Here is a 113,772-nt window from a genome sequence, read left to right on the forward strand (position 1 = left end):
CTTCTTTCTTTCTTTGTAAACTTGGAGAGAATATCAAAGAGCTCTATACTGGGAGAAAAAAAAAAGAACATGGAGTCATCATTGATTATTAATTTCATAATTGCAAGAGGTAGTCAGAGGAAACTCTAACTTAGCACACATTCAAAAGAAGTCAATTTTCACAAATTTAAGAAAGAAAGATAAAGAACCAAAGTAAAAGCTGGATGAGTAGAATGACAGACATTATGACTGGTTTCTGTTGTTGTTTTCTTTTGCCTTCTGCAGTACAATTAGAATAAAATTTTCAGATGAAATGACAAAATAATGAGATGGGAGTGGCGATTGCTACTGGGCCAAAAGACCTGTATGTAAGGCCATGAAAATAGACTTGACCAACAGCTGGACAAATAGGGCAAAGTTCAAATGACTTTAAATTATCTGAATCTTATAGATGAATGACCTTCAGTGAATTGAACACACATGATGAATGATCTTAAATGAACTGTACCTACTAGATGAATGACCTTCAGTGAAATGAAACAACATGATGAATCACCTTCAATGAAATAGACCTAGTTGACCAACTTTAATTAAAGGAATTTACGAAATAAATGCCCTTTAAATAATTGAATGTACCAAATAAATGCCCTTTCATGAATTGAATGTACCAAATAAATGCCCTTTCATGAATTGAATATATTAAATAAATGCCCTTTAATGAATTGAACCTACTGGAAGAATAACCTTCAATGAATTGAACCTACAAGTTTCTAGAAAATACATTACATTATAACCATTATTATTATTATTATTATTATTGTCTTACCTCCAGTTGGTAAGACAAAGGTATAAACTTTTTTGGCAGTGATGGTAATGTCATCATGAACAATATAAATAGGTCCTGTGTTCAGGTTATTTTTTTGTGTTCTGGTTATTTTTTATGGGGAGCAAGAGTATGATGTCGTGAATGTCATATGGAAGGCACAGGTAAGAGGGTTAGATTTTCATATGGGAAGCAAAGGGTTAATGTTATATATCTTCTTGTATATTTAACTAACATTTTGGTACAGTATCAGCCAATACTAAGTGTTTGTATCTTGGTACAACACTTTGGTACAGTGTCAGCCAATACTTAGTATTTGTATCTTGATACCACACTGGTTCTATACTACTCTATACTTAATGTTTATATCCTGACATGACACTTTGGTACAGTATTGCTCTCTGTTTAATGGTTGTATCTTGATATAACACTTTGGTATAGTAATATTCAATACTTAATGTTTGTATCCTGATATGATACTTTGGTACAGTAATACTCTGTACTTAATATTTGTATCCTGATATGACACTTTGGTACAGTATTATTTTATACTTAATGTTTGTATCCTAATATGACACTTTGGTACAGTATTACTCTATACTTAATATTTGTATCCTGATTTGACACTTTGGTACAGTATTACTTTATACTTAATGTTTGTATCCTAATATGACACTTTGGTACAGTATTGCTCTATATATACTTAATGTTTGTATCAGGATATGAAAGTTTGGTACAGTATTATTCTATACTTAATGTTTGTATCCTAATATGACACTTTGGTACAGTATTACACCATACTTAATGTTTGCATCCTGTTTTGACACTTTCATCCTGTATTACTCTATAGCTAATATTTGTATCCTGATAAGACACTTTTCTGGTCCCTGTATTCTCAAAACACTATGCAAGAAAGTTCCGAAAAAATGTCTGTCAATAATCCTAAATTGAAAAAAGCTCAATTAGATGTTTCTTAACTTGGCTCCCTCTACTATACTACCAAATTTCCATCTTGTATACAGATCCACATTAAGTATTGTATCTGATTTTTTGTGTGTGGCATGGGCTCAAGTTTCGTCGTCAGAAAGTTAGAATATGGTGCCATGTTGCTTATATGAATGATGCATTGCTAGGTGAGACAATGCATTCTGCAGAGCTTGTTAGGATTGATATTAGAGTTAGCATCATTAAACTTCATTTATTTTGCAGCAACTCTACAAACATTTATCAAACTTTTTTAAATGGTCTCATGACAACTCTGATGCTGGTGTAACACAAACTTACTGTAAATTCTGTCTTTATACAGCAGAACCTATCTTGAAAGACCATCCCTTTTTGCCAAAATTATGGTCTCTCAAGACAGGTGGCCTCTCATAACAGTTCATAATGCCATATAATCAATACATTTGTGCACTGAGAATATGGTCTCTCAAGACTGGTGGTCTCACATAGAAGTAGTCTTCCAAGACGGGTTTTATTGTATGTTAGGGTTTAACAGCATGTCAGCATGGATGAGTAAACTGCAAGCTGCACAGATCCAGATCTGCCAGCACATTATGTGATGGCAGATCTAGGTCTGTGTAGTTTGTTAGAAGTAAGCAGTAAAACAAGGCAGACCCTGATCTGCAGGCACACTGCGCTATGGCAGATCAGGATCTTTGTTATTTGCAGTTTGACTTGACTTATAAGGGAGTATGTCCAATTACTAATAAACAAGCATGTACGTTATTGTAATGTCATTTCACTGCAAGCGTTATAAAATAAGTGTAAAAACAACACGGACATCTTTGAGCTCCTGTACACCAGATGAGTGGAAGTAATTGATGGCATTTTGGCACCAATGACACTATCCAAGGGAAGACTACTCTTGTCCGACTTTCAACTTGGCAAGCAGACAACGTTTTAGCTATTTTTTGCTCAAACAAGCATGAGATGTACTCCTAATGTATTATGATCAGATAATATACCTGAAAAAGAATTACATAGATTTGATTTTATGCACTGTAATGATATGACATTTCATTGCTAAGTTTACTAAATGTTTTTATGACAGTGAAAATAGCACTTACCACTTCAGTTCCAGAACACCTGAATTTAATTTGATTTCCATATATCTTTGGTACAGATATTATTTTTTATATGTATATTTTTCTTTTTATCAAGCCATGGGTGATCTCCACTATCGTATTATCATGCCAAAGTTTAGTTCTTCTTAAAGTTATGACATGTGACATAATTACAATTGCTTTGCGAAGATTTTACAGTATTCTTTTTAAAAAAAGGCTTCATTCAATTAAAACAGTTTGCTTAATTCTACTTAACAACTGTGACCTACAATGGACTTGAGTATTAAAGATATTTCATGATATCTGAAACACTATTGACAGTTTCAATGTAGTAGTTGTAAAAATCATATGCATGTATGTATGCATGCATGTACATACATTTAAAAAAAAATCGCTATATGGTTCAGTGTTTATACCTGGATTTTTAGTGTAGCTTTAAAATATTTTCAGTCATATTGCTACGATGTCTGTAGTGTGGCAGTTTATAATGCTGTCTAGCACTGGGGCAGACATGTAGCATGATGTCCCACCCAGTCACATTATCCAGGCTGACCAGAACTACCACTAACCTCTTAATGCTGAGCCCCTACCAAGGCAGTTGTTAGTACCATTTTTATAAGTCTTTGGTATGACTTAACCTGCTGCTTCCCACATCCAAGACAGACACTCTAACTACTAGGCCACTGGGGTGATGGCTATATGGTACAACAAATCATTCAATTACTAGAGAAGATAAAATGAAGCTAAAACATTTTTTCTACTGAAGAACTTTATTTATAATTCAATCTTGGATGTCTTAGTGTTTTGATTTCAGGAATAGGAAAGACTATACATTTCAGTTCTCCTCTGGTACATGTATATCCAAAAGACATGCAAAATATGCTGGGCGGGTGAGAGACAATTTACTGAACAGATAAGGCTAATTCTTGTGGTCTTTTATTGTTAGTTGTTTTAATTTTCAAGATCATTAGCAAAATATTTTTAAGAACATTATTTCTACAAGGCAATATTCTGGCTAAATTATTGCTGAACATTACATATCACAAAAACAATTGAAATGAATATAGGTGAGACATTTTGTATGAGAATAAACACTGGAGAGGAATATGGGTGAAAAATGTTCTGTGTGAGATAAATTCACTGATTGAAATAGCATGATACTTCATGAGATTAACTTTAACTTACTGTACTTGATAGATTTTAATTTTTAAGGAATACAACTGAAAACAGAGAGAAACCCTGGCATCACCAAATTCTTATAAAAGATTTTTTTCCTTGATTGGCTAATTTGCCTGTGGATGAACAGATGGGTGAAAATTTGAATATATTGTAGCTGATTATATCCATAAGTTCTGCATCCAGGCCTTTTTGATCTCCAAATCTCAAACTTACAGTACTGTTTACAACGGTGTGGCATTTGGTGCCATCTGCTTTGCAGCTAATAAGAGGAATCTGAAATATGGTCACACACTCCAGTTCCAAAACCACTGATTTTTTTTTTTGCTGAGAAAACAAACTGGTCTTTTTGCTTCTTCAGTTGCATTTTAAATGTGAAAATGACATTTACATTACTCTGCAACATGTTTAAAGCAACATCTTTTATCTTTCCTCTAATACAACTTGATTTTAGTCTATCATAAAGAGCAATATCACAGATCCTGGAACATTGATACTGTCACATGAGGCAAAACGTGACGTTTGGACTAAATAAATTATTAAGCGTTCCACAGCATGCTACATCTTTCCTGCTGTGCCAAAGTACATTCCAAATACCCACCAAAGTGTTAAAAATAGGTCACTGTGACATTCTTTAGCATGCAATAAGCAGTACCCTCCATGATCAATACAAACACCAAATTTAATGACTGCTCATGCATCAATGTGGTTTGGGTTTAACGCCATTTTTCAACACAAGATAGGCTATACATGGCAGCCAGTATAACTGGTGGAGGAAGAACCTGGAAAAACCCAGGGAAGAACAACCAACCTAGGGGATGTTACTGGCAAGCTTCCTCACAAAGAGTTCAATGCAAAATATGAATGCTGACACAAATGCTAATATCTACGATAAAATGTCATAACAAAATAAATCCCCATGTCTTGCCTATGCGCTTGAAGTGATACAAAAAAGTTTATGAACAATGTATGCAAAATCACGTTTATTTATTGATATTATTACTATTTTCATGAAATCTTGTGGACTGCTGTAAATAAAGATCAGTGTCCATGAACGATTACATGAACTGTTTAAATGTTAAAGTACATATCAATGATATGAAAGTTTATTGATTACTGATGAGAAAATATGATACATAAAGAAAAAGAATAATGTACGATTACAAAAAGCAATTTGAACATCTTGACCTGATGAGGAGTTTTGCATAAATCCCCCTCTTCTACTTATTCAAATACAGAAAACATTTGTTTTGTAAATATATGCTTACACATGATTTCAGCAGTTTTACTATTCATCATGCATGTCTCTTGCAAATCATTGCATAAAAAATATTAAAGCAATAAAAATAATCTATCGGCAGCACGTTATTTCCAAAATGTTACATATAAACAAGAACTGAGGTTTTCAAATCTTTCAATATGACAGAATCCAACTTTTGTTCACTTGTAGTACATCACAATTCTGTTATTTAAAGATACATTAACTAAAGTTTATGTAGAATCTTGGACAAAAAAGAGATGATATATCCTCCCCATCCCATGTTTATTTTATAAATAATACAGAAAATATTTTATCGTCCAGCACTCAAAATTTTTCGCACCATTTATAATGGTACACTATGGTCTAAGACTGTTAATTTACATACTACTTATATAATACTTCCATGGAAACATGAAAAAACAATGAATGCAGGAAATTCTAAGTATGAACATGGTGAAATTGCATGATGTGTACCAAGTTTGGTTGAATACCTTGAATAGTTTGAAAGCTATGCTCTGGAAATGCAAAAAAAATGAAAAACTGAATGATAGCTTCATACCCTAACAGTGGTGACTGGACAAATACAAGAAGATGAGAGGATTGAGCAAAATTCCTATTGTAAATATTCTTTTTTTCCCCAGCCGATTGCTGCTAACTGCTATGTTATGTTTATACCAGCAGAAGAATTTCTACACGATAGTTGTAGGAGATCAATCAAAATACAGAAATATTTTGTTAATCTTAACTATTTTTAACCATAATTTCCTAGTGCACTCTGACCAATGAATTTAGCAATTGTGGTTTTCCCCGTATAATTTGTAGCTTTGGGGTAGCTTGTTGACTAAATTCATAGAATCATCGTGATTACTTACTGATAAGGCATTTATTTCACCAATTCTTCCTGCCATTGCTAATGGAAATGAAGCAGGTATTATATGAAAGGTGAAAGTGGGGAGGGGGGGCTTCATGAGCAATATTGATCCATCATGATGGGTCTGTAAGCAGATGGGTCCACCAAGAAATGTATTACTTGTTTTTCTACTGACTGCCAAAGAAGTGATGAGGCAGGGCTTGTATGATAGGTGATCTAATGAAGCTCTTGAGAGCAGTTCAGTTGATGTCTTGTACAGCTAGGTTAATCCCCATGAAAAATCCACTTGGGCAAGGATCTGGTGTCATTGAAATCCAAACAAACAGAAGATCAGACAGGTCTTTATATCATGTGCTTTCCTCTCTTCTATCACAGCACATGTGTGCTAGTGATTGTGGAACAATAGGTTTAACCGTGATGGCTGCTAACTGTTTCTCACAAAGAGCCTAGAAAGTTAGTTATTGTGGTATGGAGATCTCCATTGGAATAAAGTACTCTGGTGTGAACCAATGAGATTATAGTTCATTTCGCCTTTATATGCTTGTATTCCCTAATTCAGCAGGATAATCAGGATGAAGAGACACTCTGATACTTTTGGTTCCTGTATACATTCAGCCATTCCAATATACAGGAAGCAACAATTAGCAAGGCTTTTGGGCCCAGGATTGGTGTGACAAAGGATGGGACTGTTGGCATTCCACCTTGTTACTAATGTCCATCATAAGTTCATCCTGTCAAGCATGTATCGTATGAAACTGAGGGAAGAGAAAGGTATTCCATTTGTACAAGTTCCTGCTTGCAGAAAAATGTGTGCCAATACATTAGCCAACCTAGGATATGTCGAACTGAAACCTGGAAAGTTGTCGAGGACATCACTTTAGAAAATCCCCAAAAGAATACAAAGGCCTGAGTATTTGTTCTGCTGTGCTGTTTAAGAACAGTCACAACAGTGAAGTTCTGAGGGAGAATGATAACTTATTCTCATGTAGAATCATCAGCCACCAATAACAGGCTTTCAAAAACGGTATCCATTTAAAATATGTGTACATATAAATAATTTTCTGAGAGGACCATGCTCCTATGTCATTCCCCAAAGGTAGGAGGCTTGTTCCCTCCATCACTGTGTTCACATCTGTAGCGATTGTAATTCCCAGAGGATGTGTTTGCAGAGGTATCGCTGATGAAAGTTTAAAGTGCCTTCATGATGCAAACTCAAATGGTTGCCAATTGAGAGAGCTGGTCCAATTGTCAAGGTTTGGTCTCCACTTGGACCATGTAACTATTGTTGTGAAAGCCCAAAAAGCGACCAAGTAACAAGATGTCCACTACCTTAATGAGCAAAACTCAGGTAGCAAATGAATATTCTAGCTGATGGATTGCTCTATAGAGGCACAGAACTAACCATTATATGAAATGAAATCTTTTTCCCCCAAGAACACATTCTTCTTACCTGTACATAGAGTCCAGGTTTAGTCGACTGAATCTTCAAAGATTATTAGGTCTAAGATGTTCTTCTTGACAAGAGATTGAGAATGAAAGAAGAGCAACCTGTAAAATCACATCTTGCTCCAAAATAAAACTAGTCTATTATTTGCAGCCTATTGTAGGCAAATCATAGAACTTCTGAAAGCTGTTTTAATCGGGTACGAAATCACATCTCTTTCAAGTCCACACTGACTGCACAGTCTTTAAAATGGACAGTGTTAGGACTTCTTGTTGTATTTATTTCATCACAAACCCAAGAGTGTGAAAGAGTTGATTGAATCTGATTAAGCTGAAGATCAACTGATAAGTGCTGCTTTGTAGCTTAAAGAGCTGTGGCCAAAAGCTTAGTACGTTTGCTGAATGTGATACCCAGTCACCAGACACTACTGTTGGGTCCCCATGACATCATGGTAAATCTTCCCCATTCAGCCATGTCAGATTGGAGCCTTCTCCCCACAAGGTTCTGTGATAGGGTGGAAAGGGGGGCCTGTATGTATGTCATTATGATAGGGATGGTCCTGTGGTACACCGGTGAAAATGAATGATATCCCTCTGACTCTTCCACTTAGTTGTAGGATTGTTTCTCAGTGGCATCCCAAGAATATGCCTTGCTTATTCTGTAGACTAAACTTAAGGAATTGAATTGATACCATGATTTATCATGGATATGTTACGGTCAAGGACCCAACAATCCCATGTATATGGCCTAGTGTGAACAAAATGGAAGAAGGTCATCCTTGTGACGAGAATGGCATCTGGTTCATTATAAGGGATGGGTTACATGATGTTCTATCCGCATAACCAGTCCATGCATCTGCTTTGTCTGAGGGTACTTTTGCTGTTTGCTTTTCTCTTTCCCTCACTGTACAGCAACAGAAATTGAGCTGAGCCCTCAGGTGGCAAGGTCTATAGGAAATGCCAACAAAGATGAGTCCCATGGTGGTGAACTATAAAGACTCAGATTGTGGAAGCAACTGAAGGTAGAATTTTCTGTAAAAAATGTTCACTTGATGTCAGTACTGTAGACCACAGCCATCATCACTGGCATGACATTGTCAAGTTTTTGAGGTTGTGGCAGGTTATGGGATGCTGGATCCATGTATCCAGTCCATAATTCTGATATGAGAGACTGTAACTAATGCTTGTTGCTACTCTCCATCTTTCCGCCCTAGCATGCAATTAAATGTTTTCGCCCCCCCAAATTATGAATGACTTGTGTTCATAATATGCAAGTCGAACATGTAGTCATCGGGTGACAACCAGAAAAACTATGCATACTGAGTGGTTGTCTAACTGTTGTCACCCATGGTCTAAATCAGCAAGACGAAACAGAGAAGACCTTCCTTACATGTAGTATAGTGAGTGTCCTGTATTATAAGCAAATGAAAAAGGCAATAAAATGTATGGGTACATTGTTTTTATAAAAGAGGAATGTCCTTCTCCTTTACAAATACCAACCAATATATTCTAACATTATATAAACAGCAAAATCTATCAATGCAAGCCCAGCTTCACTTTCTTTCCAAACCAGCCTGCTGGCTAATCCAATGTTCCCACATTTTCCCATATAATGTGTATTTCTCATGTATACATAATATAGATACACAACTTATACTATCATACACATCTGAATTTTATGTCAACATAATAAATCAATTCTTCATATGACGTAAAATAAACAAACATGAAATGATCATACAAAACACAGAGGCACACATTTTGCTTGATTGCAACATAAAGATTTATTTATTACATTCTTAGATACAAAATGTTTTGTTAAATTTTATACTTTAATTCTTCCTGACTAAATTCCTAAATAATGTCTATTCTAAAAAAAAATCTGAGGAATAGAAGTCAAAGTACTGACAAGCTCTAATCCAAAAGATACCTCACGAGCCCTGACTTTTTTTTTAGCATGAAATAAATGTACTGTCTGCATTCAATATGATTTATAATGCATGGTGTTATGTTTCCACAGATTGTGTTGCAAACCCATTTGTTAAGGCAGGGTTTAGTGAGCAAACAGAAGTCATTACCAGTGACAGCAATGCTGATGATGTTTCCCTTGTTATGGCATGTGATGTGAAATTCGTCTGGTATTGAGGATGTTGATTTCTTGGATTATGTTAATTCTGATAGTGACACTGTCACACCTATGATATCAACAACTCAAGTGTAAATTTTGTTGTACTATGTGGATATTGCTTGTCAAATTGGTGATTGCCAGGTGGGAGTTTTTAAATAGGACCTTATCATGATTCATTGGCTGGTACATGAACATGCATGTTGACACTTTCGTCAGACAATGTAACATATTGGAATTATTATTTTGTTCTCATGTACTTATACAAAGTTTGAAAATTGTATGTACATTACATTAATGAGCTCTGACATCAATTATACCAGTCTGACATCAATTATACCAGTCTGACATCAATTATACCAGTCTGATATCAATTATACCAGTTTGACATCAATTATACCAGTCTTACATCAATTATACCAGTCTGATATCAATTATACCAGTCTGACATCAGTTATACCAGTCTTACATCAATTATACCAGTCTGATATCAATTATACCAGTTTGACATCAATTATACGTCTGACATCAACTATACCAGTCTGACATCAATTATACCAGTTTTACATCAATTATACCAGTCTGACATCAATTATACCAGTCTGACATCAATTATACCAGTATAATACATGTATGTCCAGTATCATCAACAAGAACAAGTACATAAACATTTTGAAGAACCAATTCGATGAATGACCAAAAATGAACTGAACCAAGTTGATAAACAACTTTAACGAATTGAATCTACAAAATAAATGCACTTTAATGTGTTGAACCTAGTATATCAATGACATTTTATACATGCAAACATTAATCTCCATTTTTTATTAGATCAAAATCTCTAAAAATTAATATTTTAACTTTTCAATTCTGATTAAATCGTCCCATTAACTTTCTATCAAGCAGGCAAAGATGAAGTCATTAAGTGTAAGACAATTAAAACGAATGTGACAATCTAAAGATATATCAGTGGGAAATTCAATCTTTTCATTGCCGGTGAAAAATATACAAGGTCCCAGTTTCAGTAAGTCTTTTATCATCTTTCTGAAACAGGTATTAACAGAATCAATGTTTGGTTTAGAACCATGACAAGGAAATCCAAGTCAATGAGTTATAAATCTTATGTGCAGCTCTTTCAAGAAGATGAAATGTAATGTCATTCTAAGATTGGAATTTTCTACTGCCCAGTGACAACCACATGCACTTTTTTTAACACTGATTTTGTTTTTCAAAAGAGATTTTTTTAATTATATATTCTGTATTCCATCACATTACTTCATCGAGGAGGATCTATCCAACAAAGGTAATAATAAATTAAGGTTGTCATAAGACTAAATATTTCTACCAAAGATGCTACCACGGCATAATAAAAAGAAGACCATCCAAGCAACTGTTGCACCTATTCCCAAAAATTAAAATAAAATTAAAAAAACCGATTATTTCTACAATAAGATCATTAAAAAATATATTTCTCAAATACTGTATTATCATTTATTTTCACGTCTCAATTCTTGTGGATCTGTAAAAAAAAAAAATTGTTGGTACTTACTTTCTGTATGTTTTGCAAGCATTAACTTAATGTATTAACCTTTACAAATACCACAAAAACAGAATACAAAAGAACAAAATTATGTCAACAACTAATGGCAACTGTTTCAGTGATTAAAACAATACCAGTACTTGCCTAAGCATCAATCCAACACCTGCCAAGATCACTGACTTCCAAGCAACATCAAAGGGAGTTGACACAGCCATCAACATTAAGTTAATTGGTTATTAAAGTTGAAGTGTATGATCAATTACTGTCTGATGATCATGGCATTAATGCCGTGGTTTAAGAGTGATCAAATCCAATTTTGATCCCTTTGGGTTAAAATAATGTCTTCATTTTACATGTGAACCAAACACATGACCAACTGCAACTTGCACAATGCAGTTAGCATGCTGTGTCAACATTTGATGTGGTCAGAATCCATCAAAATGTAAAAATGCTAAATAAATTGAGAAACAATGGAATCACTCCTTTGCTCAAGCCAACCTCATGTGTGAACTAATTTCAATCACCCGACTTTACTTAAAAACTTCATGAATTCATGCTGAATGGATAATTGCGGCTCACATGAAATCTGTGTCAAAGACAGGACATAATTATTCATGGCTATGAGAATGTTGGACTTTATAATTGAACATTTTCAGGATTGTTTACCTGAAAAACATTCGCATGTACCAGGTGACTTTGAGATGATGCTGATTCAGCAGTTAATCTGAAAATCGGGTGAAATGTGAGTTTCACTACTATGCAGTAATCTGTACATATGTGGTGTTTCATTAGTGTTTGTGCTTCAAGCAATGGTTCTTGTATTTAACAACCATGTTGTTCATTGGGACTAAGCAAGCATGCATGGATAAAATATGGTATACTTTCATAAGGATTTAAATTTTTGGACAATAGTTTCACCCGAATTAGTATTAAATCTAATTTTCATATACTAGTAGCATTAGTTTTGCTTTCATTTTCAGTAGTACTTGTGTTTTAATACTTTATGCTTTTTCTTCTTTCCCTCTATTCTTCCTTAAGTCACAACATTTTGATTTAAGGCAGTAGGTGAAATAATAAACTACTGGATACTATACAGCTATGTGTACGCTGAAACAATAAAAATGCTTCACATTTCTTTTTTCTTAAAGGTTTAACACTTTTAAAGCTAGCATGTTATTACAAGATTGCAAAAATGATGGTGATTTATCAAACAGCTTTGTTTATTTCAAGGAATGAAAGACTCAGAAAATGGGTGGGGGCTTCTTTATTATGTATGGCTAATTTTTCATTGGGTCTATAATTCATGGTTTTGGAGTAACAATGAAATCCATGAAAATTGGTACCCCATAAAAATTAGTGACACTATAATATAATGTGGAGTCAATTATTTCCAAATTTAACATAAAGTGGAAACCTCATCATTTTATTTTGTAAATAAAAGCGATCTTTAACATCAAAACTGAAAAATACCCATAAACTGTTATGGTATTGACAATATATTATTTCATTCTTGAAAGTGCTTTAATCTCTATTATTAAGATTTTCCACTTTAATCTATATTATGTAAGATTTTCCACTTTAATGTCTATTATTAAGATTTTCCACTTTAATGTCTATTATTAAGATTTTCCTTGTTAATCTGTATTATGTAAGATTTTCCTTGTTAATCTGTATTATGTAAGATTTTCCTTGTTAATCTGTATTATGTAAGATTTTCCTCTTTAATCTCTATTGTGAAAGATTTTCCTCTTTAATCTCTATTATGTAAGATTTCCCTTGTTAATCTGTATTATGTAAGATTTTCCTCTTTAATCTCTATTATGTAAGATTTTCCACTTTAATCTCTATTATGTAAGATTTTCCTCTTTAATCTCTATTATGTAAGATTTTCCTCTTTAATCTCTATTATGTAAGATTTTCCTCTTTAATGTCTATTGTGAAAGATTTTCCTCTTTAATCTCTATTATGTAAGATTTTCCTCTTTAATCTCTATTATGTAAGATTTTCCTCTTTAATGTCTATTGTGAAAGATTTTCCTCTTTAACCTTTATTATGTAAGATTTTCCTCTTTAATGTCTATTATCTAAGATTTTCATCTTTAATGTCTAATAATTACAATGCCAGTAGATGGTAAAGGAAAGTAACATTTCCATTGGTCTGAATGTTACCACGTGATCAAAATGAATTGTGTTTATTTCTGTATGAACTGTAAGGAGAACTACTTTTCTAAGAATACCCACTTCCATAAATAGAGTCACATGGAAAGCATATGATAACCACTGCCAGTAAAGGCAGACACAAAGTAAGCATTAAAGGAAAAGATCATTCTAGCAATTTAAAAAAAAAAAAAAATTGAATAAATTTGGTTTTCATTGGCTGAAGGACTGGTATTATGATGACCTTATTACCATAAAGCAGGACAATCCCAAGTGCTATGAATAGCTACGTAACAGAAAACCCCAAACATGTATTACTACGCTCAATTAAGATTTCTGTTTTTTCAATGAATGAAACAAAATAACATAACGAATAATTAAAATTTCAATTATAAGAGTTTAATGTTTTTTCTGAGTTAATTATGGGCATTATGTAAGATGTGTGAGTCAGCAACTGACAGTTTATACCATGATTAACTCAGAAAAAACGTTAAACTCTTAATTATATTATGTAAGATTTTCCACTTTTTGCTGGAAATGTTATTTTGTCTTTATTTTTAAATAACATATATTTTTTTGTATCACTGTTCTAATTATTCCTAAAATACACTGTATAAAACTACTGTATGCCAATCTGTTGTGTCAGAATTCAATGTGACATTTTAGATTGTCGTTAAAATTGAAGTATGTTTAATGTTTGTATGTATAAGGATTAATTTAGACCAACAAAATTTGCATTTCTACTTAAAATTGCAGATCAAATTCAATTTTACAATGAAACCTTAGTTCAACAATGCAATCCAGATCAATATGCAGAATTATGCACATAAATTTTACCATCATCTGTTGTTAACTGAAATAACAAAAGCCATGCTGAACACTAAGACATCATGAAAGTGTGAATTAGAGTATTATGACATCACCAAACCATTATGTGACCAATGGCAGATAACCAATCAAAGACAACCAGAGGAAGGCAAGAAAAGCACAAAATCGACCTTCCATGACAATTCTGTGTCACATGGATGCAAACATCTCTTACCTGTCTCGATAGTGAAGAAATCTGCATTAATATTTTGAAAGTGAAATGTTTTATACAACATGAATTATTCTGAAAAAAAATCTTGTTTATTGTTTGCGTAGAATTTCAGACTTTTTACAGTATTAAAACTAGCTCCAGACATGTTGACTCATATAATACTTCTGCTTCATACATTTTTGCATAAACAAATGTAATGGCAACTGACAAAATGTATTTTTTTAAAAGTGAATTGCCAGGAAAATTATCACAACACATTTTACAAAATCTAGGTGATTATAATGTAATCTGAATGCATGGTAAATGTCAGTGACATGATGATTAGAGACTGTCTTCTTTCACTCTGCTCCTGCGCTTAAAACAAGTCAAATATTTTATTGTAAGGACAATTTTCACAATTTCTTCCTTGCAATACAACCTGCATGATGAAACTTTGCATGTTCAGGGCAGCAAAGTGTTATCGATGACTAATGTGAGCCACACACCTTGGTTATCCAACAGCAGAATTAGAAACATAAACCCTAAAGCCAGCTGGGGTCAGGAATTCTTACTGCATATACTGAACAATTTTCCAGTCACTGGACAAACATGTTTGTTCTTTGCACAATGGACATGGGTAATAATTCCATTAGGATAACGAACAAATGTTGGATCACTGAATGCTCTGTTGCATACTGCACACATTCTGCAAAAAGAAAAGAAATTGAAAATACATTTTCTTGCATGAAAAGATTAAAAGATTATCTCATCTTCTGTTGAGACCTTAATCTCTGTTTCTGTCAATCCACCACTATCTACAAACCCTTAACATCTTTAAAATTCAATCATGGTCATAAAAATGGTAATTACACATGTACTTCTATTTTTGTTCTAATGTATATGCTTCTGAACCAATGTAAATCACATTTTAAGGTCTAAATTAATTAAGGACTTCAAAAGGGGTATCTATTTCAAAAGATCAATACCTGTTAATAGTGGTGAAATTTTCATAAACCCTGAGGGCTTGCACCATCAGGGTTTATGAAGTCAAGAGGGCCAGGGATGAATTTGTGTGTAAAGTTTCATGGCAATCCTCCATGTAGCTAAGCAGGAGTAGCAATAATAACTGCATGTTAATAGACAGACCACAGATGTGCTACAGACCACATGCCGTCCCATAAGCTCTTCTGTTGAGTTAAAACATTTATAAAGCACGTCACATAAGTAACTTTCTGATGATGCATGCAAAGTATGAACAAAATTAATCAAGGGTTTTAGGAAACATGAGGTCTAAGAACATGATTTTCAGCATACAATAGGCTATACATGGTGGTCAGTATAACTGGTGGAAGAACCGGGGAAAATCCCTGTATGAACTACTAACCCACAGGAAGCTACTGAAAAGCTTTCACACATCTTGGTATGAAAACTGTTTCAATGTGTCTCCATATTCATCAGCCCATATGATTTTACATGAGTAGCAATAGTCGAAAACTGAAATTCCTTTATGACTGGATGCTTTCTTTTAAACTTTGTCAAATTCTGTTGAGTGTTTGTATTGATAAATTTGTTTAAATTTTTATTGTATACGCCCGTGTCATGCATAGTACACGGTGTTAGATGTATTTTCAGCTGATTGGAGCCACAGCTGTAGAGCTGATCAGAGTCGATGTGGTACCAGCTGTAGAGCTAACCACAGAAGTTGACCATAGCAGCTGTAAAGCTGAACCATACCAATTATAGAGCTGAGTGAGCAGTGTTGCTGGTTGAGTAGCAGGTGATCAGGCATTGCTGACCAATTGGTGGGTGCTGATTGCTTGGCTGACCAGGGAATTGGAAAGTGGTTGGTGACTACCTGTAATACTGACTGCTTGATTGAACAGTGTGACTGGTAGCCAAGTTGTGCTGGTGACGGAGTATGTAACTCTATACATGTAATCTTTTAGCCGTGGGCTAATTTGGGGTTTGTAATACCCAGTGTTTTGGGATTGTAAAGATATTTTGTATGATATCTGTCCCTTTATTTTCATCATTTTACTATTTGAGTAAAATACCTCATTTGTCACTATTTGACTGAAACACATCATTCTTTTCGTTGTGTGAAATTACTGTCAATCATTCAACTTTGTCCTTGTACCATGTAAGGTCATTTTTTTGTATTTTCATTTACTGAAATGATTAGGTTCATGCAGATTGTTAATTTCTCCAATATTTGGATCTTATACATGCATGTCATAATTCTTTTCTCATTCAAGTCATTCATCATTAAACATTGTATTTGTATTACCATTAAAAGTGTTCTGTTGTAAATCCAAAATCCAACCCGGTTTTCTTGTTACAAGTTTATCTATTTCTAGTTATCTATATTGGTGTCATACTCAATTGCAGATTGGCATAATTTGTATAAATCTGAAACTCCTTCAGTCCAAGATGATTTCTGTCAAATTTGGTCAGACTCTGTTGAGTAGTTTCTAAATGGAGGTTATTTAAAGGTTTTATTATCCATAGTCATATTGCCCATAACTGATGTTGGATTGATTGGCTTCAATTGAAAGCTCCCACTACCACAATGCTTTCTTTCAAATTTAGTCCAAGTCTGTTCAGTGCCTTTTGAGAAGATGTCACTGAAAGATTTTTCTATTTTTAGTAACAGTGGCCATATCTGATTGTAGACTAGCTTCATCTATAAAACTTCTAAAGCTCCTCCTGTCAGAATGCCCTCTGCGAAGTTTGATTGAAACTGGTAAATTGGTTTTAAAGAATAAGTTGACAATAACAAATGTTGATGGACAACACATAGCAGGAAATGAACAATAAATTAAGAGTCACTACCATAACTACACCTGACCTTGAACCACATGAGCTACAACCTGAGATGTAACCTTAATATACAATTTCTATAACTGTGATTTTGACCCTTGAATTGTCCTAGTTTTTTAATGATTCATCCCAAGTAATTAACAAAACTGACCAAGGGGTTATACCAAAGAATAAACTTTAACCAGAACCATGATGTAAAGTTTCTGACTTTGACGTTGAAAATAAGATTTATGGTGTGAGCAAGCATGCTGCAGAATGAACAATCTTAGCCACATAATAATTCACCCCAAACATTCACAAAACCCAATAAAGTATTGAGGAAATATGAACAAATGTACAACCTTTATTATAACATTGATGCAAATTTTCTATGACTGACCCTGACCCTCAGAGAAAGGGGACTAAGGTGGTGTCATGAAAAGAACTTTCACAGCTTAAAAATGATTCATATGTAGAAAATCCATTAGAAAATATATGCAGATGAATCATTCTGTTACCAAAACCTAAATACAAATTTGATAAGACCCCATGGTCAAAGTGGCAAGCAGGCAGGTCAATGAATGAAGTATCCGAGGTTTATAACGCCACATCTGAAGTATGAAGAAAATCCACCAACGGCTTAGGAAATGAAAAAACATTAACCAAAACCTTAATGCAAATTTTCTATTACAATTACTATCCCAAAAGAAAATGGACAGGCAAGCATGTCATAGAAAGAACTGTTGTAGAGTCATAATGATTCATTCCAAGTATGATCAGGGTGAAGGAATTACAAGTAAAATGAAAATCTTTATCCAAAATTTAAACTTATTGTTAGCATTGAAGCCACTGACATAGGAACAGTGACTGATACGTCCTGCTTCTCATTAAAGATGGCTTGACAAAACCCAGCTGTAAGTTATGACTAATATTTTTAAATATATTTATTTGTGAAAAGAATATAATTACAAATATACACAAAATTACAGCCAATACAACACACTATACTGTCTCCTAACAAACTGATCTATATTATATTTCATGTTACTATAAACTTCTAAAGTTACACATACTTGTCATCATTCATCTGGATTGGACTTTTTTGCATTTCAATAGACGCTTCTTTGACCCACAGGTTCTCTCCACGTGACATCATACGTTCGATGCGTATTGTGCGCTGAAAGTTCATACTTTTGCGTACAGTTTGCGATAGAAATTGCTTAACAAGTTGAACTGACCAGTTCTCAGGTAACAACTGTAGCACCTGAAAGACAAAATTTCAAACCTCAGCAGTAGAAAACTGAGGACAACAGCCTGTTGTAACTATTCAATAAAGGCTCTGCCCAAATATCCTGTATAACTTTCAACTAAATATTATACATCAGTCCTCAATGAAAACAGTTTTTAAAAAAATCATAAACCTTATACATGCAGTCATAAACAAAAACAGTGATCTTTCTATGATGAGCATTATACATTGAGTCATCTATGAAAGCAGTGGTCTTTCTATCATAAAAATTATAGTCATCAAAAAAAGCAGTGATCTTTCTATTATGAATATTATACATGTAGTCATCAATGAAAGCAGTGATCTTTCTATCATAAACTTTATACATGCTATCATCAACAAAAGCAGTGATCTTTCTATCATTAAATTATAGTCATAAAAAAAACCCCGTGATTTTTCTATTATGAACATTAGACATGTAGTCATCGGTGAACACAGTGATCTTTCTATCATAAAAAATGAAATAAATAAACATCAATTTTAAGTGTTTTGAGCAACATTCATGTACTGACCCTGCAATATACTGTAAATACTTGCCTATAAGTTGAGTCAAACTGCAAACAACAAAGATCCAGAACTGCCATAGCATAATGTGCCTGTAGCTCAGGGTATATGTTGTTTGTTCTACTGATTATTCCTAACAAACTGCACAGAGGGCAGATCTGGGTTTGTGCAGTTTATAGTTTGACTCAGCTTAAAAGGAAGTAGATATGATAATCAAATTCATATTCCAGCTATCACAGTTATTCCTATTTATAACACTGTTATCGGGAGTCATAAAAATGTCCCAGATTACACTATGATACAGCTAATTGTTGTTGTTGTTGTTGTAGGGTTTAACACCATTTTTCAGCACATGATAGGTTATACATGGCAGCCAGTATTAATGGTGGAGGAAGAACCTGGGAAAACCCCAGAAAGAACCACCGACCCACAAGAAGCTACTGGCATGCTTTCTCACATACCCACATTAGCTGAATCCGAGACTTGAACCCACGCAGACAGAGCTGAGATGGCAGTGATCCATAATGAAGAGTGCTTTAGACCACTCGGCAACTCAGGGCCCCGATACAGCGAACAAGGCTGTCATAAAGTGACCCTAATTATACTAAGATACAGCTAATAAGGCTGTGTCATAAAAGTTGCCCAATTATACTAAGAAACAGCTAATGAGGCTGTGTCATACAAGTGGTCCAGATAGCACTAAGATTTTTTGCTAATAAGGCTGTGTCATAAATATGGCCCACATTACACCAAGGTATGTTCTGATAGGACTGTCATAAAAGTGGCTTGCATTATACCAGGGTATGTTCTGATAGGACTGTAAGTGGCTTGCATTATACCAGGGTATGTTCTGATAGGACTGTGAGTGGCTTGCATTATACCAGGGTGTGTTCTGATAGAGCTGTAAATGGCTTGCATTATACCAGGGTATGTTCTGATAGGACTGTAAGTGGCTTTCATTATACCAGGATATGTTCTGATAGGACTGTAAGTGGCTTGCATTATGCCAGGGTGTGTTCTGATAGGGCTGTAAATGGCTTGCGTTATACCAGGGTATGTTCTGATAGCACTGTAAGTGGCTTACATTATACCAAGGTATGTTCTGATAGGACTGTCATAAAAGTGGCTTGCATTATACCAGAGTAAGTTTTGATAGGACTGTAAGTGGCTTGCATTATACCAGGGTATGTTGATAGGACTGTAAGTGGCTTGCATTATACCAGGGTATGTTCTGAAAGGACTGTCATAAAAGTGGCTTGCATTATACCAGAGTAAGTTTTGATAGGACTGTAAGTGGCTTGCATTATACCAGGGAATGTTCTGATAGGACTGTAAGTGGCTTGCATTATACCAGGGTATGTTCTGATAGGACTGTAAGTGGCTTGCATTATACCAGGGAATATTCTGATAGGACTGTAAGTGGCTTGCATTATACCAGGGTATGTTCTGATAGGACTGTAAGTGACTTGCATTATACCAGGGTATGTTCTGATAGGACTGTAAGTGACCCACATTACACTGAGGTATGTTCTTCTAATAATACAAGCTTATTTACTGAGGAAAACAATACAATTGGAATTTGACCTTGAGAGTAATGATGGGAATCAGTAGAGATTTTCACAATCCATAATCGGTTCAACTTACCCAACTGATAAATGATTATAATTGGGTCCGAAGAGCAAATTTTAATTTTTGTTCATTATACAATTATATCCAAGAGTTCCAAATGTCAATAAATGTACAGGAGTATTAATGACATTTATACTTTAACCTGATAAAAATAATAAAAAAAAATTTATTGTGTTATTTTCACTATACATCTTTGTTAAATGAAAGCAACTTTTTATGGCTGATTAGTTTTAAGTAACTGAAAAACTTTTGCAATCCCCCCAAACCCATTCATTAATATGTGATCTCTCTATCATTTAAAATATAGAAGAATGTAGTTTTCTTGTTTGACATTTTTCACAAATGCTACAAAGGATTTTACATTTAACCTGAAACAAATCAACAAAATTTGTTTAAATTTATTAACTCAACAATTTTTAACTGCAAAATCAAGTAATAATAATTATATTTTCCTAATTATGAAAGTTTACACCCATGGAGTATGATATGGTCTTATATTTGTAAGTTATGAAGAGAACAAATAATTCAGATTGACTGTACTGGACTGGAAGTTCTATACAGCTTACCATTTACACCAGAGTTTTACTAACCTTTGTGTTTGCATGCAACTAAAAAGAAGTAGTCTCCCTTTCCACACTCAGGTATGTAGTTTCATAACCAATTATCTTATCTGTTTGTTCAACCAACCAATGATCGATTATAATCAATAATCAGAACAAGACAACTCAAGAATGGTAAAAAACTAAGCTAATCAGATAAATGATTATCTCGTTAATATATGTAGATCTTGCTCGCAATCAAACCGATCCAACATCTTGATAATACGAGACTATTAACATATTAAATACAAATGCTAGAGTTATACATACTCAGTCAAGCCGATACAATGTTGCATCATTAACATGCATAAATTTCACACATCATAATACATACCCAAGATCATGATGACATAGGCCTACTTACCAAGTTTGATCTAAATCCAATAAAAAATACTGTCTCAAGAGTTGTGAAAAAAACAGTCAATCAGACAGGTTCACAACAACCATCCAATATCTTGACATATAATTCTCGTATTTACCAAGTTTGATTAAAACTGTGTCAGAAACAATCTCCCACAGGGTAAGAAGTTCAGAAATTTATATGCAAGATCATTTCAAATATGCGTAGATCTTGCTCAAAATAAAACACACTGCATACCTTGATGACATAAACTTAGTTACTAAGCTCGATAAAAATATATTCAAAAATAGAGCTGTTGACAAACTCCGACTATCAGATGCCTAATCACCTCACTGGTATGCATGCATCATGTTCAAAATTGTTTTCGTTCATGATCATGGTGAATTTAAGCCCATGTACCAAGTCTGATGAAAACTGGATCAGAAATAGTCCTTCTGTAGTACCAAGCCCAGCCAATCAAGATTATCTCATTAATATCCACTGATCCCATGCAATATCAATCCAATGTGAAATCTTAATCATATAAGGCCACATTTAAAGACCAAACTCAGATATAAAAAAAACATAGCTTCCAGGTGATAACAAGGTCAGTCAATTAGTTGCAAGGTCATATGCATGGATCTTGGTTGTTGTCACACTGATCCAAAACCTTGAAGATATAAACACACATTACAAGTTTGATCATAATCAGATCAAAATTACAACTTTCAGAAATGTAGTCAATCAAATACAATATCATTAACACACATGGATCTTATTCATTAATAAAATTATCCAGTATCCAAAGTTTATTCAAATTATCAGAAATATTACTTCTAGACTGGCATCAAGCTCAGCCAATCAAATGCAAGATTACCTCATTAATATGCATGGATTTCATTTATCATACAACCCATCAAACATTTCGAGGATCTAAGCCCATTTGTTAAACTTTTGATGTAAATTGGATTAGAAATATGGGTTTCAGAATGGTGCCAATCAAATACAAGATTACCTCATAAATATGCATGCATCTTGCTCATTACAGAACCTTGATGACATAATCATACATTCCGAGACTGATAAAATATGGATCAGAAATATGGCCTCCAGTGTTAGCAAGGTCAGCCAATACAATGCAAGATCACCTCTTGACTAAGTGTCATCTTGCTCATTCTCTAACTCTGAGATTTTGATGATAAAACCCCATATTGCTAATTTGATCAAATTCAGACCTGAAATATGGACTCTAAAGTCATTATAAGCAACTCTTGACAGATGGACAATGAATGCAGGGCCATAACCAAAGCTCACTTAGCCTTATGGTCTTGTGCACTAACCATATATATATATATAAAAATATGAGTGGTTCCATATGCATCACAAACCTTAGCAGTATCAAATTCTGTTACATTTCTGTTCAGAAGCTCCACTGCAGGTGTGACTAGTAAATCCTTTCGCCTGTAAGTAAAATGGTTTATTTTATAAGTAAAACAAGATACTATATATTCCCCACAGTGCCTATGAGTCTGTTAGTTGATGAAGCATGTACTGAAATGTAGCTTTTTGGGGTGGTAAAATTAACTTTATTCATGCCGCTATTGGATTGCTTACCTTTCTGGGATGAAAACTACCTTTGTCCAGATAAGAAAATTCCTTCCTTCCTTTAGATGGAAAGTTCTATAAGTCCATAGCCAGAAAGAAGGTAGACCCATTCTGTCCCCCATGGGCCCAAGCACAGCACATGTTCTCTTTCTTATGGACACAGACTACTTGTGGGACATTAGTGGGATGGGAGGAGGACTCTGAGAATAGCAACCGGTATTACATTATTAAAATTGGTTTTAACCTCCCCCATCAAAAACACACATTTTAATATCAGTAATACTTACATGTCGCTACTACACTGCTAAATTTACTTGGGTGGTTGCAGACTGATGGTCTCAAAAATATTATAAAAAGGGATATGCTCACCCTTATCACAGGAATGTACACTACTGTCAGTTGGTAGCTTGGGTCACCACTTTGTGCCACAACTGTTGACCCAATGAAAATATGCCTTCCCTCTGGCACTTCTGAGATCAAAGGTAGTAGAAGGAGAAAGTGGTGGGTGACCACCAAAACATGGCTTTCATAACATCCTCCAATGGCAAATGAGTTAGACAGGCCCAAATTACCTCGGACTTCATGGACTTTAATCTACACGAATAAAAGGTACCGCTCTGTAAGAGAATGATAAGCCCTCTTGATCATGAGGACAATCCACGTAGAACCAGTGGATGCCAAAATATCAGCAGTGCGTTTAGAGGGATGAATTGGAGTTTCACATCCATTCTTCCTTTTCCCTTTCAAAGTGGCCAGACAGAATCATAAAGCCCTAATTGGTCATGAGAGTAGATCTTGATTAAAATAATGCCTTCCTACTGCACCCATCACAATCTCCTCTTTGCATCATAATAGATCTTTGATATGGACCATCTCCTGGCCTGAACAATGTAACAAGCAACCCTCCTCAAAAACTTGTTTTGGCTGACAGATTGCTTGAGATGAACTAAGTGTGAAGGTGGAGAATCTGTGGGTTGTTGTACAGAAGAGACACCCTGTACTGTGACAGCAGATCCCTCTCAGATGCATTGTCCTAGAGATGACTACCAACAATTCAAGAAGATTGCTGAACCATGATTGTTGGGGCCACAGATGGACTGGAGGCAGAGATTCCTCCTTCTGAAGACTGAAGGAGGCCTTGAAAGAAGTTCAGCATGTGAGGCTATGGTGGCAGGAACCTAACCTTAGGCAAGGCAAGCTCAGATCCCTGTCAAAATTCCAACTTGCAATGACCCCACATCCAAGGCTCCACCCCTCTTTGGATCTTACAAAATCTTGTCAAGTTGGTCCGAAATAAAAATGGTGCCAATCTTGTGTGCATGTAAGAGTTTTCAAACTCATGTATCTCTTCTGATGAGGTGAGAGGATGAGAATGCTTCTTTGTCTTCCTCAAGTGTTTTTGGGGGAAGACAAGCTGATGATGCATGTCTACAACTTACAAAATAAGCCCTGCAATCACACCATACATGGGAAGGACAATTCATTTTCCTGAAATGGATGCCCCCACATCTAATAGGGATTAAGAGCAATCACAGGCAAGGGGGATGCTGATCTGATACCCTTTTTTAGTCTTACATGTATATGCATACTCCCTGTCCCTGACAGGTTATTTCATAGCATGGCAATGGGGAGGGGGGATCTCTCCACACTCCCTGTCCCCATACTAATAAGGATCTAATGGCAAGTGACCATTACTCAAAGACTGGGGCCAGGTGACCAATACCTGGTGCCTTGTGCCTTATGGCTAGTGCCCAGCGACCAGCACATAATGGCATCTGGTAATAACTGGCCAATATCTGGTCAGGTGATCTGACTTGATAGAGAAGCCTGCCTCAGAAGTGTCTATAAAGAGATTGCTGCTCTCCCCATTTAGGGTGGTTTGGTCTGCTTGTCACAGTCCATGGGCAACAGGCCTGGAGAGGGGCCAGTTCCTCCTTCATGGGGAGGACTTACTTTCCACTATAGTATTTTCTTCTTTGGGAGGGACCCTGGACATCATTTAATGAGTCGTATCAACATTCAGGGGTCCAAGGGCTTTATATTTCTCCAAAGAGAATGATCACATGTCCTACTGGGATCTAGGAGTGCTCATTTCTACTGAAGAGAGATCTGTTTCTGGGCCTCTAAATTCCTAGAGAAGGAGCCCATATTCTCCCAGGATCAAGGAGTTTTGAGGGACTCAGAGAAGAATCCCATTTGCTCCTGAAATAAGACAGAAGTGCCTTTACTCCTGTCCTCATAAGATCATCTACTGTCAGTGAAGTCCCATACAACAGAACAGACAGCCATGCAAGAAAGGCAAGTGGAGTGTGTGATCCAAGGGACTTTCCTATGCACAGATTTGCCCCCAATGTGCTACATTTATTACTGCAAAAAGAAAAAAATTCTGGAACAAGAAACAATTACCAAAAACATATATATATTTGGCAGAAGGAGGAGAGTGCTTCTTGGTCCTCCTCGAATATATGATATAGATCAAGGGAAGTAACTCTTATAGATTATTTCCCCTGTTCCCACCAGGTGACTACCAATGTCCCAGGTGTTTATCAGTTTAAACTCAAGTGGCATTTTTAATAAGATGCTCACATTTATGAGGAAGGGTAGAACTGAATGATAATAATATCGTCTTTTAAGTATTTCTGGTCTGTCACCATTCCCTACATGATTGAAAGGCAGGAGGTGACCATGACAAGTGTCATGCCTGAAGTAGGAGTTTCCAGACATGGATGGATTAATAGTGGATTTGGCTGCTTGAGAAGCTTTCCTGGGTACATCTGTTTGCAGAATTGAGGTCACTGATCCACAATCCATCATAGAGGGGCAATCAGAACTATCTTTCAGTCCTTGCCCTTCTTTTTGTAAATTGCTTTGATTGTCGGAATGGCATATACCCAAACTCCATCCAAGCATCAGCAGCCCACGCTAGAGGGAGAGGGTCCAGGGATGGAGAGACAAAGGTGGGTATTATGTTGTTCCACCTTGTCACATAAAGTTGAATGTCCACCAAGGAAGCAAATCTGATGAAAGAAAGATGGATGGTGTGACCACTCTGTACGAATCAGCTGACCTTTCCTTGATAATGAATTGGCCAGGACATTAGGCCTGTGGAATATTTTGGACTTGAACGTTTACATGGTGTTGCAAGAAAGAATGTATTCCCAAAACATGGCACAGAGATCCAGTGACTTCATCCCCCCTTGTCTGAGGTAGTTCACCAAGACAGAGTTGTCCAATATTATGATGATAGTCTTCCTTTGGATGTGTCCCATTCAAACATGGGAGGCAATGACAATGGTTCTCATCTCCAGGAGGCTGATGTGAAGAGTTGTCTCTTGTGTGTCCATGTGCCATTGACTGTCACAAAGTTTGGTAACAAATGTGCCCACAAGCTGTGTACACTGTCTAAAAGACAAACATTCATTTTTGCTACTTACCAGGATCTGCAGTTAGTTAAAATTCTTGTCACAAATTGGCTAAATCCATATGGATTAGTACGAGAATACAGACACAAAACAAAATGAGTGTGTGTGTGTGTGTGTGATTAGGATTTTTAATGCAGCTTTAAAAAAATTTCAGTCATATCGCTACGATCTCTGGAGTGTGGCAGTTTATTATAGTGATGTCCAGCACTGGGGCATCATACCACAGACATGTAGCATGATGTCCCACCCAGTCACATTATCTTGACACCAGGCCAATGTCCTAACACTAACCTCTTAATGCTGAGCACCTAGCGAGGCAGCTGTTAGTACCATTTTTGTAAGTCTTTGGTATGACTTGGCTGGGGTTCGAACCCACGGCCTCCCGCTTCTGAGGCGGAAGCTCTAACCACTAGGCCACCGGAGCAGTCTCAAAACAAATTGATAAATTATTTATACACAGCGTTCACTTTAAATAGTCTACATCAAACTGTTAACTTTTGCTTAAAGTCATAAAGTCAAGTCTACATATTCTGAATGCTGTATTACATCACTATTGAATTCCTGTTTCAAAATTTGTAAAGTACTTTTGATTTGTCCTTTTCCTGATGCAACATGTTCTTCAGTTGAACAAAATCCCTATCCTCTAACATTTTTTAGTCATATAACATCCACGAGTCACAGCAATAAAGCCTGTTTCACTTAATATTTGGTGCCATGTTTTTTTCAATATAAATTGGCCTGCTAGTTAAGTGTGTGTCAAACAGTAATGAATATGTGACACATGGTTTCCCATTCAAGAAACCCATCTGTTTTTTTAGAAATGTGTCATGAATGGTTACAATAAATAGAAAATAAGAAAACTGTTTAACGTACATACCCACATATTGATTCATAAGCAAGTTCATTTCCAGCCTTCTCTGCTATGGATGCCATGTCAAGTAGGGAGGAAACTGATGCTATGTTCCTAAGTTCGATGTGGCACTTAACTCTGGTCTATCTACCTTACAGTAGGGTGAAGACATATTAACAGTAGTAATATTTTTGACCAAACTAGGGACATCATAATCAGATTTGTACCAATATAGTGAGAACATTGCTGGTAACTAACTCTCCAAAAAAAGGCCTTGGAATCATCAGGGTCGTGAATTATTTAGAAAGATGCCTGGTAATCTCTGCAATTTTTTGATGATTGAGATAAATTTCAGAAAGACAGAGCTTATCATCTGCATCCACATCGAATGAAGTCTTAACTGTTAAAAGTTTCTACTGACAAGGAAGGAGGGCATTTTAAAGATGCCAGGATTCTATATATTTCCTAAATCATTGCCTTGAAGCTAAATTGTGTTCATTCCACAGTGGATTCAAAATGATCAGGTCAATCAGGATCTTCACCCTCATCACTCACCGGGAAAAGTGTCCTCCTGTACAATTTGAGTCCAAAGGTTTATCATGCCATATGGCAATAATGAAGCCCAATAATCCACTGCATAGCCAAAGTTCTACCAATCTGACACAGTAGTAGAGCCATCTAAGTCATATCTAGCCCAGAATGAAGCCCAGCCATAGAAGGCAGGTCCGGTGCAGTTGGTTGGGTCAGACGGGACATATGGACCAACAGCATACAGGTTTCACTGAAATGGTCAGTATGGTCATCTGCTGGTTGTAGGACATGATTGCAAAAAATCAATGTGATGATTGACAGTCTGTGGAAACAGACTTGTAACCAATGATGCTGTTGATGCCGTACCTTAATTGTCAAGATGGCTGGACTAATTGGTAAACAACTGGGATGGAGTATGTTAAGTGATGTACAACTTGTTGGATGGACTAGCTGGCAGAATATGAAGATATTCCAAATGACAGGCTTCCACATTTCGCAGTCCATGCGTGAGTGAGGATAGGGGCTTGTGTGCACTGAGCTGCCATGTAAGATTCAAAAAGGTCAGAGAATCATACAACTAACTTGTCAACATTCTCCGAAAGACACTGACTCTGTCAGCTAGATAAACTTGTCACTGATGGTCATTCATGGGAAAATGCAAAACTAGCTGTGGAACATAGGTGACCTCTGTACATAGGTTCATATTTAAAATTGAAGAAGCACTGAATAACATTATTAGTAGTAGAATAATAGTAGTAGATTATCAAGATTTTTTTAGTTTGTGCACTGTACAACAAAATCACAATTAGGGATATATGTTGTTCTCTTTCAAACTTATGTTCCACAAGATTACTGTACTTTAATCCATCAAAAAATCATCACCAGTTTAAAATGTACACCAATCTTAGTTTGTACAAGCTATAAAAATATTTGGATTAGCCAGTTGTTCTAAGATCAAAATACAGTCGGCTTATGTAATATGTAATGAACAAAAATTCTAAAGGAGCTGTATTTGGCTATTTGACCCATGAACTGAAACTTCACCTGCTTATACACGCATGTTTTGAATATTAAATGACACCTGCCCCTAATGAAAAGGGATGTAACTCATATCTCTTTATAAAAAGCAACATTTTTCTTCAGAGACAGCTTTAATTCACAGGCAAATAGATGAAGATATCTTACTATACTTGTCATACTGGCCCAGACATTGATTTATTTCTGCTGCACCGACATAACTACTTTTCCCACCATAAAGCAACCAAACTGCTTTGACATTCTACCCTAATGACAAAAATTGCAGTGCATTTGAACTACATCATCAACATGGCTGGAGTTATGATTACAAGCAAAATGAAAAAATGTCTGCACATGAATTCACATGATATTCCTTCCTTTTATCTAAAATAATGCCTTCCCTATGTAGTAAAAATTAAGTTTACACAGGCTGAGCAGTCAATGGAGATCTGCTGTGGTGACCACGGAAGTTGTTGTTGTTGTTGTTGTTGTGGGGTTTAACACCATTTTTCAGCACACGATAGGCTATATATGGCGGCCAGTATTAATGGTGGAGGAAGAACCCGGGAAAACCCCAGATAGAACCACCGACCCACGAGAAGCTACTGGCAAGCTTTCTCACATACCCACATTGGCTGAATCTTAGACTCAAACCGCCGCAGACAGAGGTGAGATGGCAGTGATCCGTAACGAAGAGAGCTTTAGACCACTTGGCCACGACCATGGAAGAAACTGGATGTTGATCACATAAGCAGGTAACTGTTACATACTAGACTTTGATACAAGGAAATGGCTGTTGTCAATATGTGATCGTTGAGTAAAGGTGACCATTAGGAGAAGTATGATTATAGTGTATGACAAATCTTTGACTTGCCAATACCCTTAATTTCTCCATTATGCATCCATGATATGAACCAGTACTAATATAATTAAACCCAGAAGCAACTTCAAGGTAAATATTACAATTAAACGTCTTCACCATATCCATCTGACAGAAAGGGAATTTCAGCATTTTTTTGTTGCTGAAAAGTACCAGTATCAAATCCACAAGTAACTTAAAGAACATCTTTGATGTGATGTGCTTTTGATTTTTAACGTAGCTTTAAAAAATTTCAGTCATATCGCTACGATGTCTGCAATGTGCCAGTTTATAGTGATGTCTAGCACTGGGCATCATGCCACAGACATGTAGGATGATGTCCCACCCAGACACATTATCCTGACACCAGGCCAAACAGTCCTAACACTAACCTCTTAATGCTGAACGCTCAGCGAGGCAGCTGTTAGTACCATTTTTGTAAGTCTTTGGTATGACTCGGCTGGGGTTCGAACCCATGACCTCCTGCTTCCGAGGCAGACACTCTAACCACTAGGCCACCGGAGCAGTCTCGTACATACTACACACGAGTGGTATATCAAAGATACAGTGTACATACTACACACGAGTGGTATATCAAAGATACAGTGTACATACTATACACAAGTGGTATATCAAAGATACTGTTAATAAACTATATACACCGCTCCCTCGATAACTCGCGCCCGAATAACTCGCGATACCGCTTATAACGAGGTGTCCGTCTTGGCTCCCGATTTTTTCCAGAGAAAATGTATTTAAAATATCTTTAAAATATGCTGAACATGAAAAAATTATGATAAGAATTGATAAATTAAACATTGATACATTGCTTGTTTTATCATCGAAAATGGTGATTAATGCCCGTAAAAATATAATCAATATTTTGAAATTTTTAAGTTCTAAAGAAGAATTAATTTCAGAGATCTCGAAAACGCTTAATTACGCGTATTTGGACGCCAATTTTTGATCTGGGACGCAGAAAATCACTGAGGCGGGAGTCCTCCGTACGCATGTAATAGGTGCTCGGGAAAATTCAAAGATTTGCCGGTCCTGTTTCAGCCACCTGCTTTGTGGGAAAATGTGTTGATCAGTTAACTGTGCTGATATTTACAATGACAGAATTCAGTGACTGAAAGACTCTTTGATGTACTGTTGCCATTTTATGAGAGTACATTAAAAAAAAAAAGAACATGATGCAACAGCTAGGCGGCTAGTTCAAAGGCTTTGACTAGCAGCCAAGAGAGAAAATGTACTGATATTTAGTGATTGACTTCAGAGGCAGAAAGACCCAGTTTTAAAATCCTAGCGAGACCTCTGTTTAAAGATATCATATATTATGTAAGTTTTTATGATAAATAGTTGTCAGTATACTGTAAATAAACAGTCTGGTGAAATAGCGATCAATGAAAACTTCTGGTAAATGCTAACAGGTGGCAACAGAGAATGAAATAAACACCAATTAAACGTCTTCCTGTGTGAAAGTCACATTCTAATCCTTTAATTCCATTTCAATGTAAACATTATAATCATAACATATTCTGTTCATTGAAAACATGAAAAGAGTCAATCGACCGTCACATCGAAACCCGTGAGTACTTCTGTGAGAACCTAATTACATGTACATGCTGGCTTTGTTTTGATCAACAACTTGGGGAAGTGTTTGTTGCATTAAAAAAAAAATCGATTACAAGAGACCTCGGGTGCTGGATTATGGGTCTTGGAGCTACCTTTGACGTAAAGCAAAACAGTAACAGAGATAACGACGATGATAGTGACTTTGAATGTTTCAGTGAAACTGATGTCATTAATGCCGAGGCTGTTTGGGAGAAATTCGTACAGACTCATGGTCCTGAGATGGGCGTTTCTCTTGATGATATGGAGGAGTGGATTTGTGCTGACAATGATTGCCCCACAGCCGAATACATGTCAGATGAAACTATAATTATTTCTATAGCGAACAAATTTGCAGCAGAAGACGATTCTAACTGGAGTAACACAAGTGTTGAAAGTGATGCAGACGCAGATGTTGCACCCCCACCCCTCTGCACAGGAAGCAATCAAATATTTTGATATTGCCATAAGGTGGCTGGAGACCCAAAATGTTGACTACGTAAAGCTCATGCAGTTGAGAAATCTGAGGGATTTTGCTCGGCGGCAGAGAAACCAAGGAGTAACACACAAACAAAAAATAACTGATTTTTTCAAAAAGTGAATTGATATTTGTCAAGCGTGGCACAAACGGCAAGCATTAACTTGTTCTAATTAACGTTGTTTTAAATTTGTAGACCAATTAAATACGTCTGTACTGATTAACCCTTGTTTTTTTTGTTTTCCATTTTACTTCTATCACATTCAGAAATATTTATCTAGCTATCGTTCGATCGACACTGTTTCTCGAAAAGAGTCGATCTTTTGTATATAAAAAAACGTCTAATTTGGATCAAACAATAAAACTACAATGTATCCAATTCAACAAAAAAATTAGTGACGTAGTACACAATGTGTGAAGTGGTACACATGTTAAGCGAACGGAAACCACGTGGAATAATGTTTTCGATGATCGCCTCAATATACTGTAATTTATCCTGAAATTAATGTTGTCCTATGAGGAAATAATAAAGTACACCGTTATGAAGAGATATTTATTAACATTTAATCTCAGAACGATTATAAAGTGAGTATTCAACAGGATAATCTGCCTACCCCCCCCCTTATTTCTCCGTTATGTCGTCAATCACTTTATTGGTTTTGGGCTTATTTTATAGGTCCCTCGATAACTCGCGCCTCACTTATAGTGCGGTCGATGTTTCTGGACCCCGATGTGCACGAGTTATCGAGGGAGTGGTGTATAAAGAAATTTTTTTTGTTTAGATACAGAGTCCTGTAACCTTTGCAGCTTTCAAAACATTCTTTGCAAATTATAAGTTGACCAAGAAAGCAATGCACACAAAATTCGTTTTAAAATGATATCATACAATATTTTTGTAAAAACAATGTTACATAATATTCATGCAAAAACAATGTCAAATAATATTCATGTAAATTAAAATTCAGGATTAGCAGCTAGATGCAGAGTAAATATGATAAAGATTACAGTAAGTCCATCATTATGGCAAGAAAAGTGGATGGAGACAAAGTTTTTAATGCACAGCAACACTTTTAAGGTCATAATGAATTTACTTTTTTTACAGTACATAACTCTTATAAGGTTATATTGTGCTAAAGCCAGTAAAGTGCATTGCTAAAGAACATTCCACAAAAGCAAATTCAATGGTATCAAATCCAAAACTTTCTGGTAAAAAAATCCAATAATATAATTATGGAGCCATAGCAGCTACGAAGCCAGCGATAAAATATATTAAATAGTGTGTTTGACCCTCTATGTTTATCTAAGATGACTGTATGCATTTCTTAAGTGATTAGGTATAATTATGATTGAAAGTCAACAGTACAGACCCAGCATCATCACACTGACATATCTGGGTTTACATCATAAACAGGTAAATACAGTATGATTTCTACATATACTACATCACTCACTCATTGTTTGGATCCAGATATACACCAAGCAGAATGTGAAACAACCGTTTCCTGTAAGTAGGATCCTTGCCCTGTGAGTTAACAAAGCAATAATTCTCTGCAGCCACATAGTCCTTTAACTTGAGTACCAGAATCCTCATGGCCTTGTCATGTTCCTCCAACTGTAAGGAAAATTAGGTCACTGTACCCTGTATTCTAAATAAAGTGCATGGTTATCCATTTTCCTGTGAGTGCAACAAAAGAAGGTTGATTTTTAATATCTAATATTCACTATACACTTAAGTGTTACATATATAATTTTGCTGGTCAAACACTGTACATATTTTAAAAAAACTCTATTTTGTCGTGTGAAACATATATCATGCAAAGGATCAACTTTATAGCATGCAGATGAGGCAGCTCAGTTGGAAGAGTGTTAGACTTGTAATCTAAAAGATACAGGTTTGATTCCCACTCAGGTCAGCCAAGGTTGGCTGCTTCGCTGTGTCTTGAAAAAGGCACCGACATTCCATTTGTTGCAAGTGCTGTTAAAAGCAACAAAAGTCTACAGAATTTACACTTGCAGCAAAGATAAACAATTATTTCATGACCTGGAATTAATAAATGGAAACTGCATTACCATCAGGCATGAAAAGTATTTGTTGTCAAAGAAATCTGACTTGATGCCATTCTCATCTCCATGAATTTATTTCCTCTGTTCTACCTTGACAATAATGTTAAACTACTAGCATGATGGATTTGCTGAATCATACATGCTTTGTGACCAGATATTGTAAAATAGTTTACAAATGTCACAAATGTTATTGCAACAGATCAGTTAATCCCAATCCTATCGCTCTCTTACATCGCTATATTTATATCATTAGCCTATGAATATGGTTTAAACAGGTGAAGTTTGGTTGGTACTTTAACTTGCTCTTCTTTTTCCATTTTTGACACTGTTTGGCCCAACTGAGTTCAAATTTGATGAAAGATGGATAGATGGAGAGATGAAGCTGCTAGGAGATTCTCAATAATGAATTGGCCAGGACATTAAGGATGTGTCAGACTTGTATGTGTATATGGTACTGGGTGCACCAACAGAGGAACTCCATTACCTTAATTCCAAGGTCTGGTGACTTTGTCCCCCTTGTTTGAAGAGGTAGTTCACCACAAATGAATTGTCTGACATTATAAGAACCATCTTCCCTTGGATGTACTCCATCCAAGCTGAGGAGGCATGGAAAATGGCTTTCATTTCCAAGATATTTATGTGAATGGCCTTCTCTTTCAGCATTCAGTTGACCCTGACTGTCACAAAGTCCAGTAGCTAGTGTGCCCTTTCCCGCAACCCAACAAACTGTAATTTTGTAAAGACATTCATCTTCTGCCCACAGTGCACATACACACTGCATGGGTGAGGAAGAACATTTTGTGCAGGCAAGTACATTTCTTGTAATGGTTCCCAATGATCTGTAAAAGTGTTTTCTCTGTCTGTCTCTACACGCACAAGCACACACACACACGCACACACACACACAGTGGGGGATGAGAACAGGATTTGTAGCTCAATTACATTTGGTGAAAACCTTTTCATGGCCCTTTTTTTGATTATGAAGCATGCTTGTTACACATCTTGCCACACAATAATCCACATAATAGTTATGCCTGTTACACATCTTGCCATGCAATATTGCACATAACAGTTATGCCTGTTACACATCTTGCCATATAATATTACACATAATAATTATACCGTTACACATCTTGCCATAGAATATTGCCCATAATAATTATGCTTGTGACACATCTTGCCATACAATATTGCACATAATAATTATGCCTGTTATTCACCTTGCCATACAATATTGCATGTATGAATTATGCCTGTTACACATCTTGCCACACAGTATTGCACATAATAATTATGCCTGTTACTCACCTTGCTGTATAATATTGCATACGAATTATGCCTGTTAATCACCTTGCCATACAAAACTGTAGTATCATTTATTTTCGTTGGGCTCAATTTTTGTGGTTTAGTAGAAAAAGGCATTTTCATGGGTACTTAAATTCATGGTTTTGCCTGTCAAGTTTGCATATTAGTAGGTATTTAATTTCATGGTTTAACCTCTACAAATACCCAAAATAAAGAATACAAAAAAATAAAACTATGCTGACGAAACTAGCAGTCACTTTAATGTTTAAAACAATGCTACCACCTGTATGAGCACAAATTAAAGACCTCGCAAGTTCAATATTACACTGTGTTTTCGACCAAGTCTGTAACATCATTCGAATCCAATGCAGCCAACAACACTAAAACAATACTTCCATCTCAATGAGCACAAATAAAACACCTGTCAAGATTAATCATGTTGCCATGTTTTCGTTTGAGTGTTCAACATCAAAGGAAGCCAACGCAGCCAACAACACTAGGCCAATCAGTTATTAAAGTACATATAAATGATCTTACTTAAACCACTGTCCATCAAGTTGTACCATCAGTACTTTCTGATGATCATGACGTTAACACAGTGGCTTAAGAGTGGTAAAATTAAACTTAGACCCCCCCTGCTGAATGGATAATTGCAGCTCATGTGACAATTAGTGAAAGATCGGACCTAATTATCAGTGGTTTTGAGAAAGCTGGACTTGTTTAATTCAGCAATTTGGGGATTATTTACCTGAGAAGATTTTGTGAGTACCATGAGACTTGATTGACACGATGCTGATGCAGTGGCTTTGTCCACAAATATATAAAGTTAAGTTTTAATAATCTGCTGTATTTAGTGTATATACATAGTGTTTCATTAATAAGTGTTTCAAGAAATAGTTATAGTATTTTACAGGTATGTTGTTCTTTTGGATTAAAAATGCATGGACAAAATGAAATTTGCTTTCAGAAGGATTTAAATGTTTCAACAACAGTTGTACTGGAATGAAGGAGCAATCTGAATAAGTATTAAACTTAATTTTCAGATACTGTTATTTTGTATTATTATTTCTTTCATTTTCAGTTATTACTATTGTTTGAATACCATATGCTTTTTCTCTATTCTTACTTACCTCACATATCGACTTAAGGCAGTGAATGTAAAATTATGGCTATCGGATTCCTTATAGAATGCGTGCGTTGAAACAATATAAAATGATTTATAATTCTTGTTTCAAAAGGTTAAAATAAAAAATAAAAAAATACACGTAAAAGCTAATATTTAATTACCCAATTATAGTATTGACCTTGATTTATCAAATACTAGTAACTGTGTTAATCTCTAGGAATGAAACACCGTAAGAAAATGGGGGGAGGGTCATCATCTTACATGGCTCATTTTTCGTTGGGGATTTAAATTCATGGTTCGGAGCAACAATGAAAACCACGAAAATTGGTCCCCCACGAAAATTGATGATACTACAGCTTATTCACCTTGCCATACAATATTGTATGTATGAATTATGCCTGTTACACATCTTGCCATACAGCATTGCACATAATAATTGTGTTACACATCTTGCCATACAATATTGCACATAATAATTATGTGTTACACATCTTGCCATACAATATTGCACATAATAATTATGTGTTACACATCTTGCCATACAATATTGCACATAATAATTATGTGTTACACATCTTGCCATACAATATTGCACATAATAATTATGTGTTACACATCTTGCCATACAATATTGCACATAATAATTATGTGTTACACATCTTGCCATACAATATTGCACATAAATTATTCCAGTTATTCACCTTGCCATGCAATATTGTATGTATGAATTATGCCTGTTACACATCTTGCCATACAATATTGCACATAATAATTATGCCTTTTATTCACCCTGCCTTACAGTACTTTGCATATGAATTATGCCTGTTACTTACCTTGCCATACAATACTGCACAAAAGAATTATGCCTGTTACTTACCTTGCCATACAATACTGCACATATGAATTATGCCTCTTACTTACCTTGCCATACAATATTGCACATTCTGCATGCATCTCCTGTTCCTTAACTTTGCCCAGAATCAGCTGTACACGGTACATATTGGATAACTGGAGCATGTGTCTCAACTTTGACCTGCAGCAAACAAAGTTATAAGTTACCAAAACTATTTACCCACTCTTTGCATAAAGTTTACATTCTATTTCATGAAATAACAATCATTCTTTCATGAACACAATGACTGTCACTGTCTGACACATGCAATTTTGTTATGTCAGCCTTTCTTGAACTTCACAACGGCATTTACTGCTAAAAGAAGTATTTACTCTGCTTCAAAAGTCATTCTATGTTTAGTATATATTTGTATGTACTAAGTAATTTGTCAGGTAAGAATAATGATTATACATTGTTTGCTATAACACTCATAAGCAACTCAGAACCTTTGAACTCAAACTTTTACCTTAAGCTGTACCAAGCGTTTGAACACATCAAACCCTCAGGCTCTAACTCTCACCTTATGCTCAGGCAAGCTTTTGAACACATCAAACCCTAGAGCTCAATCTTGTACCTTGTGCTCTGGCAAACTTTAAAATACATCAAACCACTGGGTTCAAAATCTAACCTTTAGTTTTGGCAATCATTGAACAAATCAAATCATAAATGATCTCTACAGAAATACAACAGATGATCTGGACAAATGCCATAGTCAAAACTAAATAGACTGTACAACAGATTGCCTGGACAAATGCCATAGTTCAAACCAAAATGACTGTACAACAGATTGCCTGGTAAAATTTAATAGTCCAAAGCAAAAAGACTGTACAACATATTTCCTGGATAAATAACATAGTCCAAACCAAAAAGACTGTACAACAGATTACTCTGACAAATGTCCTAGTCCAAACCAAACCTAATGTACAACAGGTTACCTGGACAAATGCTAGTCCAAACCAGATTGTACAACAAATTACCTGGACAAATGCCATAGTCCAAACTTTCTCACATACCCACATTGGCCAAATCCTAGACTCGAACCAATGCAGACAGAGGTGAGTTGGCAGTGATCCATAACGGAGAGCACTTTAAACCACTTGGCTGGATAAAAATGAAATACATATTTAAGAAAGAGAGAGGGGCATCTTTTATCTATATGAGTTTCATCTGGATCTGATTAGGGCCAAAACTGAGTCTTACAGTACCTACCCCTTTTTCCTATTTCTGCATGAATTAGACTATGATGTTCCTACTGGTAAACTTTTCACTATTTCTTCATGAATTAGACTTGGAAGTTCAAATGGCAAACTTTTCTATATTACTGTATGAACTGGACTTTGAAGTTCCTACTGGCATATTATTCTCTATTTCCGCATGAATTAGACTTTGAAGTTCCTACCAGCAAACTTTTCTGAACAAAAAAAAACAGTGATGTCATGCCTAATTCAGTGTTGCAGAACACTACTGTAATAAAACATAAAATATCCAGACAATGCTATCTATTTAGATATATAAGAAATATATAATTGAAATGCAACACTTAAGCAAACTATACATCCATCTTTTTACTTTATTTTTGCATGTGTTGTTCTCCTTCTGTTATCCTCATCCATTGCTTTTGTGTGAATTATATATTTTGAAAACAATAACCCAGACTTTCCGAACATCCTACCTAGCGTTGTCAAGGTGTTCTTTTTTGACATTGTTGTTCTTCATCAGCTGCAGTACCGAGTCAAGGTAGAGCACCGCCAGATGTGTGTGATACTTTTCTTTCTGGAAAACAAATCAACAACTAGTAAGTCACATTTACTTTCATCAAACAGGAAATCAATATAATTCATTTTATTCTCTCTAATGACCCTACTGTAAAAGGAAACAGGCATGGCATGAAGAATTATGATTTGAAAACATACTTTCGTCCATGAATGATAAGAAGTTGACATCCTGAACTTAAAATATACTACTCAACTAGTTCTGATGCAAAATCAATCTCACAGCCTTGAAATTTAATGCCAAAAAGAACACTAAATCTCACTCTTGCACTATCTCCTATAAATGGAGACCAAAGCATTAAAGTCAACACTGTAATAACCACAAGAGTAATTTGTAATATTCCTCACTTATCACAATAAGGTTGGCCCTGATTTCATCAGACTACCAATTTTTCATGAAATGTGAGATTTAACACATCATACCATACATATCTACCTGCTAATCCATATATACTCGCTAATCCATATATACTCTCTAATCCATATATACTCTTTAATCCATATTTACTTGCAAGTAAATCAGATCCAGCTGCAAACTGTACAGACCTAGATCTGCAACTGAATAATCTACTGTTATATCTGGGTTGATGCAGTTTTCTAATCAGCAGAACAAATAACAACTTCCAGCACATTATTTATGGCACATCAGGGTGTGTTGTTTGCCACTGGACCTGACTTATAAATGAGTAGAGATGGTAATGTTCCACTGATGATTACACAAAACACAGAGAATTTAACTCATTTATGGCTGAAAATGATTTTAAACTCCAAACGAATTCCAAATAGATCTTTTGTGAAGCCACAAAAATGATGGCAGTTATTCTCCTTGAACAAATGCATGCCTAATTTACGGTGGTAGCCTAGGAAACAAGGTACACATCTTGCAATTCAAGAAGATATAATGAAGACAGAATTATTTTAGTTCACAAATTAAATCTGTTCTGCAGGAGAGTCATGCAAGAGTATTGTAAGATGAAAATAAAATCAGACTGCTTCCCTGTCATTTCTCTCTTTTAAAATACATAAATATACAATAGTAAAGCCAGGAAACTCATTTCAATCTCTGATACATCTTGGTTATCAGTGCATTAAAGATTAAAGTCTTACCAGCTTAAAAAGCTAAAGTTCTGTTCACCTCACAATAATTCAACCTTTATAGAAAATTTAATACTGAAATGAAAAATAATCAGGGGAAAATTTCTGATGTATTACCAATGTGATCTTTTCACTGATACAAATCCAACATACAAGATGTCACCACTGTTATTTCTGATTTATCACTGTATGCTGATTGGTTTTCCTTCAGCTGTTAGACTGGACCCACCAAAAATATTCAAGGGAGGTAATGGGTAAGAGTTTTTCTTACCTGGGTTTAGCAGAAACTGATTCAGGTAACACCTCTCAAATGGGGAAAGTCATGCCATCTGGTGATCATTTATGGGTAGGTAACTATTTTATTTATTTTTAAATACTGATACTAGATAGGTGTGGCTTCAGCCCTGCATTTACCAAAGAGTGCATGTGACATCATCATAGAAGCATTGAGACTGCTTCACAAAGGTTTCAATTCCTTTCTTTGCAGAGCTCTCCAAACAAAAGCCAGGAGTAAAGAAGGAGACTGTCTGGACTGGGATGGAAACCTGTGACACACGCTATTTGAGCAGATTCAGTTTTTCACTGGGCTTTATCTGGGTATGCCTACTGCTAGATCAAGTAGATCATTGATCCATGACTTTTCCCATTTGAGAGGTGTTACCTGAATCGGTTTCTAGTTCTGACCTTTCAACTTCTGTATTATTTTTGGTACTAAGATCATGGGGTTGGTGCAGTGGGAGGGTAGGCAAAAACCCACAACCCTTCCACCTGATTGTCAGAAGATCCAATGGTGGGCAGTCTGTGATTTCACCTTGTTGCAAAAGGTCCATCAACTGATAACACAGCAAGTGCACAAATCCAATTAAAAACTAATTTCTTAATACACCACATGTTATGAATGATCTGGTCACTTCTTGACAGTGAGTCTGCCAGAACATTCAGCCTGCCAGGAATGTGCCAGATCTGTATGGTTAGATTTAGCTGGAAGCACTGGCACATAACTTCTAAACTATAAGGCATAAATCATGTGATTTGGATTTTCCCTGTTGGAGGTATGCCACCACCATCCAAATGTCTGACAAATTCAATAATCAATACCACACATACAAGAGTGAAATGGACAAGGTTGAGACCAGTGAGAAACTCCATGTGCCCAAGTGGGCAACATGATGTGATGAGTTGAGATCCGGCTTTTCCAGTTCACTGAAAAGCCTAGATAAAGAGATCATTCCTGCCCTTCACCAGAATAGAACTTACCATGTGCTTTTGGAGGATGTCATCCAGATATGCCACATCTGCTGCTGACAAAGTCAACAGAACAGGGTGACTACGCAGCTGATAATTATTTTGAATGCTCATGGACTGATGCTGAGATCGAATGGGAGTGCACAAAACTGGACACAGAAATATGTATTTGTCAAGTCTAGATTGATCACAAATTCTTCCTGTTTGATGGAAAACTTGACTGATTGTACTGGTTTCATCTTGAACTTTGGCACAGCAGTATATCTGCTGAAACTGCTGAGGTCAATGATCAGCCCAAGTTTTCCACTGGATTTTGGCTCCAGAAACAGCCTGGAATAAAACCCCAGAGTCCAGTTTCCAAGCAATCTCCACCATCTCTTAGTCAAGTAAACACAAAATTTCCTTCTGTATAATTTTGGCTTGTCCAAAATCTGATGGAAGAAAGAAAGGGAAGATGAAATGGGCAGGAGATGTATAAATGAAATGTGAATCCCTTCACAAACATCTCTGATCTGCCATTTATTTTGTGAAAATATTTTCATCTAACACTGATGGAAATGAAGTAGTATAGCACCATGTGGGCAATCTGGGTCAAGGTCAGTTGTTTGGAGGCTTGGGAAAGATAAACCTTGTTGCTGGGCAGAATTTGCCATCAAAATCATCTCTCTGTTGAGGTTGAGCATGATTCAGCCTGAATCCTTGCACAGTAGGCATGACAAGTAGAAGCGGAAAATCCTATGCTGATTGCCTCCTTGCTTCCTCTATCATACTGCCAAACAGTAACAGTGATCCAAAGGGCGTCACATGGAGTACCAAAAAATGATGCAGTTCAAGTGATTACAAGCAAAGACAGGCATATTATCTTACCAAATCTAAGTTAGCAATGATCATGAGGGCATTAGCAATAGAACAGTCAGCAGTCCTGTTAATGACCTTGGCAATACAAGCTCTAGACTCCATGATATGACCTCTGCCTAATTTTTTTGTAAGCAGAAAAATGGCTTGCTATGATAAGTCCAACACTGACAATGTTGCCACAATGTTACAAATAAGCTTCAATGTGGCATCTTGTCCAAGATGCAGATCAGCATGGCAAACAAATTCACTGTCACAGTGTTATCTGATGTTGAAAGCTCAGTGGTGTATTTGTCCTGATGTGTGTTCTATGTCATCATGACAAATATGTCGCTGATAGTCGACTTTATCTGACAGTCTGAAACTTGCTTTATCTAAACTGACTGCAGCTGTAGGAGGAAGGAAGTACATCTGTAGTGGAAAGAGGTACATGTGTGGTGGAAGGGCATACATTTGTGGTGGAAGGAGGTATGTTTGTTGTGGAAGGACATATGTTTGTGGTGGAATGAGGTACGTTTGTGGTGGAAGGACATATGTTTGTGCTGGAAGGAGGTATGTTTGTGGTGGAAGGACATACGTTTGTGGTGGAAGGAGGCATGTTTGTGATGGAAGGAGGTATGTTTGTGGTGGAAGGAGGTACGTTTGTGGTGGAAGGAGATATGTTTGTCTTATCTTCCAAATATACAGATGCCTCAATCATATAGGCCTGGCTCACAGTTGGTGATGGTAGCAGTTTGGAAGTTGACAGCATATATTTCCCAACACCAGGTTTAAAACTAAAGTCAGTCCATTCCATAGTAGGATCTGAGTACACTAAGTCATCAAGGGTATCATCAATCTCACTATGTGGGTTTTCCTCCTCAGAGCCTATGGCCAATGTCCATGTAGAATATCCCCCAAAGGCATGGACAAGGCAATGCCATCATCCCTGGATAAGGTGTGAACAAATTACTCATTGGTGGAGCTAGAAAGGAAAGTTTTAATGGCTGGACAGCATAATGGTCAGCCAGTTGGGTAGTAGACTGGATGGTCACCTCTGGAACTGCCTGTGCAAAAGTTGCAGTGAAATGGACAGATCAGTCAGTCTGATCTCTGTACGGTTCTACCATATCACAGCACTATTGGCTGGTACGTTGCAAGGCTAACCAAAGGAAAAGGTCTTGGTCTCTGGACAAAAGGTATGACCAGCTGGCCCATCATCATATGGCATGAAAGTAAGCTGAAATCGATCATCAAGATCCAAGAAAGGAAAAGAAAACATGCACCAAGATTTACAAAGTTGTATGATCCCACTGTCAAAATTGCAAGAAAAATAAAATACAAAACCAAACCAAAGTGAGATAGGCCGATGGATGGTTAGACGGATGGACAAGGTTAACACTATATGCTCTTTCACATTTCTAGTGAGGCATAAAAAGAATGGACTGCATACCTCAAGTTTCTTTTGGAAAATAAGGTACTCTAAGTAAGCGATGACAGCTTTTGGGAACCGATGAAGGTAATCTATCACAGTCTCTGGGCGAAAACGTTCTGTGGGAGGTTCATTAGAAGGGCGCTCTGTAAATATCTGGAAAAAAAATCAAGACAATTATCCCATGACCTTCATTTTTATCATTATGCCCCATCCATTGCATGGAAAATCACTTGAAAATCTAAATAACCAATTTGAGGACATTCTATCTGAAAAAATAAGATAAAGCCATTGCAATGTACTGTATTATCATCAAACTACTGACACTATATGAACATCAAACTACTGACACTATATGAACATCAAACTACTGACACTATATGAACATCAAACTACTGACACTATATGAACATCAAACTACTGACACTATATGAACATCAAACTACTGACACTATATGAATATCAAAACTACTGACACTACGTGAACATCAAACTACTGACACTATATGAACATCAAACTACTGACACTATATGAACATCAAACTACTGACACTATATGAACATCAAACTACTGACACTATATGAATATCAAAACTACTGACACTACGTGAACATCAAACTACTGACACTATATGAACATCAAACTACTGACACTACGTGAACATCAAACTACTGACACTATATGAACATCAAACTACTGACACTATATGAATATCAAAACTACTGACACTACGTGAACATCAAACTACTGACACTATATGAATATCAAACTACTGACACTATATGAATATCAAAACTACTGACACTATATGAATATCAAAACTACTGACACTATATGAATATCAAACTACTGACACTATATGAATATCAAAACTACTGACACTACGTGAACATCAAACTACTGACACTACGTGAACATCAAACTAACACTAAGAACATCAAAACAACTGACACAGAGTGAACATCAAACTACTGACACTGGGTGAACATCAAACTACTGACACTACGTGAACATCAAACTACTGACACTACGTGAACATCAAACTAACACTAAGAACATCAAAACAACTGACACAGAGTGAACATCAAACTACTGACACTGGGTGAACATCAAACTACTGACACTGGGTGAATATCAAACTAATGACGCTGAGCGAACATAAAAACTACTGACACTGTGCAAACATAAAAAAAAATACAGACAGTATGTGAACATCAAACTACTGACACTGGGTGAACATCAAACTACTGACACTGTGTGAACATCAAACTACTAACAATGAGTGAACATCACAAATATGGAGACTGAGTAAACATCAAATTACTGACACTGAGTGAACATCAAACTACTGACACTGAATGAACACCAGACACCATTAAATCTGCTTGACATGGTCTTTTGTTAAGCACTGGTATCATGCAACATGAAATCTACTTGACATGGTCTTTTGTTAAGCATTGGTATCATGCAACATGAAATAAAAACAATGAATAATAATAGTTTTCAAACCTTGAGAATTTAATTATAACCTTGAGAATTTAATTATAACCTAAGGAGAGAGCAAAAAGAAAAGAAAATCCAGGCTTCAAATACTCACACTTAAAAACAGAAAAATATTAAACACTGCACAAGTAGGAAAAAGCCACTGTTTGCATCTTCATTTAAAACACCTGATATTAAGGTCACTGAAAAGTCTTGATGGGCTCTGTTCAAACTGAGTTAAGTATGAGGCAAAGCTATTTATTTTTACTTAATACCTTGTTTTAGGATTTGAAAGTGATAGATTTACATATATTTCACTGGCCATGATGTCAGAAACACAAAAATTGATGATTCTAATAAATCTGCACATTTGAAACCTTGTTCTTTTACCTATCACATGTATATCATTAAATACTTAATTATGTAAACACACATCCCTGTGAATCTAACCTTCACATTTTATGCTTTATCCATGAGTTCTATTACTTGTAAGATCTCTACTCTGGTCTCTGTGTAAACATAACTAAAACCTGTATGCCTAATTTCTGGACTTAAAATTATATAAAAATCATTACACCTAATTGCTTGTCATTGAGTAAAATTGCATACAAACCTTTATACTTAATTTCTGTTCCTAAAGTAAAATTATCTACAGATCATTACACTTAACTGCTCATCCATGATTAAAATTACACAAAAATCTCTACACTTAATTGCTTGTCCCCAAATGAAATTACATACAAATCTCTACATTTAAATGATTGTTCATGAGTAAATTACATACAAATCTCTACACTTAATTGCCTGTCCCTGAGTGAAATTACATACATATCTCTACACTTAATTGCCTGTCCCTGAGTGAAATTACATACAAATCTCTACACTTAATTGCTTGTCCCGGAGTGAAATTACATACAAATCTCTACACTTAATTGCTTGTCCCTGAGTGAAATTACATACAAATCCCTACATTTAAATGATTGTTCATGAGTAAATTACATACAAATCTCTACACTTAATTGCCTGTCCCTGAGTTAAATTACATACAAATCTCTTCACTTAAATGCTTGTCCCGGAGTAAACTTACATACAAATCTCTACACTTAATTGCTTGTCCCTGAGTGAAATTACATACAAATCTCTATGCTTAATTGCTTATCCATAGAGTGAAATTACATATGAAGCTTTATACTTAATTTACTTGTCCCTGAGTGAAATTACATACAAATCTCTGCACTTAATTGCTTGTTCATGAGTAAATTGTATATGAAGCTTTATACTTAATTGCTTCTTCCTCAATGAAATTACATGTAAACCTCTATGCTTAATTTCTGGTCCCTAAGTAACATTTTTTATAAAACAATGCACCTAGCTGCATGTCCCTGATTAAAATTACACACAAACCTTTACACTTAATTCCTGGTCTTTTTCTAGGGCCCAATCTACATACTTCCAGACCAATTCTGGGTCATTGATACTGAAAATAAAATGAAAAGAGGATTGTAGAAGATAAATCCTTTAAAATAAACAAACTAGAGCTGGACTTGTATTACACTTTTAACTCTTCTTTACTGTTCATTCATCTCCTTCAAACCAGTTATGTATTTCATGGATCATGTCTGCTTGTCAAAGTTGTCAATCCACATCAACCCTTGGCATAATTAGTTGGCTGCAATGGTACTTTAAACCAAGTGCCCTCTTGAAGATAAAACACTCCTTGCCCATAGCAAACAAAATCATTGAAACACTGAACTCATTACATAACTGGTTAGGCATTCAATAAAGCAATTTCATAAATGTCCACAGGCAATGAGATAAAAAAATGTTTAAATTACAGAAACTTGTATGTGATATGTGTCATGGTGTATGAAGACTGTTATTATTCCTAACAATCTCCTAATTTAAATGTAACAATGGACCTGACAGGATCAGTTTTTCTTGTCTCCAGTTGTATTCAATCAGATGGCACAGAAGATGAAACCATTTCAGCTAGCTAAATGTTCCATGGATGGATGTGGAACAGAGGGGATTGATGACAATTGGTTAGCAAAGATGTTTATGCATCTCAATGCTTTCACATTTTTCTTAATTGCACAAGTCAGACAAATATATATACTATTATTTTTTTTGGTGCAGTTTGACTCAACTTATAAGCAAGTATATACTGAATACAGGTTTCATACACATAAGTTTAATCCTCAGAGTGGGACACACAATCACAAAGGTGTTTATTGCATACGTAATTCCAGTATACACAGTTCTATGCTGAAAAGATCAAACATCCAGACAATACCTGCTTAATAAACATACCTGTCAACTTTTGAAAGGCCATGTAGGGAGACTGAATAAAAAAATAAGGAGACTGGGACCTAAATTTGCATGATTTTTCATGGCATTTTTTAAAAACCTTGCTTTCACTAAATACTGACCAATCTTCCGGGTCTAATACATGTGAAATTCTCAAAGGACGCACTGTTTCTCCCTGTGATGCACCTTATTTTACCCAGAATGTGACCTCTTTTCATATTCAGATAAACTGTGACCAGCACAGTAGATAAAGGTTAGTCTTAAGGAAACAAACAGAAAAGCCAGTGTAACTAAATAACAGTTAATCCTTATCATTGCAATTGTCTTCCGAAAAGGACTGGCCATCCAACATCATTCAAAGAAGCCATTTTCTACTGTGTGTGTTACGTAAGTACCAGAAATTGCTTGCCATATAAGCTATTTGGCTGTAACTAGCCATGCCTAAATATGCAGCCACATGGTACTGTACATGTGGCAACTATTTTTCCCATGTTTTATACCCAACCTTATTTCCTTATTCTCAACTCGAAGGCATTTAACATTGTTTGCTAAGTAATATATTTATTCTGAATTAGTTTCTTGAGGGCACATAAGCTGTGTTATATGTTTCTTCATTCCTTCTTTTAATTTAATGACGATAATAATTAATGTTTGTTTACATGGTGCAGTAATGTCAAGTGTTCACTCATGGTTTTTTTTTGTGGTGGGAATGGAGATGCTGCAGCATTCACAGTGATGATTTTGATCATTCTTGGGAATGAAACTAATTGTTGACAATTTTATTGTTGTGGTTTGTTTTCTGTTGTGGTTTATTATCTAATTTTAGTATTGTTGTAGGGTTAAAAAAAAATCATAAACATGAGTAATGTTTTAAACTTAACATTCTATTTAGTAAAGGAAAAAATTCTTAGTAGTGTGATAATTATTTTGTCACAGCAATATTCATGGGTGATAAAACAGAATATGGTTTCTGTGGATTGCATAAGATATATCTATTTATGGAGGATTTTCTTTTAAAGAAGAAATGAAAATTGACAGACACAACATAATTAGAAGTTCTCTGCAAAAATCGGGAGATATTATGAAATATAATGATGCCGGTATTATGAAATTGTATACAACGAAAGATCTGCCAGTATATTATATAATGAAAGATCTGCCAATACATTATACAACGAAAGGTCTGCCTGCATATTATAAAATGAAAGATGTCAGTACATTATATAATTAAAGATGTCAGTACATTATATAATGAAAGCTGTGCCAATACATTATACACCACTCCCTCGATAACTCGTGCCTTGATAACTCGTGAACCCGCTTATAACGCAGGGTCTGGCGTGGATCCTGTTTTTTAAACCAGAAAATACCCAAAAAATTGATCCCTATTTGTTGAACTTGAAGAAAAATCGCAATCAAAATTGGTAACGGAAATTTTGATGTATCGCTTGTTTTACTGTCGAAAACAGTAGATAGGACCTGGGAATTTTAATGAACGCCATGAAATATCAAATTTAAAAATAGGTCATACAATGTTTTTACATTTTCTTTCCAAACGATATTCCTAGTACACCACAATTAACGGTATGTAAAGAAATTCCGAGTGGAGGCAGTACTTTAATAAATAAATACAAATTAAATCATTTTTTTTGTCAACTGATCTTTGTGTTCTAGTTCTAACTTTTAGTTCTTTTAAGTGTAATCGTCATAAATGCAATGTGTCCTCTTGTAATTAAACGTAAATGCGTCAATCTACCATAACAGCTATGTCTGTGAGTGTTTCTCTGAGAACCTAATTAAATGCTGTGTTTTGATAACTGACTTGCGGAAGTATTTGTTGTATTGTTGCACTGAATTAAAAGCTGGCCTCCTTTGTATTATCATGTTCATTATGTCTTTTGAATCAAATAAAGGAGGTGGAATAAAAGAAAAGTTAAAAGGCACGAAAATCCTACAAACTTAAAATCTAGCAGCCCCAGTCGTATGTCAGGTGAACTCACTTCATTTGATCAATCGAACACTTGTAAATGTTATTGTGTATGTAACATAAACTACCTTAAATTAACCAACTCTTTCATAACTGTGATCAAAGATAACAAGGCAGCAAAGCGAAACGAATACTTCGTAAAATAAAGAGCTTGATTTCACAGATACAAACCTGAACCGCTCCAGTGGCCTAGTGGTTAGAGCGTCCGCCTTGGATGCGGGAGGTTGTGGGTTCGATCCCCAGCTGAGTCATACCAGAGACTTAAAAAATGGTACTAACAGCTGCCTCACTTGGCGTTCAGCATTAAGAGGTTAGTGTTAGGACTGGTCGGCCTGGTGTCAGGATAATGTGACTGGGTGTCATATCATGCTACATGTCTGTGGCATGATGCCCCAGTGATAGACATCACTATAAACTGCCACACTGCAGACATCGTAGTGATATGACTGAAAAATTGTTAAAGCTATGCTAAAAATAAAAATCACAAATCACAGATACAAACCATTGTGAGCAAGTGAGTTTCAGAGAATTCTTGAACTGGCACTTTTAAGGATATCCTCAAGGATGATAAGAAGTTTCATTATTAACTCTAATTAATTCACGACATCAATATTGTACTAATTGAGCAATACAAAAATTGAGTTTCAACGTAGATGATTGTCTCACAAAAATAAATGTCGCATGTTTTTAAAAAACAGGAATCTTGTTTGTTGGTGTATCAACAGTTAGTCTAGTTCCCTGCCTTGTGGACTCCCAATTTGGCAGGATAATATTAAACACCACTACAGGAACCAGACTCAACAAGAAAACAAAAAGCAATAATGTAATACACAGATTTTTTCGCGTGCATGTGATAGTTGTTGAAACCAGTTGGAACTATCTTTCATATGTCGGACCTTTTGAAAATAAATGTTATTCAAACAGAATAATGAACAACTTCATTAGAAAAAGCACATTATTAAAAATTATCGACGTGAGTGTAAAATGAGGATTCAGTCAATAAACAGCCCAATTCCCTAATGCTACCGGCCCCCAACAGTTTTCTCGATGACAAAGCAATTTTATTGAGGTCCCTCGGTAACTTGCACCTCACTTATAGGGCGGTCCATGTTTGTGGACCCCGTTGTGCGTGACTTGCCAAGGAAGAGGTGTATAATGAAAGATCTGCCAGTGCATTATATAATGAAAGATATACCAATAACATTATACAATGAACAATTCGTCAGTACATTATACAATGAACAATCTGCCAGTACAATGTACAATGAACAATCTGCCAGTACATTATACAATGAACAATCTGCCAGTACATTATACAACCTAATATCTGGGTCTGTTAATGAGGGCAATGGGGTGACCTGTTGAAACTAAGTACACAAGTTCTAAAAATGAGAAAATAGAAACATAAAATCATTTGATATTATTACTGTATTATCACATTTAATCAATGGATGTCATATGAAACTGACAATAAATAATTAATATCTATTATATGGTTAAGTTTTAACTTTCATCAGTTCTAATCTAGAAAATGTTATATGGTAGGTAATGGTATGATAACAGTGCAGTACAATATGCCTACTGGGAAACATGGCAAGTCAGTTACATATATTTTATACACATACACAAAACAGTCAGTTCATTATACAAAGAAAGAAATGGGTCTGTGCTACAGTCCGGTACATATATTTTGTACACATACAAAACACTTCATATGTGTTTTGTTCAGAGACAGCAACAACAACAAAAACAAGTTTGATGTGACATAGGGATAGGACAAGGTATAGAAGGCAAAGTGCTAGAAGGCAAAGGTATATTTATTTATACACCATATCAAATAGGTTATTTCCTCCTAACTCAGTACAAAACATAAATGTGGCTTTTTATTTACTTTCTCCTCTTTTCTGCTTTCCAAATATTTTCAGATATTTTAGTATGAATGAAATCTAAAACTTTTAGACTGATAAAAGTTCAATTCAGTGCATCTAAGAATATCAATGAATGGATATCGCTGAAAACAGCCATTAAATAGTTCCAATCTAGCCAGATGACATGGAAATGTGGACTGAACAGGCATGTCAGTGCCAGGTCATCCATTTAGGATTAAATTGGTATGTAATAAAAGATCAATAGAATCTATGTTGGGGTTTGGACTGAGACAAGAAAATCCCAGTCAAGGGGGGCTATATTATTTGTCTCCCCATGAGGCATAGCCTCATGGGGGGACAATGTGACCCTGTGACTGGGATTTCCATGTCATGGTACAAGCAACAATGTAGATTTTTCTCACCCAATTTTTTAAAACTAATTAAAAATAATCCTGCACCCTTGCAATTTAGTTACAGATTCAAACACAGTATTCATCAAGTACTATTATCGCTTCTCACTTAAAGGTCATCAGGTTTTGTACTCTTTTATGAAAATCTTGACTGCTCTGGTGGCCTAGTGGTTAGAGCATCCACCTTGGATGTGGGAGGTCACGGGGTTCGAACCCTAGCCGAGTCATACCAAAGACTTCTAAAAATGGTACTAACAGATGCCTCCATAGGCACTCAGCATTAAGAGGTTAGTATTAGTACTGATGAGCCTGGTGTCAGGATAATGTGACTGGATGGGACATCACGCCCCAGTGCAAGACATCACTATAAACAACTATAAACTGCAACAATGCAGACATCATAACGATATGACTGACAAATTGTTAAAGCTACGTTAAAAATCCAAATTACACACACACATGAAAATCTTAATATTAATCTAGCTAAATGTGGCGCTCTTAGGAAAGGAAAAAAAAATCATGAAAAAAGTTATAATTGTTATGTGTTGGAAGTATGGCGCAATGAGTGTCTTGAGCCATGTGCATCTATTTATACTGCGCATTAATATGAATATGTTAATGAGGACAATAGGGTGACCTATCAACCCTAAGTACACAAGTTCTACACATAAGAAAATAGAAACATAAAATCGCTTGATATTATTACTGTATTATCACATTTTATTGATGGATGTCATATGAAACTGACAATAAATAATTAATATCTTTTATACAATTAAATTTTACCTTTCTCATCAGTTTTAATTAGGAAAACATTTCATGGTAGGCGATGGTACAATACAGTGCAGTACAATATGTCTATTGGGTACAGTTCTAAGGCAGTGTAGTGACATCAGCTAATTCATAACTTTCTTGGAAATTTATATTTTCTGTCCTGGATATATGGCAAGTGTTGCTATCACTAGTGCAATGATATGCTACATGGAAATTTGTTTTTGGAACAGCATGTGGACTGATGAGCAAAACAGAATAAGTGCAGTTTTCATTTGCAACTGCATTATTTGATTCAACCAGGGCAGATTGTGGGTGTTTGACAAGGAAGAAACCAGTTCAACATAATACATTTCTCTTTTTTGACAGCTTTGTGGTTGCCTCTGGAGCTCTATCTCGTGTGTGTGTGTGTGTGTATGTTGTGTGTGTGTGTTTGTTTTGTATGGTGTTATCAAAATTGGAGAGACCTTAAGTTGTTTTATGAGTGAATTTCTTCTCATTTTATATCTGTGTTTGTTGTTGTTGTTGTTGTTTGATTTTATAACAACTCTGTCAGGCACAGCAGAAGACATCTAGGGTTTCTTTTTAAAAGTAGTTCCTATGGCGTGGACACCAGGACTGACATGACAGGTCTGAGATAACCAGACAGAGATTGGAAATGTAGGGCTAAAAAAACACAGGTAGATTTCTGTGTTGCATAGGTCAGAAAATACAGTATATAGCTGTAAGATTAAATGGGAATGTAATAAAGGATAAAACATCATACAGCTGATGTGCAAGATACAAATATATGTACTGCCATTGTATGTATGGGAATGGGAAAGTAAAAAAGGATAATACATCATACAGCTGATGTGCAAGATACAAATATATGTACTGCCATTGTATGCATGGGAATGGGAATGTAGTAAAGGATAATACATCATACAGCTGATGTGTAAGATACAAATATATGTACTGCCATTGTATGTATGGGAATGGGAATGTAATAAAGGATAATACATCATACAGCTGATGTGCAAGATACAAATATCTGTATTGCCATTGTATGTATGGGAATGGGAATGAAATAAAGGATAATACATCATACAGCTGATGTGCAAGATACAAATATATGTATTGCCATTGTATGTACGGGAATGAGAATGTAATAAAACTTTATAGGAGTCTGACAGTACTGTAATCAATTCAGTATGGTATTTAATGAACACAGAGTAAAAATGCAAAGGATCAACAAAAAGGCAATCACTTACTTTGATAGGAATTCGACAACAAATTCTAAACCAGGAAATAATTCATCTTTTATTTCTCCATTGACCAATCTGAAAAATGTTAAGAAATATAGGTCACAAATTATATTTGAATATGTAAATGAAAGTAGAGTTCATAACTTGTGCCTTATGTACGACATGTACTAAATTTGATATCTGAGTACTATGTTGTAAATATTTTTGTAAAGTATAAAGTTTCAACACATTCCACCTAAGACTGAGTATTTTTTCTTACTGTATTCATTTTTTTAACCAGAAAACTTGGAGACTACATCATACCACCCTTTCATGAACATGTACATAATATCATGCAAATCTAATAAATAAGAACATAAAATTAGAGTCACTAATTTTCCAGATATAAATGCAGATAGTACGATGGTGGCAATGATGGGTACAACAATAATTCTAATTTCTCTCTGGTGAATTTCATATACAAACATAATGTATATAATGGTAACCTGCTTTCCATTCAGCAGCCAGGTGTGTCCTGGCCAAATAAAGGCTCTGTCTTGCATTCATCAATCACTGAAGCATATCGACATTGACTGCTCTATGAATGCAAATAAAACTTTTGTTTGATGAATAAAGCATTTTGTTTAGATAAGGGCTGTTCAATTTAAACATATGGTACCCAGGGAAGGCAGTTTTTAAAAAAAATATATGCCAGGGTACTTTGATTTCACAGAGTTCATATTAAGATGATAAGAAAATTCTAAACTGCATATATGAGTACCCTAATTAAAAAGTGTCTTCCCTGGGTCCCATGTATGTTTTAATGGAACAGCCCTAAAGGAATAGAATGTGAATCAGTTTGTAAATATTTCCTCTCACCTTTAAACACTGCACTCCAGTCATACTACCAGTGTAACTCAAAGGTGTCAATATGTCAAATTTGAAAGTCAAATGGTTTTTATCACTTGAAGGAGAGGGTTTCCAAATGCAAGACAAGAGAGGGTTGAATCAATTTACTAGCTGGATGGTGGGAAACAGTCAAATAGCAGCAGTACAGATAAGTCACCTTGTGTGACAACATGACATGTATTGTTCAAAATCTTAATTTTGTTATATCTGATGAAAAATTTAAATCTATAAGAGTGATATAATTTCATCCAACTTCATTAGGGTCAGCCTGATGGCCATTCAATATTTACAAAACTTGTTTGCCTGTAAAGGCTGGCTTACTTTTAATTTGCAAGTCAATAACAACAGCCACATCAAGCTTCTTTTCATTTCCTATTGATTACATATTTCTTACACAAGTCAACTCTCTTGGTCATGGCAAGCTGAGCAAATGGTTAATCCAGATATTGTCTAAAGTGTAAACAGCTGTTCCTAAGCTTAATTATGCTAGTTGGTCAAACAAACAGTGAGTTATCTGTTTCACAATCACATGTGAGCAGCCAACATACAATCTGTATATATTCACTCCCATTTATGACCCATCAAGGGTTGTCCTGGTGGACTGAGACACAATCTTGTGACTTTACTTTGGCATCACTTCCCTCTTGTGCCATACGTCTTTTGTTGTTTTCTTTTGTTTGCAAAGCTTGAATATTGTACCAAACACCTTAGCTCTGTCCAGGCCCCATGGGCTGTCTGCTGACATGATATTGTTTATATCTTACTATTCTTCTATTCAAGTTTCAAGCACAAGGTGCTGCAATCAGAAACCAAGTCAATAATGTATATATGTAGTCACACAAGGTGTTGAGAGGCAATATCTACATTCATTTATTTCTTCTTAGGTGGCTGTTGATCATTTCCTCTTTTCATTGTCAACATTTCTTCATCCTTATCTTCATCACGTATGTTGGTCTAGGTAACTTGAAGACAGGTAGACTGTTATCCATTTATGCCATTATCTTGCTTGTTTTCATCTGTAACCTGTGAAGTTTGTCCACTATGCCCATTTCATTTTATCTGAGGCTTCAAGTTTGATCCCAATTATGAAAGAGAAGTATTCCTGAAATAATATAAAAAATGCAGGTTCTGCGGAACACTGAAATCTGCTTAAAAATATGAATATTTTAAATTCTGGATGCATGAAAATTCCAACAGCTGAATCCCCTGTACAAAACTTTTTCAGCAAATTTCTCTTTTATTTATCTAAGTATCTATTGTATATTGCATTGGTAAACATTCCAGAGTCCAAGCGATTCCAAAGACTGAGTGAAGTAGCATAGGCCAGTATTGAATTGGTTATAGCTTAGGCCAATATTGCATTGTGTATAGCATTGGCCAGTAATGCATTGGTTAACATTCCAGAATCCAAGTGATTGCAAAGATTGAACAAAGTAGTATAGGGCAGTACGAACAGTCTTTTACAATTAATGTGGATATAGTCTGTGTGTCTCAGATAACATCTGAGGGGACATTATGTACAGGGTGTTGTATCTTTGTTTCTCTTGAAAAATCAATCCAGGAGAAGGAATAAATTGCTATTGTCAGTTGACTAGTGCCAGCAAGCTCTTCTTAGGATGGAACCAAGTTGTGTCATTAAAATCACTGAACCATCAGAATGGAACTGCACGTAGTTTGGATCAACAAATACTGCATGTAGCTCACTCACTCAGCATGCTAAGTTAGTGTTATCATGAACTGCAAGTCATGTATGATAGCAGCTTAGGTGTGTGTGTGTGTGTCTGTGTGTGTGGACTAGAACTTTGACAGGTTTGGCCATGTCAAGGACCTAGAGAGGTTACACTGTGAATAATGTGGGTGAGCATAGTCTGGACCACAAGTCAGAGATAACCTTGTTCCAGCCAAATTCATCATGTTTTCAAACAAAAAAAGAAAGAAGTTAGCTACTGGAAATGTACACTGAGAGTGGTGTGACTTCATTGATGTGACACCAGTCACTGACAACACACAATTTTCCCTTGTATGTCTTCAAAGTGCGGGAACTTCAGCTGTTGACATCCTCTCCAGGATTAAGGCTCCAAAGTACTTTTCCATCATGTTATCCCTGAAAGGAGCAAGCAGTGAAGGAGGTGTTTGTTCAGACATGGATGGATTAGCAGCGATCTTGACTGTCTGAGCAGAGTGGAGGATGCTATGACTCATCTGGGTATATCTGTCACTGAATTGAGCAGATTGCTGTTCCAGGGAGGGCAATCAGAGTTACTGCAGTCTGAACCCTTCATTTATTCACTGTTTTCCCAATCAAAACTGATGTAGGACAGGTGCGTGCCAACATCACCTCAGAGCTGATTAAAAGAGCATGTACAGCCCATGCTTTTGGTGTGGTGGAAACGTGAAACGTGAAAAAGCAATGTCAAGCATGGATGGACATAAAGGGCAGACCTGATGGAAGGTTCCTGGAGAGACACTGCTGTATGAAGCAGTTGTTCTACTTGATAATGAGTCAGCCAGGACATTAAGCCAGACTGGAATGTGTCAAACTTGAATATTACCCGATATTGAGAGTTCCCCTGCTGTGAGACAAAGGTCTTATGATTGTTCCACCCCTTGCAGAATGATCATCACATGTCCATTAGTTAATTAGCATTGTAACAGGTCCAACCCCCGAGTAGGCCAAGGAGCTGTAAGAAATTTCCTCATCTAAACAATGTCTTATTTAATGTTTTCTCCATTGCATGGGTTATACATTTGAAGCATGTGAGAGAAAGATTCCACAGAGATAAAGAGTTAAATATCTAGGTGAACAAAATATTGAGATGGGATAAGGTCAGACATTTCTACACTGATTATCCACCACACAATGAGGGAAGTGGTGTGTTATGTAGAACATCACCATCTCTGCATTAGAAATCCTGAACTCTTTTTGCTTGCCTTCAAAAACAGGGGCATGTGAATGCTTATAGGTCACTTGGCCAAGCCATTGTTCTGAACTACCATTGAAAATTTTCAGGCTATTATCATCCCTTCTCTTATATGTTCCCTAACGTGGTCATGCTGTGATAGGAGACTGCACTGAAAGTTAAAGAACCACTCTTGTGCCTCTTCCTTTCTCACCCACTCGATTCAACACCCTAATTGAAGCAGAAAACTGAAAGGGATGGAGTGTGTAGGAAGAAAACCCAGTAATGATCGTTAGTGGCTTTTTCAGCCAGACAAAATAAAATCATCTTCTGATGTCAAGTATAGAGGAAGTCGAGACAATGTTCCTGATGCACTCAGATATGGCATTAAAGACTTGTCCATGCATATATTAACACCATGGCATGGTATATGTATAAGAAAAATATCTCTGAACAGGACTTTTTTCCAGTGGGGTGAAAAAGCGGCATGCAACTAAATCACATAAGGAAGCTCTTAGCGATCGATATCACATGTGACAATAATGAAGGGTACAATAATTGCTAAAATATTAATAAATACGCAAAAATGTTGTACACATCATATAGAACAATATTTTGATTTACTGTTCCAGTGAAAAAGAAGTGTGGATGATTAAATTTAAAAGGTTATAGAATCTTATTGGATTGTCCAGAGGACATCTTTACTGCACGGCAGCTAAAGTAAAAAAATGATTTAAACTGAGTATAGCAGTACCCATCTAGTAGGTAGGAAGAGTTGCTTCCCTTTGTCTACATAACACAGAAACAGAGATGTTTTTCAATATATCCAGGATTCAGAGGTAGAAAAGAAAGTCATACTAACATACTGTGATCAGGTAATGAATCTGAAATTTTGTTAATCATTATTTTCCAGGAGGTTTTAAGGAGAAAATTACAAACTTCAGGAGTCATTTTTAAAGTTTGATACTTTGATTAAAGATACATCACTGCAGTTGAAGAAACGTCTACAAAAATCACTTAGTTACCAGCTTCAACCATGGCTATCAATGTACACCGCTCCCTCAATAACTCGCACCCTGATAACTCGCGATCCTGCTTATAATGCGGTGTCCGTCTTGGCTCCCGATTTTTTCCACAGAAAATGTATTTAAAATATCTTTAAAATATGCTGAACATGAAAAAATTACGATAAGAATTGATAAATTAAACCTTGATACACTGCTTGTTTTATCATTGAAAATGGTGATTAATACCTGTAAAAATATAATCCATATTTTGAAATTTGCAAGTTCCAAAGAAGAATTAATTTCAGAGATCTCTAAAACGCTTAATTACGTGTATTTGGATGCCAATTTTTGATCTGGGATGAAGAAAATCACTGAGACGGGAGTCCTCCGTATGCATGTAATAGGCGTGTGGGAAAATTCAAAGATTTGCCGGTCCTGTTTCAGCCACCTGCTTTGTGGGAAAATGTGTTGATCAGTTAACTGTGCTGATATTTACAATGACAGAATTCAGTGGCTGAAAGACTCTTTGATGTACTGTTGCCATTTTATAAGAGTACATTAAAAAAAAATAAAAAAACAAAAAAAAAACATGATACAACAGCTAGGCGGCTAGTTTAAAGGCTTTGACTGCGGCCGAGTGAGAAAATGTACTGATATTTAGTGATTGAATTCAGAGGCAGAAAGACCCAGTTTTAAAATCCTAGCGAGACCTCTGTTTAAAGATTTCATATATTATGTAAGTTTTTATGATAAATAGTTGTCAGTATACTGTAAATAAACAGTCTGGTGAAATAGCGATCAATGAAAACTTCTGGTAAATGCTAACAGGTGGCAACAGAGAATAAAATAAACACCAATTAAACGTCTTCCTGTGTGAAAGTCACGTTCTAATCCTTTAATTCCGTTTCAGTGTAAACATTATAATCACAACATATTCTGTTCATTGAAAACATGAAAAGAGTCAATCGACCATCACATCGAAACCCGTGAGTACTTCTGTGAGAACCTAATTACATGTACATGCCAGCTTTGTTTTGATCAACAACTTGGGGAAGTGTTTGTTGCATTAAAAAAAAATCGATTACAAGAGACCTTGGGTGCTGGATTAAGGGTCTTGGGGCTGCCTTTGACGTAAAGCAAAACAGTAACAGAGACAATGACGATGATAGTGACTTCGAATGTTTCAGTGAAACTGATGTCATTAATGCCGAGGCTGTTTGGGAGAAATTCGTACAGACTCATGGTCCTGAGATGGGTGTTTCTCTTGATGATAAGGAGGAGTGGATTTGTGCTGACAATGATTGCCCCACAGCTGAATACATGTCAGATGAAACTATAATTATTTCAATAGCTAACAAATTTTCAGCAGAAGACGATTCTAACTGGAGTAACACAAGTGTTGAAAGTGATGCAGACGCAGATGTTGCACCCCCACCCCTCTGCACAGGAAGCAATCAAATATTTTGATATTGCCATAAGGTGGCTGGAGACCCAAAATGTTGACTACGTAAAGCTCATGCAGTTGAGAAATCTGAGGGATTTTGCTCGGCGGCAGAGAAACCAAGGAGTAACACACAAAATTTTTTATTTTTTTTTCAAAAAGTTAATTGATATTTGTCAAGCGTGGCACAAACAGCAAATATTAACTTGTTCTAATTTACATTGTTTTAAATTTGTAGACCAATTAAATATGTTAGTACTGATTAACCCTTGTTTTTTTTTTTTTTCCATTTTACTTCTATCCCATTCAAATCTATCTATCTATTGTTCGATCGACACTTTCTTGAAAAGAGTCAATCTTTTGTATACAAAAAAACGTCTAATTTGGATCAAACAATAAAACTAGAATGTATCCAATTCAACATAAAAATTAGTGACGTATTACACAATGTGTGAAGTGGTACACATGTTAAGCGAACGGAAACCACGTGGAATAATGTTTTCGATGATCGCCTCAATATACTGTAATTTATCCTGAAATTAATGTTGTCCTATGAAGAAATAATAAAGTACACCGTTATGAAGAGATATTTATTAACAGTTAATCTCATAGCGATTATAAAGTGAGTATTCAACAGTATAATCTGTCTACCCCCCCCCCCCTTATTTTTCCATTATGTCGTCAATCACTTTATTGGTTTTGGGCTTATTTTATAGGTCCCTCGATAACTCGCGCCTCACTTATAGTGTGGTCGATGTTTCTGGGCCCTGATGTGCGCGAGTTATCAAGGGAGTGGTGTAATATGATGACAGTTGCAAAATCATTCACTTTGGAGAAAAACAACAATTTCTCTAAAAAATTTTTTTAGCTTTTTAATCTCAAATTCTAGGAAATTTTATGACCAAAAGTTGTTTTCAAGGCTTTTTCCAGATATTTTCACTAAATTCAAAATCCAGCTAGATTCCAGAACACCCTTAAAATTCAGGAGAGTGTCTGAAGTCTGATAATTTAATCAGTTATTTTTTATGACATGCACAGATATACTTTTGTTGTGAGAGATCCACTCTAAACTATCTAGTGTCAAAGTATCAGTCTACTCTAACTTACCTAGTGTTAATGTCAGTCCAGTCTGATCTACCTAGTGTCAGAGTACTAGTCCACTCTGATGTATCTAATGTCAGAGTGCCAGTCAACTCTAAAGTACTAAGAATTATCTAGTGTTGGAGTATCAGTCCACTCTAAACTACTTATTATCAGAGTAACAGTCCACTCATAACTACCCAGTGTCAGAGTATTAGTTCACTCTGCACTAACTAGTGCCAAAGTATCAGTCCACTCTGATCTACCTTTAGTCAGAGTATTGGCCCAGTCTGAACTATCTTATGTCAGAGACTCATTTCACTCTGAACTACCTAGTGCCAGGATATCAGTCCACTCTGAACCACCTAATGTCAGAGTATCAGTCCAGTTTGATATATCTAGTGTCGGAGTATCAGTCCACTCTGAACTACATAATACCAGACTATCAGTCCACTCTGAACTACCTAGCATCAGAGTATCAGTCCACTCTGAACTACCTAATGTCAGAGTATCAGTCCAGTCTGACCTATCTAGTGTCAGAGTATCAGTTCACTCTGAACTACCTAATGTCAGAGTATCAGTCCAGTCTGACCTATCTAGTGTCAGAGTATCAGTCCACTCTGAACTACCTAATGTCAGAGTATCAGTCCAGTCTGACCTATCTAGTGTCAGAATATGTCCACTCTGAACAACCTAATACCAGATTATCAGTCTGAATTACCTAGTGTCAGAGTATCAATCCATTCTGAACAACCTCATGTTAGAGTATCAGTCCAGTCTGAACTACCTAATGTCAGAGACTCATTCCACTCTGAACTACCTAGTATCAGGATATCAGTCCACTCTGAACTAACTAATGTCAGAGTATCAGTCCAGTTTGATATATCTGAACTCTGAAATACTTAATACCAGAGTATCAGTCCAGTCTGAACTATCTAGAATCAGAGTATCAGTCCACTCTGAACTACCTAGTGATTACATACTTCAGGCATCTTTTCTTTTATTGTTTTGGTCTTAGTGTAAAAAAAATGAAGGTTTCAACAAGTTCTTGGCATTTATTGATAAAGTGCTGAATTGTGCTTGAAATTAAGAAAGATGGGATGGATATATTCAAGTACATTATACAAAAGTGTATGTTACAAATAACTCACCAAGTGGAACAATTGATCAGTCAATCAATAAATCAATCAATCTCACACATCTATTTAATTCAAGTCCATATAATAAATAATGTTTAGTTAGATCCCAACTTGTCAGTTTTATTCTTAGTTTCAGCACAATAGATAATACATTTCTATCTGAATGAATCTCAATAACTTGTGCACAATGAGGTCCTGCAACACAGATCGCAGTATGAGAGCAGGAGTTGCTGACTGATCTCTGAAAAATTTAAGAAGGGATTCCATCCTGGTTGGACATTGACCATGAGATGACAAGGGGAGGTGACTGTTTAATGGTTTAATAATCATTTTATATTTGCATTCTTTTCTAAGGAAGCTGTAAATTTCCTGTATAAATAACCCTTAATTTCAAGATAACCAACCACTGAAAAATTGTTACAAACATTACTCCAAGTGATTTAAAGACAAATCACATGTACCTGCATAAACAATTTGTATTATATCACTGTTTTTTGCATGTGAATATGGATATATTCAAGTGTTCTTGTTGATTCATGACAAGATTTCCCTTTTTAAAAAACTAGTGACGTTTAATTCATGAAATAACAACCATCAACATCGGAACACGATTTTCTTTATTGTTCGACTAATAAAATATTGATGTCACAATTTCATTGCAAACAACAGTGAAATTTCTGCTTTATCTTGAGCAAACTTGTCAATGCCAACTGGAAAATTTTAAGTTCACTACAAACTTTGGAACTCACTTCTCCATACTGAATCATGTGAAGTTCTTCATGCACTGAGTAAGTCTTTCACATGTTTCCCTTGCTATCCTTGAATACATTTATGAATTAGTAAGATAAACTAGTGATTAATGTAAGATACTTTCATTATGTTACCTACATTAAAATATTTATAACATTGTTCAATTGGCCACTAGGTCTTATGCCACTAGGATTTACATGCTAACTGTTTTTAAAGTTCCACCCCCTTTATTTGATATCAAAGACATAATTAACAATGAAAATATAAAGAAGGTCGACTTTTAATTGATTGTACCAATACTTCTGCAAATCAGAGACCAAAACAGCTGACACTTGACAAAACTTATTTAATTGGTATTTATTTCTTAAAGTACTGCCACCGGTAGGCATCACTGACTATTTCATGGATCAAAATATCTTTTAATATTGTTACAGTGTACTGAAAAATAAAATTTCAAAAGAAAATTTAGCAAAACATGGTTCATGCAGAACATGGTTACAAATATTCAGGGACTTTTCAATGACCTTTTCCAATATTCAAGGAGTTTATTCTGTTACATTTTTCTTCTGAAAACCACTTTAGTTGTCTGGATGATGACACAACTTCAAACAGATCAGTGTTTCAGTTTTTAACAGCTGAAGTACAAGTTTTTCTTTCCATAACAATAACGATTATTCAGCTTTAATAGAGTGCAAAAAAGCACTTCTCATCTATATGTGGTCAATATCAGTCACCTGTTGTATTTTTCATTTTCACTAATTTATATACATTTGTCTCCATAATAACATAGCTATTTTTGGTCCTACACCAACACTGAAGCCTTTTTTAGTTCATCTAGTTTATTATTCAAAATTTCCTCTAACCTTCCCTTTCATTAGCCTTTTTGCAAGCAGTTCTCCTCAAATAATCTTTTCCTTAGCAGTTCTCCTCAAATAGCCTTTTCTGTAGCAGTTCTCCTCAAATAGCCTTTTCTGAAGCAGTTTTCTGAAGCTTTTCTCCTCAAATAGCCTTTTTTGAAGCAGTTCTCTTCATCTAGCCTTTTCTGAAGCAGTTCTCTTCAAATAGCCTTTTCTGTAGCAGTTTTCCTCAAACAGCAGTTACCCTTAAAGACTCTTTCCCTAGCAGTTCTCCTCATATAGCCTTAATCTTGGCAGTTCTCTTCAAACAGCCATTACCCTAACAGTTCTCCTCAAACAGCCTTTTCCCTAGCACTTATCAATAACCTTTCTCCTAGCACTTCTCCTCAAATAACCCTTTCCCCAGCAATTTTCCACAAAAAGCCTTTTCTGTAGCAGTTCTCTTCAAAAAACCTTTTCTGTAACAGTTGTCCTCAAACAGCCATTACCATAGCTGTTCTCCTCAAATAGCCTTTTGCCTGGCAGTCTTCTCAATTAGCCATTACCCTAGCAGAGGTCTCCTCAAACAGCCTTTTCCATGGTATTTTCGCTAAATTAGCCTTTACTAGCAGTTTTCCTCAAATAGCCATTACCATAGCTGTTCTCCTCAAATAGCCTTTTACCTGGCAGTCTCCTAAAATAGCCATTACCCTAGCAGAGGTCTCCTCAAACAGCCTTTTCCATGGTATTTTTATTAAACTAGCCTTTACTAGCAGTTTTCTTCAAACTGCCTTTACCCTAGCAGTTCTCAAATAGCCATTTCCCTGGTAGTTATCCTCAAAGAGTTTGTTTGTGTCATAAAACTACTGCCTCAGTCTTTTCCACGCAACTGATTTGTAGTAGTGATAAAATTTTGATTCTGTTCTATCTTCTTCTTTTTTATCTCATCTTTCCTCCAAAAGCCCAATTTCCATAATTTCTCTCCTGCTGGTTTTCTTTTTCTCCCTCTCTCATTCCAAATGTCATATCTTTGTTGGGACATTCCCTAAGAAAGGACCAAGTCCTTACTGACAGCCACACTGTGAATGCCTTCAACATTTGCGACATAGTCAAATATAACTATCTGAGCAACTTGGGTTTGCTAATTCATGTTCTCAATGGTCCTGTGATTCTTGTTGCTAAACAACTGCAAAAACACTCATGCATGTCACCTTTTTCACACCATATGGAAACTGTTTAGCAATATAACTATCTAGAAACATCAATTTGAACAGTTTACTAGTCTGAACAGTTTACTAGTAACCTCTGACGATCTGTATCACTGATGACCTGTTATGAGTTTTATTTTCCATAACATCTCAGCTTTCTACACATCATCCTTTGAAACAGTCTTCAAGTGGCTTTTGTAAGTTCAGTGGTTAGTGGGGTATAGTTAAACCTCCCTTCTCAGTAACAAGTTCCTTCTCCAGTATATTAGCATAGTTCTCTTTCATAAAAAGAGAAAAAGAGGTAATATTTACCTCAGATTTTGAGTTAAGAACATGCAATTTATGCTAATTGCATTTTATGTCCAACTTAGAGCAGATTCCACCATGTTGAAAGGTCTATTACACAATGAGAGTGAATAAGGCCTTCTACTTTTCTCCCTTAGAAGGTTTAATCCATCCCTTGTATGCTTCATTCATGCCCCACTTCAAAATGCACACAAACTGATTTTTCATTATGGTTTATAGAGTTTTTTTATGCCTATTTAGCACATACCACACTTGCTTGTTTGGTTCACTTCCGCTGGTGCACCATTTACTTGTACCATTAAATTAATTCACTGGTAAAGCGACATAAAAATGAGTGAAATTGGAGTTTACAATATCCCATCTTATTTAATATTTGTTTTTGATCAAAACATTCCTTTTTATACCATTACATCTCTTGCAAGAATTTCAAGGAGGTTTAGAAAAAAATTCAGAGAGTTCAATGAGTTTTCAAGGAAAAATAGATCTATGATCAAATTCTATGAGTTTTCAAGGACCATGCCCAAATTCAAGTTTTCAAAGACAGTGCAAACCATGCAAAATATATGACTTATTATTAAAAGTTGTTAATTTCAAGATAATGATTCAAATTTATAAGCACTTACTGCCATTTTTGAGAATAAAATGAGTGATATATCAAAGATTCATTTACCAGAATTAATTGTAATTTTCTTCACATTCAACAAATAGGGCACATTTTTGTGTTATTTTCTGTTTTTCTTTCAAAATGGAATCCATCCCGACCTGAATTATAAACAGGTTTGCAAGTTATCAACCAGATGCCCAGACTGTTCCAAGATTTGTTTAAATCCCTGGACTGGACCTGATTAATATCACAACTAACCAGTTATTGCCCTGCCTACAACAAAGTCAGTAGGATCTACTGCACGCTGCGGATTAAGAAACCCACCTGGCCCAGATTTGCATGGCTTTGTCATTCTCTCCATGGTACTTGAAGAGCAGCCCCAGGGCATGATAGCGTTCATATTTCTCTAGCCATTCTACACTGTCCTTTAAATCACAGCCTGTGTCGACAGCTATCAGGGGAATTAACTCAGGCCAATTTATCTCTGCATATAGCTTCAATAAAGCTGTATCTATCACCTGCAAGAGAAACAAGTTTGACTAAGCTCTTCATTTTCAAAACATATCACTTGAGGTTTACAAACAAGGATTCCAGAATGCACCTTGAATCTTGCCTGTGAACAATACAGTGATGTACAGTGAAACTTCCTTAAATCAACAGGTGATTTAATGATAACATGAGATGATATAATCCACCAATGTGATGCTACCATGTTTCAAATATGGACACTTACATGAACCGATTGAGACATGCTTCCTGCTTCAGGATCTGTTTACATAATGTTTAATGAATTACAACAAAATTTAGCTTGATTGATTGAATAAAGTACTTCTTGATAAATTTCAGATAGTTTGAAATTTCTTTAATGTTTTGTTTCTATAAAGTTAGACTGTAAAAACACCTTCTAAAGGTAAGAAAAATGAATGAAGTCTGTACCAGTCTGAGATCTTACAAAATCACATAGCATCTGGTTGAATGAGACTAGGCTTCCTCAGCGAAAAGGTCACATATTTTGGTTCCATCAGATTCATTCTATAGTATAAGTCACACGATTCATGTAGGCATTCAGCACCGACTATTTCAGTAACGGGTGTCATTTTTTAGAATTTGATTCTACATACCTTTAAGTGGCAAATATTCATTTCACATGGTTTCATATATATCCATATTTATATTTAATTTAAAATGAGTAAATGCACATACATGACCCATGTGACTTGTACTATAATACAAATCGTACTGACCAAATTTATCAAATGGCCAAAAGTTTCAACGGTGTACTTTTTAAGAAATTTTATAGTATATGACTTTCTTTAACTTCCAAAAAAGTAAAACTTCACAAAAAAGCTTGCTGGGAATACTTGCTTATGAATCAAGTCCAACTGTAAACTGCACAGACCCAGATCTGCCATCACATAAAGCACCAGCAGATCTGGGTCTGTGCAGTTTGTTAGGAGGAATCAGTAAAACAAACAAAATAGATCCTGATCTGCAGGCACATCATGATATGGTTGATCAGGATCATTGTTGTTTGCAGCTTGACTAAATTTATGAGTAAATACAGTAAAGTGGACCTCACTGCTGAAGACCAAATGACACCTGCAGCTGTATGTGTCACTATTTGCTAATGCTGGCAAGACAAAATGGCTTTATGGGCTGTTCCAGTAAAACATACCTGGGACCCTGGGAAGGCACTTTCAATGTGGGGTGCTCACTCATAGATACAATTTAATATTTTCTCTTCATTTCAATATCAACTCTGTACAGTCAAAATACCCTGGCATATATTTTAAAAAACCGCTTTCCCTGGGTACCATGTATGTTTAAATGGAACAGCCCTAAGGCAATGAAAAGGAAATAAAGCAAAGTTTGAGTTGCTTTTGAATGAAACATCAATGTCTGTATTGCTTTTAATGACTTAATTATCACAGGGTCACATTAATGGTCCACTCTATGGTGTAAATGATGAAGACCAAGCATGAGATGATGGTGATGGCATGATTCATTTTCCATATTTAATTTTCCATATTTAATAAGAAAGCTAATAAAAGTAACAGATGTAATATAAATAAATGATATAAAAAAGATCCTATCAAAAATCACTCTCATCAATTGGTTATAAAGAAATAAACATGCAAAATTTATATTTGTATCGGACTCTTATGCATTTGATAAATTAATTCATTAATTACAAAGGTAAATAAAGTCCAGGTGAGAAAAAGAAAGAAAGAAAGAAAGAAAGACACATCATACCAACAGACATAAAGAAAAGAAAAAATAGTGTTTAGCTGTATTGCTTTACAATAAACATAAGAAACAATTAGTAAAATCACCTGTTTAAAACCATGCCCATCTTTTGTTCCTCTAATCTCCTCAAGGTAATTCCTAAGAAACCTCTTATAATCCTTCTTCATCTGATCATTATCCTTACACAGGTTGTTGATGTCAGCTATCTCATGTAGCAACGGGATACTCCTAGTAAAGTTAGTACTGGATGGCATAAGGCCAGGGTACAAGCTTATTAACTGCAAAGTAAAACAAAGTGAATAATGAGATGTCAGGGTGCAATTAACCCTTAACTAACTAATCTCCAACTATGCACCAATGAGGTCCTGAGTTTGATCTCTGGCAGTAACACTTGCAAATATCATTAAATGCTTATTCAAGGAGAGGGATTTTCCAATTCCTGCATAAATATGCAACTTCCTATGAAATTCTGGCTGAATGCACTGATACTTAATCTCTGAGAATTTAAGAAAAATTTACTTCCGAAAATGCAAACAAATGTAAATCTATCTTTTACAAGTAGTTGAGAGCACAGTTTAAAAGAATTGCACCTAAAGAACAAAATCCTTATTGTTTGATTCCTTGTGTGCTTTCATAAGTTAGCCAGACTCTAAAATAACCCATCCAATAGCTATGGTGGCGCTCTACAGTTTCGTATTTTGCACAGGGTTAGGATTTTAAAGAAAAAGAATTTCCCCGACTCTCCTCACTGGTTATAATGGCTATTTAAAAAAGACCTTGTATATCTTAGGTATAATGCAAAGAACCTTTAATTCCCTTTATTTTGGTGTATGATTGATGGGTGTACTATGGGTTTTAGAGTACACAGCTTGGCCTTACTTCAGATGTGCACCTTTCAAAAAATGCTAGCTCTACTTGGTCATTTTCACTTCCCGAACTTCAGAGGTAAATTGTATAAAAATGAGCCAATTCTCTCAAAAGTACATATTAACTGGTGAGCGCCCCCATGATGTTTTGCTTTTACAAGTCTGTCATCTAAGAAAGGACATCCAATAGCTCTTGGGATTATAAGTTAGTCAGCATCAAAAATAAGCCATTCAATAGCTATGTTTTACTTTTACAAGTTCATCAGCCTAAGAAAGGACATCCCATAGCTTTTGGGACTGTAAGTTAGTCAACATCAAAAATAAGCCATTCAATAGCTATGATGTTTTGCTTTTACAAGTTCATCAGCCTAAGAAAGGACATCCATCAGCTTTTGGGACTGAAAGTTAGTCAGCATCAAAAATAAGCCATTCAATAGCTATGATGTTTGCTTTTACAAAGTTCATCAGCATCAGAAAGGACAAAATAAGCCATCCAACAGCTAACAATGTTTTGAGCTGATAAGTTAGCCAGCCTTTAATGTTAGCTGCCATATATACTGAATGTATTTCTTGTACGTATAAAAGTTAACATGTAGGGAGAGGTAGAGAGCAAGAATGAAAATCTACAGTAAATTATTTTACAACAAGAATATTTACCTGATCACATTTATGTTAGGAAATAAACTCATATTACCTGTCGAATACAGCAATCCCAGAAAGATAAAAAATGTAATCTTTCCCAATTGTATATTGTATAAACAATACAAAGAACTTCTTCAGATACCAATATAATTACCTCCCCTTACCACCTCCAAGTAACTACTCATATACCAGATGTCAGTGAACATCAATGATTATGTGTATATTTGAAGGGAGGTGTGGGAGCACTTAATAGTTATGTGATCAGGTAAGTATTCTTGAAGAAACACAATTTACTATAAAATATCCTATCTCTGTCAAGCAAATTATCTGATCACATTAGGAGGAAATAGCTGGAGAAGACACATGAACAGCCAACCTATACCGTGGATACCCTTCAAGAGATATATGGCTGCAATCGGAACATTGCTCAGTCATTTCCATCAGGTTGTGAAATAATCTCACAAGGAGTCGTAGAATGCACATCAATCTGATGTGTTTTGGTGTACCACATGTTACGAGAGCAAAGACTGAGAATGTTACAATTGTGTGTGCAAGTCTTTATACAAATACTGTTTCAATGTCTCCTTCCACCAACATATTTTTGTTCTATGTGTATAGAAGTTGTTCCAAATATAGTTCTCAATGGCAACACAACCTATATCTGAGGCTTCTTTCTTGACTTGGCAAAAAGCGCTAAGAATGTTCCAACTGATATGGCTGGAGTCCCTATGTGAAGGATAATCCACTTTCCTAATGCAAAGGCTACACAACCAAAGGTCAGGTGACACATGGCATTTACACAATGGTAATAAAAAACAAACATTGTTTTTATACCAAAAAGGTTTCCTAGACAATCCAGCAAAGGTTATAAAACCTACACCCATGAGAAGGTTGTGATTCAATTCCCTTCTCTGCCATGCTAGATCTCGAAGAGAAAAGCTTTAACAAAATGGTTGTCAGCTGACCACTTTAAATGTGTCCCAGATCAAAATATTGCATTCATACAAGAAGCTTGCAGAAATGGCTCAAATTTTATGTGCTGAAGTTTTCATGAGGCATATCTGGTTTTGTGAAATGTCACATTATGCTTGAACCCATTACCTCATACAGTGGATGACTTTGTAGGCAGTTGATCTACATGTACCAAAGTTAAACAGCGCATTGCGCTAAAATTGAACACCTGTTACATATTTGATTCCGTACAAATAGGCCTGCCAGTTAACTGTTACAGCAGCATAGTACATGTTATGTTCAACATCAATTTTAACCATTTTACAATTCTGGTACACATCTATTATGTACAGAAAGATTTAAGAGTAAAATCTGATCATTATAGTTGTAGTTATTTTTCAAGGAAGAATTTGTTATGACTCATCTGAGCATACAGTGTACAAATTATATTCAATCAGGCATACTCATGTTATGAAGATAGCAATAAAAGAAATAGATAATAAACTATGTTTAACAGCACAAATTTTAAAAAAGTGTGAAATCACCATGAAATTCATAGCAATAGGCAGGGACAACAATGAATTTCAAAAAGTTGAATAAATCCACCAAAAAGCCCACAGTGCAGTATACACCAGGTTTACCAACCTTTTGACTTACTAAACCAATGAGCAATTTTGCTGGATGGTATAATGAGAACGAAAATTTACACTAGATTTAACAATCTTAAGCAAAAGCTTAAACTGGTAAATATCCAGGATATGGGATGACACCTAGCCATGGTCAAGATGACACAGATCTGCAGTCAAGCTGATGTCCACAAAATAAATTTACAACACAGTGAGTACTAATGATAATATGTGTGACTACAAAGCCAAGTCCAAAAACTTAAAGAAATATTCCAAAATATCAACAACAACAAAAATTTATATTAAAATTTAAAAAATAAATAAAGTTAGTGTCTTGAAGTAACCTGTTTTATCAATGCCATCCTGAATTTACAGGCAGATGGTTAGAATTAATTATGATATGCATGTATGTAACATTGTATTATGGCACATCAGTACAACAGTGACTATCTGGTGCCAAAAAAGGTCAAGTTAAAAAAATAATGTATAACGAGAAGTGATGTAATGTGATGCTACAATGTTGACAATGTTGCAGCAAATGCTTAAACTGAACATCTGTTATATCAGTGGCAACCTAGTGGTGGCAAGGGAGATAATTATAACAGTATCTGAAACTATTTCTTTCTCACAGATACTGTTTACATCACCTAAATGATATATTAACAGGAAAGATTAATTTCTTGTCTTTATAGGTCTTGATTCAAGAGTTCATGGATATCATTTCAAAACATCAATGTGATTAGGTAATGTATTTGATGGAAAAATGTGTGCCTTCACATTAGATATTCAATAGAATATATCAAAATGTATGCATCGATAAAGTACAATGAAACTTGTCTTTGTTATGATAAATTTAAAAGGATGATTTTTAAAAATGAAACAATTTTCCTATTGTCTGCCAGTATTTTAACTAAAATATATGCCTCAAAAAATGCTAGACAAAAAAAATTACTCATGTTTACTATAATCTTTGTTCCTTTTGCCAATTTTTTGGGTGTTGTTCATGAATTAAAAAACATTCCCCACCTCTCTTACATCCACTTTTCCACCTTTAAACAACTCCTTGGCCTCGTCAAAATTTTGTTGAGAGAATTCAATAAATGCAGCCTGTTGCTGGAATCTTCTGTAAATCTAATAAAAAGAAATAAGCACCTTAAAAATATTGCCATCAAAGCACCGAGTGAAAATAAATTTGAAAATCTGAACTGCTGTAAAGTTTTGTAAATGGAGAATCTTTCGTAAGATTTTATGAAATTTATGAAGCATGCAAAATAAAACTATATGACACCCCCTTCTAGCTGCTTGATGCAAGTTGTGTTGTGGTGTACTAAGCCATCCTAACTAATTAGTTACATAAATTTAAAGTCAAATGAATCTGATTTTTCAATTCTGTTTAACACATAACTTCACATTTTTTTAATTTCTTTGTGAATTTCCAGATGTCTATCTTCATAGCACTCACTCACTATTATTCCTTCATTGAGACAGTTTTTGTAATAAGGCCCTTCATTGTAAAACAGTTCCTGTTATAAAGCCCTTCATTGTAATGCAGTTCATGTTATAAGGCCCTTCAATGTAATACATTTGACGTTTAACAGGCAAGTATCATCACTGATTCCATTTTATTAAGTGGCAATACAATTATACCTATCTTGTAATTCATTATTTGGTGGTCCTACTATAAGGTTCCTGTGGACAGTGTTATAATGAGGGAAATCTGTATTAGAACACTAGTCACCTAATATTATGTATGAATGGACTAATTCTATTATTTTAGTAACACTCTGTAAGAAAGATACCAAACTGACTAGGTTCAATTTAAATTTCATCTTGAAATAATAATAATAATTAATAATAATAATAGTAATAATAATAATAATAATACAGTTTTTGAACAAAATCAATTTAAATAATATTGATAAATGCACCTTTACGAATAAAACTCTGCTACTTCACAAATCCAGCCCTCCAAAAATGCAAAAATTCAGCTTTTCTGTCCATATACCATATAGACAAAGGAAGAAACTCTAACTTGTTACCTTCTCATGACCACTGCTTGGTGGCACCAGTTTTAAACTGAGCAATGCAACTTACAGTGCTCTGATTAGTGGGAGGTTGCGAGGGTTTATTGTAATGTGATAGGTAAGTATTCTTAGAGAAACAATTCATAAACAAAATCTGGTTTCTCCTCTAACACATTCCCCGATCACATTAATGTTAGAATAGGTAGAAGGAGGAGGGAATGCTGAGCATCCTGCCTCTACCACAGGCACCCTTCAAGGCTGGATTCCCATAGCTCACTTTCCTAACCCGAGAACAGCACAAATGATAGCCATGCAATCCAGCCATAACCAGCCATGAAGAAAATTGCTTAAATCTTCTTACTGATAAATATTATGGGTGAATCCAGTAAAAGCACTAAACTACTGACATCAAATGGGTCTAGTTGTCATCTGAGCAGCAGCTACTGGTCCGACCATATTTAAATCTTGTCTCTATGAATAAAAAATACAGAGATAAAACTAAAGAAGGTTGACTGCAAGCCAGTCAACAGCTTCTATTATGTCTCATATCAAAATGTTATGTTCAAAAACAAGGCTGCAGAGATCTAATTTCATGACCTGAAATCTTCATGAGATGACAATGATCTTTCGAGACTTCTAGTATACAGAGCATATAAAACTTACTTTAGCCATGATAAGGGCTTGAAGGTTATACCCTCTTTCCTGAAATTCACAAGGGGAAAGAGTTGTTTACTTATTCCACAACTTTTCTATGTGCACTTCAAGTAATTCTTGCGAACTGAGGCAGGATCTTGCACAGTTGCTTCTCTCGATATATCTATTGAAGCGAGGAAGTGTATGATTCTCTGACTGCCCACTGATGCAGTCTATTCTTTGCATCATTAGGATCATAGGGCCATCTGATATGAACTGGAGATAGTTCAGGTCCATTGAAAGGACATATAACTTACTCAACCTGTATGCCAAAGCTAAGGCTGTCTGAAAGTATGTATTGCATGATAACAGCTTTATTGAGGTTCTAACTGAAGGCTCAAATTAATCTGGATTAAGCCATGCCAAACTCATGATTCCATTTCAGAAACAGGATGTGGGAATTTTCATCTTTTTAAGTCTAAACTTGCTAGTAGGTCTGAAAGATCTTTATTATGACCAATATCCCGCCTGTCTTGATATATGAACATGCTCGACACTATGAAGCAGTAGCTTTGATATTATGTTGTTCTCAAGCCTCAAGCAGCCAAGGAAAAGAACCAGCCAACTGTGGGATAGAGGTACTGAAAGGGACAATGTTGTTGACTTTGTACAAGTCCCAGAACAAGTACCACTTTCCCTCATAAGCAGAGGGATGAAATACATGTGACCACAGCTGTTTGAGTAGGTTCAGCTTTAAAGGGATTTTCCTGAGCATCTATCATTAGATCAAGTATATTGTTTACCCACAATTTATCCCATTTGGGAGGGGCTATCAGAATCAGTTTGCAGTTCTGACCTCTCATTTTCTGAGCAGGTGGGGGCATGGATGCAAAAGCCCCAAACCACTCCCAATGACTGATTGTACCTATTTGGCCAGGAGTCTGGGTCTGGGACTGGGGAGACAAGGGTGGCCAATTTTTGATTCCACCTTGTTGCAGCCTGCATGGAATGTGTCTTATTGGTACAGTTATATTTAGCTGGGACTACCAGCATAGAATCTTCCAAACCAGAATGCATAAGTTGCATGATCTGTACCCCCCTCCCCAGGATGGTGAGTCAAAAGCAGGAGACTTGAAGAAAGAGAAACCTTATTTCTTGTAACATTCATTAAACTGCTTCTGAAAATGAGCAGCCTGTTGTCTGTTGAAATTTCATCAAGGTCAAAACTGTTGCTGTTGCCATGCAATACTCAGCCTATTATCTCTTTGCAGACAATCATCTCTCCTTTGAGGCTGGGACTGATAGGGCATAAATGTCTGAGCAGTAGGCATGGCAAACTTCAAGATGACATGAAAGACATTAGTGTCCACTTTGTGGAACAGCAGGGTGGTCAAATTCATCACTGCAATGGCCATACTGGAAGTTCAGTGGTAATAAAGCCTGAATGCATTATATACCTGCATGATGAAAAAGTTGATGGTAGCCATGGACTCGATATGAGGGACAATAAGCAGAAGAAGCAGTGTTCTTCCTCATCCTCCAGAGCTACTCATGCTTTGATCTTACAGGCCAGGCTGTGATGGGCATTTAAAAACTGGCAAGAAATGGTATATTTCTTCAACAGTTGCTCTGAAACTAAACTCAGTCCATTCCATAGTTGGATCTGAATGTGTTAAGGCATCATGTATGTCTCCCCACTCTGTGTGGGTCTTCTTCATCAAGGTCTAGGTCCATATCCACAAAACATCCCCGGCAGCACTGAAGAGGCATTGCCATCATCCTTAAACGTATCATGGTACTGCTCCAAAGGACAAGCTATAAATAAATGACTTATCAGTTTAGCTGGCTGAGTAAGTTCTGCAATATGGCTGGATGGAAAGAACAATGAATGGCTTCCTGGCTGGCTGGCATGGCTCACCAAAGTGAAAAATCTCAGGTCATTAAACAAAAGGAATGGCTGGACTGGCTGTTCAACAGCAAAATTAGTGTCATACGCTATGAAAGAAATGTTGAAATGGATCATCAAAATGAAACATAAAAATGCCATAAAAACCTGATGTGCTTAGACTTACAGGCCCAAGGGCCATGCTCAGACATGCATGGGGACTTTTGCCACTGGGCTGCCTTGATTTGGGAGGCAGCATACCCAATCTGCTCCAGATTATTCATGGAGATTTGCAAAGGATGTACAGGCAAAAACAGTCTTGAATTTAGCAACTGTGTAATGGTTTCCTGTATTAGCTGATGCAACTGCAGCTCTAACAGCATCTGGGAAGAATTCAGGGTGGCATCCTCCACTATGCTTGCAATCAATGTTCTCTTCAGGTGGAGGCTCACACTGCTCCAAACAAGACTTCTCAGAGTTTTCTCCTTGCTTTTGACACTTTTGCGCAAATCCAGAGACCAGACATTTTCTAACCATAAAATGCATGCACTACATGGTGAGGAGGAAGAACACTTTGTACAAGTGAGGCATGTCTTGTGTGTAATCACTAGCATTAAACGTATTCTTTTACTGCATACTGTTGTCATGTTAACAGCCTGAAAGTGTTCTCAAAATCACAAAAAAAACCACTTATTTAAAAAAGCAAAAATATGCATGCATTGTGTATTAATAACAACCAAACACATGTACCAGTGAGAGTATGTTCAAGAACAAGGCCATAATAATTAAGTCCACAATGCATAAAAAATTCACATAAATATTAACCACAAGACCAAATGTATACCACATGCAGTACAAAAATTCAAAACAATCTAATATACTGACTTTCTGGACATATGCCTTGAAATCACACAGATATTAAAAGGATTTTGGGAAATCTTCAGAACTATGTTGATAGTACTGTAGCAAAAGTTAAAAATTGGCACCATCTGGTGGTGGTCAAGGGAAGGGAGTGGGTAAGAGTTTGGAAGGGAGTGGGTAAGAGTTTCTTCCCCTTGTGAAAATGGTATACAGATAGAAAAGATGAGTTTCAGGGCAGCTGGATTCAGGAGCCAACAGAGTTTAATTTCCTCACATTAATACAACTGGCAAATGTATTCAATGGAGAAATTACAATTTTTATTTGCTTATTAATATCTTTAATTTTACTTGCATGCACTTCAAAAATACAAAATATCACCAATTTTATAAAAGTTTTTTATCATATAAAAGGCTGGAAAAATATGTAGAGAATAACAAAACTGATGACTCTTAGAAAAGGTGGACCAAACTGTCAGTGTTTCGGTATTTGATTTTTATAATTTTAAAGCAGTTTTGCCTTTCATGTTTTTTTTGTGTGTGTACAGGAAACATCACATTTCAAGATATTTGCAATTCAATAACACCTGGATTTGTATGTGTGTTAAAGTAAGCAAATAAATGTAACGGTAAGGAAAAAAAATATTTTAAGGTAAACCAACATACACCAGGTCAAATAATGACGTAAGGGAAAATGTAACAAAAAATAAAAATTTAAACTGGAAAACAAGATGTGATGATGCCAATAAACAGATGCTATAAATACTGCTTTACACAATTTGGATATTATTAATGTCAGTAATTTTACGTCAAAATTTCATACCTCAATTCCTGGCAGCAAGAAACACTATTTTTGTTTAACACTGTATGTACCATATATACTCACTTATAAGACAAGTCCAACTGCAAGCTGCACAGACCCAGACCTGCCAGCACATCATGTTCTGGCAGATCTGGGCATGTGCAGTTTGTTAGGAGTAATCAGTAGAACTAACAGCATAGACCCTGATCTGTTGGAGCAGTAGGCATACATGCCAACCCGCAACACCCCCGAGAGGTATAAGCAAAATTATTTTTGCTATTGTAAGTGGCAAAACAGCGTAATTTGGGTGTAAAAAGTGTAATCTATTTATTACATGTCAGAATTACAGCAAGCATGAAAAAGATACATTGTTACCACTAACCTGGTTCTGTAGCTGGTCAACATTATTGTAAAAAAGGCTAAATCCATATTAATTAAAACCAGGATACAAACACAAAATATACTGAATACAAATTTATATTCAGTACTCACTTCAATTAGTATACCTGTGCAACTTTTGGTGAACTGGAATCCTGCAATGATCATTGTGAGGTGCTCAGAGTGGTTATTTACATTACTTTCACATTCTTTTTTTAAAGATTGTAAAGCAGTGCTGATGATCCATTTTTCTGATCTGACATGTTTTAAAGTTTGAAAAAATCCATCTGCTCCAATATTTTCCATCATATACTATCCACAACTGACACAGTAAAGCATTTCACTTAACATCTGGTGCCATTTTCTTTAAAAATATGGACTGGTTCCCTAAATAATTAGTATATCAAAAAAATGAATCTGTTTGGCAAAGTTCCCTTTTGAAGAAACCCATCTGTTTTCTTGGAAAGGGATCATATATAGTTGCTATAAATAGCAAATAATGAAAGTACTTTTATGCTATTCTTATGTAGCAGTCACTTTTTTAAGAATATTCTCAAATTTATAATAGTGAAATTTAAGAGATGATAATAAAAATAACAAAAACAACTTTTTATTGCTTTATTTTTATTTTGTTTTTTAATGTACCAGAAAAGTATAATCCATATACAGTTTATAGCAGAAAATGTAATTTGGTGAAAAAAGCTTAACGATTATGCCAAAAGTGTAATGGTTATGATTATGCTTTGGCAGTTAAAGATCTTTGTTGTCTGCAGTCTGGCTTGACATTTAAGCAAATATATATGGTATTTTAAGGGAAGACAGATTTTGTCATTTCATCACCAACAAAATGCTAAAACGAATGGTGAATAAAGACTGCAAACCTTTAAGAACTTATCTTTACTAAGGCCAGCATGATTAGCATTCTTTGCCAGGTCAAGGGCTTCTTGGACCCTCTTGTCGGCAAGCAGAGCTTGAACCTAGAAAATTATCAAAATATGATGAGAAGAATTTCACACTCCACACAGTTAAATAATGGTACTGTACACAGACATATAAGCTTGTGGATCTATTCATAAACTTCAAACAAGAAGGGAAAAAAAGCCTCCAGAATTAATGGAAATCTTTCAAACAACAATTTACAAATATACAGTTATACAAAATTTAGTTAAGTCATAATGTTTCTTAAATTTGTTCCAGTGTGAGTTAACAATATTAAGTGTAAACATTGCTTTCTTACAAGTGTTAAATCCACAAGTGAAGATAAAACCAAATGTTCCATTGAGTAAAATATTTCTTTACGACAATTTAAAAATAGGTAATTTTTCTTTTTTATGATATATGTGAAAGCGTAAAATGTTGATTTGCATGAACTTTTCACATACTATCTGTACTAATGCAGGTCTGGTCTGCACCAATGCAGTTACTTCTGTACCAATGCAGTTACTGTATGTACCAATGCACATACCAATGCAGTTACTGTCTGTACCTATGCAGTTACTGTCTGTACCAAAGCAGTTACTGTCTATACCAATGCAGTTACTGTCTGTACCTATGCAGTTACTGTCTGTACCAAAGCAGTTACTGTCTATACCAATGCAGTTACTGTCTGTACCAATGCAGTTACTGTCTATACCAATGCAGTTACTGTCTGCACCTATGCAGTTACTGTCTGTACCAAAGCAGTTACTGTCTATACCAATGCAGTTACTGTCTGTACCAATGCAGTAACTGTCTGTACCTATGCAGTTACTGTCTGTACCAATGCAGTTACTGTATGTACCAATGCAGTTACTGTCTGTACCAATGCAGTAACTGTCTGTACCTATGCAGTTACTGTCTGTACCAATGAAGTTACTGTATGTACCAATGCAGTTACTGTCTGTACCAATGCAGTAACTGTCTGTACCTATGCAGTTACTGTCTGTACCAATGCAGTTACTGTATGTACCAATGCACATACCAATGCAGTTACTGTCTGTACCTATGCAGTTACTGTCTGTACCTATGCAGTTACTGTATGTACCAATGCAGTTACTGTATGTACCAATGCACATACCATTGCAATTACTGTCTGTAAAAATGCAGTTACTATCTGTAGCAATGTGCATACAAATGCAGTTACTGCCTGTACCAATACAGTTACTGTATGTAACAATGCACATACCAATGCAGTTACTATCTGTACCAATGCAGTTACTGTCTGTACCAATGCAGTTACTGTATGTACCAATGCACATACCAATGCAGTTTATTGTCTGTACCAATGCAGTTACTGTATGTAAATATGCACATACCAATGCAGTTACTGTCTGTACCAATGCATGTAGCATTGCAGTTACTCTGTACCAATGCAGTTACTGTATGTACCAATGCACATACTAATGCAGTTACTGCCTGTACCAATGCAGCTACTGTATGTATCAATGCACATACCAATGCAGTTACTGCCTTGACCAATGCCGTTACTGTATGTACCAATGCACATACCAATGCAGTTACTGTCCATACCAATGCAGTTACTGTTTGTACCAATGCAGTTACTGTACGTAAAACTGCAAATACCAATGCAGTTTACTGTCTGTACCAATGCAGTTACTGTGTGTAACAATGCACATACCAATGCAGTTACTCTCTGTACCAATGCACATGCCAATGCAGTTACTGCTTGTACCAATGCAGCTACTGTATGTACCAATGCACATACCAATGCAGTTACTGTATGTACCAATGTAGCTTACTGTGTACCAATGCAGTTACTTATGTAGCAATGCACATAAAAATGCATTTATAGTCTGTACCACTGCATTTACTGTCAGTACCAATGCAGATACTATCTGTACTAATGCAGCTACTACCTGTACCAATGCATGTACTGCTGTTACAAATGCATGTAACAATGCAGTTACCATCTGTACCAATGCAGTTACCATCTGTACCAATGCAGTTATTGTCTGTACCAATGCAGTTAAATGTCTGAACCAATGCAGTTATTGTCTGTCCTAATACAGTTACTGTATGTGCCAATTCAGAAACCGTCTGAACAAATGCAGTTAAATGTCTGTACCAATGCAGTTAAATGTCTGTACCAATGCAGTTAAATGTCTGTACCAATGCAGTTAAATGTCTGTACCAATGAAGTATTGCTAGTACCAATGCTGTTACTGTATGCAAGCAACAATGCATGTACAAACAGTTATTGCCTGTACACATTCAGTTACTGTCTGTATAAATGCAGTTAGTGTCAGTCTTCAATGCAATTAAATGTCTGTACCAATGAAGTTTATTGTCAGTACCAATGCAGTTATTGTCTGTACCAATTCAGTTAAATGTCTGTACCAATGCAGTTAAATGTCTGTACCAATGAAGTATTGCTAGTACCAATGCTGTTACTGTATGCAAGCAACAATGCATGTACAAACAGTTATTGCCTGTACACATTCAGTTACTGTCTGTATAAATGCAGTTAGTGTCAGTCTTCAATGCAATTAAATGTCTGTACCAATGAAGTTATTGTCTGTACCAATTCAGTTACTGTCAGTCCCAATGCAGTTACTGTCTGTACAAATTCAGTTACTGTCAGTACAAATGTAGTTAACTGTCTCTACAAATGCAGCTTACTGTCAGTATCAATGCAGTTACTGTGTATACCAATGGAGCTAACACTGTAGATAAACAGGAAATAATATTACAATGATTAAATGAAGTCCTAAAAATAAATAATAATTAAGGAAAGTACTTTTTTCACCAATTATCAAATGCTTTAAAAAGTGTCTTAAAAAAATAATCCTGTTTTTACATAAACAATGATGCAATTATTTTTCCTTAATACATTTCTTGAGTGGACTGATATCATTAACAGTGTTGGGATTAGTGGAACAAATGAATCAACCATAACAATTCCCTCTGATGAGTTCAATAGTCACAAAACCGGTATAATTTATTCTCACACTGATAAATTTCAACATCTCATAAAAAATAAACCAAAGATAATTGAGAATCAATCAGTTCATGATTGTTTTGAGAACTGGCGGTTTTGTGAAAAGTATTTTCTATACAAAACAAAGCCCAGAACAACTGCTGCCTACCATCTATAAAGAAGACTGTATGCTATATTATTTATAAAATACTATAAAATTCCAATATAGCCTTCTAGGACACAATTAACAAGGCTTTTTTGTACATCCTTCTAGAACACAATTAACAAGGCTTTTTTGTACTTGCCTTGTAGGACACAATTAACAATGCTTTTCTGTACTTGCCTTGTAGGACACAATTAACAATGCTTTTTTGTACTTGCCTTGTAGGACACAATTAACAAGGCTTTTTTGTACTTGCCTTGTAGGACACAATTAACAAGGCTTTTTTGACTTGCCTTCTGGGTAATAATTAGCTATGCATTTGTTTGTTATTTTAATTTCAGCATATAGTGAAAGCAGGTGAATGAGGCAAACTAATTAAAATCAAGATCTGCAAAGTAGAACTGATGGACACCAATATGAGTTTATGTTCTGCTCACCTTTCTATTAACCAATCAAATTAGTATTGCAAGTGAAAAATAATGTTCAGAAAGTAGTTAGTAATGATAACATTCTCTTACAAGACAAGCAAGCCTTTATGTGATAGACTACTAAAATTAAGTGGATTGGGAATTCAAAAGGTCACCACAACAAACACCTTTACCAGAGTTGTATCTCCATTATCATGTTAGAGATCTCTAATTTAATCAGATTGGTAAATGGGATATTAGTAAATGGGGTAATATAAGCAGAGTATTCTCTCTAATTGGAGATTTACATGACCAATACTCACCAAGATCAATACACATGTATACCTGTTCAGTCAATAATGCACTATACATTTATTTTAAATGAACAAATTTGGGAATGCTCACTGAAGCATGAAATTGAGGTCTCAGTGACCTACTTTTGATGTGATGATCTAATATTCAACATAATGAAGCCACATTACTATACACTCAAAGTTATGTAATACACTAACCACATAGCCACAATAAAAAGAGGTCAATGAAACATGAAATATTGGTTATGCTGGCCTACTTTTGGCATGACTGTTTAGTCTCTCCAAGTTGGATTCAACTTTTTCCTGCAAACTGCCAAAAGAAATCAGTAAATTTTGGTAAAGAAGTATCGAATAAGGTCAGACACATGTAATTTAATACATAGAAGTGAAATTCAAATGCACAATTCCTTCCCACGACCAATAAACAAAACAATGAACATGAATTGTAACCTTCTGTTAACACAGAGAAAACCTGAAATGCAAAATGTAACCAGAAACTTTTTACCACATATTTCAAAAGAATTAGTAAACTTCAGTACAAAAGTACTGAATAAGGGACATAACATTCTGTGAAGTATTCAAATAAAATGAGCACCTGTTTTTCCCATGCCACTGGAACAAGAGCATAGATTTCTTTGGCAGATGAGATGAATACACGACCATCAAAGTCCCCTATGGTAGCTCCACCCTGAAAAGGAATGGCCTGTTTCTGCTGCTGGTCTAAAATGCTAAAACAGACATAAATTTTAAAATCTTATATCACGGACTGAACAAACACCTTGTCTAGAAGCTTTAGAAAATTTAAAATACTTGCTAAGCAAGTAACAAAATTTGTATCACTTGCCCATAGTTTTAATGAGAATAAGAAGCATCATTCCATAAAAATCTTTATTCTGGGTGATCATACGATTTCAAGATTCTTCTGGACTTAGCATCAGACATAACCAAGGCATTACTCTGACAGTATACTCATCAAATAAACTGTTTTCTGGGTAATCGTAACAAGAATCTGAGATGCAAGCCATCACAGATATCCACTTGTCTTTCATTTTTGCCTCCCACCCCTACCCCATCTACATTCATGACTGAAAACCTTTGAGTCCTATCTATCCTCCACAAAATATTCTACCAAATATGATCTATCTATCCATATTGGTATCAACAGAGTTTAGTTTACAATGAAGAGTCCATATTACCATTCAAAATGTGAGTCTTGATTCCCATCCTCTCATTTCATGGGGCCTGCATCCAGAATTAGAAACCTAATCTTCCTAAAACATCACATCTATGATAATCAGTCTCCCCTCAAATGGTGCAAATGGAGTTCAGGTTAAAAGGACATAAGTAATGGATGAACAGGTGGATGCACAGGCACATAGATGGACAAACAGGTGGACATGATCTATCACAATACATTCACAAAGTATGGATATATTAATAAGTTACATATCGACTTTGCTTAATAATTATTCTTCTCGACTAATGATAACGGTTGTTTAACTGCGATGTTTAATAGTTTACAAGATTTACCACTCTTCCAGGTAAGAAAAAGCAAATTCTGCATGAGGAGGATAATATTTTCCTGAACAGGTGTGCAATAGGGTCCGAAAATTATGGTGGTTAAATAGCTCATGCCACAGCTCTGTTACCTCATGCCTGACTGACGTTACCATTCTTATTAACTCAGTAGTTGCTTAGCCTAGCCTAGTAATTGGTTTTCTCTGGTTAATTTAGTTTGATCTCAAGTGAATAAATGACAATGGTCAGTGTTGCACCTGAATACACAATTACAGATTTCCTTAAAAATGTATCTGGATGTTTCTAAATGTTTAATATGAATGCAATACACAGCAATACTTCAACTCAAACTGTTATTTACAAAGACTATTTCTTCAATAAGCATCTCATAATCTTGAAAAGCATACAGATGAGTGTGAAGGTTGTCACGTAAAAGTTACCAGTTTTAAACATCCCTTAAAACTGAAGAAGTTTGGTTCTTGAGTACTGACTTGGAGTACCATAAAAATTAAAAACATTTGTGTGAGTCAAGTGTGCGGAAATCTGATGCACGATACATATACAAAGTGGATTAAATAATAATATTATGATGTATATTGGTTTGGAAAACTCCACACAATGCACACTGTGATTTTTAATTTGCAATATAGTATTCATCACAATGCATCAAATCTTTGGAGTCTGCATCGATTGCAAATGTCTTGGTGACCAAGCTTTGTGGAGATTTCCAGATGTTATACAGGTACATAATTTTTAGAAGGTCAAACTCATACACTAGTGTACTTTTGTACCTCTCTTAAGTCATATCAAACGATTTTAAGGAGCAGAACATATCTGCACAGGAACATATTTTTGTGAACATTATTTGGATAATTCCACTTTTTATCTTTTCTCTGATCATAGATAAAATTACAGTCATAACAAAAGGAAAGAAAAATTTAAACTCAATACTTTTTTAATAAAAATTAAATTTCTTTGTATTTTTTTGTTTCATGACGAACAATTTTTTGTTAAATTGTATCAGTACATCATCTCAGTTTCAATGTATTACATAAAATGAATCAGAAATTACTGACTTCATTCAATACATGCACAGAGGGAAAAAAGATTTCAATAACAATGTGCATCGATGAATCATTACACTACTACTGCCTTATACTAATACAGTTATTGCCTTAAGGAGTATGTATACTGGCAATATGAAAGTAAAATGTATTAAGTAGAATGGAAGACTAACCTGTGAACTGTAATGAATTCGTCATTCAGGGAAACAATGTATGGATGAACATAGCTGACCCCCAGCAAGTTGTCAGACCACTGCATGGGAGGCCGCTGGGATATCCCTTCAGATGTCACAAACATCCCCAGGGCATTTGGTCCTGAGAGCAGAAACTCTTCCTGTAGAATATACAAGAAATGCTAGTGCTACAGGGCAGCTAAAGTTTGAGCAGCTAGATATAGCAGATAAATATCAATCTTGAGCTTAAATTTAAGGGAAAACTAATTTTTTTGTTATTCTTCCACCTTTAAAAAAGAAGCTGACCAAAACCTGGATGTTTAGCCAACCCCAAGCTTCGATAATGAGCATATGTATTTTGGTAAAAACGACTGAGTAAAAACTTGAATATGATCAATCTAAGGTGTTGACAGACATGTACATCAACATGGGCACGATAGTGATAGTTACATCTAGCTTTGCCAAGGCAGGCTTGACAAAAATTAATTATCCCACATTTTAAAAAAAGGTCTGGCATAGAGTGTCAAGCAAAAGGCCCTGTTATTCTGCAAAAATAGCTTACTACCAATACCAGGATCCTGATTGTTTATACATTGCTGTAAATTTGTAACTCACCACAAGATACACAAATTATTACAAATTCTACCTTGAAACAGTAACTCAAAATTTACATTTTAAACCTCTGCAAAATATAAATACAGTAAATCTGACTAAGTCTGTTATCTATCAGCAAAACATAAATTAGGTTAATTTGATTAATTCTGTTATCTAAATTTCAGAACATAAACACAGTAAATTTGATTAATTCTGTTATCTAAATTGCAATACATAAATATATCAATTTAATTCTGTTGGGATTCAAATGAAATGTGGAAGTGATTTCACTTTACATCTTTGCCTCTTGCGTTTAATTTTAGATGAAATAATTTTAGAATCAATACTGAAGAATACTGTATGGGTGTTTATATTGTGATCAGCAAGTTTCTAATAAAATAGTGTTAGTTCTTAACTTATTTCATACAAAAGTTAAAAGACTTCTTTAAAACAATCAAGATCCTTTTTTGCTGGTAACAATCATAGGACTAATGATGCAACCCAAAACAATAAAAGTTTTTGGAATTAATAAACCTTCGGACATTTTGGATAGTTGATATTTCATATTGCAAGGCCTGCTTGTTTTAAATTCATTTTTAAAAGAGATTTTTTTCTCAATTAGTATAATGACTGCTGGAGATAAACAATTAATTTCGCTTTACTTAGTTACTTACATTGTTTGCTTTATTTTATTTTAATAATTACTTTTAAAAAACGATAAATCTTACACACTGACAATAAAACTTTCTCTATGCTATGTCCAATAATCCTCTAGCTACAAGATTATGAAAGGGAGATAATTCTAACAAGTTCTGCTCATAAAACTTTTTATTAAAGGCCAAATGTGAAAGATAGACTTGTCAAATTATACACTGATAGATTTTCATGATGTAAATAATCAAAATCAAAAGTAAATCATAACTGCAATTAAATTTTGCCAAGATCTTGAATCTTAGCACAACTAATTTACAGCTAATGATCTGTGGACTAATGTATAAAAGATTGTAAATTTAACATTTAAAAGAAGTAGTGCAATGGCTTGGTTAGGTGTTTATCTATACAGCAACACAAGGTTATTTACTGCTGAAACAATTAGAACAGCACATATGGCCTGGATTACTTATACATATTTTTTAAAACATCAAATTGCTTATGTCAATGTCCAGGTGTGTCTTCAGACTATCCACCTTGCTTATCCGTTTGACCACAGGCTTTGTGCTTTCACTGTCATATGGGAACAGGTCCTGGAGCTGCCCAGTCTCAAAGTTGACCATACAGTATTGGCTAGCCAAAGCAGCACATATAAAATGTCCATCAATGCCCTGAAAGAGAATAATTAGACTGAAGCAAAGGACAGGTTGTTTATATGTCAAAATGACCTTCAAGGTCCTACCGGAAAAAAGCTGACTTTGTAGCAAAGGTCAAGTTGTGATTATGTGATGAAGGTAACTTCAGCAAGTATTTAACTCTAGCTAACATATGCGACATGCATAGCTCAACTGATATTTATCTGCAGACCAAAGGATTTTTATGCATGTAAAGTCAAGAATAAAGTTTAGTCAACAGTCACAGATAAATGAAAACGTGGTGTTTTCCACCTATATATTAGCAACTTCCTGTATGGTTTCTTCCTATGTTGCTCATTCAAGATTTGTTGTTAGGTTGCCATCTCCCACTACAACATACCAAATACAGTACCATACATGGTATTTAGGTTACACTCTCCCTAAAGACATATTACACTGAGAAACATAGTATTTAGGTTGCCCTTGCCCTACAAGACATATCACACTGAGTATCATATATTTAGGTTGATCTCTCCACATGAGACACATCAGATACAGTATCATATACAGTATTTAGATTGTCATCTTCCTACAAGACATCACATACAGTATCATACATGGCATTTAGGTTGTCATTTCCCTACAGGACATATCAAATACAGTATCATACATGGCATTTAGGTTGTCATCTCCCTACAGGACATATCAAATACAGTATCATACATGGCATTTAGGTTGTCATCTCCCTACAGGACATATCAAATACACTATCATACATGGCGTTTAGGTTGCAGTCTCCCTACAGGACATATAAAATACAGTATCAAACATGGCATTTAGGTTGCCAACTCTATGCAAAACATATCCATCACTGAGCATCATTCATCATATTTATGTTGCTCTCCTCCTGCAAGACATATCCAACACAAATTATCATACATGGTTATTTAGACTGCCCTCTCCAAACAAGACATATCATATAGAGTATCATACATTGTATTTAGGTTATCACCTCCCTGCAAAACATATCCATCACTGAGCATCATTCATCATATTTACACTGTTCTCTTTCTGCAAAACATATCCAGTACAAATTATCAAACATGGTATTTAAGTTGTCTTCTCCCTACAAGATGAATGACATACAAAGCATTATACGTGGTATTTAAGTTGCCCTCTCCCTACAAGACATATTCAGCACAAATTATCATACATGGTATTTAAGTTGCCCTCTCCCAACAAGATGCATCCCATACAAAGTATCATACGTGGTAAATGAATAAGTGTACATATGACTAATTTGTTGTATATTATGGTAACATGTGTGAAAAGATAAAAATCTAAAAAAACATAAGTAGGCAAACAAAGTGAAAAAAGATAAGTAATAAGGACTCTTATAAAGACAAGAACTCTGATAAAGACATGACTCCCTTGTGGGAGCTTATGCTCTACTGGCCAAAAAGAATTTCCAGGAATTAATGATAAGAAAACATCTTTATATAAACATGATTTTCAAATTTGCCTATATGGCAGACATATTGAATGTAAAATCAGTACCATTTAAATCTAAGACCAAGCAGACATTATAAGTCTCTTGGTGAAAATCAGTACCATTTAAATCTAGGACCAAGACGACATCATTATAAGTCTTTTGGTGAAAACCACATTTGCTTATAACCATCCATTTTGGAGCAGCTATAACAAGAATTTCAAAATGACTGCCTTTATGGCCATATTGGATGTCAAATCAACACCATTTTCATGTAGCACCACCAACACATCATAATAAGTCTCTTTGTGAAAACCCCATACTTATTTGGCCATCTATCTTGAAGAGGTAGCCACAAAAAATTCTCAAAATGGCCATCATGGTGGCCATATTGGAGATCATATTAGCACAATTTTAATTTAGAACCAACACAATTTCATAAGAAGCCTTCTGGTAATAAAAACATGTCAATATGATTCTTTTGAGGAGTATCAATAATATATATGATTTTCAAGATAGCAGCCATGATGGCAGTATAGGAAGTCAGATTAGCACCAGTTTCGGTTACGTCCAACTAGTTATCATAAGAAGTCTTTTCTGTCAAAATTCATGTCATTGTGACCATTCATCTAGGAGAAGTAGCAATAACAAGATTTCCAAAATATGGCCACTCTGAAGACATCTTCCAGTGAAAACAACATGTTGATATGACATTTTGTTCAGGAGAAGTAGCAAGAAGATTTTCAAGATAGTAGCCTCAGCCGCCATACTTCATCCAAAATTTTAATTTAGTAAGTCTTTTGTGAACACCCCATGTTGATGCAACTACCCATCCTGGAGGAGTAGTAATAAGAAGATTTACAAGATGGCTGCCATGGCTGCAATAATGATGACAAGTCAGCATCATTTTCATTTAGGACCAAGTGGACACCTTAAGACTGTCTGCATGGGTTCAAGTCTCGGATCTGGCTAATGTGGGTATGTGAGAAAGCGTGTCCGTAGCTTCTCGTGGGTCGGTGGTTCTTTCCGAGGTTTTCCCGGGTTCTTCCTCTACCAATAATACTGGCCACCATGTATAGCCTATTGTGTGCTGAAAAATGGCGTTAAACCCTACAACAACAACAACATCAACAACACCTTAAGAAGTCATTCTGTGAGAACCCCATGTTGATATAGCAATTCGTTCAGGAAGAGTTGCAATAACAAGAGTTTGCCACTGTGTTAGCTGTATTGAAGGTCTACATGTTTTAAATGACCAATCAAACACTGTTTTGAATCTTATTATGCAAGTAACATCATTAAAGGGTATAACATTAATCAGTGTTTTATCCTAATCACTTGCAAATGTGATAAAGGACAGCAAGGGAACCAAGTGCAAGGTATACCCAGTGCATGAAAACTCAGTTTCATAGAGTTCATCATGGAAAAACAAGACCCCTAATTATAACCTAATGAGCTTCAAACTCCCAATTAGGCATGCAAAAGTTTGTGCAAGGATGAACATAATTTTCAGTTACTTGCAACAAAAGTTAAACAATTTACTCGCAGAACAACAGAAAGTCTAATTCTGAAGTTATTGTTTCTTGAAAAAGCTGTCTAGTTGTTTTGAAAATAGAAATATAATTGTGTTCTGAATCAACAATAACACCTGAATGCATCCACATTCATACGCAAGGGCATGTACTGTAATACACAAACTTTAATCTACTTCACATGTGTTGTGTTTTGAAACTTACTGGAGTAATATTTTTAACACTCTTTCAATGATTGGTTATCTTGAAGAAAATGTAATTTATAAAGAAAAGTGAACAAGTTCATCAGAAATATTCTATTTATTCACCATTATGTACAATGTTTAACAAAATATAAGTAGAACCCTCGCTAAATAGTCCCAAGTAAATTTAGACATAACAGAAAAAGAAACATACAAAAATAAAAGCAAACAAGGGCAAATTTTTAAATATGAAGTCAAATTTATTTTGAAACAAACCTAGCTCTTTTAAAATGTCAAAGACTTTCTCAGTGTGCAAATCACTATCAGAAGCATCCCAGGGTATATCTTGTCTCCATTAGTTGCCTCTCATGGCACTGAGGAGTAAGGCCTATTCTACAGGGTTCACAGTAACATAAGGCCTATTCTGCAGGGTTCACAGAAATATTCAGATGACCCCTGCAATAGGCCACATGATAGACACTACCAAGTCTACAATCAGTGGATATTCAAGACAAACACATATCAACCTTGATGATCCCATGAATTAAGAACTGGATGAAGTAGGCTTTGTCCTTCTTGATACAGTCTCTGCGATGAATCAAATGTAAAACACGGGGGTACCAGGAAAGGGGCAGCATGGACATGGCTTTCTGAAAGATGGTTGCCAGGAACAGAAACTGAATGAAAGCCAGATGTCCTCATTCTATATCATGTCTTGGCTCACTGGGCTGATATGAGGTTTGTTTTCTGACCTATGTCTATGTGGTAGTGGGATAAGAATTGGATAAATAGATGTTACAATCTGAAGAACCCCTTGTCACTGCCTTTAAGCAGTGCATAAGTGGGCAGGAATGCATTTCTTTCCATGAATTAGGGGTTAATGAACACTACAATGGCATTTGAGGGTAAATGTTCAAATGTCTTACTGACCACACGAGACATAAATGTGACTGAATCCTGAAAATGTCTGTGAGCTGGTTTCATAATTATAAGATATATGCTATTTTCAGGTGGTTAAAAATTAGCTACTGAGACCAAACTGAGCATGGAACTAATTGCTACAACAATGAAAACCAGTTGTTGCATGCTGAAAATTTGTGTCCGGTCTATGTACAAATGGGATTGTTTCAATAGCTGGGATGTAAGTGTAAAAAGATCACATGCATGTCTTGTAAAAAGCTAGGTAAAAGTTTGGTGGCAGTAATCATTCCCAAAAGAAAGGCCTGTTGAAGCTTGGGCCTTGAATCTGTCTTTCAAAGCAGTGCAAGATATCAGCAACTCAACCAGAATGAAGATGTTCCGAACAAGGTTGAGTTTCAACAGAAAAAGGAGTTCTTTAAGAACCAATTGATGGAACTCATAGAAGTAAAGGCTGAATACAGCTTCAATTGATGCCCAGTAAGTTGGGTCTTCCTTGGTGGAAGATGATGGTGTTTGTGAGTGTTTATCTTTGATGGTAGCAACAAATAAACTGACAAAACAAGATGTCAGAGATAGTAAACAAACTCAATAGTAAACAAACTCAAAGTCCATCCATGCTTGATCAGAGAGATCCCCAGGTGTTAATTGTGCCAATCCATGCTGCTTCATTGATTGGGTCCAGTACTGGACAATTTTTCACCAAATCAGGTGCCATATTGATGGACATCTATGACAGAACCAGGGCTGGCCCTAGTGTAACTGGATACAAGAAGCTGTCTGTGTTTTAGGATTGAGACTGGGTTTACTAGGAACACAGATCACTGTATCCAATGATGGTATAGGTCAAGTGACCTGGAGCCAGCTGACTGCTAGTACCTAAGGCTAGTATTTGGCTATTGAAGGAATGATCACAAATGCAGTACCAGGGTCAGTATGAGGTGGTGGCATCTCCAGGATTGTTTCAAGTGGGCTGTCATACTATGCTGATACTGGGACTGAGTCAAAGCTCATGACAATAATTTAATTAATTGGGTATTTTTCTCCCTGGTTTGGATATAACTATATCTTTTTAAATCTAGTTGATTATTTAATCGACTACTTTAGAAATATGTCCTTTTAAATCTTGTGGGGTATTTTGTGAACACTGAAAAACATAACATTTTCAATCCCAGACTGAGACTTGATCATGATGACATTAATCATACCTTTTTTCAATGCATTAAACAGATAAGTGACCCAGTCTAATTCACTGTGTATTTGATTATATACAACAGCTCACTTGAGTGTGTTCTAACAGCTATCAAGCAATAACATTTTCAAATGTACATCACATCCAGAACTTGACCCAATAGCATAGTTTATGCCCACATAGTGAAATTTTAACATATCATATATCAGTATAGCCTTGATTCTCTAAATACCGGGGAAAACAATCTTGCACTGGTTTGAGATTATTTTACATATTGTTTTTAATTTTTTTCTGGCTTCAGTTAAGCACTACTCTTCATGTACTTGCATGAATTACATGTCATTGTGTAAAAAATGATTTTGAGAGAAAAAGAGCTTGTTCATGACTTACAATTCGAATAGCCTGTTCAGGTATGGACACATCTTTTACATGTATAATTCTATCCTCTGTGATGGTGTACAGCTGAATCTGCTTCTTCTTAAGTGCCACACAAACTTCCACACTGAATGGATTTCCTCGGACAGGATTGTCGTTCAAGCAGAAATAAGTCACACCCTTCACCTTGGCTCCACTCATTACAGGCTAAAGGGAATAGAGTCAACATAATTTAATGTTCATTGATAAAACCATATTTTTTTTATTCATAAAATTCATGACTTTGAAACACATGCAATTCATAGATAGTTAAGTACTTTTGGTTTGGTTGAAAAAGACAATCATCTGATTCCATGTTTGTAAGAGTAGTCAGGCTTAATCATTGTGCTGCATTTACAATTAACACATTGCAGACAAGTACAGTGGCCCCTCATTATAAATCCCCTCAGTATAATGCAGCTTTGGTTATGAAGCTCATTTAATTAGCTTAATTTTATTTTATTACTGTGCGACAATTTAATTCACTTATGCAAGTTCTTGGCCAATAAGAACCAATTATAACCAGATTTCAAACTCATCAAATACTCTATGTGTTTTTATCCTCCATCAACATACAGCTTTCACAGAACATCCCTCAGTACAAGGTTCCCTCACTTATGAGTCATTTTTATGGCTCCCATCAACACTTGTTATGAAGAGGAAGTATTGCATTTTATAGACGGCAGAGTAGTTGAATGGTGGCAAGGTTAATTTCCTATGGTTTTAAATTTGTGATTTACTTTCCCAAGAAAAAATATAAAAAACTGAGAGCCCATAAATGATTCACTGTTTACTGATCGCCCATAAATGATACACTGTTTACTGCAGGGGTGTCAAACTCAATCGCTCAGCGGGCCAAAACTCAAATCACACGTAAGGTTGCGGGCCGAACAGGATAAACATTCAATAAGCGGAAAATTAAACCTTTTTTAAGCATTAATATAAATTAAAACAGAAAAAAGTTTTAATAATAAAAAATCATTGGCATACCCATTTTCGCTCTTATGCCAATTTGTCAGAGCTGGATGTTTGGCAAGGCTGCTAATTAGGAAATTTGATTTGCACTTTATATCGCAGGGCCATTAAAAAATATTTTTGCCTAAAATTCTCTCTCGGGCCAGATATAATTGTACGCCAGACCTGATGTGGCCCGCAGGCCTTGAGTTTGACACATGTGGTTTACTGATAGCCCATAAATGATTCACTGTTTACTGATAGCCCATAAATGATACACTGTTTACTGATAGCCCATAAGTGCTACATTGTTTACTGTTAGCCCATAAATGATGCACTGTTTACAAATAGCCCATAAATGATGCACTGTTTACTGATAGCCCATAAATGCTACACTGTTTACTGATAACCCATATACGATATATTGTTTACTGATAGCCCATAAATGATACACTGTTTACTGATAGCCCATAAATGATACACTGTTTACTGATAGCCCATAAATGCTACTGTTTACTGATAGCCCATAAATGATGCACTGTTTACTGATAGCCCATAAATGATACACTGTTTACTGATAGCCCATATACGATATATTGTTTACTGATAGCCCATAAATGATACACTGTTTACTGATAGCCCATAAATGCTACTGTTTACTGATAGCCCATAAATGATGCACTGTTTACTGATAGCGCATAAATGATACACTGTTTACTGATAGCCCATAAATGATACAATGTTTACTGATAGCCCATAGATGATGCACTGTTTACTGATAGCCCATAGATGATACACTGTTTACTGATAGCCCATAAATGATACATTGTTTACTGATAGCCCATAAATGATACATTGTTTACTGATAGCCCATAAATGATACACTGTTTACTGATAGCCCATAAATGATACACTGTTTACTGATAGCCCATAAATGCTACTGTTTACTGATAGCCCATAAATGATGCACTGTTTACTGATAGCCCATAAATGATACAGTTTACTAATAGCCCATAAATGATACAATGTTTACTGATAGCCCATAGATGATGCACTGTTTACTGATAGCCCATAGATGATACACTGTTTACTGATAGCCCATAAATGATACATTGTTTACTGATAGCCCATAAATGATACATTGTTTACTGATAGCCCATAAATGATACACTGTTTACTGATAGCCCATAAATGATACATTATTTACTGATAGCCCATAAATGATACACTGTTTACATTATTTGGGGACCCCAGTTATCACTACCATCACATATCTGCATTGGTATGAGTGCTGGCTTGACAATGTATCGTGCTAAAAATGTCATTAAACCTTAAAAATCACTTATCTACATTCTTTATTTATTACATTCTTAGAAAATCTGAATCACAATATCATGCTAGAACATCTTTCTATTTTACATCTTATGCTTCACCAAAATGAAAATAGTGATCATTGACATGAACATCTTTCTGTCTCACACTAGATGCTTTGCCAAAAATAAAATAATGATTACTGACCTGAACATCTTTCAATGTCTCACACAAGATGCCTCGCCAAAAAGAAAATAATGATTACTGAACTGAACATCTTTCTATGTCTCACACAAGATGCTTCGCCAAAAAAGTAATGATTACTGACCTGAACATCTTTGTCTCACACAAGATGCTTCACCAAAAAGAAAATAATGATTATTAAACTGAACATCTTTCTATGTCTCACACAAGATGCTTCGCCAAAAAGAAAATAATGATTACTGACCTGAACATCTTTCTATATCTCACAAAACATGCTTCCCCAAAAGAAAAATAATGATTACTGACCTGAACAACTTTCTGTCTCACACAACATGCTTTGCCAACAAGAAAATAATGATTACTGACCTGAACATCTTTCTGTCTCACACAACATGCTTCGCCCAAAAGAAAATAATGAACAACGATTACTGACAAGATCTCCTTTCTATGTCTCACACAAGAAGCTTCACCAAAAATAGAATAATGATTAGTGACTTGAACATCTTTCTGTCTCACATAACATGCTTCGCCAAAAAGAAAATAATGATCATTGACCTGAACATCTTTCTATGTCTCACACAACATGCTTTGCCAACAAGAAAATGATGATTACTGACCTGAACATCTTTGTCTCACATAACATGCTTCGCTCAAAAGAAAATAATGAATAATGATTACTGACAAGATCTCCTTTCTGTCTCACACAAGAAGCTTCACCAAAAATAGAATAATGATTATTGACCTGAACATCTTTCTGTCTCACATAACATGCTTTGCCAAAAAGAAAATAATGATCATTGACCTGAACATCTTTCTATGTCTCACACAAGATGCTTCGCCAAAAAGAAAATAATGATTATTGACCTGAACATCTTTCTATATCTCACACAACATGCTTCCCCAAAAGAAAAATAATGATTACTGACCTGAACATCTTTCTATGTCTCACACAACATGCTTTGCCAACAAGAAAATAATGATTACTGACCTGAACATCTTTCTGTCTCACATAATATGCTTCGCCCAAAAGAAAATAATGAATAATGATTACTGACAAGATCTCCTTTCTATGTCTCACACAAGAAGCTTCACCAAAAACAGAATAATGATTACTGACTTGAACATCTTTCTGTCTCACATAACATGCTTCACCAAAAAGAAAATAATGATCATTGACCTGAACATCTTTCTATGTCTCACACAAGATGCTTCGCCAAAAAGAAAATAATGATCATTGACCTGAACATCTTTCTATGTCTCAAACAACATGCTTCGCCAAAAAGAAAATAATGATTACTGACCAGAACATCTTTCTATGTCTCACACAATATGCTTTGCCAAAATGAAAATAATGATTATTGACCTAAACAGCAATTGACTACAAGTAGGTGAGTAATGACAAACCATTTTCTAAAGATGCTTCATACTTCAAATCTGGTTTAAATAGGTTTAGGAATGAAATGACAGTTACAATCAGGATGAAGTGATGGGTACACAGACACATGAATTACTATACCTTTATATTGTCTATATTCAGGTTTAGAAACAAGCATTAACAGAACCCAATGTTTCCAAAAATTGGAGTTCTGTTTTAACTGGGTAGTTATTGAAGTCCACAAGATGCAAAGCCCTACAAAATTTGAGGTTCAAAATCAGTTTTTGAGAATCCATGATGCTGTGGACATTAATATTGAGTCAGTCCATAAATAAAAATGACAAGAGTGTAACAATGAAGTTGTTGCTACCTCCAAATCCAGCATGTTGAGCATGGTCAGTGTATGGTCACACAAAACCAGGATTCTGTTTAGAGCAGAGGCTGCCCTCAGCTGATCTATTGGCTTCTTCTGAAAAAAGAAAAACAGCCATTTCTGTGTACAGGCACTTCAAAAAAAACGTATTAGACTTTCTGTGTACAAAATGCTACAGACACTTCAAAAAATGTATTACACTTTCTGTGTATAAAATGCTACAGACACTTCAAAAAATGTATTACACTTTCTGTGTATAAAATGCTACAGACCCTTCAAAAAATGTATTACACTTTCTGTGTATAAAATGCTGATATAATTTCAAATTGTATTTTCTATGTATGAAATGTTGCTAACAATTCAAATTTTTTTACACTTTCTGTGTAATCAATGCTGCAAACATTTCAAAATTTATTACAATGTAAACAATCTAGACAAACAACATTTTCGACTCCAATAAGAACTAAAACACTACTGACAGTGCAGCAAAAATGTTTTAAGGGACTAGTCAAACTTGTTATAAAAGTCATTGCTATACAGCAATCAAAACATCCTTTGCCTGTTCCATCACATGTAAGTTGATCACCTTGGATATCAATAGTAGCCATTTTGAACTGCCCACAAAGCTTACATTTGTTTTTGCAATTAGTCGATGACATGTAATCACTAACAGCAATATAAGCAATTGTTTGAAGCTATTACAACTTAATGATCTGTTCAACAGTTTCACTGAAATGTTGCAGGAAAAACACTGAAATTAAAGTGAAGGTATTACACCAATGGTTGAAACATCAAATGTTACTATATATACTTGTTTATAAGACAAGTCCAATTCCAAATTGTACAACCCAGATCTGCTGTCACATTATGAGCCAGTAGATCTGGGTCTGTGCAGTTTATTAGGAGTAATCAGTAGAACAAACAACATATACCCTGATCTGCATGTGCATTATGCTATGGCAGATCAGGATCTTTGTTGTTTGCAGTTTGATTCAACTTATAAGCAAGTATACACAGTACTCTGAATGCCTTTCATTGTATGAGGACATATTCTTTACACATCCAGCCCAATAATCATCTGTCCAAAGACTAACTGTTTGGAACGTATCACTGCTATTACCCTCCAGTCTCTTTCAAAGAATCAAAGTTCAGGGTTATTTTACTTGCATGGGAAAGAGATAATTATGTTCTGATTGCTCTTTGTAGCAGCCAACTGTATATAAAAGTCAGGTAAAATAAGTCATTTTATGGTCACCTTTAAGATAACTTGGTGTACATTACCTTTATGGTCACCTTTAAGATAACCTGGTGTACATTACCCTTATGGTCACCTTTAACATAAATTGGTGTACATTACCTTTATGGTCACCTTTAAGATAACCTGGTGTACATTACCCTTATGGTCACCTTTAACATAAATTGGTGTACATTACCTTTATAGTCACCTTTAACATAACTTTGTCTTGATAGTTACCTTTAACATAACTTGGGAGAACATTTACCTTTATGGTCACCTTTAACATTATGCACATTTTCCTTTCATTCTCACTTAGCATAACTTAGTGGTGAACATTTACCATAATGATCACCTAAAGTGTTATGCTAGAGAAATTTATCAGGCTACTGGTACGGTAGAACCTGTTTTGAAAGACAACCATTTCTGCTAAAAAAAATCATGGTCTCTCAAGACAGGTCATAATATTCATACATATGTAATAAATAAATCTGTGTAACATGAATCGGTCTGTCAAGACAGATTTTAATGTGACTAGTATCAACATGAGGTTAGAAAAATTATGAGAAGTTGATGAGACTAACGATATTACCATAGTGTGCAATGCCATTCATTGGCTATTGATATTACCATAATGTGTTATGCCAGAGATGTTTATGAGGCTACTGATATTACCATGTGTTATGCCAGACATGTTTATGAGGCTACTTATGTTACCATAATGTGAATTGCCAGAGATGTTTATGAGGCTACTGGTGTTACCAAAATGTGTTATGCCAGAGATGTTTATGAGGCTACTGGTGTTACCATAAAGAGGGCAGCCATTGTATTGAGAGTGCCACGGAGACGGAAACTGCAGTGGTATGGGCATGCCTCACGATCATCAGGACTTGCCAAGACAATCATACAAGGCCACAGGAAGAAGAAAGAGAGGCAGGCAAAGAAAGAGGTGGGAAGATAACATTCGAGAGTGGACAGGCTTGACATTGAGCGATTCACTGAGAAAGACAGAAAATCGAGAGGAATGGAGGAAGCTGGTCTTGTGCGATGCCCCAACGGTCTTCCAGACTACAGGACTGATGATGATGACAAAGACTACCATATTTACCATATATGTTGGGACACTGTATTTGTTGGGACACCATAAATTTATTTTTAAAGTAATTTTTTATGTACTGTATGTTCTAGGACACATAAATTTTTTGAAGTATAAAATGTATGACACCTTTTAAATCATTCGAAAATTACATGTCAGAAAAAGTACTCCTACAGAAATTATATTTAAAAAGAATAGAACACTGTACTTGAGATAAAACTCTTAAATCCACTGCAGCATCATCCCACAAACCCAACCCTTCTCCTGCACACTTATGATCCATTCTTTCAGTGCAGGAATACATGACATGAAAATAATTGGAGACAGCGAATCTCCTGAAGCGGAAACTGCAAGGATTAAAGTCGGTTTTTATCTTAAATCTGCACCAGTCGTGCTAATTCTCACACTTTTAACCCCCATTTTATTGACAGTAAATCCAGGAAAGAGATCAAAATACATTTGCATTTCACCTATGTTAATGATCATATTGTCTGCGAATTCATCATCTTCTTCTTCTGGCCGTCACGAATTCATCTAATGTTTTTATTTTCTCCAAATCTTCTGGGTGATGCTGGGTCATTGATGTCCTTGCACGAAGCACTATATTGTGGACTTCAAAAGTTCTTCCACTGTTTCCTTTTATTTTCCAAATTCCCATCAATATCAGTGAAAAGGTACCAAAGTTGGCTTTCCTGTGTCGACTGACTTCATATATAAATTTTGTTTTTAAAAATTGCCAACTTACAAGAATCCAATGTAGGCTTCCAAGGTCGGCTTGCTTTGTAATAAAATAACCTTTGTATTTGATATCCTGTCAGTAAGTTCAAACAATGTGTTTATTGGTAGCTGTTATTTTGTTTTTCAACACCTTTGCTTCTATTTGCTTGGCATCTGTAGTCATAATTAATACAAACGGGTATTGATGCCTGCAGGGTAAATTGAATAATAATTTTTGTAACCCATGCCAGCGAAAGATTGTCATTTGTACTCAAATGAAGGTATTTTCAATAAATGATTTTAATATGCGAGATACTGTCATATAGTTAACCAGGATATAATACAATCTTGGTTATATGGCATCTAACACCATGTCATCCATGAATGGCAGACGCCTTCAAGCATTCAACTGATAATTCCCTCTCATGTTTGCGATTTTTGTTGGATCAAATTTTCAGTCAGAAAATGTATTCTAATCTTTGAGTACAACCAAACATGATTGTTTCTCTTTGTTCACATCAATGAACACAGAGAAACAAATCCTGTTTGGTTGTACTCAAAGGTTTGAATATGTTATCCGATTGAAAACTGGATCTAACAAAATCGCAAACAAGAGGGAAATAATCAACTGATTGCTTTAACTTACTGACAGGGTATCAAAGACAAAGGTTGTTTTAATTACAAAGCAAGCCAACCTCAGAAGCCAACCTTGGATTCTTTTAAGCTGACTTTTTTTTAAAGGATATCAATATAAAGGTTATTTTATTACAAAACAAGCCAGCCTTGGAAGTCAACTTTGGATTCTTTTAAGTTGCCACTTTTGGGGGCTTTATTTTAAAAATACAAAGTTGTCTCATATATGGAAGCTAGCTCTGGTTCCTTTTCATTGGTATTCATGGAAATTTTGAAACTAAATTGAAGCAATGAAACAATATTTAAAGTGACACAATACAGTGCTTCGTGCAAAGTCACCAATGACCCCGCATCGCCCAGAAGATTTGGAAAAATTAAAATCATTCAATAAATTCATGAAGGCCAGAAGAGAAGAAGATGATCATTAACATGGATGAAATTCCAGTGTACTTTGATCTCATTCCTGGATGGACTGTTGATAAGATGGGGTCAAAAGTGTGAGAATTGGCATGACTGGTGCAGATTTAAAAAATCTGACTTTAGTCCTTGCTGTTTCAGCTTCAGGAGATACCTATGATAAATTTTCACGGCATGAAAAAAATCCAAAACATATTCATGCACTGAAAGAATGGATCATACATGTGCAGGAGAAGGGTTGACAAGATGATGCTTCAGTGGATTAAAGAGTTTTATCTCAAGCACAGAGTTTTATATTTTTTAAAATAAAATTTCAGTTGGAGTGCATTTTCCAACATTAAGTTTTGAATGACTTAAAAGGTGTCACACAACTTATGACTAAAAAAGACATGTCCCAGAATATACAGTGCATACAAAAATTACTTTAAAAATTAATTTATTGTTACCCAACAAATAGTGTCCCAACATACATGGTAAATACAGTATGTGAAAAAAGTTTCGACATAAGTTCTGGGACAGGAAAAAGTTTATTTATTTTATCATGTCCCAATATATACGTTAAATATGTTATTTGTGTTAGCTACATATTATTTTTCAAAACACTGGAGTAACAGGTAAATATTTAAAGACTGAAAAATATTAATCCCATCACAGTCTTCTACCTTAATTATTATAACCCTCTAGGTCACAATACTAAGAAATAATCAAAATTAAAACCCTTTAGTAATGTCCAAGAATACCTGTTATATGGTAGCATTCTGGTGTAATGACAAGCCTAGTCCCAAAATAGGTACACCATCAGACATTTTTTCTTATGTCACATAAGAAAAGTCAAGTACATACATACATATAGGTTTGAAAATATGGCCTTAGAGTCAGGACAAAGAGAGATTGTAGTTTTCACTAACAAGGGGAAGCAATCTTCACTGACCAGTGCTAAGTATTTATGTCCCTGCTTTTCATTGTGAAATGCCATACGACCAGCCTGGGTAGGTCTCTCCTCGAGGATATAGTGGACAACAAAACTGAAAGAGAAAAGAAATATTAAAAGAAGCATTATACTGAATGCATCAATTTAATTTTTCTAATAAGTCAAATTAACAGACATCAAATTCATCATCAGTAAAACCAAGTGTCATTAATTTACCTCTTCTAATTTGTCAAATTAACAGACATCAAATTCATCACTAGTAAAACCAAGAATCATCATGAGACAACATACACCAATCCCCATCCAATACTAAATTAGTTGTTGTGGGCTTAATGTTATTTTCAGCATACAATAGGCTATACATGGCAGCCAGTATAACTGATGGAGGAAGAACCTGGGAAACCCAGTAATAACCACAGACCCATGAGAAGATACTGGCAAGCTTTCTCACACACCCACTTTGTCTGTGCCAGAGACTCAAACCCGTATGGACATAGGTGAGATTGCAGTAATCAATAAAGGTGAGCAGTTTAGACCATTTGGCCATTAGTGGTCTCTAAATAAGGAACTCTCATTTTATAAACTACTTATAAATGGTTTAGTTGAACTTGCTGCCCATAACTATTTACAAAATTGGATTATTATTGACTGTTACTGACCCAGGAAGTACCCATTACAATTAAATAATATATTTCTACATCTCTACTTAATAGGACTTTTCCGAAAGATATTTCTCCTAATTCTTTTCTTAAAGTATTAACCATTTTAACATAAAAATGTCAAACTGCAAGGAAAAAGCCAAAGCTGATGAGAACTCATCCAAGGTTTTCATGATATAAATCCACTAACAGAGTTTGATAGAAACTGGAAAAGAAATATAGTCCTTAGATCAGGAGAGGAAACAAGCATTACCAATCAGACACAATGTATCTCATTACTAGGCAATAATTTCACTTATTAAAGAACCTGTCCATTAAAATGATAATATAAGCGTTTAAGGTCGAGCAAAAACTCCAACTGGAATTCAGTCTCTATAGTGGTAACAAGCTCAGTCAGTTAGATAAAGGTTACCTCATTAACATGTGTAGGTCCTGCTTTGATTCCAACTCATCTAATATCATGATAATATACGACTATTTACCAAGTCTTATCAAATTCTATCAGAAAAAGTGTTGCTAGATTCTTGATAAGCTTGGTCAATCAGACGCATGGTCCTGAAATTGCTCATAATCATACTCAAATGACGATCTTGATCAAGTCTTGTTTAATAAGTTTTTTGTTCAAAATCTTACGAAAAAATACTGTCTACAGAGTGGTCAAAATATCCATATCAGATGCATGACCTCCTCGTAAATATATGCATAAATCTCAATCATAATAAAAATAGTCCAATATCTTGACAATATTGGCCATTCAACCGAGTTTGAATAAACAGGTTATATATACACTCTCAAATGGTAGGAAGCTTAACCAAACTTACGCAAGATCACCTCATCATTGTTCCTAATGAAAAATGTTGTTGCTGTTGTTCTAGGGTTTAACGCCATTTTTCAGCACAAGATAGGCCATATATGGCGGCCAGTATAACTGGTGGAGGAAGAACCCAGGAAAACCCAGGAAAGAACCACCGACCCACGAGAAGCTACTGGCAGGCTTTCCCACGTACCTACGCTGGCCGTGCCTTGGACTCAAACCCACGCAGACAGAGGTGAGATGGCAGTGATCCAGAACGGTAAGCGCTTTAGACCACTTGGCCACTCGGGGCCCCTGTGTATGTGTGACTAAAGTTGAATTTCCAAAGTTGGTTGCTGAATTCTAACCCATGTGATACAGAGAAGGGGGGGGTGCAGATGTATTTAAGGGCAAAGGAACATCTATTAAAAAGATAAAAGAAAACTCATATAAACACAACTTCCAGTACATAAATATTAGCTTTTTAAAAAATCTCAATGAGCAAAAAATTACTAACAAAAATTGTATTTTACTATGAACCAAGCACAGACAGTAATTACTCTCTAATGAAGACTTACCAATCATTTGTTCCAATGTACAAATTCTTTCCACAGACATCAATGCACTCTATCTGTTGACAGGAAACAAAACTAAATTATTCAGCAGCTATTTTAAGAACAACAATTTTAACAAAAAAGACTATGTCTATTTTTTATCATCAGCATTATTTTACAGATATTTTTGAAAATGATGATACTGTAATAAATATGGTATTACTGTTGTCATCATCATCAAGAAACACAAAAACCTTATCATCATTTAAATGAACAATATCATCATCATCATGATGCACAGTCATCAACATCAGGAAGCACATTATCATCATCATCATCAAGAACATTATCGTCATCAAGAAGCACATTATCATCATCATCATCATCAAGAACATTATCATCATCACCAAGAAGCACATTATCATCATCACCAAGAAGCATATTATCATCATCACCAAGAAGCACATTATCATCATCAAGAATATTATCATCATCACAAAGAAGCACATTATTATCATCATCAAGAACATTATCATCATCATCAAGAACATTATCATCATCATCAAGAACATTATCATCATCATCAAGAACAATATCATCATCACTAAGAAGCACTTTATCATCATCAACATCAGGAAGCACATTATCATCATCATCAAGAAGCACATCATCATCATCACCAAGAAGCACATTATTATCATCATCAAGAAGCACATTGTAATGAACATCAGGAAGCACTTTATCATCATCATCACCAAGAAGCACATTATCATCATCAAGAACCACATTATCATCATCATCAAGAAGCACATTATTATCATCATCAAGAACATTATTATCATCATCAAGAAGCACATTTATCATCATCAGGCAAAAAAATGTGCGCTTCCAATCTGTTTTAGCTGCTGACCCTAGCACCTTTTTCCCCTGAAATTGATGTATGCATCTAATCAAGTCAGTTTAGCCCAGTACCTGAAGCACATTGTGCATTATATATGCTAATCATTATAATATATATAATGTATAAAACAAAAAAAAGAAAGCCTATGTACCTAGCCTAATTTTAAAACCAGTGCAATAAGAAGCATTTTTAATGGCTTCAATATCATGAGCATCATCATCGAGAAGCCCAACATCATCATCAAAGAAGCCCAATATCATCATCAAGAAGCCCATTATCATCATCAAAGAAGCTCAATATCATCATCAAGAAACCTAACATTACCATCATAATCATCATCATATATTGTTGGCATCCTTCAGCTGGCCTGTAACCACTGGATCATCAGCAAAGAGTAGGTCATGGATGCAAACTTTGCAGATCTTGGTTTTGACTCAGTTTTACATGATTTTACAGTTTTCCACGTGATCTTGACATCATCATCAAGAAACAATATCATAATCATCATCACCATCATGCATAACCTTTTTACAACATCATCCATAAACTTTTGACAAATTAATCTAATAAAGGTACATTAAATATTCATTGTCAATGTATGACTGTAAAAATAATTTGACCAAGATAAATTTTAGTTAATTTCTTTTGCTGACAATGACTTGGCTCTATGGTTTATGGAGCACATGGTGCCTTCATGACCAAGGAAACAACAGCATCAAGTAATTGACTGTTGCTAAGTGAAGCATAGTTGGCTGTTTGGTTGCAGACAAGTGTCATTCTGCTGATGCCAGCTAATTTTGATAGATGTTCTTCTGACTGTAGGCATTACAGCCTCTACTATCAACTCCTCTGACTGTAGACCTTACAGCCTCTACTATCAACTTGTATGACTATGGGCCTCACAGCCTCTACTATCATTTCCTCTGAATGTAGGCCATATTGGCTTTACTATCATCTCATCTGTAAGCCTTACAGCCTTGACCATCAGCTCCTTTGACTGTAAGCCTAATAGTCTCTACTATCAGCTCTTCTGACTGTAGGCCTTTTATCCTCCAATATCAGCTCTTCTGATCATACTGTTTCTATCAACTTGTCTGACTGTAGGCCTTACAGCCCCTACCATCAACTCATCTGTATGCCTTACAGTCTCTATCAGCTCTTCTTACTGTAGCCCTTACAGCCTCTACTATCAGCTCTTCTTACTGTAGGCAATACAGCCTCTACCATCAACTCCTCTGTATGCCTTACAGTCTCTATCAGCTCTTCTTACTGTAGCCCTTACAGCCTCTACTATCAGCTCTTCTCACTGTAGGCCTGACAGCCTCTATTATCAGTTCTTCTTACTGTAGGCCTTTCAGCCTCTACTATCAGCTCTTCTTACTGTAGGCCTTACAGCCTCTACTATCAACTCCTCTGTATGCCTTACAGCCTCTATCAGCTCTTCTTACCGTAGGCCTTACAGCCTATATCAGCTCTTCTTACTGTAGGCATTACAGCCTCAAATATCAGTTTTTCTGACTGCAGACCTTATAGTCTATACCTTAGGCTCCTCTTGCTGTAAACCATACAGCCTCTACTATAGGCTACCTGAGTGTAGGCCTTATAGCCTCTACTATCAGCTCCTTGGACTGCATGCTTTACACTTTCAACTATCACCTCATCTATCCTGAGGTTTTGCCATGACTAACTTTTAACTGTAGCATCATATTTAATTAGTTGGCTTGTCCAAAATTTATTTACCACAGATTCTGGCAAACTCTTCCATAAGTCACAAGATCTTGATTTTGGTACAAAGCCAAAGTACTTCATATTTAGTTCCGGTAACACTTTATATATTTTATACTGGTGTCCCCTTGTGTAATTTGCATTTCTTTCTGTTTAATAAGTTGGCAGTTTGCATATGGTACATTCCAGTAATGATTTATGAGGAATGCTACTCTATCTTTGTACATTTTCAATTAAATCGATTTGATTCTTGAAAATCAGGCACAATAATGGCACAAAAGTGGCAAGACTGCCAGACATACTTTCTGTAGAAGGTTTGCATTTTTCTTTTTTCACTGTAGGTAGGATTTTTTGTGCATATCAGATTTCCCCACCTAATTAAACTGCTTTATTGGCCTTTTCATTAACAGTAAATCACACATATCACAAGACTATACAAAACAAGGAAAAGGGATTTTCTCCATATGTATACTATATATACACACACCTGTAAGTTGAAACCAACTGCAAACTGCACAGACCCAGATCTGCCATCACATAATGCGCCAACATATCTGGGTCTGTGTAGTTTGTTAGAATTGGTCAGTAGAACAAACAGTGAAAACCCTGATCTGCAGTCACATTATGCTATGGCAGATTAGGATCTTTGCTTCCAGTTTGACTAGACTAATAAACAAGTATATATGGAAATATGGCCATAACTTGCTGAAACAATTTTAGTCTGAGTGAAATAAAGATTGGCCTGTCAATCGCCATCTTCGCTAGCCGAGGTTCCGACATGATAACCCTATCTACACCTTGGCAGACTGCACAGATATACTGGTGCTTTGTCCTAGCAACATCTATTGGATGTCATAAGTTGCCTACCTTAGTATGTAATGCCAACTAACCAATAGCAAGGTACCTGGTACATTGTACATCGGCCAAAAATTACAGAGGCAACTGACCTACAAAGGATACTTTGTAAGTTTAACATCGAAAGTATGACTACATACTAGAGGGAAACCATTATAGGTCTATTTGAGTGAAAGGTATTTGTGCAAACATGGACTGGCACTGGAAAATTGCTTATTTCTCAGTCCACACAAGTTGTGTGCTCCCCTTGTGCAGGAAAAGTGTTCATATTTGAACAACTTTATTTTGATTGGATGCAGTGGCTTGCCACCATGTCCAATGAAATTCACAGACCTGAAGCACAGAAATATCTGCTCAATATGGCAAGGTGTATAAAGGGCTATCACATCAGAACCGTGGCAAGCGAAGATGGTCAATCGCTGATACCACGGTCATTGAGCCAATGATACATCAGCCATATATCTGTCTGCTTTCCTCTCTACACCCTGTTCAGCCTCTCTTGTACATTTCATGAAAGCTTATGACAAACATTATGTCACCAATTCTACAACCAGAGTTATACATTCAATTATTTTTTCAATTCTTTACAAGTAATTTTGTTATTTTTACTCTCATTTTATCACTTTGAACTAAAGAGACAAGGAGTACTTTTAGGCGTTTTTGTACACATACATACTTAAAGCTGTACATCACCAAATACAAGATATACAGCAATGTTAGCAGCAAATTCCCCTTACAGGGCCATCCATTAAAGTTGGAGGGTGAGTTGCGAAAGTAGGCATGGGGCTTTTGGGGACCTCCCCCGAATGGGGATACAGTTTTTTTTTATATTTTATAAAGTAGCTGGGTGTAAAGTAAAAATAGCTTGACAAATAACCAGGTTCACAGCTGATAAAAAAAGGCCCTGCTGTAGCTAATTTTGGATATTTTTATGATATGGCTAATTTGGGGTAACAGAACAGTTGGTGTGGTGGAACCGAACTGGAGAATTTCTTTCTGGTAGAAGTGAGGGTGTGGGAATAGATGGTACTATCTTTCAATTGTCAGACTTGAAAATTATACACTGGTTGGCTTGCACTTGGTTATACAAATAAGGGAAAGGGAGAGAGAGAAAAAAGGAGTAAGCATAGAAGAGGACAAATAATCTATTAAAAGAAAGAATACAAAGAAAAGGTGATTATATATCCTTGATGATGATGTTGTGATTGGATTAATTAATAAACATGGCCCATCAATACTGACAGGAGTAAATACCCCTCCATTTTGTTTATGCAGGAACAATATGTTACCGAGGACCCCTTGACCCAATCAATAGATTGAACATTACTGATAAATGAACAAACCAGTTTACTGAATACAGGATCAACAAGTCAAATGAAGATTGAAAATAATTCTTCAAACTGGGTGGTAGCTGAAGACATCTTAACTCTAACAATTGTCTGGAGCACATATCAATACAAAAAACAAGAAAGTAAACCTTGTGGAACTATGTTAGAAGTAGAAGAAATCATATAATCCCAAGAGCAGCAGTGTTTCCCATGTTCAAAATTATAGCACCACACAAGATTTTAAAGGGACAAAGGAAAATAGTTAATAGTACTTACTGCACTAGTAGCCCTAAAAATGAAAAATCTTCTTTGCAATTAGTTTTCCACCACAACTTTGTAGAATTAGCTTGTTCACCTCAAATCAGCTGCACTATGAAATTTCCATTCTGGATCATGCTTTAATTTAACATTAGTATTCATTTATTATCCGCCAGCCTATATTATACACATTTCCATTATCGTTTCGAATTAAGTTTCTTTTCACATTAATGATTCATTGATTAAATGACAAATTATGCATTTTAACTGACAAAAATGTGATCCCAAACTTAAGGTGCAATATATATATATATATATATATATATATATATATATATATATATATATATATATATATATATAGAGAGAGAGAGAGAGAGAGAGAGAGAGAGACAGACAGACAGACAGACACAGACAGGCAGACAAACATATTATTTCTTTTTCAAATGCACTGGAAATGGAATTCATATATCATCCTTACCAAACCCAATGAAAACTCATTTTATTAAAAAGCCTTAATGCATGGAGGGATTGTGTGTGTGTGTGTGTGTGTGTAATGTAAGAGGACAACTGGTGATAAATTACATTCCTTTGTCCCAATTCTAACAAATATGAACATTATATTTTATTAACTTCATATATAGGGCAACTGTCCATAATGGATAATTTTCCTTTGTATCTTTGGCATTCTTTACACAAAGGTTTAACTAGACACATAGTGCTGATGAAGTAAAGATTTGACCAAGTGATGACTTTATGCATGAGCCACTGCAAGAATATTATGAAGCTGAATCTTACTGTACAAAATGAGAAACGTCTGATACATCTTTGATATTTACATTAACTGAACAATGTCTGTGTGTGTGTGTGTGTGAGAGAGAGAGAGAGAGAGAGAGAGAATATTAATAGTATTTTCCCAAATGTTGGCATATGTTTTAGTTGTGTTTTAGTTTAATTTTGTCAAGCTGTTTCTTTGGTTATTTTTGTGATATGTTCATTCATCTATGTTATTAACTGAACAATGAGAAACATTTTTAAGGTTGATTTTAACTATTGTTACATTTATTTATAGCTAATTTAAAGCTTTTATTTTATTTAATCTTATTTACAAATATTTTTTCTACCAATACTTTATGTTTTGATTTCTATTTCAGTTAAGAATTACAATAAAAATTACTACTATCCCAGTTCTTTGTTTTTCATGTGTTTTTTTAGATATTGCCGTGCAAGTAAAACCTGGATGCACTCCTGCATGTGTGCATCTCTTTGTAACTTTTATTTTTTAAAGTTTGATTGTAACTTATCGTCAACAGTATGTATAAAGTCTTTCATTCAATAGCAGAAAGTAATTCACCATACAAAGTGTAGTCTTCAGTTCTGTAAAGAGTCATGTCCAGAACTGGCAATGTGATTCACATTGTACACACATTTATAAATTTAAACATTTTGTGATATGCTTAAAGGTCAAAAATAATTTAAAACTGGGCGAGATGGATTGCATTATGTGTTATGGATTTATCACATCACTTTCATAATCCACGCTCTGTTGGAACGAAAAAACGAGATGACTTGTCGCCTATCCGGAACTGGGAAAACCACTGTACTGTTGTTACTGTTTTTTTTTTATTTATATATAGGTACACCAATTATTTCCATCATACTTTTCCCTTTATTCAAGACTTTTGCGAGGTTTACCTTTGATAGAAACTGTAGTGTAATGGATGAGTATACAAACTTTAAATGTCGTAATCGGGTAGTTTTTTTCAATGCTCAAATGTCATACTGACTGATGATGAGGTCTACATTATCGATCTAAATATCGGTACCTGAGTCTTTGCTTTATCTGACATCAACTTCAACCGCTCTATGGCGGGCACCAATTCAAAGGCTTTAATGCTCATCTCTGTATCAATTACGTGTCAAGATTTACATGTTCTTTGGGAATTACTTTCGCAGTAACATGCCCAACATTTATTGTAGCGAAATCCGTGGACGGCGCCATGTTGGATGTAGTGCCATCTGAAATCCTCCCACTTTGTGTAAGGGAAGTAACGCGCACAATACAGTTGAAGGTACAAGCTGGGATAATACCATGGAATATAGATGTTGTGTAGACTACACTCTTTATCAATATTTATTTGTTTTAAATCACATTTTTATTTTTGAATTTGATACAAAAAGGAGAAATATACGAACTTTCGCCGCAGTGTCATCACTTGCCAAATTATTATTATTATTATTATTATTATTACGTCGTTTGAACGTTGTTTTCTGTGTGATTGGAATAATGACAGCTTATACCACATTCAAAGCAGAAGGTAAATTAAACTTTTAAGTGCATAATTTACTCTGTTTAAAAATAAACCCCTATAACGAAACCTAAAATGTACAGACCAATAATATTTACTTGAATATCAACATATCTTAGTAGCCAACGAACAAACATCATGATCTACCTTGAAACAAATCCTACTTTACCATAACTATCATGGATTCGTTTGCACTCTCAACTACGAAACTTCACTTATTCTGTTTACTCTGTGTGTGTGTGTGTGTGTGTGTGTGTCCTTTTAGTGTTGCAGTTTATAGTGATGTCTAGCACTGGGGCATCATACCGCAGACATGTGGCATCATGTCTCACCCAGAAGAAGATATAATGGCATAAACAACTTACGAAATAGTAGAAAGACTGTGCCGCAACCTAGAGAGCAGACAGCAAAACAACTTGCGAACAAACTGTCTACTGCCGCCAAAGCAAACACAAGAGCCGAACAGCAGTTGGAAATGTCCGTTAAACCACCACCACCAAAGACAAAACAAATCACAGAACCCACACAACTACACGAAGAGGCCACGGTTGTGCACGATCAACGGAATGCAACACCAAAACAACTAGAAGCGGCGACTAGAAGAAAGCTGACTTTAACTTCATCACCGCCACCACCACCACTGCCACCCTCGCCACCACTGCCAACTTTATCCCCGTCATACCAACTGGAACTGCATTAACTTCACCACCCAAGCCGGCAGGACCGAGTGCGTATAAACATGACCTGTACCAGGCAAACCGAAATGTCGCCTGGGGATATTCTGAAGACTATGGCTTGACTAACCTGTGGCACAATATAGCAGAAGCCCAAACTTTTTTTGACGAATTGAACACCCTCATACTTAGCAAATGGGAAGAATCTCCGAACAACATCACCAGACCCAGTAAATCAAAAATTAAAAAAGCAGTAGCTAAATTCAAAAAGAGAGGGGAATACTACAGGAACTGTCCAGTCACTCTGTCTGTCATGATTGCAACCCTATTGAGAATGCATAGTGGACTGGACGAGCCTTCCCACTTCTAATGCAAGACTGGATACTGATGGATCTGATAGAACTTGGCCCGCCAACAGAGTATATGGCTGTGGGTGGAGTTCAAATAAAAAAGCCAGTTTAAGGGCTACCAAATTGCCTGTTATCACGAGGTTTTCATTTCGGAATTAAGAAAACCTCTTTCGATAACAACTCTATCTCAAACCTAATTTGATTATTTCAATACGCCATCAAAATTGTACATACTGTACATTTTGTTTTATTCCTTTGCGTGATACCAAATTTATTGAGACATTTTGACTTACACCGATTGGTATTAATTAAATTTAGAGGAAAAAGTACACCTTGTACTTAAAATTCCAACTCGTAATAATTATAGGAAAATTATTTTAACTCAATTGATTTGGCTAATTGCATAGGTGGCTTACACATTTTTGGGATTCTTTATCGTCCATTAGTAGCAATTGGACTTAATTTGAAATAAGTACGGGCTGCCGTTTTGGGGAGTACACGACATCCATGGCCGGCTTGCCGAGTTCCTAGCCTTCCATGCCTCTCTCGGACATCGTAATTGACGGAGATGTGGAACCATTTCCACCCGTCAAAAAAAAAAAAAAAAAAACAGTTGTTCTAATGTGACGTCATCGCTGCCGACCAATCGTAGAGGACGTTACATACTGCTTGAGTTGACACCTGGTGCGTTCAATCGCAACTGAATTGCAACTTTCAATCATGAGTGCATGTTCGGTTCATTCCCACTCATGACGGCCTTACATTCAGGTCGTTAGGGACTAATTAGTCCCACGATCTGATGGCCAAATTAATCAGTGCTCTTTGAACACATAAAAGCCTGGAGGATGAGGTACCAATTCCTTCCCCCAGGAGTAATTAAACATCCAGCGGTGCTGGAATAAACCGTCGAACCTGCCCTAATGGGCGAAATCGACGTTAATTTAACTTACTTACCTACCTAGTCTGGCTACCCTTTCGTTGATTGATCAACTGAAAGAAGATGAGCAGACTCACCAAGCTTCTTGAACTCCAGATGCATCTGGAATATGCCATGCGGCTC

The 113,772-nt window shown here is 35.6% G+C and overlaps 1 protein-coding gene and 1 non-coding gene across 2 annotated transcripts; both read right to left on the reverse strand.

The window, feature by feature from the left end:
• Positions 1-3,791: 3,791 nt before the first annotated feature.
• On the reverse strand, positions 3,792-111,399 carry LOC149785708 (transforming growth factor-beta receptor-associated protein 1-like). The gene is made up of 21 exons (XM_089979575.1): positions 111,206-111,399; positions 104,337-104,389; positions 102,307-102,400; positions 97,276-97,374; positions 93,038-93,229; positions 87,236-87,370; positions 85,455-85,615; positions 83,295-83,427; positions 78,781-78,876; positions 72,346-72,450; positions 68,321-68,512; positions 66,312-66,505; positions 53,835-53,903; positions 46,643-46,715; positions 43,777-43,911; positions 39,050-39,150; positions 37,407-37,518; positions 33,442-33,602; positions 23,006-23,078; positions 18,331-18,521; positions 3,792-15,164 (listed from the first exon to the last, which is right to left on the reverse strand). Exons 1-21 carry the CDS (start codon positions 111,278-111,280, stop codon positions 15,017-15,019), a joined length of 2,592 nt encoding a protein of 863 aa, XP_089835701.1. The 5' UTR covers positions 111,281-111,399; the 3' UTR covers positions 3,792-15,016.
• Trnap-cgg (transfer RNA proline (anticodon CGG)) lies at positions 30,354-30,430 on the reverse strand. Its single transcript has one exon. It is a non-coding gene; the product is annotated as a tRNA-Pro (tRNA).
• Positions 111,400-113,772: the final 2,373 nt, after the last annotated feature.

The sequence above is a fragment of the Sinohyriopsis cumingii genome, chromosome 13, assembly GCF_028554795.1.
Source record: "Sinohyriopsis cumingii isolate HCF-2022 chromosome 13, ASM2855479v2, whole genome shotgun sequence".
NCBI lineage: Eukaryota > Metazoa > Mollusca > Bivalvia > Unionida > Unionidae > Sinohyriopsis > Sinohyriopsis cumingii.

Bases quoted from the DNA above. Each gene is read 5' to 3' on its own strand.
- LOC149785708 (XM_089979575.1), bottom strand. From the start codon at position 111,280: ATGAGCATTAAAGCCTTTGAATTGGTGCCCGCCATAGAGCGGTTGAAG. The intron at 85,616-87,235 runs GTGGATAGTCTG...TATATTCTACAG, and splicing joins TGGTCAAACGGATAAGCAAG to GAAGAGTTTCTGCTCTCAGG. The intron at 33,603-37,406 runs GTAAGTAAGAGG...TTTTCCTTACAG, and splicing joins GTGCAATATTGTATGGCAAG to TTGGAGGAACATGACAAGGC.